The sequence below is a fragment of the Notolepis coatsorum genome (genome assembly GCF_963971535.1).
Source record: "Notolepis coatsorum genome assembly, chromosome: 5".
Lineage (NCBI taxonomy): Eukaryota > Metazoa > Chordata > Actinopteri > Aulopiformes > Paralepididae > Notolepis > Notolepis coatsorum.
The window spans coordinates 203717570-203847428 of record NC_140169.1 but is presented as its reverse complement, the minus strand read 5'-3'; the positions used below and the strand labels follow the sequence as shown (position 1 = coordinate 203847428).

Genomic DNA, 129859 nt, shown 5'->3' with positions numbered 1-129859 from the left:
AAATCACTGATTACCTTTCAAAATGAGATGTATTGAAGCATGAAAACACCATCCTGTGTTTGGATGTGAATAATGCACTATAGCTTACATATAGCTGTGCATGTAGCTGTGCAATGGTTTGATATATGAGCAGAAAGATATTTGGCTGGGGCATTTAATCCTTTCACTACCACATACAGAAGATTAACATTTCACTACCACTACAGAAAAACAACAGTGTTGTTTTTTAAACACTGCTGCCAACCATTTCCCCTCCGTCTGTAACTGTTTTGATTGATTTTAATTGTTTAATTGATTGACTTTTCTGTTTTTGTATCATGTATTGTTCTTCTCGACGTCATTGTAAATGACAGCCTGCCATCAATGATTTCTCGAGATTAAATAAATATTGAATGAATATAATACATGCTATTATTTCATTGATTTATAAATGCTATGTCCAATAAAAGTTACTTTGCCCTTCTGTCACGTACGTGGGTTGTTCATTATCATTATTGCCATATTTTTAACACCATGTAACAGGTTAGTATATTTAATATGTGTAACGCAACAGACTATAAATCAATGATATTATTGTATTATCAACATAATATGTAACAATTAAGGAATACAATAATTTTTTTATTACAGCAGTCATGTCTATGATTTTTTGGCAAATAGAATTATTCGTAAAAACTAGGGATGCTCGATATTGGCTTTTTTACCGATACCGATATTGTCCAACTCTTAATTTCCGATACCGATATCAACCGATACCGATATATGCAGGGTTTCCCCCCCCCCAAAAAACGGAATAATTTCAGGTAATTAACATTACATATCTCTTGTTGTGGAATTAACACAACATTATGCATACTTTAGACAATAAATAAAATCAGAATTTGTTCTTACTTGCTTGCCTGGGTAAATAAAGGTTATAGAAATGTAAAAAATAAAATAATAAAAAAAAATTTAAACCGATATTTTCCGATATCACATTTTAATGCCGATATCGGCCGATAATATCGGACATCCCTAGTCAAAACCCATGATGATCATTTTAATTCAGGATAACTGAAATGTAAATAATAAAGTTGAACATGAACAAGAACTATTATTAAATAAATGTATGAATAAATAGGGCGGCTAAGTGGTGCAGTGGGCAAGGCGCTCACCACCTACGCAGGAGATGCTGGGATCGGACGTTGTCGACAGTGACTCCTACAGGTCGGTTGGTGCGCCGGTACAGCAGAATCAGGAAGCAACGGGGGCAGCGTGAGCCTCCCACGCGTTACTCCTCGCCGCTGAGAGATTGCGCTGTACAGGTGAAAAGATGCGACAGCTGCCTCCCTTGAACTCCAGTTTGAACAAGCTGACTCTAGAGCTATGTGGCAGGGGCTCAAAACGATGACAGACTACAAAGGCGCCTCCCTCAAACTGAACAGTGACATCTCCTTAGCAAGTGACCTCAATACCTTCTATGCGAGGTTTGATGCTGGTAATAACAACACCAGCTCACAAGCCACGGCAATGGGGGGGGGGGGGGTCGGCTGCTGATGGAGGCGCAGTGTTCAGGGTAACAGAGCATGAGGTGAGGCGGACCTTTAAAAAAGTGAATATCAGGAAGGCAGCAGGTCCGGACGGCATCCCCGGCCGCGTCCTAAAAGTCTGTGCCGACCAACTGGCCCCAGTATTCACTGACATATTTAACCTGTCCTTAGAACAGGCTGTCATCCCCACCTGCCTGAAGAAGTCCACTATTATCCCTGTACCCAAAAAATCCAAGCCTGCTTGCCTCAACGACTACCGCCCTGTAGCTCTCACCTCCATAGCCATGAAGTGCTTTGAGAAGCTAGTAAAGGGCTACATCTGCTCCTCCCTCCCCATCAACATGGACCCCCTGCAATTTGCATACCGCCCCAACAGGTCCACGGAGGACGCCATAGCCCATGTGCTGCACACAGCAGCATCACACCTGGACAAGAGGCAGGGGAACTATGTGAGAATGCTATTCATCGACTACAGCTCGGCATTCAATACCATAGTCCCCTCCATACTCATAGCCAAGCTCAGGGACCTGGGCTTGGGCTATGACCTCTGCCAGTGGGTCTTGGACTTCCTGACTGGCAGACCCCAGGTGGTGAGAGCAGGCAACTGCACCTCCTCATCCATCACCCTCAACATAGGGGCCCCCCAGGGCTGTGTTCTGAGTCCCCTCCTCTACTCCCTGTACACACACGACTGTGTGGCTCAGCGGAGTAGCAATACAATCATCAAATTTGCTGACGACACAGTGGTGGTGGGCCTGATCTCTGCCAACGACGAGAGGGCCTACCTGGAAGAGGTCAAGGTCCTGGCGGGATGGTGCCAGGAAAACAGCCTCTCCCTGAACGTCAGCAAAACAAAGGAGATGATTGTGGACTTCAGGAGGTCGGGGGTCAAGGACTACAGCCCCCTCAGCATCGACGGGGCACCGGTTGAGAGAGTCAACAGCTTTAAGTACCTCGGAGCCTACATATCCGAGGACTTGACATGGACCACACACATTGACAGTGTTGTGAAGAAGGCACGACAACGCCTCTACTTCCTCAGGCGCCTAAGGAAGTTCCAAGTCAGTCAGAAGATCCTTAAGAACTTCTACTCATGTACAATTGAGAGCATCTTGACCGGCAACATCACCTCCTGGTTTGGGAATAGCACTGCACAAGACCGAAGCAGACTACAAAGAGTGACACGTTCAGCCGAACGCACAATTGGAGGGGGGCTCCCCACCCTCCAGAACATTTACAACAAGCGTTGCACGAGCAAGGCTAAGAGAATCATTAAAGACTCCAGTCACCCGAACAACTGCCTCTTTGAACTGCTGCGGTCAGGCAAGCGATACCGGAGTCTCAAGGCGAGCACAGAAAGACTCAGAAGAAGCTTCTATCCCCAGGCCATCAGGCTGCTAAACGAACAATGAATGAACACTACACAACAACAACCACCAAACGCACATAGCACACACATCCACACGCACACACTCACTTTAAACAAACACACTGTAGCACCCACTCCACACACTTTATAGCACACACCCACTTTAAACAAACACACTGTAGCACCCACTCCCCACACTTTATATTTATTGATGAAGGATTGCACTACAACTCGTACACCTTACTGTAAATTGTACCTAAAATTGTACCTCATCCCATTTCTGCTTTGCACTAGATAGTACTGTACATTAGTACACTGCATAGTATTGTATATTATATGGTAACTCAGAACATTGTACATATGTCTATACCGAACACTGTGACCTCATTTTTCTTCTTCTAAATTACATGCTATATTATGTTATTTGATACTATCTTGTCTAGCACAGTCTCTGGAGCGTAACAGTAAGAAGCATTTTGTATGAAAGTATTCTGTACTTCTGTATGACAACTATTAAAGAACTTGAACTTCCCTGTGTACCGGAGGGGACACGTGATGCAAGGCTTGGTCCACATTGCAGCCGACCAGTGGGAGGCATGGTCTAACAACGTTCGAGACAGGGGAGGGTAGAATTGGATAGTACGAAATTGGGATGGGAGAAAAATAGAAAATGGGGAGAAAAAGTAGATCAAAAAAATTATTATGAATAAATATATGAATCCCAAACCATGTGGGGTATACAAAGATATGTATATTCTTGATTGGTTGATACAGAATGTAGAAGGAAACTTTCTTAACCCATCATAACATCTGAATATAGGTCTGTTTTACTGCAGTGATTGCAAACATGGAGTGGTTAAAGAATATAACATATAATATAACATAATATAATACAATACAATATAACATAAGAAGAAGAAGAAGTCTTTATTTGTCATGCAGATTAAAGACACACACATGCAAGATGGCCGACCCACAACAACACACACACACACACACACACACATGCATTGGGTCGCTGATGAAATGTCTCTCTGCTTGACCCATCCCCTCGTCCTCCCCCATCGATTTGGATAAAAGCATCAGCTAAATGACTAAATGTAAAAGTAATTAATCAAACCCAGGACCTTCTTGCTGTGAGGCGACAGTGTACCACTGTGCCATAACTATAATATAATGTGATATTATAACATAATATAATATAACATCATATAATATTATATAACATAATATAACACAACAGAATATAATATAATATAACATAATATAATATAACATCATATAATGTATAACATAATATAACATAACAGAATATAATATAACAGGGCGGCCGGGTAGCACAGCGGACCAAGCGTCTGTCTACCACCACAGAGACACTGGTATCGAATCCGGCTGTCAGCGGTGCCTCTGGCTTGGCCGGTCGTCATACTGGCACAATTGGCAGTGTTAGAGGGTGGGAAGCTGGTGGGTGGTAATCTGGTCGTTGTAAACAGCGACTCCTACAGGTCGGTCGGGGCGCCTGCACAGCAAGGGAGGGAAATGGTGATGGTAGTGTGACCTCCCACGCGTTACACTCACCCAATGAGGATTATGATCCTTTTTAATAGGTTTTTAATAGAACAGATGGAAATGGCAAAGCATTGAGCCCTGATTGGCTATTGGTCTTAAAGGGATACTCCATCTATTTTAAGAATCCCGTATCTGATGTGGTACAAATCGGGAGTAATTTAAATCCATCCTAAAATCACATACACTACTATTATGGTTTGTGAAATACAGAAAGCAGTACATTTGTTTTTACATGGTGTCTGAAAAATCACATTTAGCCTAAGACTTTCCAAACAGCTGCCTTCAATCGCTCTCTTCATAGTATTATTATTCTGTAGGTAATCATTCTTAATTAAATCATGTTTAACAATAAAAGTCTCCACATGGGACACAATCTTGTCAGACTGAGACTGGGTCTTCACAGCCTAGTTTGTAGGCTCTCCATTTCAGTCGTTAATGAAAATAGTTTGGGAACCCCTGTAGTAGTGAACCAGCCAACATGCATGGGTGGCATGATGTATCCAGTAGGTGGCAGTGTCTGCTTGTTGTGGTTGTATCACAGCTCACTCAGAGAGGCCATTTAATAATATCTCTTTCGAGATGGGTCTGGCAAAGCCCAAATATAAGATGTACAGTGTAATACATCTTATATTGCTACTTTTTTGGGGGTGAACAATTACTTTTTTATTGTCATAGAAAAACAAACAACATCCAACAGTGTTTTATATTAAATCAACAGTGTTTTATATGGAGTGAAATCAACTGTGCTTTAGGAGTGAAATCAACTGTGTTTTATATTAAATCAACTGTGCTTTATATTGAGTGAAATCAACTGTGTTTTATATGGAGTGAAATCAACAGTGTTTATATTAAATCAACAGTGTTTTATGTTGTATATGGAGCATGCGACCCAATGCATGTGTGTGTGTGTGTTCCTGTGTGCCGCCCATCTCATAATGTGTGGTCATCTGCATGACAAATAAAGACTTCTTCTTCTTCTTCTTCTTCTTCTTCTTCTTCTTCTTCTTCTTCTTCTTCTTCTTCTTCTTCTTCTTCTTCTTCTTCTTCTTCTACACCTAAAGACTTGGCTTACCCGCCCCATCAGAGTAGATGAAGACTTCTTCTTCTACACCTAAAGACTTGGATTACCCGCGTGCTTACGAAATCAAGCCACATTTCTTGGAGACGCTCTCTGATTGGCACTGACTGACGCTCTCTGATTGGCCACTGACGCGTTTGCCCAATCCGTGACGAGCTGTGTCATTGCCCATTTCCACGCCAAACAGCCTGCAAACTACCTGGCGTTCTATCGCCATGCTCTAAGACAAACTCTAACCAGTGGCGGCCGGTGGGTACTTCGCCACTAGGGGCGCTATACCAAACATTTTGCAAACATGTACAGTACAGTACCACGCAACAGACTCATGGCAAGACGTGAGCGATTCGACTCACGCTCACGGCAATGAATCGGCTCTTATGAACGAGTCGCTCAGCTGTTACTACAACAACACACAACCAGTCAAATAAAGTATAGTCTAGACTCTAATTCACAACTTGAAACACAATATATAAATAGAAAAGTTAGAAACAAAACTCGCCCCATCTCCAAACACAGGCAGATCTCTCCCTCTCTCCTTCTCTCTCTCACACACAGCGTGACGTGGAATCGATTCGTTACACAATCAGACCTATTATATACCAAGAATAACTTCAGTATGAGTACAGGGCTGTACACATATTTTGCATATTGTTAAACGAGCCAAGGCTAGCTATTAAACTATCGATATGAATCGAAAATCTGGGACCCTGATGTAAACAAGACAAACGTCTTTCTCTGGTCTGCATCCCCTTAACAATTGTGTGTATTGAGCCGTACTGTATTGTACCCATTCTGCAATCTGTTAATAAAGTTCTCATTCATTCATTCATTCAAACATAGACGATATTGAACAAGCCATAATCCACGTATTTTCAATCCGAGAGAGCTGCAGTAGTTAAATCAATGAGCCATCGACATAGTCAGTGTGGTGGTAACGTTATTATTGCATCCAAGATTGATACACGGCTGGCTAGGCAGTTGGTAGTCATAGTCTTGTGTTATAAAATAAATAAACAATCAGCAATGTCTCGCTTCATGAATGGCCAGCAGTAGCCTAACAGTACTGCTCCTAAAAAAAACTATTTACAAACGTTAACGTTAACCACAGAGAGAGAGAGAGAGATAGAGAGAGAGAGAGAGAGAGAGAGAGAGAGAGAGAGAGAGAGAGAGAGAGAGAGAGAGAGAGAGAGAGACTCACTGTTTAGTTGAAACGTCCAGGGCAGGAGAGCTTGATAAACGTGTATAATCCACTGATGATGTATTCCAGACCACTGTCCACTGTAGTCTGTCTCCAGACTGCATCCGCCATATAGCTTGTTAGCCAAGTGTTAGCTCGTTAGCACAACACAAGTACATTCCTTTGTCCATTTCCGCTCGAACAGACTGCAAACTACCTGGCGTTCTATCGCCATGCTCTAAGACAAACTCTAACCTTAACCAACTTTGAAATAGTGCCTAAGCTTAACAGTCTAAAGAACTTGCAGTCACGGCACGCTCGTCTAAGACAAACAGCTGCCTGCATCATTCTCACAACAACACAACTATCTCCACCGACCAACCTAGGAATAACCTAGAATTGGAACATTCGAAATTGGATTCGGCCAATCAGAGATCGTCTCTGTGAAATTCTGCTACGGAAAAAAATACTGGCGTCGGCCAATCAGAGAGCGTCTCCGCGAAATGCGGCTACAGATATTCTTGACGCTACTGGCTAGACCGCTTCAAATCGCGCCCGGATTCCAACATAATAGTCATATTTCAACGCACAACGCGTTATGCACTGATTGGCTGTGACGGATACAGCGATCAAACTGTGACGCGCACTCAGAGCGCTATCGCGTATAGCCCGGGCCGAGAAATACGAAAAAATAAAAAAAATAAAAAAAACGTGATGTCACTTCCTGCTCTGGAAAACGAGTGTTTTTTAATTGCGATAATAACGTTATATTGTGCATTGGAAACACAAACATACTTAAAATGAGTAAATATTATTAATTTTAAACATGTTTATATTATTTATAGGGCTATAAAACTAAAAACTAAAAACTTATTTTTCTTGTTCTCTCATATAACCAGGGTAGGGCCTGAGGGGGGGCGGCGCCCGAGCGCCCCTAGTGGCGAGCCGCCACTGACTCTAACCGTAACCAACTTCGAAAGAGTGCCTAAGCTTAACCGTCGAAAGAACTTGCCGTCACGCTCTAAGACAAACTCTAACCTTAACCAACTTCGAAAGAGTGCCTAAGCTTAACCGTCGAAAGAACTTGCCGTCACGCTCTAAGACAAACTCTAACCTTAACCAACTTCGAAGAGTGCCTAAGCTTAACCAGTGTAGAAACAGGCGTCGGCCAATCAGAGAGCGTCTCCGAGAAATGTGGCTTGGTTTCGTAATCACGCGGATTACCCGCCCCATCAGAGTAGATGAAGACTTCTTCTTCTTCTTCTTCTTCTTCTTCTTCTTCTTCTTCTTCTTCTTCTTCTTCTTCTTCTTCTTCTTCTTCTTCTTCTTCTTCTTCTTCTTCTTCTTCTTCTTCTTCTTCTACACATAAAGACTTGGATTACCTGCCCCATCGCCTGAATACTTTTGACAACAAATGTTTGTTTCCGCGTCTCTGATTGGCCAGGTCATTTCTGGTCATGTGACATGTACGCCCAATCGTGGGACCGCAAGTGTCTACACTGGTTAAGCTTAGGCGCTTGTTCGAAGTTGGTTAAGGTTTGTCTTAGAGCATGGCGATAGAACGCCAGGTAGTTTGCAGGCTGTTAGACCCGGAAATAGGCGCATAACTTGCTGTCCCACGATTGGCGCACATGTCACATGACCTGGCCAATCAGAGCACAAAACTCGCACGCGGAAACAAACATTTGTTGTCGAAAGTATTCACACAGCCGGGCCGCGTCTATTCTTATCCCAACCCATGTTTGCGATCTGATTGGCCACTGACGTTTCTGGTCATGTGACATGTGCGCCCAATCGCGTGACGCAACCATTTCCGCCTTGACCAGCAGCAAACTACCTAACGCCTACGATCCACACTCCAACCGTAACCAACTTCGAAAGAGTGCCTAAGCTTAACCGGCGAAAAAACTTGCCGTCACACGATAGGCCAGAAACGTCAGTGGCCAATCGCGCGAATGCGGAAGCAAACATGGGTTGGGATAAGAATTTAGGCAGCCGGGCCGCGTGTATGCTTTTACCAACGCAGTTGTGTTTCTGGGTTCCCGTTTTGCGCTCTGATTGGCCACTGACCTACACACGTACGCCCCCCCTCGCTATCGCCTTTGGGGCGTGAGATGTGAAGACAGATTTAAGTCTGCGACAGCCGACAACAACCCAATAATAAACACTCGAAACAGCTATTACCAGACAATTACAACAGCAGTGGTGCCTGCTTCAAATGTCATGTATTATAGGCTATAAGCCCGTGTAGATCTATTCGGAATAATAAACATATACACCCTCTAGCAAAACATGACACAATGTGATCCTATCTCCGATAGAGGGGCTGGTCGCAGAGTCGCGAGTTGAACGAACACATCGGGAGGTGAATGAATGAACCTGATGTAAACAAGACAAAAGTCTTTCTCTGGTCTGCATCCCCTTAACAATTGTGTGTATTGAGCCGTACTGTATTGTACCCATTCTGCAATCTGTTAAATAAAGTTTTCATTCATTCATTCATTCTCCTCCCGATGTGTTTGTTCAACTTGCGTCTCTGCGACCAGCCGCTCTATCGGAGATAGGATCACATTGTGTCATGTTTTGCTAGAGGGTGTATTATGTTTATTATTCCGAATAGATCTACACGGGCTTATAGACTATAATACGTGACATTTGAAGCAGGCACCACTGCTGTTGTAATTGTCTGGTAATAGCTGTTTCGAGTGTTTATTATTGGGTTGTTGTCGCAGACTTACCCAACACCCCCCCCCCACCCACCCACCCAACCACCTCCAATGTACAGTCGTCGTCGTCCCCCCCCCCCCGTCCCCCCCACCTACCCAACCCAACACATCGGGAGGTGAATGAATGAACCTGATGTAAACAAGACGAAAGTCTTTCTCTGGTCTGCATCCCCTTAACAATTGTATGTATTGAGCTGTACTGTACTGTACCCATTCTGCAATCTGTTAATAAAGTTTTCAATCAATCAACTTAAACCTGTCTTCATATCTCACGCGCCCCAAAGGCGATAGCGAGGGGGGGCGTACGCGTGTAGGTCAGTGGCCAATCAGAGCGCAAAACGGGAACCCGGAAACACAACTGCGTTGGTAAAAGACTACATGCAGCCGGGCCCGGAAGTGGTTCTGTTGACATTCGACAGCTGTAGAATCCTATGGTTGTAGCCGCCGCCAGACAGTTAGCAGCAGCAGCTCTGCACGACAGGGAGGATTAGTTCTGCCTCTATATAATGAATATAATTGAAACATCGGTGTAGCTTGTGTTGATATCACAGCCGGACGTCGACATGGTCCTCCCTGCCACCTTCTAGCGACTGAGCGATGAATGAAACGAGCGTCGAGCCGAGCAGACTGGTGGTGTTGTTGGAGCTGCTGTGCGTTAGCTCCGTCCAGGAGGAGCCGCTAGGAGGAGGGCTGCTGGGCACAACATGGGGCCCAGGCTGAGGTGGTTCCTCTGTCCTGCCCTCACCGTCTCTCTGCTGGCCCTGCTGGCCCGCTGCCACAGCAGCAGCACCTGCAAGCATCAGGTCCCTCCTCCTGACGAGGTGAATGAATGAATGAAAACTTTATTTAACAGATTGCAGGATGGGTACAATGAATACAGTACGCCTATTGCTTATTAACAGCGAAGGAGTGCGCCGAATGCTTCCGCGTTTTCCCTGATTGGCTGCGACACGCCCCGCGGCAGGCGCGGCAACCGCAGAGCGGAGCGGCAGAGCTTGCGGCATTATTTAGCCGTAAACCGCCATGATTCTCATTCGAAGCTTAGCTCACCTGGCAGCGCGGCGGTCCTGCCGTCCGTTGGTTTCAAGTTCAAATCCCATCATTTTTTTTTTAACGTGTATTCTTTCGCCGGTTAAGGTTAGGCATGGTTAAGGTTAAGGTTAGGCATTGTTTCAGAGTTGGTTAAGGTTAGAAAGGTTAAGTTTAGGCGCTGTTAAGGAGCTGGTTAAGGTTAGCGTTTGTCTTAGAGAATGGCAATAGACAGCCTATTTCCGCACTGCCGCTCTCTCGCGCTGCCGCGGTCACATGGTCACATTGTCACATTCTTGCACTCCTCCGCTGTTAAAAAGCAACACGCATACAGTACGGCTCAATACACACAATTGTTAAGGGGATGCAGACCAGAGAAAGACGTTTGTCTTGTTTACATCAGGGTCCCCCATTTTCAATTCATCGTAACATATATGACATACATGACATACAGATAGACAGTACTGCTACATCTATACATTTATGACATACCAGATTTGCAATTACAGTACTGTTTAGAGTAGAGCAGAGTACTGTTACAGTACTCTGCACAAAAAAGGCAGTAAATTAGACCCAGGCAACTACCGCCCTGTTTCTATCCTTACCTCCATCTCGAAAGTCATGGAAAAAATTGTATACGAACAGGTCGAAAAATACCTTGCGGAAAAAAATCTAATCTACGAATTCCAATCTGGCTTCAGAACATCCCACTCCACTGACACATGCCTTCTCTATTTAAACGACCACATCAAACAAGAGGTGGACGCTGGCAAATACTGCGGCATGGTCATGCTGGACCTACAAAAGGCCTTCGACACTGTCAATCACACCATTCTGATTGACAAGCTAAAAGCAATTGGTTTTGATAGTCTATCAGTGAGCTGGATGCAATTCTACCTGGAGGGGAGAGAGCAGATGGTGGAGGTAAACGGTACCCTATCCCCCCCCCTCACAGTAAGCTGTGGTGTTCCACAAGGAAGCATACTACTAGGTCCGCTACTGTTCCTAATTTATGCAAATGACATGTCGTCAGCTTGTGACTGCAACTTGTTCCTGTTTGCGGACGACTCAGCCCTGCTGGTCTCTGACAAGAACAAGTTACAGGTTGAAAAAACCCTCAGCTCAGAACTAGGCAAAATCTGCATATGGCTCGCTGATAACAAACTATCATTACACATGGGCAAAACAGAGTCCATTCTCTTCGGTTCAAATAACAAACTCAGCAAGACCGACGGCTTCTCAGTTACAGTGGGTGACAATATTGTCACAAGGAAAGAAGATATTACCTACCTGGGTAGAGCCATATGAAATCCGCGTTCACGGAATCGCGGACGGAATCGCGGAATTAACCAATAAAAATGGAATCAACTGCAAAACGTGGAATATTGCAGAATTTGGCCTAATCTGGACTGAAATTTCGTTTTTGGGTGGAACGTTTGGTGCACACGCGACCGGGGAGGCGGGGACTCTACAGCGTGTTACACACAACACAGCCGCGGTGCTCAAGCGTCTGGCTGCTTCAGTGTTAACATCGTCAAGAAGCTAAACAATTCCACAATAAGCCCTCAATTCAGAGCAGAACAGTATCCTAATGACTTTTATGCCTCCAGTGATAAGGTGTTTTGCTAATTCTGTCAACGTTCCGTGGACTGGACCCGCAAAAACACTTGCGACACTATTGTGATTAAATAGCTATAATGTTAGGACGTTTAGCTTCTAGCTAAATCTAGTGCACCCATCCATTTGTTTAATGCAAACGATTGTCATTATACACTGCCCTTTATAAACTAAATACACTTAAATAGCTATGTAACGTTATAGGACTATCTATGGAAATGATAGCTTCTAGAAGTTCTAGCTAAATCTGGTGCACCCATCCATTTGTTTAATGCAAACGATTGTCATTATACACTGCCCTTTATAATCTAAATAAACTTAAATAGCTATGAAACGTTACAGTACATAGGACTATAGATGGAAATGATAGCTTCTTGCTAAATCTAGTGCACCCATCCATTTGTTTAATGCAAACGATTGCCATTATACACTGTCCTTTATAAACGAAATAAACTAAACTAAAGGTGCCTAAATTATGCATTACTATATTTCATCACAATATAATAGATATAGCTAGGTTACTGACATTGTCATTGTGATAATGTCAGTAGTAGCTAGCTGTATCTATTGTTTACACTTGAAATATGTATTTTTATTTTGTCACAATATTAATTGAAAAATATTGTGTAAAATTGAACTGTATTTCTGAGTTGCAGCACTTAAAAACATTAAATGGACTGTTATATCTTATTCAATTGTGGACATTTATTCATTCCCACTTATTAGACACTATTTCTGATGGTAAAATGAGCATAAAAGGCAAAATACAGAATTCTGAAATATTAAAACGGAAAAAATGGAATTTGGGAAAAAATAAAATGGAATTTGGAAAATAATAAAACGGATTTCATATGGCTCTATACCTGGGTTCCATCCTAGAGGCAAATCTTTCCTGTGACAAAATGGCATCCAATGTAATAAAAAAAGTCAACCAACAAACTCGATTCTTGTACCGGATCTCCTCACTGGTAAACAAGAATACCCTGAAGACTCTAGCAGGAGCACTCATTCAAGGGTACTACGACTATGCTTGCACCTCATGGTACCAAAGCACCTCAAAGGCGCTAAAAACAAAATTACAAACATCTCAAAACAAACTGGTCAGACTACTGCTTGACCTTACTCCTAGAACCCACCTCACCCCTGCCCACTTTGACAACCTAGGATGGCTTAGAGTAGACGACAGAGTACAGCAACTTGCAATGGGCCTGGTCTACAAGATACACTACACGACCAAGGTACCCATGTACATGTCAAAATACTTCCCAAAGGTCAGTGAATATCACGATCACAACACCAGAGGGAGCTCCACAAATCATGTTAAACCCAGATTCGGCTCAAACAAGGGACTAAACACGTTTCGCAATTATGCCACATCAATGTGGAACGCCCTACCCAAAGCTGTAAAGGAATGTGAATCACTACCCACTTTCAAAAACACTCTCAAAAAACACCTAAGGGAGACTGCAACTCGAAACTGGCCACCGTAATTGTCCGAACACAACCCCCTCCAATGTACAGTAAATTACCAAGTATGGTCTTGTCAATAATCCAATGTACAGTTTTGTTTGTACAGTTATACAGTGTCCCCCACCCACCCCTCCTACCCAACCTCCCCCCCACTCCTACCCAACCCCCCCCCACCCAACCACCTCCAATGTACAGTCCCCCCCCACCCCCACCTACCCAATCCAATGTACAGTTTCTACGTCAAATGTATATACTCTTTTTTCTGGACTCTTTTGTATCACAAACAGTACTGTAATTGCAAATCTGGTATGTCATAAATGTATAGATGTAGCAGTACTGTCTATCTGTATGTCATGTATGTCATATATGTTACGATTAATTGAAAATGGGGGACCCTGATGTAAACAAGACGAAAGTATTTCTCTGGTCTGCATCCCCATAACAATTGTATGTATTGAGCTGTACTGTACTGTACCCATTCTGCAATCTGTTAATAAAGTTTTTAATCAATCAATTCAATCAATCAATCAGAGTCAGCGGAAGTTACTTGACTCTTTGGTGGTTATTTAAAGTGGGGCCTGGGGACCCCCAGGGGTCCTTGAATGGGTTCCAGGTCTCTCTCTCTCTGTCTATCTGTGTGTCTCTTTCTCTCTGGCCTCTGGGCTCAATAGTTTGTTACAGAGCAAAGCTAATCTGCTAATTAGCTAATAGCCCTGCTTCTTAGGGCTATTCGTGCCGTTGTTTGTCTGTGTGCTCACGAGTAAGGCATTTAATCTGCAATGCTGCCAAACAGTTACCTCTAGGCAAAAGAGACCCACTTGGTACTGCACAACCCCTCCCCCTATACCCACTGAAATCCAACCCACAAATCAGACAAAAACAAAAACTGTAAACAAAGCGTGATGCCATGTTGTCATTTTGTGCCTAGAGGTCACTGTTTGATGACATTACACATTTTAAGCTGTGGTGACGGTGACTATGGATGGGCGTGAGTAATGAGTACTCCAGTACTCACCATATCAATTGAACTCGAGTGGTTTTTGAGGGAACTATATATATATATTTTGGGTTACCACTAATTACGACCACTAAAAGTGATTTTGGTCCAAGTCCAAAAGATTTGTTCTCAGTCCTGACACAGAAAATGTATCATTATCCTCAGAACATTCTCTCAGTATCACCTATACCATCTTTCCCAATTCAATGTCTGTGGAGCAGCTTCAGACATTACCTGATGACATCACATGTTTGAGTTTTAGGACTCTAGTTTTGGGATTAGGGTTGTTTGTGTTCACTAATATTTGGACTGTCCAGAGGAATAACATGAGATAAACATGAGATAATAACATGAGGTCCATTTGCATGTTCTTGGTATCTAGGGGCATCTATGGAACTCAGGGGATGTATTCCCAGTGTCAGAAATATTGTGTCTGTTACTATGCTTGAGTAAATTGTAATGAACCAAAGGAAAATATTAATTATTATTATATATATTTATTTTCATCTTCGATGGTGAATAACACTAACATTGACCAGACGTGAAAATGCCATTGAGCTCATTCACCACCTTCTTGAGATCAAGTGTACAAAGAATATTGAGCAAATTAATAAAGGGCAGATGATTTACAGGTTTTTTTGTAGATAATAATAATAAACGTTATTTCTATAGCACCTTTCATACAGAAACTGCAGCTCAATGTGCTTCACAGCTCAACAGAAAAAAGACGGGCATAAAATGATAAAATCACAGTTTTTCACATTAGGATCTAACATCCCAACAGGCCACCTTGTTTATGGTTTGATTCAGTTTTAAATAGACAATAATACAAATAGTAAGATAGAATAGACAGAGTAAAATATGACTGTTTTTTTTGGGAGGCCGGTGAGGAGTGCATTACTGTAGTCAAGTCGGCTTGAGATAAAGGCATGGATCAGTTTTTCAGCGTCTTTTTGATTTATAAACGACCGTACCTTAGCTTTGTTTCTAAGGTGGAAAAATTATATTTTTGTCACCTTGTTGATGTGTGATTTAAAGCTTAGGTCTGAGTCTATTATAACACCAAGACTTCGGGTTTGATCCAAGGAGTAAGTTGCCCCATATTGCTCTGTAATATTTATCTTTTTGTTATATGACCGACTAGTAGGATTTCAGTTTTGTCCTCATTTAATTTTAGGAAGTTGTTCGCCGGGCGGCTGATTGGCGCAGTGGGCAAGGCGCTCGCCACTTACGCAGGGGACGCTGGGTTCGAGCCCAGCTCTCGGCGTTGCTACCGGCTGGCCGGTCGTTCATACTAACACAATTGGCAAGTGTTAGAGGGTGGGAAAGCCGGTGGGTGGAGATTTGACGTTGTGGACGCGTCTATATTAATCCCAGCCGAAGAGCGCTTCCGCATTCTTCCCCATTCGCTGGTAAGCAATGCGCATTTCCTTTTCCTTCGCCCAGGCGCTCGCCGCGCATGCGCATGAGGTCCTCGCAGGTCCTCGTTTGGTTCAGACCCCCATTCAACACGGTTAATCACAGATGCCAGAACGCGCCATATTAAAGCCTTTGGTTCATATTAGCAACGCTGGTCGCAACGCTGGTCAATCACATTAACGCTGGTCAATCACATTAATCACAGAACACGCCATATTAAAGCGCTAATACGGTATGTAAACCACAGGGTATAGTCTCCACCACCAGAAACAATAAGAAATCAAGGAGACTGGTTGATTGACTTCTTGATACAAGGACTACATTGACTAGACAACATGTAACTGAGTTTTAATTGTAATTGCTGTATTGTGTGACCAGGGTTTGATCTGTTAATAAACTTTTCAATCAATCAATCAGCTGCGTTGTGTTAACGTTACAAAGTACAGTTGCACGTTACAATGTACAGTTGACAGCTGGGCTACAATGTACAGTCGCGCGAAATAACGTTATGAATGCCCGAAATAACATAATGTTACAAAGTACAGTTGACAGCTGCGTTGTGTTAATGTACAGCGAAATAACGTTATGGCGTTATGAAAGTACAGTTGACAGCTGCGTTGTGTTAATGTACAGCGAAATAACGTTATGGCGTTATGTGGTCCTCGTTTGGATAATATGTAACGTTACAATGTACAGCGAAATAACGTTATGGCGTTATGTGGTCCTCGTTTTGGATAATATGTAAAGTACAGTTGACGGCTGCGTCGTGTTAACGTTACAATGTACAGGGAAATAACGTTATGGCGTGTTATGGCGTTATGTGGTCCTCGTTTGGATAATATGTAAAGTACAGTTGACAGCTGCGTTGTGTTAACGTTGCAATGTACAGGGAAATAACGTTATGGCATTGCGAGTGAATCTGGTCCGCGTCGCGATAATATACATGTATTCCATTTCGGCGTCTGAGCGGGGAAAAAGAAAATGCGCATTTGGAGGGCATTACCGGGGCCAATCAGGGCAAAATGCGGAAGCGCTCTTGCACTCTTCGGCTGGGATTAATATAGACTCGTTGTGGACAGCGACTCCTACAGGTCGGTTTGGTGACGCCGGTGCGACGGAAGCAGGGAGTAGCGGGGGCAGCGTGAGCCTCTCACGCCACTGAGAGTTCGAGCTGCTGCGGTGAAAAGATGCGACAGGCTGCATCCACGTGTACCGGAGGGGACACGTGATGCAAGGCTTCTCTCCTCACTACAACCGACCTGTGGGAGGCATAGTCTAGCAACGTTCAAGACAGGGGAGGGGGGGGAGCTCCAGTAGCTCACCACGTATCTCGGCGCTATTTCTGCGTCGGGAGGAGCCGTGCTGCGTCACGGTTCTGGTTGACTCCGAGTTCGATTCCCGGACCCGCCGTCATTTGCCGAATGTCTTCCCCTGTTCTCCCTCCCGTTTCACTCTACAACTGTCGGTCATGCTTGACCAGAAAAGCGATAAACGCTAAAAAATAAAGTTACAAAAAAAAGACAGGGGAGGGAAGAATTGGATATACGAAATTGGGATGGGAGAAAAAATAGAAAATGGGGAGAAAAAGTGGATAAAAAAAAGGGAAGTTGTTCGTCATCCATTTGTTTATTGTTAAGAGACGAGCAGAAATGGAGTTAATAGCTGTGTGATCATTTGGTTCAGGCACAGTCAAAATGAAGAGTCTAGCCCGAAGCTGGCCGGGTATAGATAAACAGATTGAAGACATCACCAAAGCAAACAATGTTCTTGTGTATTGCTATTGAAGATAATGTTATTGCTTGTTGGGATACTGTTTTTATGCATGCAGTAATCTAAAAGGGGAGGAGTGTAGTGTAGGGCTGAACGATTAATCGATTTTAAATCGAAATCGCGATTTGGAATGATGCAAATAGCAAAAAAAAAAAAATCGCAATTTATTTTACATTTCTTTAAAGGAAGTCCCATTGAGATACAAGATCGGTTTGGGAGAGGGAGGTAAGGCGTTTTAGATTGTGTGTTGTGAAGTTTAGACTTCAGAGAGGGAGAGTAAAGTACAGAAAAAAAAGGTACCGTTGGGTACCGGTATCGATTCCCAGGTAAAAAGAAACATTTTCAAGCCGCATTTTACAATAAACCTCTGTGGGGCTGCTTAAAAAAAATATTATAATTGCAAATTTAATCGCAATCGCAATATCTGTGCGAAAAATCGCAATTAGATTATTTCCCAAAATCGTGCAGCCCTAGTGTAGTGTATGGAGGACCTATATTCCTTAGCGCAGTAATACACCCCCTGTGTTACAACAAGCACCCCCTGCTACAATATAACCACCAGGTGTTACGCAGATTTATACCATGGCTCTCTGTAACAGTACGTCCCGAAGTAAACACGTTAATTGATTCTCCGTGTCCATCTCTCATTAAATTATATAGTTGTTACAAACACAACAATTCACTTATTCCTTTTTTCTTTTTTTTTTTTTTTTTTGTTGATATTTTCCCCCCTCCATTTTCCTCCGATTTTCGTATGCCAATTCCCAATCCCCTTCCTGGTCGCTGCGCACTTACCCCCCACAGTCAGATCATCTGGGAGAGTGGAGGCTATCACGTGCTTCCTCCGACACACGTCCAGCCAATCAACCGCTTCTTTTCACCTGGTAGCGCGGATCCTCCCTGAGAGGGCGTAGCGTGTGGAAGGATCACACTATCCCACTCGGGTCCTATCCGCGCTTAGCAGGCGCCCCGACCGAACTGTAGGAGTCGCTGTTTACAACGACCCGGACCCACCCCGCCAGCTTCTCCCACCCTCTAATACAGCCAATTGTATTAGTGTGAACGGCCAGCCAAGCTGGTGACAACCCCGGAGCTGTGAGCTGGATTCGAACAGGCGAATCCAGCTCACAGCTCCGGGGTTGGTGACGAACGCAATCTCCGCTACGCCACCTAACCGCCTTCACAAACACAACAATTCTAATATGTTTGGACTGTCTCAGACCAGAGGAATAACATGAATTCTATGTTTGGACTGTCTTAGACCAGAGGAATAACATGAATTCTATGTTTGGACTGTCTTAGACCAGAGGAATAACATGAATTGTAATATGTTTGGACTGTCTTAGACCAGAGGAATAACATGAATTGTAAGATGTTTGGACTGTCTTAGACCAGAGGAATAACATGAATTGTAATATGTTTAGACTGTCTTAGACCAGAGGAATAACATGAATTGTAAGATGTTTGGACTGTCTTAGACCAGAGGAATAACATGCATTCTAATATGTTTGGACTGTTTCAGACCAGAGGAATAACATGAATTGTATGTTTGGACTGTATTAGACCAGAGGAATAACATGAATTCTACAGTATGTTTGGACTGTCTTAGACCAGTGGAATAACATGAATTCTGTGTTTGGACTGTCTTAGACCAGAGGAATAACATGAATTCTGTGTTTGGACTGTCTTAGACCAGAGGAATAACATGAATTCTGTGTTTGGACTGTCTTAGACCAGAGGAATAACATGAATTGTAATATGTTTGGACTGTCTTAGACCAGAGGAATAACACGAATTCTATGTTTGGACTGTCTTAGACCAGAGGAATAACATGAATTCTATGTTTGGACTGTCTTAGACCAGAGGAATAACATGAATTCTATGTTTGGACTGTCTTAGACCAGAGGAATAACATGAATTGTAAGATGTTTGGACTGTCTTAGACCAGAGGAATAACATGAATTCTATGTTTGGACTGTCTTAGACCAGAGGAATAACATGAATTGTAATATGTTTGGACTGTCTTAGACCAGAGGAATAACATGAATTGTAAGATGTTTGGACTGTCTTAGACCAGAGGAATAACATGAATTGTAATATGTTTAGACTGTCTTAGACCAGAGGAATAACATGAATTCTATAGTATGTTTGGACTGTCTTAGACCAGAGGAATAACATGCATTCTGTGTTTGGACTGTCTTAGACCAGAGGAATAACATGAATTCTGTGTTTGGACTGTCTTAGACCAGAGGAATAACATGAATTGTAATATGTTTGGACTGTCTTAGACCAGAGGAATAACATGAATTCTATGTTTGGACTGTCTTAGACCAGAGGAATAACATGAATTCTATGTTTGGACTGTCTTAGACCAGAGGAATAACATGAATTGTAATATGTTTGGACTGTCTTAGACCAGTGGAATAACATGAATTGTAAGATGTTTGGACTGTCTTAGACCAGAGGAATAACATGAATTGTAAGATGTTTGGACTGTCTTAGACCAGAGGAATAACATGAATTGTAATATGTTTGGACTGTCTTAGACCAGAGGAATAACATGCATTCTATGTTTGGACTGTCTTAGACCAGAGGAATAACATGAATTGTAATATGTTTGGACTGTCTTAGACCAGAGGAATAACATGAATTGTAATATGTTTGGACTGTCTTAGACAAGTGGAATAACATGAATTCTAATATGTTTGGACTGTCTTAGACCAGAGGAATAACATGCATTCTAATATGTTTGGACTGTTTCAGACCAGAGGAATAACATGAATTCTATGTTTGGACTGTATTAGACCAGAGGAATAACATGAATTCTAATATGTTTGGACTGTCTTAGACCAGAGGAATAACATGAATTGTAATATGTTTGGACTGTCTTAGACCAGAGGAATAACATGAATTCTATGTTTGGACTGTCTTAGACCAGAGGAATAACATGCATTCTAATATGTTTAGACTGTCTTAGACCAGAGGAATAACATGAATTGTAATATGTTTGGACTGTCTTAGACCAGAGGAATAACATGAATTGTAAGATGTTTGGACTGTCTTAGACCAGAGGAATAACATGAATTGTAAGATGGTTGGACTGTCTTAGACCAGAGGAATAACATGAATTGTAAGATGTTTGGACTGTCTTAGACCAGAGGAATAACATGAATTGTATGTTTGGACTGTCTTAGACCAGAGGAATAACATGAATTCTACAGTATGTTTGGACTGTCTTAGACCAGTGGAATAACATGAATTCTGTGTTTGGACTGTCTTAGACCAGTGGAATAACATGAATTCTGTGTTTGGACTGTCTTAGACCAGAGGAATAACATGAATTCTGTGTTTGGACTGTCTTAGACCAGAGGAATAACATGAATTCTATGTTTGGACTGTCTTAGACCAGAGGAATAACATGAATTCTATGTTTGGACTGTCTTAGACCAGAGGAATAACATGAATTCTATGTTTGGACTGTCTTAGACCAGAGGAATAACATGAATTCTATGTTTGAAACTGTCTCAGACCAGAGGAATAACATGAATTCTATGTTTGAAACTGTCTCAGACCAGAGGAATAACATGAATTCTATGTTTGAAACTGTCTCAGACCAGAGGAATAACATGAATTCTATGTTTGAAACTGTCTCAGACCAGAGGAATAACGTGAATTCAAACATTGGGGTGTATTACCCCTTTAAAGCCCACTATATGTCACCTACATTCATTGTCTCTCCCCGGCCTGTTGTAGGTTGTCCATCAGGTGCACTTGAAGTCTCACAGGCTGAAGAGAAGCTCTCCTGAAGACCTTCAGCTGAAGATCAAGATCATATATGACTCCAGTGTCGACCAGTAGGTATTATAACCATAGGACTGACCAGTAGAAAACATAGAAGACCAGTAGAAAACATATGGTACAGGGCTGTACGCTAAGCTTTTTCCCTAGGGGCACAGTCGGCCCTAAATAAAAAATGTAGGGGCACAGAATCTTTTTTAGGGGCACTTTTTTTAAATAAAAATGTTACCATTATGCAAAAAAATATGTTCCTGCCTCATTACTGTGGTCCTTTTATTTAACATTTAAGTGCTTTTGTTTTCAGGTTTGTATCTTTTATAATGAACCAACTGAAGTATTACCACAGCTGCAAACATTTCTTCTTTCATTGATAACAGTGTATTAACAGTGTTCATTAAGGATGGGTATCGTTAGGATTTTATCGATACTACTACTCTTACCGACTGCTTAACTGTTTGGTACTTTATCGATACTCTTATTGGTTCTTTTTTATTATTTTGCAAGAAAAAAGGACAATTAAGAACAGAATCGACATTGCTTTATTATTTATAACTTTATAAATAAATATAACAAATAAATATAATAAATAAAGATAATTTCTTCAGCAACAGCAGCAGCAATGTTCTTTTATATAACATTATAAATAAATATTATAGCTAGGGTGAAGGGACTTTGGGCTTGGCTGGGACCGGTGGTGGTAGAGGGAGGAGGGGTGGGCTGGGACATGGTGGCTGCAGCCTCAGCCTGACCATCTATAAAAAGGTGTCATCTTTCATATATATTTGTAGCTAAACAATTAGCTAAGCAATTATATTTTATTTGTTAGCCTATTCGTTATTAGCCTAGCTAACTCCATATCTTGGCTTACCTGCAGTGGACGTGGATGGAGATGGAACACTGCGAGCAAAGCAGTAGAAAACTGCGCATTTCTGCAGATTAATGTTATGTTTTGACAACAGATGTTTTGACAAATTGCTTGTATTGCCACCCTTACTTGCAAATGTTTTATTGCACTTGTGGCAACGTGCGTTGTCGGCATTGACTTTCGTAAAGTGTACCCAGACTTTCAAGCGTTTGGTTTCTCTTCGCCATGATGAGCGCATGCAGAGCTCTGTCTGTGTGCTGCACGCTTCAGCACGGAGCCACGCACCTCAAGTACCCGTATGTGCTTTTGTGTGAGTGTGAGCGCTCGCGAGTGTGTGTAAACTAACAGCCCCGCTTCTCCTGCAGACAGAGCGAGACAGAGAGAGGAGAGATAGTTCGCAACATTTAAATTCCAGTAGAAAACGTATGGTAGAAGAGCAGTAGAAAACATGGTAGAAGAGCAGTAGAAGACCACAGCAGTCACCAGGAGTATTTCGGTAGTACCCAAAAGCCCTAACTAACAATGGGTGAATTTCTTATAATTGTGTTGTGTTATTGAATCCAGAAATGAGAGTGTCATGTTCAAGGACTTAGAATCAATGATCCCATCAACATACAGTGTTTTTAGATGCAGTAAATATGTAGTGGTGCCAGTCAGTACAATACTGGCGTTCTGTTGAATTGTATTATGCTGATGCCACTCTGCTTCTCTCTGCAGGCTTCCTGCTGACAAGAGAAGACTGGTAAAGGTGAGTTTACAGTGTGCCTATCTTAGATACCTTATAAACCAACAAACTGTGGATTTTATGGTATACTATTATGTAGGGTGGGACTATATAACCTGAAATTCATATTATAGAGGGTGGGACCCTCTCGAAAACGAGATACTGTATCTCAAGTGGTTTTTCCCAATAAAATAATTTCAATATATTTACCTCTGTAATGATAAATTCAACAATAATAAAAAAATAATGAACATTAGCGCACAAATACCACATTCTACATTGTGTTGGCCCTCTGTCAATATGTTCAATGCATTTTTCTTTCTTATTAGCATGAACTATGAAAAGACCGAAACCTACAATGCATTTCTTCTACTTTCAATAGAATAAATTCTTAGCCAGGACACTGAGAACGTCACTCCTGTATGCTGTACAGTATGAAGGAAGTGTCTTTAATACAATCTGTATCTGAATCAATACTCGCCCTACTCTCTCCTCCCCTTGGGAGCCCTCAACTAGGAAGCCATACATTCCCATTGTATGCTAACATCATTAAATACAACTTGCAAACACATTATTTCCAGCATTAATATCATAATGTACTGTCGGGAAAAACAGGAGCATATACAGTTATTAAAAAATAAATGTTCAAGTTCAAGTTCTTTAATAGTTGTCATACAGAAGTACAGAATACTTTCATACAAAATGCTTCTTACTGTTACGCTCCAGAGACTGTGCTAGACAAGATAGTATCAAATAACATAATAACATAATATAGCATGAATTTAGAAGAAGAAAATGAGGTCACAGTGTTCGGTATAGACATATGTACAATGTTCTGAGTTACCATATAATATACAATACACAATACTATGCAGTGTACTAATGTACAGTACTATCTAGTGCAAAGCAGAAATGGGATGAGGTACAATTTTAGGTACAATTTACAGTAAGGTGTACGAGTTGTAGTGCAATCCTTCATCCATAAATATAAAGTGTGGGGAGTGGGTGCTACAGTGTGTTTGTTTAAAGTGGGTGTGTGCTATAAAGTGTGTGTAGTGGGTGCTACAGTGTGTTTGTTTAAAGTGAGTGTGTGCGTGTGGATGTGTGTGCTATGTGTGTTTGGTGGTTGTTGTTGTGTAGTGTTCATTCATTGTTCGTTTAGCAGCCTGATGGCCTGGGGATAGAAGCTACTTCTGAGTCTTTCTGTGCTCGCCTTGAGACTCCTGTATCGCTTGCCTGACGGCAGCAGTTCAAAGCTCTATTGATCTATATGTACGGTAGTAAACAAAATGGCGTAGTCCCAGATTGTGCGCACTGCACATTACACTGGAGTCCATGGCATCACAACTTACTGTGACTTGTTTTAACATGATGAATTATACTGACCAGAACAAACAGCTCTGTGACTTGTTTTAACATTTACATTTACATTTACATTTAGTCATTTAGCTGACGCTTTTATCCAAAGCGACTTACAAGTTCTACAACATGATGAATTATACTGACCAGAACAAACAGCTCTGTGACTTGTTTTAACATGATGAATTATACTGACCAGAACAAATAGCACTGTGACTTGTTTTAACATGATGAATTATACTGACCAGAACAAACAGCTCTGTGACTTGTTTTAACATGATGAATTATACTGACCAGAACAAACAGCTCTGTGACTTGTTTTAACATGATGAATTATACTGACCAGAACAAACAGTACTGTGACTTGTTTTAACTAGTGCTGTCAATCGATTAAAATATTTAATCGCGATTAATCGCATGATTGTCCATAGTTAACTCGCGATTAATCACAAATTAATCTCATTTAAAAAAAAATAATCTAGATCTTTTTCAAGTTCCAAGTTTTAATACTCTTATCAACATGAGTCAACAAATGCTTGCTTTATGCAGCCATTTAACACAAAAGGATGACCCTCATGCATGGCAAATTTGCATCAAATTCAAAACAGTGATGCACAAAATAACTTAAAAGAAAATAATAATTTAAAACAATGAATAAAGTGTGCATGAAATAATAGGGGAAAGAAAACGGTAGGAACTTGTTACATTCACCCACACAAGGGCTGAGTAATCACACACCCCCCCTCTCTCTCTCACACACACACACACACTCTCCCAGCTCTCTTTCTATCTTGCCCCTTCCTCATCTCTCTCACCCCCCTCTCTCTCTATATATCACACACACACATACACACACACACACACACACACACACACACACACACACACACACACACACACACACACACACACACACACACACACACACACACACACACACTTCAGAAACAAACATAGTATCAATGAGAGCATCAATAATACACCTGAGTGAAGTCTAGTTAAAAAAAATTATAATAAAAAAAAAAATCTTTTCTTAAAAGTTAATCGGGAGTTAAAAAAAATAGTGGCGTTAATAGAATCGGGCGATAACGCGTTAACTTTGACAGCCTTAGTTTTAACATGATGAATTATACTGACCAGAACAAACAGCTCTGTGACTTGTTTTAACATGATGAATTATACTGACCAGAACAAACAGTATTGACTTGTTTTAACATGATGAATTATACTGACCAGAACAAACAGTACTGTGACTTGTTTTAACATGATGGATTATACTGACCAGAACAAACAGTACTGTGACTTGTTTTAACATGATGAATTATACTGACCAGAACAAACAGCTCTGTGACTTGTTTTAACATGATGAATTATACTGACCAGAACAAACAGTACTGTGACTTGTTTTAACATGATGAATTATACTGACCAGAACAAACAGCTTGTGACTTGTTTTAACATGATGAATTATACTGACCAGAACAAACAGCTTGTGACTTGTTTTAACATGATGAATTATACTGACCAGAACAAACAGTATTGACTTGTTTTAACATGATGAATTATACTGACCAGAACAAACAGTATTGACTTGTTTTAACATGATGAATTATACTGACCAGAACAAACAGCTCTGTGACTTGTTTTAACATGATGAATTATACTGACCAGAACAAACAGTACTGTGACTTGTTTTAATATGATGAATTATACTGACCAGAACAAACAGTACTGTGACTTGTTTTAACATGATGAATTATACTGACCAGAACAAACAGCTCTGTGACTTGTTTTAACATGATGAATTATACTGACCAGAACAAACAGCTCTGTGACTTGTTTTAACATGATGAATTATACTGACCAGAACAAACAGTACTGTGACTTGTTTTAACATGATGAATTATACTGACCAGAACAAACAGCTCTGTGACTTGTTTTAACATGATGAATTATACTGACCAGAACAAACAGTACTGTGACTTGTTTTAACATGATGAATTATACTGACCAGAACAAACAGCTCTGTGACTTGTTTTAACATGATGAATTATACTGACCAGAACAAACAGCTATGTGACTTGTTTTAACATGATGAATTATACTGACCAGAACAAACAGCTTGTGACTTGTTTTAACATGATGAATTATACTGACCAGAACAAACAGCGCTGTGACTTGTTTTAACATTATGAATTATACTGACCAGAACAAACAGTACTGTGACTTCAAGTTTCAAGTTCAAGTTTCTTTATTAGTTGACATGCAAAGATACAGAATACCTTCACATGGAATGCTTTTTTCTGTTATGCTCCTATGAGGATCATAGGACGCTTGGATCATACACATACAGCTCATTACAGTAATATTCCACAATTATTACATTTTAGATAGTAATAATGGTACAGAGCCTTGAGACAACATATGCATATTCACCACCGCAAACAGACTGGCAGCCGTCATAGGCAGCGCCATTTACGGAAGGAGGGGGGAGTGGGTTGGGGTTGTTACAGGGCTGTAGGGGGGGGGGGGGGGGGAGTGGGAGGGGGGGGGAAGGTGGGGGGGAGTGCACAAGCCAAGTCCTGGGTGGGGGAGGTCTCCCTCACACGAGGCAGCCGACAGTGCAGCGCCAATGCAGAGGAAGGGGGGGGGGGGGGGGACGACGACTAGGGATTGGGGTTGTGGGACGCCGCTCGCCACTCTTATCTCCCAGAGAGCCTTCGACTCCAGAGCTCTCGGTTCGACCTTGGTCCAAGAATTTGTTTTGGCTGACTGACTGGCACAATTTATCCCAGCCACGTCCCTTTAAATTTGATTTGAATAGAGTGGAATATAACTCTATTGATTTGAGTGGAGTGAGTTTTAACAACTCCGTCCAAATGACTGAATGCATTATTAGTCCAAGTGTCCAAGTGTCTTATCAGTTCATTTTGGTAGATCCTGTGCGCGGTAAACAGATCCAAAATCTTCTTATTGCAGTCCAAAAGCTTCGATAATCCAAATAATACCACGTCTTCAAGTTTGTAGTCCAATTATGATGTCCCAATAGGCAGAGAGGGTTAGCCTTATTCTGCTTCTTGAAGAAAATATGCAATCCACTGATTAGATCCATTTAGAGTTGATTTGGGTATAGTCCGGCCACCGGCACGAAGCAGGGCATAGCAGCGTCAGGCTCCATGGTGCAGTAGAGGCGGCGGTGGGAACGGCCTTGAAGGCCTTGGGAGAGAGGAAAGAAATGCGACTTGTCTCTGCAAGAGGTGGGAGGTGACTTGTTTTAACATGATGAATTATACTGACCAGAACAAACAGTATTGACTTGTTTTAACATGATGAATTATACTGACCAGAACAAACAGCTGTGACTTGTTTTAACATGATGAATTATACTGACCAGAACAAACAGCTGTGACTTGTTTTAACATGATGAATTATACTGACCAGAACAAACAGCTCTGTGACTTGTTTTAACATGATGAATTATACTGACCAGAACAAACATTGATTGATTGATTGAAAACTTTATTAACAGATTGCAGAATGGGTACAATACAGTACAGCTCAATACACACAATTGTTAAGGGGATGCAGACCAGAGAAAGACTTTCGTCTTGTTTCCACCAGGGTCCCCCATTTTCAATTCATCAGGTATACAGCTGTGACTTGTTTTAACATGATGAATTATACTGACCAGAACAAACAGTATTGACTTGTTTTAACATGATGAATTATACTGACCAGAACAAACAGCTGTGACTTGTTTTTTAACATGATGAATTATACTGACCAGAACAAACAGCTGTGACTTGTTTTAACATGATGAATTATACTGACCAGAACAAACAGCTGTGACTTGTTTTAACATGATGAATTATACTGACCAGAACAAACAGCTGTGACTTGTTTTAACATGATGAATTATACTGACCAGAACAAACAGTACTGCTCTGTGACTTGTTTTAACATGATGAATTATACTGACCAGAACAAACAGCTGTGACTTGTTTTAACATGATGAATTATACTGACCAGAACAAACAGCTGTGACTTGTTTTAACATGATGAATTATACTGACCAGAACAAACAGTACTGTGACTTGTTTTAACATGATGAATTATACTGACCAGAACAAACAGCTTGTGACTTGTTTTAACATGATGATTTATACTGACCAGAACAAACAGTACTGTGACTTGTTTTAACATGATGAATTATACTGACCAGAACAAACAGCTCTGTGACTTGTTTTAACATGATGAATTATACTGACCAGAACAAACAGCTCTGTGACTTGTTTTAACATGATGAATTATACTGACCAGAACACACAGCTCTGTGACTTGTTTTAACATGATGAATTATACTGACCAGAACAAACAGTACTGTGACTTGTTTTAACATGATGAATTATACTGACCAGAACAAACAGTACTGTGACTTGTTTTAACATGATGAATTATACTGACCAGAACAAACAGTACTGTGACTTGTTTTAACATGATGAATTATACTGACCAGAACAAACAGCTCTGTGACTTGTTCTAACATGATGAATTATACTGACCAGAACAAACAGTATTGACTTGTTTTAACATGATGAATTATACTGACCAGAACAAACAGCTCTGTGACTTGTTCTAACATGATGAATTATACTGACCAGAACAAACAGTATTGACTTGTTTTAACATGATGAATTATACTGACCAGAACAAACAGCTCTGTGACTTGTTTTAACATGATGAATTATACTGACCAGAACAAACAGCTCTGTGACTTGTTTTAACCGGTTAACCTGCGCCCCCAAAATTGGCCATTTTAGTTTGTTTTTGAGGACTGCATACTTTTTTTGCAAACCAAAATAACATACCGGTACTTTATACTTATAGCACATGCATGAGCCTAGTCTCTTTTGAAAGATGACATTCTGAAGTTTCTGATTCCAGACTTGTTTTAAAATGATGAATTATGCTGAACAGAACAAACAGTACAGCTCTGTGACTTGTTTTAACATGATTAATTATACTGACCAAAGCAACAGTACTGCTGTTTTTACTTCATCAATTACACTGACCAGAACAGAATTTAGAATTGGGAATGATTGTTTTAACATTAATTGAGATTGTTTTTTGTACATGGTCCCTGACAAAGTAAACATAATGATAATGTCAATGGTCAGATTATTGCAGTGCATAAAGGTAACAGTTCTGCTTGTGGATATCTTCTCCCTCCAGGACAAGCTGTTCCCCCAGGCTATTGACTACCTCCAGAGGGCCTTCAGTGTGAGACACAGGGTGGGGCCTGTGCTGCTCAGCAGGTAGGACTTTCCTCAGCCTCTCGTATCACTTGATATACAAGTTTAGCACTTTGGTTGAAGATTACGAGCCTCCAGACATGTCAACTGCCTTGCAAACAAGGGGCCTCTACAATATAATACAGACTGTTGATTGAACTACATCTAGGCTCTTATAGTTCCCAATACTTTCTGATGAAAATATCCAATAGTGCCCACTGCCAGAGCTGTGGTGGTGGTGCTCTTAACAGGCACCCAGAAAAGTGGCCATTTCTTTTTACTTGAACTCTCAGCCTTCCTACTGTCTCAATAAAGAACATTATTTCCTGTGTCTCCCCTCCTCTGTCTCCTTCTCTAGACAATGTGTTACCAAACAGTACCTGCGGAGAAGAGATGATCCTCATCGTTACTGCCAGGGGGCCTGTGCTGAGGTCACTCTCTGCGGACCAGTCATCGTACCACAGCACCACCTGCAGGTAGGAGGTCTTCAGACCCCCTCAAAACACCCTAAGTGATCCAATCTGGGACCCAACTGGGCTCTCTGGCCCCCCAAAAAAACTCTTTCGTTCTGGGTGGGGTCGCTTTGCTTTGCCATCGTATTATTATTGTATACTTGTTTATCATTGTGTGCTTGTTTATTATTGTATTCATATTGTGTACTTGTGGTTTATTATTATCGTGTGTGTATTTGTGATTCTGCAGCAATGTAAGGTGTGCAGTGAGTCGGGGAAGTCCTGTGGCCCCTCGGGGCCCCCAGATGGTCCCGGGGTGGAGGGCTGTGACCTCATTCTGTACATCAGCGGCATCACCACAGAGCGCTGTGCTCAGGAGAACATCGTAGCCTATGCTGCCTACTGCCAGCTGGAGGCTGAGCTGGACAGGTAGGCCTACATACAGCCTGAGAGGCTACATACACGAGTAGGGTATATCTACAGAGCCGCAAGCCCAACGTCTGGGCGGGGCTTCAGGGCTTGTACTCTGTTTGAGGCGGGGCTTCGGGGCTTGTACTCTGTTTGACTGCGTGGGTGGGGCATCGGGGCTTGTACCTTGTCTTGTTTCCTGTAAAACCCGGAAGTAGTCAGTTTGTGCTGTTTATTTTTAACCCTAACCTTAACCCTAACCCTAACCCTAACCCTAACATACACACTGAGAGAGGCTACATACACACTGAGAGACTACATACACACTGAGAGAGGCTACATACCCACTGAGAGGCTACATACACACTGAGAGGCTACATACACACTGAGAGACTACATACACACTGAGAGGCTACATACACACTGAGAGGCTACATACACACTGAGAGGCTACATACACACTGAGAGACTACATACACACTGAGAGGCTACATACACACTGAGAGGCTACATACACACTGAGAGACTACATACACACTGAGAGACTACATACACACTGAGAGGCTACATAATGAATGAATGAATGAAAACGTTTATTTTTGAACATGTATTCTTTTTTCCCCTTAAATTAAAAAACATAAAAAAAACATTAAAATAAAGGAATTATAAACAAAAAGTCAAGAGCAATGTATTTGGTTAGCAGACATGTCCAAAAAAGGAGTAGAGGGAAGCTAAGCTTATTGATCACTACCCCCTTACATTTACATTTGTTCTTCCATTAATTTGACTAGATATAACATAATTTAGTATATTACAATATAGAATATACTTTTACTTATAGTACGAAAAGAAAAGAGAAATTGATTCACTTGACAGCAGTGAATACAGTACAGCACTACATAACACAATATAACATAACTTTGTTTATCCTTATTACTCATTTCTGTATTTCTCTAATGTGTGTTTTTTTTGCTGCTTTTTAAATTGTGCCATATGTTTACTCAGTTTGATGTATTCAGGTAAATTATTCCACAACTTCACTCCACACACAAATATGCACATGCTTCTCAGCGTAGTGTGTACCATTGGTTGTTTAAGATTCCCTCTCCCTCTTAAGTTATATTCTTCTTCCCTGTCTGAACAATTTTTGAATGTTGCCTAGGATTAGTTTGTATCTGGCATACACACTGAGAGGCTACACACTGAGATGGATCCACATTATTCAGGCACACACACACACACGCACACACACTCGCACACTAATTTCTCTGTCTCCTCCCGCAGGCCTATAGCTGGCTATGCCAACCTGTGTCCCGCTATGATCTCCCCCCAGCCTCAGGAGTTTGAAGGAATGCTGTCCACAGTCAAACACGAGATCATCCACGCTCTGGTCAGTCTTCTCTCCTTATTCTCTTCATCTCCCTTTCCCCACATCATGTCACACTTGGGGGGAAAAGGGGTGTGTCATCAAAAAGTGTTTATTTACATATTGACGTTGTCCAGGATGAATGTAACTAGGTGGTTGCGCTGGGTATGAGCAACGATATGAGCCTGCAACTACCGAGACCCGTCGCTTGGACCAGCGTCATTCACTGGTTACGTGCTTGCGTCAACAAAGCATGTGAGCCAGGGCTCCAGACTAACTTTTTTCACCACCGTCCCAGAACTGTCCCGAAATACAATTTTAACCGTCCCAAAGTGAATGTAACCGTCCCAAAAATCAAATGTTGTTTCTTTACTTTGGTTTTGTCGTCTATAGTTGTTATTGCCATAAGAAACACAATTCAGAGAAGGGGAGAATAAATTGATTTAGTCAAAAGGCTCCTAGGTGGAAAGATTTCACAAGAATAATTATGATTAAAAATAAATATATATATATATATATATATATATATATATATATATATATATATAAAAGAAAGTGTTTAACAAGGTGCTAGTATAGGGATATCTGGTCACGGTGCTGTTATAGTCAACCAATTGGAGCCATGTTGATTATTCCTTCCATAGGAAAATATATTTAAATGTATTTGTATTTTATTTCGTTTTAGTTTTTTTTGTTATTACAAATGTGTGTGTTTATGGTTGAAAATGTTAGAGATAAATAAAGATCAAATCAAATCTAACTGAATAAGTTATTCCTCTTCTAACAAGAAAGAAAAATGTAGTTTAGCTACCTGTTCCACCCCAGGTGAAAATCTGCATAAAATGTATACCTAGGTAAATGGAATATTGCTCCACTTCTACAAGGGCTATTTGCATATTCTTGGTATCTAGGTACATCTATGGACCTCAGTGAATGTATTCTCAGTGTCAGAAATATTGTGTCTATTACTAGGCTTGCTTAAATTGAATTATGATTTTTCTTTTCATCTTTGACAGTGAATAACACCATGATAATAATGACCAGACTTAAAAAACTGCCACTGACCTCGTTCAGTACCCTCTTGAGATCATGTGTACAAAAGATCTAAGGAAATTAATAAAGGGAAGATGATAAAACCGAAGGTTCTGTATATACAGTACTGAATTCTCCCATCCGGACCAATGCAATTTGAAATATTATTATAGAATATAGAATATATGCTTATACATTACCTTAGTATAGCCAATTCGCACATTTATATATATATACATATAGTATCTTTCAAATGCCCGAGTTCAATTTGGATTTAGTATCACCAGGCGTGCATAATAACAGATACTGATATTTACTGTAATCGACTGTACTTTTTTATTTCCCCCACAGTCTAACCGTTTTGAAACTAATTTCAGATCTAATTGTTCCTACATGCTAACAATAGTGTGGAGAAACTGACTGTGTTTCAATATTTGTCAAAAACGTTACCTTTTGTGGCTTATTATCGCGAATCATAACAATTATTGATATGATTCATTCAAAACTTTGAACCACCATAGTATATGACAGGAAGTGTAGATCGGAGAAATTCCAACGCTGGTCGACAGCTATGAATCTCCTCTACGAAATGGCCGCAAAAACTACAATTCCCATGGTTCAACATGTTCATTTCCGGTTCCGGGTCGGATAGACGATCGCAAATCGAAAACTTAAAACGATATAAGGACACTTTTAACCTATTGCTAACCTATTGCCAACCTAACGTTTTACATTCTACATGCTTTTGTGACATAGTAGTGATGTTAATACTTGAAAACGGTTGATTTTAAAATCACAAATAATTTTCATCACTCATAAAAATATGCCTACAGATGAAGCCTTTAGTTTTCATGGACACTTTGCCACGACGCGCGCACAGTTATATCACGTCGTTTTAATTAATTAGGAACCCAGGCTGCTGTTCTGTTTTATGCCGCCAGGAGGCGCAAAGTCGACCGGCGGCTGTCTATTGAGTATTGACTTCCTCATTCATCACTGTGCCTTTGTGTCGATAACACGAGGCAACATGGAAGAACACAAGATGGCAAGATACAACGTCAGGAGAGCAGTAATAGAGGCAAAACGGCGTTACAGGGATAAAGTTGAACTTCAGTTTGAACAGGCTGACTCTAGAGGCATGTGGCAGGGCCTCAGAACAATGACAGACTACAAAGGCACCCCCCTCAAACTGAACAGTGACATCTCCTTAGCAAATGATCTCAATTCCTTCTATGCGAGGTTTGAGGCTGTGAATAACAACACCAGCCTACAAACCACGGCAATGGGGGGGGGGGGGGGGGTCTGCTGATGGAGACTCAGTGTTCAGGGTAACAGAGCATGAGGTGAGACGGATCTTTAAAAAAGTGAATATCAGGAAGGCAGCAGGACCGGACGGCATCCCCGGCCGCATCCTAAAAGTCTGTGCCGACCAACTGGCCCCGGTATTCACTGACATCTTCAACCTGTCCTTGGAACAGGCTGTCATCCCCACCTGTCTGAAGAAGTCCACCATCATCCCTGTACCCAAAAAATCTACGCCCGCTTGCCTCAACGACTACCGCCCTGTAGCCCTCACCTCCATAGCCATGAAGTGCTTTGAGAAGCTAGTGAAGGGCTACATCTGTTCCTCCCTCCCCATCAACCTGGACCCTCTGCAATTTGCATATCGCCCCAACAGGTCCACGGAGGACGCCATAGCCCATGTGCTGCACACAGCAGCATCACACCTGGACAAGAGGCAGGGGAACTATGTGAGAATGCTGTTCATCGACTACAGCTCAGCATTCAATACCATAGTCCCCTCCAAACTCATAGCCAAGCTCAGGGACCTGGGCTTGAACTATGACCTCTGCTAGTGGGTCTTGGACTTCCTGACGGGCAGACCCCAGGTGGTAAGAGCCGGCAACTGCACCTCCTCATCCATCACGCTCAACATAGGGGCCCCCCAGGGCTGTGTTCTGAGCCCCCTCCTCTACTCCCTGTACACACATGACTGCGTAGCACAGCGGAACAACAACACCATCATCAAATTTGCTGATGACACAGTAGTGGTGGGCCTGATCTCTGCCAACGACGAAAGGGCCTACCTGGAAGAGGTAGAGAACCTGTCACAGTGGTGTCAGGAGAACTGCCTCTCCCTGAACGTCAGCAAAACAAAAGAGATGATTGTGGACTTCAGGAGGTCGGGGGTCAAGGACTACAGCCCCCTCAGCATCGACGGGGCACCGGTTGAGAGAGTGAACAGTTTCAAGTACCTCGGAGCCCACATATCCGAGGACTTGACATGGACCACACACATTGACAGTGTTGTGAAGAAGGCACAACAACGCCTCTACTTCCTCAGGCGCCTAAGGAAGTTCCAAGTCAGTCAGAAGATCCTTAGGAACTTCTACTCATGTACAATAGAGAGCATCCTGACCGGCAACATCACCTCCTGGTTTGGGAATAGCACTGCACAAGACCGTAGCAGACTACAAAGAGTGACACGTTCAGCCGAACGCACAATTGGAGGGGAGCTTCCCACCCTCCAGAACATTTACAACAAGCGGTGCAAGGGGAAGGCTAAGAGAATTATTAAGGACTCGAGCCACCCGAACAACTGCCTCTTTGAACTGCTGCGGTCAGGCAAGCGATACCGGAGTCTTAAGGTGAGCACAGAAAGACTCAGAAGAAGCTTCTATCCCCAGGCCATCAGGCTGCTAAACGAACAATAAACACTATGCAACAACCATCAAATGCACACAGCACACACACCCACACGCACACACTCACTCAAACAAACAACACACTGCAGCACCCACTCTCCACACTTTAGATCACACAAACACACTTTACACTTTATATTTATTGATAAAGGATTTGCACTACAACTCGTACACCTACTGTGAATTGTACCTAAATTGCACCTCGTCCCATTTCTGCCTTGCACTATATAGTATTGTATATTAGTACACTGCACAGTATTGTATATTGTATGGTAACTACGTCTATTCTGCATCGAACATTGTACATATGTCTAAACTGAACACTGTGACCTAATTTTTTTACTTCTAATTTTACTATGTTATTTTATTTCATACTTATCTTGTCTTGCACAGTCTCTGGAGCGTAACAGTAAGAAGCATTTTGTATAAAAGTATTCTGTACTTCTGTATGACAAATATTAAAGAAACTTGAAAGAAACTTGAAACTTGAGCCACTGTCAACGTTGGGACGGCGCGAGACTGAGAGAGACTTTATTGTGAATTTAAAATACGCTGGTAAAGTGGGGAGGGAGATTGTTCATTCAAGTAAGCTATAATACAGTATTATATGGCCACCAGACATATTCTCTCCGTGAAATTGCATTTATCCGTCGCGCAAAAAGCTGTTTTCTTTTACTTTGAAAGATTGTCACTTCCGCCTCAGTACTCAGCTACAGGGAATGAAATACGTTGGTAAGCTAGCGAACATTGCATTCCTTATTAATTTCAGTAACGTTATGTTTTTCATCTGGAATGCAACTGTCTGGAAAGACAGTAAATAAACTAATAAAACGTTCAAACTGTTCCAACTTGTGTATTGTTTTCATAAAAGTTGACTAAGATTGTACTCTTGTATTTTGCACTGTACAGTATGTCACAGGTGAGCTTGCTAGCCATTTGATTGTTAACGTGATACTCTGCAGTGCAGGTGAATAAAGTAGAAGCACTTCTTATAGTGTACAATGGGGGAAATAAGTATTGTTCAGTAAATGTATTTCCAATTAGCGTATTCAAGCGAAATTTGCACCAGACGTTTGTATTAACTCAAGAAATCTAAACATTAAAGTCCATATGTAAATAAAGTTATGTGTAATCAAGTGGAATGAAACAGGAAAAAAGTATTGGACACACTAAGAAAAAGCAGTACACCACAGCAATGAAAGGCAAGGAACTAGCTGAAAACCAAAACGAATTAGGAGGCAACTCTACCTCCTATCTGTGCTAATAATGTCAACTGGGTTAGAATATATTAATGGGCTATAAAATGTTTTTTTGTTTGTTACCAAGGTGCCACACAAGAAACATCAACTGATGGGTAAAAGCAAAGGGCTAGCCTCTCAAGACCTTCACAAACAGATTGTTGCAAATCATGAAAATAGAATTGGCTAAAGACGTATTTCACAACTTCAGAATCTTCCAGTAAGCACCATTGGGGGCATTATCCATAAGTGGAAGCAACATCACTCCATCATCAACCGGCCATGCACTGGTGCTCCTCGCAACATTTCTGATCAGGGAGTCAGAAGGATACTGATGGGCCAAAATCACACCTGAATACTGCGGGGGATCATACAGAAAGCATCCTTGAAGCTGTCATTACAAACAAAGTTTTAGTTTTGAATCACTTCTCTTGTAACACAACTCCTGGTCTACAGTTCTCCTGGTACAGTGTGTAAACCCATCTTAGGTCCCGTCATCTATTAACAGTCTATACTGTAGTTGAGGGGAACCTGTGTCAGAATAGTCATTCTTATGGTGAAGGTAAACTATTCCTGATTTTGCTATAGGGACCCACCGGAACCCTTGCAAGGACCGGCTTTTTATTTAATATTTATTTCAGATATTGATTGAATGAAGTGTGTTTTTAGTCGACGGCGAAAGATTGATCGGGTTTCGACTGTCCTAATTGTGATGAGAAGTACGAATGACCTTGACTGAAACTGACTAAACTCCTGCCTTGATCAAATCCATTAATAGCTAAATAGAACTGTGTTGATTAAAAATTGCACAGTGGTGTTTCTAGGGTGCCAGGTGAAATGGGCATGTTGGAATACCACCCACATATTGGCATGAGGACAGTACTTATCGTTTATTAGCACATCTTTTGATGAGTTGGTCCCTCACACTTTAGAAGAACAAGTTACAGGTTGAAAAAACCCTCAGCTCAGAACTAGGCAAAATCTGCATATGGCTCGCTGATAACAAACTATCATTACACATGGGCAAAACAGAGTCCATTCTCTTCGGTTCAAATAACAAACTCAGCAAGACCGACGGCTTCTCAGTTACAGTGGGTGACAATATGGTCACAAGGAAAGAAGATATTACCTACCTGGGTTCCATCCTAGAGGCAAATCTTTCCTGTGACAAAATGGCATCCAATGTAATAAAAAAAAAGTCAACCAACAAACTAGATTCTTGTACCGGATCTCGTCTCTGGTAAACAAGAATACCCTGAAGACTCTGGCAGGAGCACTCATTCAAGGGTACTACGACTATGCATGCACCTCATGGTACCAAAGCACCTCAAAGGCGCTAAAAACAAAATTACAAACATCTCAAAACAATCTGGTCAGACTACTGCTTGACCTTACTCCTAGAACCCACCTCACCCCTGCCCACTTTGACAACCTAGGATGGCTTAGAGTAGACGCAACTTGCAATGGGCCTGGTCTACAAGATACACTACACGACCAAGGTACCCATGTACATGTCAAAATACTTCCCACTTTCAAAAACACTCTCAAAAAACACCTACGGGAGACTGCAATTCTAAACTGGCCCCTGTAAATGTCCTAACACAACCCCCCCCAATGTACAGTAAATGACCAAGTATAATAATAATAATAATAATAACTTCGTTTTATATAGCGCCTTTCAGAGGACCCAAGGTCGCTTTACATAGGGGGGGGGGAGATGACAAATTAACAAACATAGTGGACAGACACAACATATACATATAAAGTGAGAAAGTTAGGGGTTGAAGGCCAAGTTGAAGAGGTGGGTTTTGAGCAGTTTTTTAAATGAGTCCAGAGTTGGGGCGGTGCGGAGTTCTGCGGGGAGGGAGTCAATATTCCAATGTACAGTTTTGCTTGTTCAGTTGTACAGTGTCCCCCACCCACTCCTCCTACCCAACCTCCCCCCCAACCTCCTCCAATGTACAGTTTCTATGTCAAATGTATATACTCTCTTTTCTGGACTCTTTTCCTATCACAAACGGTACTGTATTTGCAAATCTGGTATGTCATAGATGTAGCAGTACTGTCTATCTGTATGTCATGTATGTCATATATGTTATGATGAATTGAAAATGGGGGACCCTGATGTAAACAAGACGAAAGTCTTTCTCTGGTCTGCATCCCCTTAACAATTGTATGTATTGAGCTGTACTGTACTGTACCCATTCTGCAATCTGTTAATAAAATGTTCAATCAATCAATCAATCTCCCCGTACTGTGGTTTCTTCTCAACCTTGGGGGGAATGGAATTGAGGTACATGAGTGTAGCAGATAAACATGCTCCTTTAAAAAAGTTCACAGTCAAATCAGCCCCATGGATAGATAGTAGCTTAAGGATTTTAATGAATGAGAGAGACATAGCCAAAAAAGCATCAGTGTGTTCCAGTTCTGCAGTGCTGCGCCAACAATTAGCATTTCAATGGTGTGTTTGTGTGTGTGGGGGTTTCGCAGCATTTCAATGTCACACCTACAGTACATACACAGTATAGTCACTCTACTACCCCCCTGTTGGGATGGAGGGAGAGACGAGACAGACTGAATGAAAACTTGTTTTCAAGTTTAATGTACATTAAGTTGTAAAGCACTTAGGATAAAAGCTCTATATAAATGCTGTACTCTGTCGTCTACTCTAAGCCATCCTCGGTTGTCAAAGTGGGCAGGGGTGAGGTGGGTTCTAGGGGTAAGGTCAAGTAGAAGTTTGATCAGTTTGTTTTGTGATGTTTGTAATCTTGTTTTTAGCGCCTTTGAGGTGCTTTGGTACCATGAGGTGCAAGCATAGTCGTAGTACCCTTGAATGAGTGCTCCTGTTAGAGTCTTCAGGGTATTCTTGTTTACCAGAGAGGAGATCCGGTACAAGAATCTAGTTCATTGGTTGACTTTTTTTATTACCTTTGATGCCATTTTGTCACAGGAAAGATGACAAGCACAACACCAGCCTCTGCCACAGCGATGCATGTCAAGCTCTCTCTCGTCTGTTGTGCATTAACGTATTGTGTGTTTATAAGCAAGTATTACACCATATTCAAAACACGGTCCTCTCAAATCACCATGTCCTCCAACACACAACCTAAAGAAGTTTGACATCCAACCACAGTGCAAATGTAACAGTAAAGTGCAATAGTGATATACAATGAACAGGTGATTAAACTCTGTGTAAAATATATAAATTAGTACTACTGAGTAATAGTGCTAATTACTACTCAGATGTATGTATAGAGTTGTAGTATAATACAGTGATAAATGCTTATGTCATAAAGGACAGTTATTAATGTGATACTGCATTTGCACACATTTGTTACACCTGATTTTGTAAGTAAGAGGTCTGGACATGGACATGGTTGCAGCCATTTGTTTTATTATTAATTTCAGTTTGGAACGTCACACAACTCAAGCAAAGTAATAACATGCGAGCATGTTCTAGTGTGAGGAAGTGTGCTCTTCTGTCCAGCACCTAGTATTTATCGTTTGGATGCGCATGCTTCTGTAAACCTTGTGCGAGACATGGTTTTGGATCCATCAACTTTAGTACTACTGAGTGTAGTGCTAATCAGATGGCACAGTCTCTTACATTTCAAATGCATGGGGAGGAAGAGTTTATACCCGACATTTCATTAATAAAACCTTCTACATTAAAGCTCTTATATAACCGTGAGACAATAATTTTTGCTTTGGCTTTTGGGACCTTCGTCATTCTGGAGACTGCTATGATGTTGTGGTCACTGAAACCTACAGGAACAGAGACTGCCTTTGAGCATTGGCCTGGCACGTTTGTATAAATATGATCAATACATGTAGATGAAATGCCAAATGCAAAACCTGTTTCTATCTTTTCTAAAAAATATTAAAACCTTCTATAGTTACAGCAGAATCAGAGAAGGAATCATCAAGGTGCGTTTCAGAGATGGCAAGGATATTAATCCAGTTAGCTTTGACCATACATTCAATTTCATAGCACTTATTTCTCAGACTACACACATTGATATGAGCTATAACCAAAACCCTTATGCAAGCCTAGCTTAATACAGGAAGTGTCAGTAGGCCTACCGACCATAAAGCAATAGTCTCAATGGGTTTCAGAATAACCAGGGAGTGATACTGGAGTCCCTAAACAGTTGGTTGTTGATATATAGTCTATCCACTACAAGGGCGTTTGTTTAGGCTTCGATGATCTTTTACTCAGTTTGGGCTTAATACAGTCTGTAATCTTCTGTGACTTTGTCTGAATGTTAAGCTATTTCAGTACAATAAATGCCCCTCTATACAGTTAAACTGGCCTGATGGTGTATCTTATTTCCCCCATTGTACACTATAAGAAGTGCTTCTACTTTATTCACCTGCACTGCAGAGTATCACGTTATATGTGGACCAAACCCGAAAATGTAAAAATCGAAATATTGCTTTTTTTAGTATACTATTGCACTAAATGGTAACACTTGTTATGCAAATATGCAACTTGTTTGTTGAAATGTTAATAAATGGGAGCTTCCTCAAACAGCCATCTCTTTCCCGACAATCCCCTCTGTGCACGAACCCTTACATATGGTAATTAAACATTAAAACACCTGCGGCTTATAGTCCAGTGCGGCTTATATATGTACACATCATTCAATTTAGCTGCTGCGGCTTATAGTCAGGTGCGGCTTATAGTGCGAAAAGTTCGGTAGTAGTAGATAGTAGTATAGACATAGCAGCATAGTAGGTAGTAGTAAATAAAACGATATGCAAATATACAGTAAGGAACCCGACGCGTCGCTAACTCCGCCATCACAACCATTGAACTATTATAACTCTGTTACACCTATACACGGCTGGCCCATAGTAGGTAGTAATAGATAGTAATACATACTGTACTGTAGTCAGAAATAAAACGTTACCAAAAGAATAATATTCTAATGATATTATCTGTCTAACTCGGCCGTCCCCGTCCACTACGGCTGCTGCAGACTCAGCCGAACGTTTAGGCAAATCACAGACGCCGATACTACAACGTCTCTCTGTGGTGCCACGCAATAGGTTGAATCGTAGTGAGCTAAGTTGAAGACAATGGTCGAGGTGTTTCCTGTTTCATAATACGAATTTCATAATAAAAGCGGCCCGCTTAAAAAATAAATAAGAGCTTGTGCCGTTTCAACGTTGACAGTTATCAATCGCTTGCGCTCAAAGGATATTTTATAAAACGAGGCATACAATATAATACTATGTATTTGAGCCAAAACATGTGGTCAGAACACAGTGTATTTTGGCCATTCGCTCTCATTCTCTCTCAGCCTCTCTCTCGTTGTCACCAGCTGTATGAAAGCGCCCTTCCTAGTCCACTCTCTCTCTGCCTCTCTCTCACGTTGCCGAGGGCGGAGCTCGTCCAGCACATTGTCACCAGCTGTATGAGAGTGCCCCCGCTGGTCATTGTTAACATTAACCAAGCAAAACGGCATCAAAACGGCCCCAAAACAGTTGTTCCATGACTATTTATGGCTGTATCTGTATATGATCATAATGTCAAAAGGGGTCGGTACCGACCCAGAGGGGTGGAACAGGTTACTATATAATGTCATTGCGTCCAGAGATTCCACCTTTGATAACTAAAGTAATGACACATAATGAAACATGTCCCTTAGATCGCGCTAAACTGGCCCCTGTAAATGTCCTAACACAACCCCCCCCAATGTTAGCAGCTGATATTGATAACTGCTGCTAAATTCCAGCGGGCCCTCCTCACTGAATATGGATTCATTGTGTAGCTGAAGTGAAGTTTGCCTATAGCCTGTCGTCTATTTCTCCGTGTTTGTTTCGATAAATGTAACGTTATGCCAATTAACTCGCAATGGTAGTAACATTACGTGTTAGTATAGAATCGAATAGAAATCCTTTAATAATCCTGAGGGAAATTCGGCACTACAGAGCAGACTATGTATCGCTCACATTGAACAACAATAAACATTTAGGTCAATAGGACTAAAATAGGAATAACAATATAATAATATTAAAAATAAGAATAAAATAGTGTGAACTATGGATTAATCAGTGGCAGTCTGATACGTTAGTCAGTAACGTTAGCTAGCAATAAGCAGCTATAACTAGAACGCGCCGATAACTGTATACAGTTCCAATAGACTAACATTACACTTCTGTGATTTAAATGTGTCCTTACCTTAGACTCAGGGGTAGTATTGCTGGATGCAGTTCCCTGTTGGTCATTTTGGGTCTGTGTTTATCCTCTTCAAATAGCGCAGCATGTTTGCGGTGATCTCTTCACTGAGAGGATGCCACAGTATAGCGCGTTTTAATTTTGACATTCTGATCTTTTCGCGGTTCTTGTACAGTGGTCTCGTGCCGTGCGACTGTCAATTACCAGCTGTCATTCACTGTGTCAACCAGGGTTAAATACCAGTGGAGAAAGCCTAGGTAAGAGAGATTTCCCTCACCTGTTAACACGTTTTTCTTTTTCGATGAGAGATTAATTTGGGGTGTGACGCTGCTGCAACGCGACTGGCTGATGAGGTGAGTAGGAGCTTGATGCTGGATTAGCGTATGGCTGCATTGGGAGGCGGAGATAGTCATTGGATTTGGCAAATCACGCTACGTTTAGACTTCAGTGAACTCTGTCAATTTAGTCAGCACGAGACATTCACTATTTGACAGCAATATATGCGCGCACTGACAGTCGGCCAATTGACATTTCCTGTGAAAAAAAAAATCCTCTCCGTCCCGTTTGCGTCCCAGCAAAGATTTCTGTTCGTCCCAAATCAATATTTGATTGTCCCCGGGACGACGGGACATCGTTAGTCTAGAGCCCTGATGTGAGCAGAGGCTCTTGTTTACTTGTGCTGGACCATGGCTAACGGCAGTCGGTGGCTAATAACATCAAACGTTTGGTTGAGCTAAAAAAAATAATATGGAATACTGCAAAATACAATATAGATGCAGCAATTTCATGAGTATTTCATGCAGTGAGGAAGCAGCTCCAATACGACAAAGCATTTGCTTCAACCCTTTGGGTCTCTTGTTAGTAGGCCTGTCCCAGACTAAGGATTTGTATAGTCGACTTTGATTGGCCAAAATTTGCCGATAGTCGACTGGTAGTCGAATGCAAAAGAAAAAAAATATATATATATATATATATTTAAAAAGAAAAATTGGGGTGGGACCATTCCATTTGGGCTGTGGGGGGTGCTTAATGTCTGAAGGAGTCGACTGAAGGCTTCTTGTTCTCTGCGAAAGCACACAATTGGTCCACTGATTGGTACATCTTGATATTTGTTTAGTGTGTTCGTTAGATGGGTGAAATCCTCTTACAGTGCCTCTGTGCCCGTTTTCTTAGGCAGTTAGCCTCGCTGGTATGCGCACCATTAGCGTTAGCCACGCTTCTAGGCTTCTTTGCTTTTGGAAAGAATGATTAAAAAATGTAATAATAATAAAAATATATATTATACTTTTTCTTTTCTTTTTTTTGCATTCGACTAAGAGGTTGGCAGTCGATTACGGCTCCTTTCGATCGATTATTCGACTAGTCGAGGTCAGCCCTACTTGTTAGTGGTAGCAACGTTAGCACTTACAGTGGCTCAGGAGGTAGAGCAGTCGTCTGACAATCCGGAGGTTCCCGGTTCGATTCCCGCTCCTCCTGGGCAGCGTGTCGATGTGTCCTTGAGCAAGACACTTAACCCCTAATTGCTCCCGATGAGCAGGTTGGCACCTTGCATGGTCCCCTCCGCCGTCGGTGTGTGAGTGGGTAATATGTAAGTAACAAATTGTAAAGCGCTTTGGATAAAAGCGCTATATAAAAAAGCAGCCATTTACACTCGGGTTATAATATCTCCTGTGGAGAGAGGTCTGGCTATGCGAGACACTCGGATTATAAATATATTCTCTGGTTTGGTTAGAGCTGGGTATTTACTGAAGAGATTGGCCACGAAGGCCAGGTTGAGTTTGGGGTTCCCACTGACTACACCAGCCCGGAGTGACGCCCTGACGGCAGCCAAGCGTGACCTCTGCCCTCTTGATGTCATCGTTCATCATTGATATTGAACTATTTTATCACACTTTCTTACTCTGTCTATTCTATTTTATTATTTTTAGTATTGCCTATTTTTAAACCGAATCAAACCGCACTTTTTTACTCTGTCTATTCTATTTTATTATTTGTATTACTGAATTAAACCGTAAACAGAGAGGCCTATTGGGATGTTGGATCCTAATGTGAAAAACTGTGATTTACCTTACCTGGCTAGTGGCTACCTCTCTTATCTTTTTTTATGCTCGCTTATGCCTGTATTTCTTACTGCTGTGAAGCACTTTGAACTGCAATTTAATTTTTTTGTATCCACTTTTTCTCCCCCAATTTTTTTCTTGTATTGCATTTGCCCCCTACTTGCCGGTCTAGGGAGCCCTGAAGTCTATCACATGCTTCCTCCGATACATAGGGGACAGCCAGCAGCGTATTTTCACCTGGCAGCGAGGACTCTCATTGGGTGAGTGTAACGCGTGGGAGGGCACACTACCTCACCCAGATCTCTTCCTCGCTGTGCAGGCGCCCTGACCGACCTGTAGGAGTCGCTGTTTACAACGACCAGATTACCACCCACCGGCTTCCCTCCCGCTGACTCTGCCAATTGTGTCAGTATGACGACCGGCCCAAGCCGGAGGCACCGCTGAGCTGGATTCGATACCAGTGTCTCTGCGGTGGTAGACAGACGCTTAGTCCGCTGTGCTACCCGGCTGCTTTTAACTGCAATTTCTGTATGAAAAGTGCTATACAAATAAAGTTTATTATATTATCATTGATGTCATCAAGTTTACCTTCTGCCTATGCTCGACTATGTAGGAGGTTTGCGAACAGACATCCTTGAGGGTCGTCCCATGGGCCCTCTACAGATGAGCATCTCGCTTGTGGAGATCAAAAGCGATCAGATGTGATTTTATGTTGAGTAACATTATAACTTACTGCATTTTGAGCAGGGCTCTAGACTATTCAGGGCCGTAATTCAGGGATCTAGTCTGCGAGTACAATGGTTGGTTGCATATGCATAAGAGTTCTTTGGGGAAGTGCGTGTTCATATTTGACTTGGTGGCACTAGTGCGAGTGGGGGAGACATCGTCTGGTGAGGGTAGTTAAGGGTTGCAAACTAGAAAAGGTTGAGCAGGTTGAGCACTGATTGGTTCACACCACACTGTTTTACAACACTCACAATTTCATCCTTGGTGGTCAATCTATTAATTTAATGTCCATAGTACACTGGACTAATGCACTAATGGACACTCACAACAGACTCCTCTGAAGCCAGAGCTACTAATCATATGCTATGCTGCTAAATCAATAATGTACATAGTGTTGAATGTTTATATGTATATTCAGTCTAGTTTTTATTTCCCCATTGCAGGCTATTGAACTTGATTAATGATTGTAGGTCTTTAGACTTAACTCAATATTTATATCACAAGTCAAAAACATCTACCCCACCCCCAGGTTGAGAATTTGGGATGGGCATGCATTTTTGATAAATTAAATTATAAAAAAAAGAATCTAATAGTTTATGAGAGTTTTTATAATATATAATATTATATTTCCCTTGTTTTTACCAGCACCCTACACTGTGTAGTGTATTGAGAGGGGAACCCTATTAACTGTTACACCGCTGAACGGCATGCTGGGTACAGCTCACTAGCTAGCCAGGTAGCATTTTCGATTATTGGTCGAATAGGTCCCAGTGACTATCGAATAGCAATTTGGTGAGTGTTGCCTAGAAATCCTTAAATCTTGCACTTTTAGTTAGTCCCAACTGCGTGTAGCTTTATGCCAAGCAAGCAGTGCAAAAATTTACCGTAGTGGCATGCAGTAATGCGCCTTTCATTTTCCGCCGCCCAGCGCCCAGGTCGCGCGGAAATAGGCTGTCTATTGCCATTCTCTTTGACAAACTCTAACCTTAACCAGCTCCTTAACAACGCCTAAACTTAACCGTTCTAACCTTAACCAACTCCGAAACAATGCCTAACCTTAACCTTAACCTTAGAAATTATATTGCCATTCTCTTTGACAAACTCTAACCTTAACCAGCTCCTTAACAGCGCCTAAACTTAACCGTTCTAACCTTAACCAACTCCGAAACAATGCCTAACCTTAATCGGCGAAAGAATACACGTTAAAAAAAAATCACGTAAAAAAATATTTTCGATGGGATTCGAACTCGCCAGCAAACAAGCCATAGGATCCACAGCCATGTGTCCTTGCCAATTGAGCTATTGCTAGATGACTGAATAAGGGGCGGTGACTTATATATATTGAGCTCCGCTCGTGTCGCATGCGCGGGCACCTCGCGCGAGCACGCCGGCGCACGCACGCACCTGAGCGAGCACGCCGCCGCCGGTGCACGCACGGTAGCATTTGTCTGAAAAGAAGGGCGCTTTACCGCACTAGCGTGCGGTGACGAATGCGGAAGCATTTTTGCACTGCTTGCTTGGCATTAACGTACAGGCGTCCCAACTAACAAGGAAAGTACACACCAATCTAGAAATCCTACACTTCCACGTAGGACCCGGGATAATCATTACACGCGTGATACCCCGTAATGTACACAAAAACACATCAAATATATGCACACTAAATTTATCATCCAGCCATAATCTCAATTTAACAACACACCGTTCACATTCACCTGGTGCAGAGAGAAGCGGGAAGACAACAATGTCTTACCAAACAGGTCGACCATCTAATTAATACACCCTCTTTCTGCCCAGGTGGACGAATACAGTACGCACAAGCACAACAAGTTTGTGGATGCCAATTGTGAATGAATGTGGCCGATTAAAGCCGTAATAACTTACTCAGTCGGTGGATCCGGTTACAATTTATTAACTCGGAATGAAAATATCAAATACAATTTACTCAGAGATACATGTATATGGCTTGAATGGCTCTCACCAAACAACTAGCTGTTGGAATCTGGAAGAAGAGAGTGATTTCCCTGGAGAAATCCTCTTTATACACAGGAGAGGGGGACACACACACACACAATAAACTGGGGGTTTGGGGAGAGAGAGGAGACAAGTTCTGGAAGTGGACGAGTCCTAGGAGACAAGTCCTGTTATCCTCCACACCCATCCCTATTGAGGAGCTCTGGTATAATGTGGCTGTGTGACACCCAACGCTGGAGGTCTTGGTGACCTGGTGAAGTGGAGGAGCTTGTCTCGGTGCACTTGTCTAGCAGTACCTGTTTTGCACACTGGGCGGCAGGTGTGAGATGGGAATTTGTATTTTGGTAGTAAGTCAGGCACAAGTGATCAGGTGTTGCATGCAGTTTTGACCGTATCACACACCGTACCTGTCATCTAGCGTGGTCACAGGTAGCTGCTGCTATAGTATCACACACCGTACCTGTCATCTAGCGTGGTCACAGGTAGCTGCTGCTATAGTATCACACACCGTACCTGTCGTCATGTTGGTCACAGGTAGCTGCTGCTATAGTATCACACACCGTACCTGTCGTCATGTTGGTCACAGGTAGCTGCTGCTATAGTATCACACACCGTACCTGTCGTCATGTTGGTCACAGGTAGCTGCTGCTATAGTATCACACACCGTACCTGTCGTCATGTTGGTCACAGGTAGCTGCTGCTATAGTATCACACACCGTACCTGTCGTCATGTTGGTCACAGGTAGCTGCTGCTATAGTATCACACACCGTACCTGTCGTCATGTTGGTCACAGGTAGCTGCTGCTATAGTATCACACACCGTACCTGTCGTCATGTTGGTCACAGGTAGCTGCTGCTATAGTATCACACACCGTACCTGTCGTCATGTTGGTCACAGGTAGCTGCTGCTATAGTATCACACACCGTACCTGTCGTCATGTTGGTCACAGGTAGCTGCTGCTATAGTATCACACACCGTACCTGTCGTCATGTTGGTCACAGGTAGCTGCTGCTATAGTATCACACACCGTACCTGTCGTCATGTTGGTCACAGGTAGCTGCTGCTATAGTATCACACACCGTACCTGTCGTCATGTTGGTCACAGGTAGCTGCTGCTATAGTATCACACACCGTACCTGTCGTCATGTTGGTCACAGGTAGCTGCTGCTATAGTATCACACACCGTACCTGTCGTCATGTTGGTCACAGGTAGCTGCTGCTATAGTATCACACACCGTACCTGTCGTCATGTTGGTCACAGGTAGCTGCTGCTATAGTATCACACACCGTACCTGTCGTCATGTTGGTCACAGGTAGCTGCTGCTATAGTATCACACAAAATATGTTGTCATGTTGGTCACAGGTAGCTGCTGCTATAGTATCACACACCGTACCTGTCGTCATGTTGGTCACAGGTAGCTGCTGCTATAGTATCACACACCGTACCTGTCGTCATGTTGGTCACAGGTAGCTGCTGCTATAGTATCACACACCGTACCTGTCGTCATGTTGGTCACAGGTAGCTGCTGCTATAGTATCACACACCGTACCTGTCGTCATGTTGGTCACAGGTAGCTGCTGCTATAGTATCACACACCGTACCTGTCGTCATGTTGGTCACAGGTAGCTGCTGCTATAGTATCACACACCGTACCTGTCGTCATGTTGGTCACAGGTAGCTGCTGCTATAGTATCACACACCGTACCTGTCGTCATGTTGGTCACAGGTAGCTGCTGCTATAGTATCACACAAAATATGTTGCCAGAACATTAAACATTTGTATTTACATTTACATTTAGTCATTTAGCTGACGCTTTTATCCAAAGCGACTTAACTTACATGTTCTGTACGACAAGCCATCAGGAAGGGCACAACTCTATCAGCTGAGCAACAATGTTCATCAAAGTGTTGAGTGCTACAGTGTAGGTTAGTTTATTAGGACAAGTGCATGACAGTACGGTTAGTTAGGGTTAGATTTTTTTTTCTTTTTTTTTTTTTTTTTATTCAGATAATGGTTGAAGAAGTGCGTCTTTAGTCGACGGCGAAAGATTGGATGTGTTTCGGCTGTCCTAACTGGGGTGGGTAGTTCATTCCACCATTGTGGGGCAAGGACTAAGAATAGGCGACTTCTCTTTGATGACCCTCCCGGGGCTTGGATAGGAGTAGGTCTGAGGCGGACAGAAGATGCAGAGCGTAGGGGTCTTGAGGGTGTGTAGTTAGAGACCATTGACCGGAGGTAGGCGGGAGCGGTTCCCTTTGCCGCACGGTATGCTCGGTCGAGGGCCTTGAAGCGGATTCGTGCAGCAATGGGGAGCCAGTGCAGGTCCCCAAGAAGTGGGGTGACATGGGCCGACTTTGGTAGGTTTGAGATCAGGCGGGCCGCTGCGTTCTGAATGAGTTGAAGAGGCTTAGTGGCAGTGGCAGTGGCCGGGAGGCCAGCGAGCATTGCGTTGCAGTAGTCGAGGCGGGAGATGACTGTTGATTGGACGAGGAGTTGGGTGGCTTCTTTTGTCAGGAAGGGGCGGATCCTTCTGACGTTGCTCAGGAGGAATCGGCAGGTTCTGGTTGTCGCTGCGATGTGAGCAGAGAAGTTCAACTGGTCGTCGAGGACAACACCAATGCGCCAATGCGCGACCCCACTGTCACCTACCCACGACCCCACTTTGGGTCGCAGGTAGCTACTATAGTATCACACACCGTACCTGACATCCGAGTCGAGTCCCCATTACTCGAGTCCGAGTCCAAGTCATCAAGGTTGAGTCCACTCCACTCCACAGTACACTCTCTGTACTGGGCTCTGTTAAGGAAGGACAGGACACACTCACTGAGAAACATTGCTTTATACTGAAAACTAGGGTAAGCCATTTTAAGTTTATTAGTGAATCTTAAAAGTGAGGAACCAGCTGACTTGATTAAAGGGGCGTGTTTAAAACGGCCATTTTGTTTAGTTAAGTGCCCCCATTAAGGGACTGTTTCCTGTTTACTAGTAGCATCTGATTTGCTGAGTGAGCCATTAAGAGCCTGCCCTGTTTAAAAGCAGAGGTCCACACTGTGTTGAAATCACTCTGTACTGGGCTCTGTTAAGGAAGGACAGGACACACTCACTGAGAAACATTGCTTTATACTGAAAACTAGGGTAAGCCATTTTAAGTTTATTAGTGAATCTTAAAAGTGAGGAACCAGCTGACTTGATTAAAGGGGCGTGTTTAAAACGGCCATTTTGTTTAGTTAAGTGCCCCCATTAAGGGACTGTTTCCTGTTTACTAGTAGCATCTGATTTGCTGAGTGAGCCATTAAGAGCCTGCCCTGTTTAAAAGCAGAGGTCCACACTGTGTTGAAATCACTCTGTACTGGGCTCTGTTAAGGAAGGACAGGACACACTCACTGAGAAACATTGCTTTATACTGAAAACTAGGGTAAGCCATTTTAAGTTTATTAGTGAATCTTAAAAGTGAGGAACCAGCTGACTTGATTAAAGGGGCGTGTTTAAAACGGCCATTTTGTTTTGTTAAGTGCCCCCATTAAGGGACTGTTTCCTGTTTACTAGTAGCATCTGATTTGCTGAGTGAGCCATTAAGAGCCTGCCCTGTTTAAAAGCAGAGGTCCACACTGTGTTGAAATCACTCTGTACTGGGCTCTGTTAAGGAAGGACAGGACACACTCACTGAGAAACATTGCTTTATACTGAAAACTAGGGTAAGCCATTTTAAGTTTATTAGTGAATCTTAAAAGTGAGGAACCAGCTGACTTGATTAAAGGGGCGTGTTTAAAACGGCCATTTTGTTTTGTTAAGTGCCCCCATTAAGGGCCAGGTGTTAAGACAGCACTAATTAGTGATAGTGATAGTGATAGTGATTTAAAGGCTTGCTGGTGTAGCGTCAGCGAAGCGTCGAGAAACGAAGAGGGACAAAGAGGAGGAGTTTTCCTGGAGTTCTCCGCCGAGGGATCCACCGATCCACCCAGTGCTAAGTACACCATAATCCTATATTTCCCTCCCACACTGCTATCTCTCTACTTCCTCCCTGCCACTCTTGACAAGACAATGTGTCTCATACCTATATCCACAATCTGCTCCTCCAGAACTGACTCTACCCATCCACGCCAGTTTGCTAGCAACCCGGCTAATCTCTCCTACCCTCCTACAGCCACTAATACACCTGTCACAGTACGGGGAGGCTTATGGAATTGTCAATCAGCAGTCAAGAAAGCTGACTTCATTACTGCCTACGCCCATAGTCTAAATCTGCAGCTCCTGGCTCTAACTGAGACCTGGATAACCCCCAATAACTCATCAACACCTGCAGCATTATCTACAAACTATAACTTCACTCACACACCTCAACCTTCCAGACGGGGTGGAGGCACTGCCCTCATGACATCTCCTTCATGGGCTACAAACGTAACACCACTCCCAGAACTGTCACTCTCCTCTCTCGAATATCATGCAGTATCTGTCTCTAATCCTTTCAATCTCACCATTGTTACACTCTACCGCCCTCCAGGTACACTCGATCACTTCACAGATGAGCTGGACATGCTTCTTAGCTCCTTACCGGAAGATGGTACCCCTCTCCTTCTACTGGGCGACTTCAACCTGCCTGACTCATCTCAGTCAGTCATAGTAGTCTCCCTCCTACAATCGTTTGACCTGACTCCCACTGCCATGCCTCCCACCCACAAAGCAGGCAACTCCTTGGATCTCATATTTTCCCGTAACTCCAGCATCATTAACACCACGGTAACTCCCCTACATGTATCTGACCATTCCTTCATATCCTTCTCACTAACTCTCATGCTTAACCGAAAGGTCTTCACCCCAACTCAAACAGTCTCACTCAGACGCAACCTGCCCTCCCTATCCCCCTCCACCCTCTCCTCTGACATACTATCCGCTCTACCTTTGAGTGACACCTTCTCTGCTCTCTCCACAGAGATGGCAACCTCCACCCTCCTTTCAGCCCTTGCAACCTCCTTCGACAAGCTCTGTCCCCTTGTTGAGAAACCTGCCCGCCGTTCCCCACCCAGTCCATGGCTGACAGATCCAGTGAGAGAACAAAGACAGGTCCTGAGAGCAGCTGAAAGGAAGTATAGAAAGTCACGCCTCACTGCTGACATCGACACATATCACAACCTCTTGTTAACATTCTCCAAAACCATCACTAATGCCAAAGCTTCTTTCTTCCACCATAGGATCGAGGCCTCTGCCAAGAATCTTCGCAAACTGCATGCTACCATGTCCTCCCTCCTCACTCCCCCCCCACCCCCCCCTCCCTCATCTTTCTCTGCCGAAGACTTTGCGATCTTCTTTGAGGAAAAAGTGGAGAACATCCGCAGCTCCTTCTCCCAACCCCCACCCATTCCAAATGCTGAATCGAGAACCTCATCCTTCACTCTGTCATCTTTCTCTCCCATTACAGAAGCAGAGACCCTGACACTGGTAACGTCAAACCGTCCGACTACTTGCCAGCTGGACCAGCTACCCTCCCCACTCCTCCAGACCATAGCACCAGACATCCTCCCATTCCTAACTGCAACCATCAACTCCTCACTCAACTCGGGGGTGGTCCCCACCTCCCTAAAACAAGCCAGAGTCACGCCGCTCATAAAAAAACCAACCCTGAACCCTACTGTCATAGGCAACTACCGTCCTGTCTCTCTTCTCTCCTTCCTTTCTAAAACACTTGAACGTGCTGTATCCAACCAACTTACTGCTTATCTCTTACAGAATGACCTCCTAGACCCTAATCAGTCAGGCTTCAGGACTGGTCACTCCACAGAGACAGCCCTCATTGCGGTCACAGAGGCACTTCACTTAGCAAAAGCGAAAGGCCTCTCCTCTGTCCTGATTCTCCTAGATCTATCTGCAGCCTTCGACACAGTCAACCACCAGATCCTCCTTGCGGCCCTCGCAGGAATGGGAGTGGCTGGCTCTGCGCTGACATGGCTGTCATCATACCTCAATGACCGCTCCTACCAAGTGTCATGGAGAGGGACCCTGTCGGCCACCCGCCCCCTGCGGACGGGTGTCCCCCAGGGCTCGGTTTTAGGACCCCTTCTCTTCTCCCTCTACACTAAATCACTGGGTAACATTATCACGTCTCATGGCTTCTCCTACCATTGTTATGCCGACGATACTCAACTCTTCCTCTCCTTCCCTCCCTCAGATATCCACGTCTCTGAGCGGATCTCGGCCTGTCTGTCCGACATCTCAGCCTGGATGACGTCCAACCACCTCAAACTGAACCTAAGCAAAACAGAATTGCTCCACCTGCCGGCCAAATCCTCCCCCCTAACCGACCTTTCAATCACAGTCGAGAATACAGCTGTGACTGCGTCCCCGACCGCCAAGAACCTTGGTGTTGTCCTCGACGACCAGTTGAACTTCTCTGCTCACATCGCAGCGACGACCAGAACCTGCCGATTCCTCCTGAGCAACGTCAGAAGGATACGCCCCTTCCTGACAAAAGAAGCCACCCAACTCCTCGTCCAATCAACAGTCATCTCCCGCCTCGACTACTGCAATGCACTGCTCGCTGGCCTCCCGGCCACTGCCACTAAGCCTCTTCAACTCATTCAGAACGCAGCGGCCCGCCTGATCTCAAACCTACCGAAGTCGGCCCATGTCACCCCACTTCTTAGGGACCTGCACTGGCTCCCCATTGCTGCACGAATCCGCTTCAAGGCCCTCGACCTAGCATACCGTGCGGCAAAGGGAACCGCTCCCGCCTACCTCCGGTCAATGGTCTCTAACTACACACCCTCAAGACCCCTACGCTCTGCATCTTCTGGCCGCCTCAGACCTACTCCTATCCAAGCTCCGGGAGGGTCATCAAAGAGAAGTCGCCTATTCTCAGTCCTTGCCCCACAATGGTGGAATGAACTACCCACCCCAGTTAGGACAGCCGAATCACGTCCAATCTTTCGCCGTCGACTAAAGACGCACTTCTTCAACCATTATCTGAATAAAAAAAAAAAAAAAAAAAAACAATAAAAAAATCTAACCCTAACTAACCGTACTGTCATGCACTTGTCCTAATAAACTAACCTACACTGTAGCACTCAACACTTTGATGAACATTGTTGCTCAGCTGATAGAGTTGTGCCCTTCCTGATGGCTTGTCGTACAGAACTTGTAAGTCGCTTTGGATAAAAGCGTCAGCTAAATGACTAAATGTAAATGTCTTATAGTCAAAGAGCTGACATACAAAAAAAAAGAAAAGTCTATATTAACACTTTGAGTGCCACGGGTCCGGTGCCCCGGAACCCTGTTGCGTGCCACCACCCACTTCAATGATAGAGCTCTCATATTTGCGAACGCATAAACTATATCTTAAATTATGGCTATGTGTATAATATGGCCGTCGCTTATCAATGACTTGTTACATTGTCCAAACAGATTGTTTTTTAATCGGTTCATTTCCGTTTTATACCATTTTGAAAAACGCTTGTTTCTTGAAAGTTCCAGAAAATGTCAGAAGATTCTGTGATAATCGGCCTTTACTGGAATACACTGGAATACACAAAACACGTTGACATTTTTCGGCCTATTTATGAATCGTTTTCAAATAAACGCTAGATTATCGATAGTATATGTGTACTTATGCACGCTATAGAAGCGGGCTGAAAAATCGATTATCTATTTCCTGATCAGCACACACACACACACACACACATACACATATAGGGGACATGTTGAGATATATGTGAAAAAAACTCTGATTACCCCAAGACTGGTCAAATAGATTCCTTACCTCAGATCAGATGTTTTCCAAAAAGATTATTCCAATTCCTGATCGCCATTCCAAATATCGATCGCGTTTATTGATCCAACACTGGGTACTGGAAACTAGGGGTGCACGATATTGATTTTTTGGCCCCTGATATCGATACCGATAACTTTCTGCTCCTCAAGGTCGATACCGATAACCGATAATATATATTTATTGTATTATAATTATTTTTTTATGTACATTCCTGTAGTTTTGACCTAACCAGATTTATCATGACATGAGCGTTACTACTATGAACAAAACAAAGCCAAGAGAGCAGTTTTGACTCTTCAAATAAAGTGACTATTTATTTTTCCAAATAAATATAATTTGAGTCAATCACAAAATTCACAATCCGTCAATGTCATTAACAATGTGTTTCTCTGAACAATGAGTGAACTAAAAACCAACAGGTATTGTGCTTTGTCAGCAGATAAAACATTTGACGCTATAGGAGAGGAGACTGTTGTGGTCTTGGTCCATGAAACAACTATTACTTGGCATTTATAGGACAGCACGCCTCAAAAAGAATTAAATAAACCAGACAAATCATCTCTGTCAAACGTCTTTAATTTTGCAAACGCCTCGTCAATAGCCTAGGACGGTACAAGCCGCGCCAGTTCCTTTGCAGCTGGCTTTGGATTAGCTTAGCCTTTAGCTGCTCGGCTTCGTCGGATTTTAATACACCATCATAGCGGTGGTGATGTTTCAGGTGACTTATTAGGTTGGATGTGTTATAGCTTGTTGCCCCTTTCCCTCCTCGTGGAACTTCTGCATTTGTTACAAATAGCAAGCAAACTGTTTTCCTCTGAAACTTTGAAAAAGTCCGACGACGCCATCTTTGTTTACTATCTGCTTCCTCTGAATGTCACGTGACTACGTCACAGCCAGGCATGAGAAAGGGGGCACTGGATTTGTGAAAAACTCCCTCTTCCTAAACCACACGCTATCAGTCGTACCACAGTACTGGCAAAACGGGAGGAGCCTACAATAAAAACAAGCGCCCTTCATCCCAATCCACCCACACCGGATTTCTTTTAACCAAAAAAATTATTATATATTATCGGAGCTATCAATAATGTTATCGGGTTTATCGGGATAACGTCATAATTGCTGATATCGGCCCGATAATTATCGTGCATCCCTACTGGAAACACACATTCTCCGCTGTTCTGATGGTGGGCGATGACTCCAGGAGGCTCGGATTACATGTCTGACAAGTAAAATGTGGAAGCAGGACTTTTTTTTCTCCATGTGTTTCATTCAATCCAATCCAAAGGGGTGCAGTACCATCCGGAGAGACGATAGGGGGCGGTATTTTCCCAATGGAGCTCAGAGAGAGTTCCAGTGGTAACGTGAGGCTAGATTGATGAAATATGAATGGAAATCGCTAATAAAAAAAAGAAACAAGATCTCTCGTCTCTCTGGCACTCAACGGTTGGCATGAACTAACGAGAAATCTCGTCGTTGGCACTCAAAGTGTTAAACATAAATGACATAGCGGTCACCATTTCAAAGGGAGTTTATTTACTTTGTGACACAATAGCCAAACAAATGCACTAGCCATCAATATCTTATGCCAAGTGATTAGGGCCTATTACCAAAATAATTACAAATAAATAACTATTTATCAATTAACAAGTCAGAGTCCTCGTCTGCACCTTCCGAGTCCGAATGTAGTCTATGCTCGAGTCCAAGTCCGAGTCATCAGTGCTCAAGAGTCATGAGTCCTGAAAATCAATCCAGCTGTAACTTAGCTGTTCGTTTTGCATGTTTCTTTTGATTGATTGATTGATTGATTGAATAGTTTATTGGTTTAGAATGGAAAATCACACATATACATTGGATCACAATGCATTATGCATTGCATTATGACAGGGATACTGTATATCAAAGGATCCTTTTTTAATTCATTAATATTGCTGTGGATGATAATGCATTTAGCTTATCTATTACATCACTATTACTTAAGGAAGTTTAAGAATGTTCACCATAAACCACTGCGCAGTGACATTCATCCACAGACATGTTGGTTGGGTGCTTTTTGAACCCATTTGTTTGCGTACCTCCTAATATAAAAGACAAGTGTCAGTATATTTTTACAGTTGAGTGTCTCGTATAGCCAGACCCCTCTCCAGTACATGCTACTGTGCATCAGTGCTTCTGTGTTGTGGTTCCCACAGGGTGCCGGTGACGTGCCTGGGAAGATTTCAATGTCCCAGACAAATGGGATAAATTCTGGTCAAATATGACCTGTATTTATTGAGTGTATTGCAATAACGTTAGTTGATTAGCTGCTATTCTGTAACTGATTGATGAAAAGAAGTTTCAGAGAGGGCAGGCTATGATGTCATTGCCCGGCCTGCAGTCAGGTCGAAAAGTACCTTGCGGAAAAAAATCTAATCTACGAATTCCAATCTGGCTTCAGAACATCCCACTCCACTGACGCATGCCTTCTCTATTTGAACGACCACATCAAGCAAGAGGTGGACGCGGGCAAATACTGCGGCATGGTCATGCTGGACCTACAAAAGGCCTTCGACACTGTCAATCACACCATTCTGATTGACAAGCTAAAAGCAATTGGTTTTGATAGCTTATCAGTGAGCTGGATGCAATCCTACCTGGAGGGGAGAGAACAGATGGTAGAGGTAAACGGTACTCTATCCCCCCCCCCTCACAGTGAGCTGTGGTGTTCCACAAGGAAGCATACTAGGACCACTACTGTTCCTAATTTATGCAAATGACATGTCGTCAGCTTGTGACTGCAACTTGTTCCTGTTTGCGGACGACTCAGCCCTGCTGGTCTCTGACAAGAACAAGTTACAGGTTGAAACAACCCTCAGCTCGGAACTAGGCAAAATCTGCATATGGCTCGCCGACAACAAACTATCATTACACATGGGCAAAACAGAGTCCATTCTCTTCAGTTCAAATAACAAACTCTGCAAGACCGACGGCTTCTCAGTTACAGTGGGTGACAATATTGTCACAAGGAAAGATGAAATTACCTACCTGGGCTCCATCCTAGAGGCTAATCTTTCCTGTGACAAAATGGCATCCAATGTAATAAAAAAAGTCAACCAACGAACTCGATTCTTGTACCGGATCTCCTCTCTGGTAAACAAGAATACCCTGAAGACTCTGGCAGGGTACTACGACTATGCTTGCACCTCATGGTACCAAAGCACCTCAAAGGCGCTAAAAACAAAATGACAAACATCTCAAAACAAACTAGTCAGACTACTGCTTGACCTGACTCCTAGAACCCACCTCACCCCTGCCCACTTTGCCAACCTAGGATGGCTTAGAGTAGACGACAGAGTACAGCAACTTGCAATGGGCCTGGTCTACAAGATACACTACACGACCAAGGTGCCCATGTACATGTCAAAATACTTCCCAAAGGTCAGTGAATACCACGATCACAACACCAGAGGGAGCTCCACAAATCATGTTAAACCCAGATTCGGCTCAAACAAGGGACTAAACACGTTTCGCAATTATGCCACATCAATGTGGAACGCCCTACCCAAAGCTGTAAAGGAATGTGAATCACTACCCACTTTCAAAAACACTCAAAGAACACCTACGGGAGACTGCAATTCGAAACTGGCCCCTACAAATGTCCTAACCCAGTTGTACAGTAAAGACCAAGTATGGCTTTGTCAGTATTCCAATGTACAGTGTGTGTCGTCGTCGTCGTCGTCCCCCCCCCACCTCCAATGTACAGCCCCACCCACCCAACCCCACCCAACCTCCTCCAATGTACAGTTTCTACGTCAAATGTATATAACTCTTTTTCTGGACACTTTTTGTATCACAAACAGTACTGTATTTGCAAATCTGGTATGTCATAAATGTATAGATGTAGCAGTACTGTCTATCTGTATGTTGTGTGTGTCATATGATTAATTGAAAATGGGGGACCCTGATGTAAACAAGACGAAAGTCTTTCTCTGGTCTGCATCCCCTTAACAATTGTATGTATTGAGCTGTACTGTACTGTACCCATTCTGCAATCTGTTAATAAACTTTTCAAACAAGCCTGCTGAATACGGCTACTGTTTGTTTATTCATAGCATCAACAAAGGTTGTTAATGGTATCAAGCTAACTGGCTACACTAACGTTAGCTGAGACTCAACAACAGTTAACGGAAGTCTTTTGCTTTTACTTCACTCCTGTCTCTCTGCTGTGTGTAGGGTTTCTCTGCTGGTCTGTTTGCCTTCTACCATGATGATGATGGGAAGCCTCTGACTCCACGTTTCGCCAGCGGGCTGCCTGCCTTCAACGAGAGGTGGCTATACACTGCTACATGCTGCTACACACTGCTACACACTGCTACACACTGCTACACGCTGCTACACACTGCTACATGCTGCTACACACTGCTACATGCTGCTACACACTGCTATACACTGCTACACACTGCTACACACTGCTACACGCTGCTACACACTGCTACACACTGCTACACGCTGCTACACACTGCTACATGCTGCTACACACTGCTACATGCTGCTACATACTGCTACACACTGCTACACACTGCTACACACTGCTACACGCTGCTACACGCTGCTACATGCTGCTACACACTGCTACATGCTGCTACACACTGCTACACACTGCTACACACTGCTACACGCTGCTACACACTGCTACACACTGCTACACACTGCTACATGCTGCTACATACGGCTACACACTGCTACACACTGCTACACGCTGCTACATACGGCTACACACTGCTACACACTGCTACACGCTGCTACACACTGCTACACACTGCTACACACTGCTACACTGCTACATGCTGCTACACACTGCTACACACTGCTACACACTGCTACACACTGCTACATAGTATCTGCTACACACTGCTACATGCTGCTACATGCTGCTACATACTGCTACACGCTGCTACACACTGCTACACACTGCTACACACTGCTACACACTGCTACACACTGCTACACGCTGCTACACACTGCTATAGACTGCTATACACTGCTACACTCTGCTACACACTGCTACACACTGCTACACGCTGCTACACACTGCTACACACTGCTACACTGCTACACACTGCTACACTGCTACACGCTGCTACACACTGCTACACACTGCTACACGCTGCTACATGCTGCTACATGCTGCTACACACTGCTACACACTGCTATACACTGCTACACACTGCTACACACTGCTACACTTTGCTATACACTGCTACACACTGCTACACTCTGCTACACACTGCTACACACTGCTATACACTGCTACACACTGCTACACTCTGCTATACACTGCTATACACTGCTACACACTGCTACACACTGCTACACACTGCTACACACTGCTACACTGCTACACGCTGCTACACACTGCTACACTCTGCTACACACTGCTACACACTGCTACACACTGCTATACACTGCTACACACTGCTACACGCTGCTACACTCTGCTACACACTGCTACACACTGCTACACACTGCTACACTCTGCTATACACTGCTATACACTGCTATACACTGCTATATGCTGCTACACTCTGCTACACACTGCTACACACTGCTATTGATTGATTGATTGATTGAAAACTTTATTAACAGATTGCAGAATGGGTACAATACAGTACAGCTCAATACACACAATTGTTAAGGGGATGCAGACCAGAGAAAGACTTTCGTCTTGTTTACATCAGGGTCCCCCATTTTCAATTCATCAGGACATATATGACATACATGACATACAGATAGTCAGTACTGCTACATCTATACATTTATGACATACCAGATTTGCAAATACAGTACTGTTTGTGATACAGAAGGAGTCAAGAAAAGGGAGTATATACATTTGACGTAGAGACTGTACATTGGAGGAGGTTGGGTGGGGGGGGGGGTTGGGTACATTGGGATATTGACAACCATACTGGGTAATTTACATTGGAGGTGGTTGGGGGGGGGGGGGCACACTGTATAAACAAGCAAAACTGTACATTGAGGGGGGGGGGGGAGGAGACACTGTACAAACAAACAAAATTGTACATTGGACTATTGACAAAACCATACTAGGTAAATGACTGTACATTGGGGGGGGGTTGGGTTAGGATATTTACAGGGGCCAGTGTTGAATTGCAGTCTCCCGTAGGTGTCCCTTGAGAGAGGTTTTGAAAGTGGGTAGTGATCCACATTCCTTTACAGCTTTGGGTAGGGCGTTCCACATTGATGTGGCATAATTGCGAAACGTGTTTAGTCCCTTATTTGAGCCGAATCTGGGTTTAACATGATTTGTGGAGCTCCCTCTGGTGTTGTGATCGTGGTATTCACTGACCTTTGGGAAGTATTTTGCCATGTACATGGGTACCTTGGTCGTGTAGTGTATCTTGTAGACCAGGCCCATTGCAAGTTGCTGTACTCTGTCATCTACTCTAAGCCATCCTAGGTTGTCAAAGTGGGCAGGGGTGAGGTGGGTTCTAGGAGTAAGGTCAAGCAGTAGTCTGACCAGTTTGTTTTGAGATGTTTGTAATTTTGTTTTTAGTGCCTTTGAGGTGCTTTGGTACCATGAGGTGCAAGCATAGTCGTAGTACCCCTGAATGAGTGCTCCTGCCAGAGTCTTCAGGGTATTCTTGTTTACCAGAGAGGAGATCCGGTACAAGAATCGAGTTCGTTGGTTGACTTTTTTTATTACATTGGATGCCATTTTGTCACAGGAGAGATTAGCCTCTAGGATGGAACCCAGGTAGGTAATTTCATCTTTCCTTGTGACAATATTGTCACCCACTGTAACTGAGAAGCCGTCGGTCTTGCTGAGTTTGTTATTTGAACCGAAGAGAATGGACTCTGTTTTGCCCATGTGTAATGATAGTTTGTTATCAGCGAGCCATATGCAGATTCTGCCTAGTTCCGAGCTGAGGGTTTTTTCAACCTGTAACTTGTTCTTGTCAGAGACCAGCAGGGCTGAGTCGTCCGCAAACAGGAACAAGTTGCAGTCACAAGCTGACGACATGTCATTTGCATAAATTAGGAACAGTAGCGGTCCTAGTATGCTTCCTTGTGGAACACCACAGCTCACTGTGAGGGGGGGGGATAGGGTACCGTTTACCTCCACCATCTGTTCCCTCCCCTCAAGGTAGGATTGCATCCAGCTCACTGATAGACTATCAAAACCAATTGCTTTTAGCTTGTCAATCAGAATGGAGTGATTGACCGTGTCAAAGGCCTTTTGTAGGTCCAGCATGACCATGCCGCAGTATTTGCCTGCGTCCACCTCTTGTTTGATGTGGTCATTCAAATAGAGAAGGCATGTGTCAGTGGAGTGGGATGTTCTGAAGCCAGATTGGAATTCGTAGATTAGATTTTTTTCCACTAGGTACTTTTCGACCTGTTCGTAGACTATTTTTTCCATGACTTTCGAGATGGAGGTGAGAATAGAAACAGGGCGGTAGTTGCCTGGGTCTAATTTGCTGCCCTTTTTGTGCAGAGGGGTCACCCTCGCAATTTTGAAGTCCTTGGGGACGTGTCCCTGTTTTATGGAGAGGTTTATTATGTGTGTGATGATTGGGGTGATGGCGGCTGCTGAGTCTCTGAGGAATTTGGAGGGGATGTTGTCATGGCCAGTGGCCTTGTTAGGTTTGAGGGCGCTCAGTTTATTGAGTACCTCATCTGTTGTTACCATTTCCAGCTTGAAGTCGTCCTTGCGGACCCCTAGGTTTTTGTAGTAAGCTACTACACGCTGCTACACTCTGCTACACACTGCTATATGCTGCTACACTCTGCTACACACTGCTATACACTGCTATACACTGCTACACTCTGCTACACACTGCTACACACTGCTATACACTGCTACACACTGCTACACTGCTACACACTGCTACACACTGCTACACACTGCTACACACTGCTACACTTTGCTATACACTGCTATACACTGCTATACACTGCTATACACTGCTACACTCTGCTACACACTGCTACACTCTGCTATTATACACTGCTATACACTGCTACACTCTGCTACACACTGCTACACACTGCTACACACTGCTACACACTGCTATACACTGCTACACACTGCTACACACTGCTACACGCTGCTACACACTGCTACACGCTGCTACACGCTGCTATACACTGCTACACACTGCTATACACTGCTACACACTGCTACACTGTTACGACCCCTGTGTGTCTAAGGGTAAAGGGCTGTAACATAACAGTTGGTTGACAGAAAAGATGGACCACGTTTGTAAACAACAATGATATTTATTGAGAGATGCAAAGGAAGCACATGTAGCTCAGGGGTGAGCCCAGGCCAAAACAACAAACAAACACCACTATACTCCAAATAAACCCAATCTAATCTATGGTAAAATAAATTACATTACCTAAACTACTCTTACCTAACCAAAACAGGAGAAAACAATATCCAAAGGAAATGGCAGCTCACCCCATCTGTGCTTCCTGAGAAAGAGAGAAAAACACATTAATGATACATACAACAAAATGGAAACATAACAAAACAATCTATAGGTAACAATGCTCTCTCTGCGGCCATACAACCACACAGGCACTTTCACTATTACAAAGGCCTATAAACAAAAAGGGATATTATCAAAGTACAATGCCACAAAATAACACTAGGCCTAGCCTCATGCCAGAGAGAGAGAAAGACTGAAGGGAGAAGCCATGTTTTAACAGGTGTGTGGTGATCCATGATTGGGTGGTGTTGATTGAGTGTTGGAGTCTGGAAAACCATCTACCAATCGGTGCTGTGCTGGGTAATGGAAGGGCAGGCCTGGCAGGGACCAATGGTGGAGGGAACAATGGCTGGAGGGAGGAAAGAAATGGAGAACACACACACATGGAGACACACACTGGGGAATATATACATTGGGATGTAACACCCCCATACATAAGACAAAAACATGTTTGACACATAACACATACCACCAACAAAACATGTTTTTCTTTAACAACGAGATCCCCATCTCCAAGATAACTTGTACTCCAAAGTAAAGAGCTATGAAAAAAAACAAAATAAGCAGTCGGTACAACAATGAACCAGTCAACAAACAAGTCGACCGCACGAGAGATTTAACTCCGAGATAGAGCATCCGCCAACACATTCTCAGACCCCTTCTTATGCTTTATGCTGAGGTTATAATTTTGCACTATGAGCGCCCAACGCATGAGGCGCTGATTGTGGTTGTACATCCGCGACAGAAAGACCAATGGGTTGTGGTCGGTGTATACTACCACTGGGCCAAGAACAGTACATGCTGACGATAAACTGCAGGGACAACAATCTGATAAACAGTGCTCCAGTCTGGTACCTGATCTGGTAGCCCTATCTCCGATTGTGCATGCTCTGCCAGTCTAGTACCATGGGACCTCCATGTACGCATCAAAACTCCTTCATCCACAAAATAAGAATGCAACTCTCTCCTCTGTTCTGTTTCAAGAGAAGAGAAACATTTTGCAAGAGAAGGGTCAGCTTTCTGGGCAGTAATTAGCATTTCACGAGTAACGGGTAACTTCAATGCGTCGGAACTAGTTACAGTTGTCTGTGGGGGTACCTTACTATGAGTCGGTGGTTTGTCAGCGGTATCAGAAGTTGGAGCCAGCAACTCCTCCCTGACAAAGGCTGAAGCAAAAACAGAGTCAGACAAATTAATTTCATCACCTCTTTTTCAATTGAGCCCGAGTGACAACACTTGCAGAAAAAACTTCAGGGAAGTTCTGTGACAAGTCATCAGGCAGAGAATCTGTGTCTGGCTGATCCAACACTTCCAGCACAGCGTTCACCTGTCCTCCAGCTAAATCATTTCCCATGATAAAGGAAATGCCTTTAACTGCCAAGGAAGGTCTCACCCCTATTTTAAAGAAACCAGTGACCAAATCAGATTGTACATGAATACAGTGTAACGGGGCTGGCACGAAACCCATCTCAATACCTTGAACTAGGACACTAGAACCACAGGAAGATTTCTCAGACAGAGGTAGTACATCAGAGAGGATAAAGGATTGTGAGGCTCCAGTATCTCGTAAGATCTGAACTGTACACTGATCTTTTGGATCCCCTGTCAAGGAAACTAAACCCTTGGAAGTAAATGGCCTGAAACAAGGATCGAGAACATCCTGATCATTGTGCATCTGTTGATCGGAATCAGGTGCCATTTTAATCAGACCAACCCCTTTGGGTTGCCTAAAGTTCTGAGAGGACGGTTGCTGCTTACGTTTCAATGTTAAACAGTCAGAAATAACATGACCAGATTTATGACAGTAGTAACATGTCCGCTCCTCTTTTGAGCGTGGAGGTGACATTTTTGGTCGGGGGTGTGTGAATTCTGGATGGTTGGGGACAGAAGGTCTGAGAGAAATCATGGGGGAGAAACGAGTCACGCCTATCTACAAACACAGTTTTATGGGTTAGCGCAAACTCATCAGCTAATACAGCAGCCTGCTGCAGAGTGGACACTTTCTGCTCACTCAGGTAAATTACAATACGCTCTGGCAAACGATTCTTAAACTCTTCTAATAGAATGAGTTCTCTGAGAGAGTTAAGATCTGAGGCCTTGCTTGCTGCACACCATTTATCAAAGAGAGTTCCCTTCTCTCTAGCAAACTCTACAAAGGTCTGGTTGACAGCCCTCTTGTGACTGCGAAACCTCTGCCTATAAGCTTCGGGCACAAGCTCATATGCACGAAGGATGGCAGCCTTCACAGTATCATACAATAGACTATCTTCTAGGGAAAGTGTTGAACAAACCTCTTGGGCTTTACCAGTCAATTTGCATTGAAGCAACAAAGGCCAGACCTCTCTTGGCCAGCGCAATGAAGCAGCAATACGCTCTAACACATTAAAATAAGTATCAACTTCTGTCTCTCGGAACGGAGGCACCAAAGCAATGTGTTTACTTATATCAAAAGTGTGTGATGAATAAGCTGTGGAGGAGGACATACCCGGGCCTTGTGGAGGAGTCGGTGTAGCAGAGTTGGATTCACTCCTTAGGACTTCCAGCTCCAACCTCCGCAGTCTGAGCTCTTTTTCCACTTCATGCTCAAGCTCCAACCTACGAATGTTAACAGCCCTTTCATTTTCTGCCTCAAGCTCCATTCTACGAAGCCGATACTCCGCCTCACGTGCTTGTGCCTTCTCCTGAGCCTCCATCTGGAGACGTGCTATTCTAACCTCGACCTGGGCCCCTTCTCGAGACCCAGTTGACACAGGAGAGGTCAAGTGAAAATGTGGCAATGTGACTTTCACACCTGCCTTCTCAGCACTTTCACCATGAGCTTGCTCCTCAGATACAGAAGGCTGTGCTTCAGTAGGTTCACCAGGAGGACTTGCATGTTCATCAGAGACCACAGGTAAAACAAGCGTCCCCTGCTCCAACAGCTTATCTACCACAAGACACCTGATATCCTGCTTAAGATGCTTCTGTTGAACCGAGAGTTTAAAATGTGTGGCAATCTCCACTAAGTCTGCCTTGCGGCAGCTATCTAGCGCTTCCCAAGTAGGATTGCTCAAGAATTTCCCCATATCAAAAGTACTAACTGCCATTTTTTTTTTTTTTACACAAATGCCATTTTTACACACATCAATTAATTACTATACAAGTGTAAACAAACACAGTTCACCAAATCCATCAACCAACAATTGAACACGGGTTACAAGATCCCGGACGAGCCCCCATTTATGTTACGACCCCTGTGTGTCTAAGGGTAAAGGGCTGTAACATAACAGTTGGTTGACAGAAAAGATGGACCACGTTTGTAAACAACAATGATATTTATTGAGAGATGCAAAGGAAGCACATGTAGCTCAGGGGTGAGCCCAGGCCAAAACAACAAACAAACACCACTATACCCCAAATAAACCCAATCTAATCTATGGTAAAATAAATTACATTACCTAAACTACTCTTACCTAACCAAAACAGGAGAAAACAATATCCAAAGGAAATGGCAGCTCACCCCATCTGTGCTTCCTGAGAAAGAGAGAAAAACACATTAATGATATACAACAAAATGGAAACATAACAAAACAATCTATAGGTAACAATGCTCTCTCTCTGCGGCCATACAACCACACAGGCACTTTCACTATTACAAAGGCCTATAAACAAAAAGGGATATTATCAAAGTACAATGCCACAAAATAACACTAGGCCTAGCCTCATGCCAGAGAGAGAGAGAAAGACTGAAGGGAGAAGCCATGTTTTAACAGGTGTGTGGTGATCCATGATTGGGTGGTGTTGATTGAGTGTTGGAGTCTGGAAAACCATCTACCAATCGGTGCTGTGCTGGGTAATGGAAGGGCAGGCCTGGCAGGGACCAATGGTGGAGGGAACAATGGCTGGAGGGAGGAAAGAAAAATGGAGAACACACACACATGGAGACACACACTGGGGAATATATACATTGGGATGTAACATACACGCTGCTACACACTGCTACACACTGCTACACACTGCTACACGCTGCTACACGCTGCTACATGCTGCTACACACTGCTACACACTGCTACACACTGCTACACACTGCTATACACTGCTACACACTGCTACACGCTGCTACACACTGCTACACACTGCTACACACTGCTATACACTGCTACACACTGCTACACACTGCTACACGCTGCTACACACTGCTACACGCTGCTACACACTGCTACACACTGCTACACACTGCTACACACTGCTACACGCTGCTACATGCTGCTACACACTGCTACACGCTGCTACACACTGCTACACACTGCTACACGCTGCTACACACTGCTACACACTGCTACACACTGCTACATGCTGCTACACACTGCTACACACTGCTACACGCTGCTACACACTGCTACACACTGCTACATGCTGCTACACACTGCTACACGCTGCTACACACTGCTACACACTGCTACACGCTGCTACATGCTGCTACACACTGCTACACTCTGCTACACACTGCTACACACTGCTACATGCTGCTACACACTGCTACATGCTGCTACACACTGCTACATACTGCTACACTCTGCTATACACTGCTACACACTGCTACACACTGCTACACACTGCTACACACTGCTATACACTGCTACACGCTGCTACATGCTGCTACACACTGCTACACACTGCTACACTGCTATACACTGCTACACGCTGCTACATGCTGCTACACACTGCTACACACTGCTACACACTGCTATACACTGCTACACACTGCTATACACTGCTACACACTGCTACACACTGCTACACACTGCTATACACTGCTACACACTGCTATACACTGCTACACACTGCTACACACTGCTACACACTGCTCTACACTGCTACACACTGCTACATGCTGCTACACACTGCTACACTGCTACATACTGCTACACTCTGCTATACACTGCTACTACTACAGTAGTGTAGCAGTAGTACAGTAGTGTCTGTGTATGTGTGTGTGTCTCATGAGTACCATCTTTAAGGTAGTCAGAAGATGCTGATAATGATATTTTGGAGACTAGATTGGACTCTGTGTTATATATTATATACACTATATTACTGTATATAATCTATATCCCTGTGTGTCTGTCTCTCTGTGTGTGTCTCTCTCTCTCTCTCTCTCGTCGCTCTGTGTGTCTGTCTCTCTCTCTCGTCTCTGTGTGTGTCTCTCTCTCTCGTCTCTGTCTCTCCTCTCTCGTCTCTCTGTGTGTCTCTCTCTCTCTCTCTCTCTCTCTCCTCTCTCTCTCTCTCTCTCTCTCTCTCTCTCTCTCTCTCTCTCTCTCTCTCTCTCTCTCTCTCTCTCTCTCTCTCTCTCTCTCTCTCTCTCTCTCTCTCTCTCTCTCTCTCTCTCTCTCCCCCCCCCCCCCCCCAGCCTGGGTCTGTACCAGTGGAGTGACTTGGTGATTCGCAGGGTGACCAGATTGTGGGACATCAGAGGAGGAGCAATGATCCGCCATGAGGTTCACATCTTGGTGACGCCACGAGTTGTTGTGAGTTCACATAATGTGTGTGTGTGTGTGTGTGTACTGTAGGTGTAGCTGAGGGGTACAATTCCCTGACTGTATTGTTAGATATGATATTTAATACCACTACCTCATGTACTTTAACTTCTGGCCACCCAGTACAAGATATAAGTATGATGAACACTTTCCCACCTGATGAAACGAACCAACACAAATGGACCAAATCGAATATTTAATACAGCAAAGGGTGTACACAATATTCACTTAATTACATTTATGATTTGAAATGTTAAGTATGCACTTTTATGGCAAATGAGTATTCGTAGGTAAATCAACATTGAATGTCCAATCTCTGGTTGCGCAGGGAGTAAGTATACAACCTGGAATATTTAGGAAACGATAGCGATAGTACTTAAATAATTATAGCTGGATACACTAAGGGGGGGGGGTCCCGCTGGTTGTAAGACAGTAGGAGGGGGGGGTTAGAGAAGTCGCTGGCGGTATCCCATCTGGCCGACGGTGTCTTGGGAGAATCCAAAGTCTTAGACCCAGTGCCCACAGAACCTGGGGCCGTAGACGAACACAGCTGGACCCTCTGTGGAACGGTATCTGCCGGTCCACAACGGAGAGACGTGGTGCGACCTCACGTGTAGAGCGCCGCCTCACCTGTAGTCCTCTCCGGGGGGTAATTCCAACACTCGACAGTGTTGGCCTTTATCCATGGAATAATCAAAGCACATAAAGCATAATCCAAGAGCCGTGGAAGGCTCGCCGTCGTCGGGTAGAGTAATCCAATATACAGGTCCAGTCGCTCTTGACCCGGAGCTCCTCGGATGCAATCACCACTAGGGGTCTGACCAGCCTGGATAAGCGTCCAGATAACGTCAGGAACGATGGGGGTACTGATAACTGTAGGACTCGAACCGAACGATGCACCATACATAAATAGACTATTATTAGCTTAATAGAATACGTCCAACTCGACGGTATGGTGCCAAACTATGACCATTCAACTATTAATCTACACGATGTCTCAATGCCTATTCTGGGCCAAGTAGGCCCTACTACACCGCACGTGTGCGGTGCCTCTTCCTCTTTTTATATACAACGGGCCAAAACAGTCCATGCCTGTGGAGTGGAATGGCTTGTCGCCGATTCGGAGGCGACAGGGGGGTAGGTCAGCCATCCGTGGTATGCTGGGCTGCGCGCGCCACTTACGGCAGTCTAGACAGGTTCGCTGGAAGCGCCGTACTGCTTCTCTGCCTTGCAATATCCAATAACGACGTCTGATCTCCGCGAAGACTCTCTCTGCTCCTGCGTGGTGTACATCCTCGTCGTATTTCTTTATGATCAGCTCTGTGACCTTGTGTCGGCTGTTCAAGACGATCGGGTGCTTAATGTCATCTGGTAGATCGGGGGCTCTCCGCAGGCGACCACCCACTCTGATGAGATTATGTGCGTCACTCTCTGGTGCCAGGTGAATCAGTCTGCTGTCTGATGGGACGGGGTTTCCTCCCTGTAGACAGTCTAGCTCATCGGGGAACGAGTCTCTCTGGGCTCGTTGTAGTAGAAGAAGTTCTGCTTCTTCGTAGTCAGCTGCTGACATGTCAGTGGTGGACTGAATCTCTGGGTGGTGCTGCAGGAATGTCCTTTGTTGCGCACTCTCTAGGGTAATGCAGTCATCTATGTTCGGGTCTGTGGAGGCGACAGTGCTCAGTCCACAGAACATAGGCTTCTTGTTCTCAGCCTCCTCTCTACTTGCTTCCCTCGGGGTGGGCGTAGGCCAATCTCCTTCCGGGAGCTGGAGGAATGCTGGTCCGTCACTGTAGATGTTGTGACGGGTTAGGTCATCCAGGGACATTCCCCGGGTGATGACGTCAGCTGGGTTGTGTTTGGTATCCACATATCTCCAGCTTGCTTCTCCTGTTAGTTCCTGAATCTCGGTGACTCTGACTCCCACGAAGACTTTGTATCTGCATGAATCAGACTTAATCCATGTGAGTACTGTCGTGGAATCTGACCACAAGATTGTTCTATGCACCGGAATGGTGAGTTCACGTTGGATTAACGTGGCTAGATGCGCTCCTGCGAGGGCTGCGCAGAGCTCTAGACGTGGGATAAATTGTTGCTTACGTGGGGCTATCCTTGAGCGGGCCAGTATGAAAGCAGTGTGTATCTCTCCTCCCATCTCTTGGGCACGCAAATAAGCAACCGATCCGTAGGCTACTTCGGAGGCATCGCTGAAGACGTGTAGCTCAATCTCGCATGTCTCTGGCCTCACCGTGGATGGGAAGTAGCTGCGGCGTATATTAACACCTGGGAGTGAGCGGAGTTCCGTCTCCCACTCTCTCCATGTTGAGGCAAGGTGTGCGGGTATTGGGTCGTCCCAGCCCTGGTCCTTGTCCCATAGTGCTCGTATGATCATCTTTGCCCTGGTGGTGTAAGGTAGAATACATCCCAGCGGGTCATATTGTCTGGCGAGTGTTCTGTACACACTCCGTCTGGTGGTCGGTATCGCCGCCGACCTTCCTTGCTCTGGAGCCAAGGGTTTGTGTCTATAGTGGAGCGAGTCTGTTTTGAAGCGCCAGACTAATCCTAGTGTCATTTCTTGGGCTTCTCCTGGGATTGTCGCCATCCAGGTCTCGCTGCTGGCAGCCTTGTCTGCGGAGGAGAGGCTGCGCAATACGTGCGGGTCACTGCTGGCCCACTGCCTGAGATCAAAGCCTCCTTTGATTAGGGAGGCGCGTAACTTGATTAGGAGAGCCTCGGCTTCTTCTTGAGTCGAGACGCTTTGTAGACAGTTGTCTACGTAGAAACTGTTCTTCACACTGTGTTGGACCTCTTCACCTGCTGCTGGGTCCTCTGTGACGTGTTTCTGTAGTGCAAATGTAGCACAGCACGGGCTGCATGTGGTTCCGAAGGGGAGTACTTCCCACTGGTAGATGGATGGGTTCTCATCTCCGATCTTCTCTCTCCATAGGAACCGTAGCAGAGGCTTGTCCTCCTCTACTAGTCTCACTTGCAAGAACATCCCTTTGATATCCCCGCTTATGGCCACCTTGTCCTGGCGGAATCGCAGTAGCACGCCTAGTAGGGAGGGGCCGAGTGTGGGGCCGGGCAAAAGCTCTTTATTCAGATTTTGGGATCCGATCTGGTAGCTGCAGTTAAACACAATGCGATCCTTGCCATTGTGATGGACCTTGTGATGCGGCACGTACCATGATTCGGTCGTCTGATCGGCCTCTTTAATGTCAATCTTTGTTACGTGTCCCGCTGTGATTAGCTTCTCAATCTCAGCTCGGTACACACTCTGTTGAGCGGGGTCTTTGGCCAGGCGCCGCTCTGTGTTCAGTAGATAGCGCTCCGTGGCGTCTTTCTTTGCGTGAAAGGGGGGCATTCCCTCTCTCCTCAGGAGTGGAGTTGCGTATCTCATCACTCCGCCGACTGTGACTCTCTTTGTCCCCTGCTCGAGTAGGTGGATGGCGTAAATGTCTTCTTTAGAGCGAATGTCTTTCTTTTCGTTCTTAAAGGGCATTGTCTCTAGGGTCCATAGCCTCTCGACATGCTGCAGGAGAGTGGTGTCTTCTTCTGTCGTTCGGGAGTGGAAGCAGCTAGTGGCTGCGGTTCGGTTGAGAGATTTAGCGAGGGGGCCTTGTTTTCTTGGCTGGTGAAAGCATTTGTGATCTTGTACTGTCGCTCTGGCTGCCCGTTGGCTGCGATAGTGAAGGAGACATTCTCGCCCTTTATCGTCTTCAAATCTCTTCTTATTGTCCGAATCGTCATTTCGTTCTTGCTCCCCCGCAGTCCCAGTTGAGTCGCAGCGGAGGCGAGCAGAAGGGTCTTCTCTGACCCGTCATCAAGGACGGCGTAAGTGTCCATGACTTTATCCTGGTAGCTCAATGTCACACAGACTACCTTTAAGAGCACTTGAGCTCCGTTGCTGCTGGCGGGGTCAATGTACATGACACTTGCCTTGGTGCCGCTCCGTGGTGCAGGTGTAGGCCGTCTTACGTTACTATCGTGTAGTATATCTAGATGGGCTCCATCGCACCGGCTGCACCTTTTCTTTAGGCGGCATTCGGCTGCCATGTGGGGCCGCACACATCGATAACAGCGCCGGTTGGACTTTATCCATTGGCTCACTTCTTCTGCATTCATCTTTGTGAATGTGTCACATTGTGACAGCCAGTGTTCTTTCTCACAGTAGGGACACGCTATCTTCCACTTCTCCTTCCTCGAGGGGGTGCTGTGACTCTTACTGCTCGGTACTGACTCTGATTGGTGCATGACAGTCACCGATCTTCTTCCATCATTTATTCTCCTGGGTCCCTCTCTGGAGCTTGGCGTGCTCCGCCCGAAGGTGTCCAGTCGTAAGCTGCTGACCTCTCTCGCCAGGAAGTCGGCCAGATCAAGGAGGGATGGCTCGGGGCCGTCGGGATCTCGGTAGTCCCTCTGCCGCCGAAAGCGCTCCTGTCTTGCGGGTGGCAGCTTCTCCAAAATCCTCTCAACGTTAGAGTTGGCGTACAGCTCATGCCTGCCCTTCTCCCGTTGAGCTCCCAGCATCCCCACCAGGGACTGCACTTTGATTGACAGGTCATCTAGTGAGCGATTGTCTGTGGCTGGGGGTAGGCGGTCAATATGCCTTATCTCCTGGATTACGTAATCCCATATACGTCCATATCTTTGATCCAGCGCTGCAAGGGCCGCTGTGTATGGGGTCGAGGAGGTAGCATAGGCTAGCGCTATATTGTGTGCTCGCTGTACTTTCAGGTGCTTCAATAATATTGCATACTTGTGGCGTTCATCAATGACATCCGCCAGCATTGTCTCTAAGCACATCCGGAGCTCCGTGTACTGTGCTCGACTCTCATAGACGAAGTCTGGGATTGATGGCGTGGCGTTGTATGACGCCGTGGATGGCGAATACATCGGCGAGCGTTGGGGGAGAGACCTCCTGGGCGAGTCCCCTCTTGCGCCTCGCTGTGGGCCGGTACTGGCAGGGTACCATGGCCCGCTGGTCCAGGTACTGTTCCTCGGGGCTGGTCGTGCGTCGTGCTCACCCGTAAATAGAGTCGGGGGTCTGTAGCGCAGCGCCGCGGGGGTATAGCCTGGACTGTATGGGACCTCCTGGTCCGGTGGAGTACTGTGCTGTCGTCGGGCTTGGTTCTCCTCTTCTCCCTCTTCTTCTTCTATCAAATCTTCCAGATCTTGTAATAGTTTATTTAGCTTCTCCGCAGTGTAGGCCGCTCCTTCCTTGTAGCTGGGTCTCGCTTGGACCGGAATGGGAAGGGGGTCTGCGGGGGGTCTAGACTCGGTCTGTTGGTCAAGTTCAGGGTCGCTTGCTCGTTGCGGTGACGCTGCTCTTGACTGCTGTCTCGACGAGTTCCTTGAGCCCCTGGCGGAGGGAGAGGGAGTTGTCCTTTTGATCAGCTGCTCTATTAGTTGCGCTTGTAGTCTGTCGCGCTCTGCGTCTCTTTGGGCACCGGCAGCGGTGCGCTGGGCGTCGGCGCGGTCTCTTGCCATATTCTCTTCCATCTGGAAGCGTCTCATCTCCAGACTTGTGCGCTGTTCTTCGCTCCGTTGCTGTGCTTGGAGGTGTTCGCGCTCGCTGGTCGCCTGGGCTTGGAGACGTTCGCGCTCGCTAAGCGTCTGTGCTTGGAGCCGATCGCGTTCGGTAGAGGCTGTCAGGCCGACGAGGAACGCCTGTTGTAGTATCCTCTCCGCTTCGCTGGGGGAAGGCGGTAGTGGAGGTGAGCCGCTCCTGCGTGAACCGCTCCTGGGGGTACTCGTTGGGGAGTCCTGGAGCTCTAGTTCCTCGGCGCTCTCCTCTTCTTCTTCCGTGCAGAGTTCTCTCTCTGTAGGGTTGTCTTCCTCCCGGGGCGTGTCGGGGACTACTTCTTTAGTAGTGGCGGGGGGTAAAGGCATGTCAATTCCCTCCTGGTCTCCACCGTGGGCTTGGTCAGTTACATTAGGACCTACTAGGGCCTCTGTGGTCGGGGAAACCTGGTCGTTAAGGTCAGACATAATTTTACTTTCTACTTTTACTACGTTTACCGTTTGTCGAAGGCTAGGTAGTTGACTGACAGTGTAAGCCTCTAAGTACTGAGGTGTCTGTCGTCTGCGCCGCGGGCGTTCTAGGTTAGGAGGATCGTTTCGTGGAGTGTTCATCATAGGCCATTTCGATATTAATAACACTATATTAATATTACACTAGTTACCATCCGGCTCGAAGGACCAATTGTAGCTGAGGGGTACAATTCCCTGACTGTATTGTTAGATATGATATTTAATACCACTACCTCATGTACTTTAACTTCTGGCCACCCAGTACAAGATATAAGTATGATGAACACTTTCCCACCTGATGAAACGAACCAACACAAATGGACCAAATCGAATATTTAATACAGCAAAGGGTGTACACAATATTCACTTAATTACATTTATGATTTGAAATGTTAAGTATGCACTTTTATGGCAAATGAGTATTCGTAGGTAAATCAACATTGAATGTCCAATCTCTGGTTGCGCAGGGAGTAAGTATACAACCTGGAATATTTAGGAAACGATAGCGATAGTACTTAAATAATTATAGCTGGATACACTAAGGGGGGGGGGGGTCCCGCTGGTTGTAAGACAGTAGGAGGGGGGGGTTAGAGAAGTCGCTGGCGGTATCCCATCTGGCCGACGGTGTCTTGGGAGAATCCAAAGTCTTAGACCCAGTGCCCACAGAACCTGGGGCCGTAGACGAACACAGCTGGACCCTCTGTGGAACGGTATCTGCCGGTCCACAACGGAGAGACGTGGTGCGACCTCACGTGTAGAGCGCCGCCTCACCTGTAGTCCTCTCCGGGGGGTAATTCCAACACTCGACAGTGTTGGCCTTTATCCATGGAATAATCAAAGCACATAAAGCATAATCCAAGAGCCGTGGAAGGCTCGCCGTCGTCGGGTAGAGTAATCCAATATACAGGTCCAGTCGCTCTTGACCCGGAGCTCCTCGGATGCAATCACCACTAGGGGTCTGACCAGCCTGGATAAGCGTCCAGATAACGTCAGGAACGATGGGGGTACTGATAACTGTAGGACTCGAACCGAACGATGCACCATACATAAATAGACTATTATTAGCTTAATAGAATACGTCCAACTCGACGGTATGGTGCCAAACTATGACCATTCAACTATTAATCTACACGATGTCTCAATGCCTATTCTGGGCCAAGTAGGCCCTACTACACCGCACGTGCTTCGTGGGGAGGCTTTTGCGTCTGTCACTCTGTTGGAGGGTAAAGAACTTGACTAAAAGAAAGTTCTACTTTATGAGCGTCATATATATATGCGCTATGAACAAATAGTACCACACGTATTTCGCCCGGCATATTACTGCGCGGAACCGGGGGCTGCCTCGACATGTTAGGCGGCACGATTGAACTTGAACCTAGGGGTATGGCAACCTGGCGCCAGGTTCTAGTCCAATGGTAGAATGAAACTATTATGGGCTGTTTAGTAGAAACGGGGATATTCAATGCATATTGTACAAGGAATATACAGGGGATATCAAACGATATACAAATACAATTAAATATATATATATAAATAAATATACATATTCGGTTTAATCTGATCCTTCACAACAGTAGGGCTGACCCCAAGCTTCAATCTCTGCCATGGTAATCTTTGCCAATATCAAAATCCAAATGCTTTGTTTTTTTTACCACTCCACCAATGTATCAAAATAATGAATAGCTTTTAGAAACAATAATCCAACAACATTCAGCTTTGGCCCAATCCCGATTCCCTTCTTATGGCCCTAACCCTGGTTTTGGAGTGCCCTTTGTAGTGGCCCTTCTCAGGAGGGGGTGCTAATGCTTAACTGTTCTCAGGAGGATGTGCTAATGTTTAACTGTGTTCACAGGAGGAGGTGCTAATGGTTAACTGTTCTCAGGAGGAGGTGCTAATGGTTAACTGTTCTCAGGAGGAGGTGCTAATGTTTAACTGTGTTCTCAGGAGAGGTGCTAATGTTTAACTGTTCACAGGAGGAGGTGCTAACGTTTAACTGTTCTCAGGAGGAGGTGCTAACGTTTAACTGTTCTCAGGAGGAGGTGCTAACGTTTAACTGTTCTCAGGAGGAGGTGCTAATGTTTAACTGTTCTCAGGAGGTGGTGCTAACGTTTAACTGTTCTCAGGAGGAGGTGCTAACGTTTAACTGTTCTCAGGAGGAGGTGCTAACGTTTAACTGTTCTCAGGAGGAGGTGCTAATGTTTAACTGTTCTCAGGAGGTGGTGCTAACGTTTAACTGTTCTCAGGAGGAGGTGCTAACGTTTAACTGTTCTCAGGAGGAGGTGCTAACGTTTAACTGTTCTCAGGAGGAGGTGCTAATGTTTAACTGTTCTCAGGAGGAGGTGCTAACGTTTAACTGTTCTCAGGAGGAGGTGCTAATGTTTAACTGTTCTCAGGAGGAGGTGCTAATGGTTAACTGTTCTCAGGAGGTGGTGCTAATGTTTAACTGTTCACAGGAGGAGGTGCTAATGTTTAACTGTTCTCAGGAGGGGGTGCTAATGTTTAACTGTTCTCAGGAGGAGGTGCTAATGGTTAACTGTTCTCAGGAAGTGGTGCTAATGTTTAACTGTTCACAGGAGGAGGTGCTAACGTTTAACTGTTCTCAGGAGGTGGTGCTAATGTTTAACTGTTCTCAGGAGGAGGTGCTAATGGGTAACTGTTCTCAGGAGGGGGTGCTAATGGGTAACTGTTCTCAGGAGGGGGTGCTAATGTTTAACTGTTCTCAGGAGGGGGTGCTAACGTTTAACTGTTCTCAGGAGGAGTACTAATGGTTAACTGTTCTCAGGAGGAGGTGCTAACGTTTAACTGTTCTCAGGAGGAGGTGCTAACGTTTAACTGTTCTCAGGAGGAGGTGCTAACGTTTAACTGTTCTCATGAGGAGGTGCTAACGTTTAACTGTTCTCAGGAGGAGGTGCTAATGTTTAACTTCTCAGGAGGAGGTGCTAATGTTTAACTGTTCTCAGGAGGAGGTGCTAATGTTTAACTGTTCTCAGGAGGAGGTGCTAATGGTTAACTGTTCTCAGGAGGAGGTGCTAACGTTTAACTGTTCTCAGGAGGAGGTGCTAATGTTTAACTGTTCTCAGGAGGGGGTGCTAATGTTTAACTGTTCTCAGGAGGAGGTGCTAACGTTTAACTGTTCTCATGAGGAGGTGCTAACGTTTAACTGTTCTCAGGAGGAGGTGCTAATGGTTAACTGTTCTCAGGAGGATTTGCTAATGGTTAACTGTTCACAGGAGGGGGTGCTAATGGGTAACTGTTCTCAGGAGGAGGTGCTAACGTTTAACTGTTCTCAGGAGGAGGTGCTAACGTTTAACTGTTCTCATGAGGAGGTGCTAACGTTTAACTGTTCTCAGGAGGAGGTGCTAATGTTTAACTGTTCTCAGGAGGAGGTGCTAATGGTTAACTGTGTTCTCAGGAGGAGGTGCTAATGGTTAACTGTTCTCAGGAGGGGGTGCTAACGTTTAACTGTTCTCAGGAGGAGGTGCTAATGTTTAACTGTTCACAGGAGGAGGTGCTAATGTTTAACTGTTCTCAGGAGGAGGTGCTAATGGGTAACTGTTCTCAGGAGGAGGTGCTAATGGTTAACTGTTCTCAGGAGGGGGTGCTAACGTTTAACTGTTCTCAGGAGGTGGTGCTAACGTTTAACTGTTCTCAGGAGGAGGTGCTAATGTTTAACTGTTCACAGGAGGAGGTGCTAATGTTTAACTGTTCTCAGGAGGAGGTGCTAATGGGTAACTGTTCTCAGGAGGAGGTGCTAATGTTTAACTGTTCTCAGGAGGGGGTGCTAATGTTTAACTGTTCTCGGGAGGAGGTGCTAACGTTTAACTGTTCTCAGGAGGAGGTGCTAACGTTTAACTGTTCTCATGAGGAGGTGCTAACGTTTAACTGTTCCCAGGAGGAGGTGCTAATGTTTAACTGTTCTCAGGAGGAGGTGCTAACGTTTAACTGTTCTCAGGAGGAGGTGCTAATGTTTAACTGTTCTCAGGAGGGGGTGCTAATGTTTAACTGTTCTCAGGAGGAGGTGCTAACGTTTAACTGTTCTCATGAGGAGGTGCTAATGTTTAACTGTTCTCAGGAGGAGGTGCTAATGTTTAACTGTTCTCAGGAGGGGGTGCTAATGTTTAACTGTTCTCAGGAGGAGGTGCTAATGTTTAACTGTTCTCAGGAGGAGGTGCTAATGTTTAACTGTTCTCAGGAGGAGGTGCTAACGTTTAACTGTTCTCATGAGGAGGTGCTAATGTTTAACTGTTCTCAGGAGGAGGTGCTAACGTTTAACTGTTCTCAGGAGGAGGTGCTAATGGTTAACTGTTCTCAGGAGGAGGTGCTAACGTTTAACTGTTCTCAGGAGGAGGTGCTAATGGGTAACTGTTCTCAGGAGGAGGTGCTAACGTTTAACTGTTCTCATGAGGAGGTGCTAACGTTTAACTGTTCTCAGGAGGAGGTGCTAATTTTTAACTGTTCTCAGGAGGAGGTGCTAATGGTTAACTGTTCTCAGGAGGGGGTGCTAACGTTTAACTGTTCTCAGGAGGAGGTGCTAACGTTTAACTGTTCTCAGGAGGAGGTGCTAATGTTTAACTGTTCTCAGGAGGAGGTGCTAATGTTTAACTGTTCACAGGAGGAGGTGCTAACGTTTAACTGTTCTCAGGAGGAGGTGCTAACGTTTAACTGTTCACAGGAGGAGGTGCTAATGTTTAACTGTTCTCAGGAGGAGGTGCTAATGTTTAACTGTTCACAGGAGGAGGTGCTAATGTTTAACTGTTCTCAGGAGGAGGTGCTAATGTTTAACTGTTCTCAGGAGGTGGTGCTAACGTTTAACTGTTCTCAGGAGGAGGTGCTAACGTTTAACTGTTCACAGGAGGAGGTGCTAATGTTTAACTGTTCTCAGGAGGTGGTGCTAACGTTTAACTGTTCTCAGGAGGAGGTGCTAACGTTTAACTGTTCTCAGGAGGAGGTGCTAACGTTTAACTGTTCTCATGAGGAGGTGCTAATGTTTAACTGTTCTCAGGAGGAGGTGCTAATGTTTAACTGTTCTCAGGAGGAGGTGCTAATGGTTAACTGTTCTCAGGAGGTGGTGCTAATGTTTAACTGTTCTCAGGAGGAGGTGCTAACGTTTAACCCTTTCAGTGCCACGGACGACATATCTCGTTTTATTAGCCCCCCCACTGAGTGCCGACGACGACAAATAATGTTTCATTGTTTTATTAGCGATCTGAAATCATATTTCATCAACCGAGTCTCCCGTTGGTACACCAGCTCCTACAGGCCCTCAGAATGGAAAAAAGCGCCCCCTATCGTCTATCCCTGTGTAACTGCAGGTCAGTAGCTTAGACTGACCTGGGATCTGTAGATATGTAGAGGCGGAGCCAGCTGGTTCCTTGTGCTGGCAAGAAGTCTGATCAACATGGAAGTCATCGCGGGACGGGAATCAGCCTGTAATATATATTCACAGCAGCCAATACTCAATCAATAAGCATGATCGATATTTGGAATGGCGATCAGGAATTGGAATGATCTTTTTCGATCATTCCATCAAGGAATCTATTTGACCAGTCTTGGGATAATCAGAGTTGTATTCGCTGAGATCTCAGCATTTACCCTATGTGTGATGTGTCTGTGTGTGCGCGATCGCTGATGAGGAAATAAGAGAATCGATTTTTCAGCTCGCGTCCATAGCGTGCATACGTACACATATACTATCGATGATCTAGCGTTTATTTGAAAACGATTCATAAATAGGCAGAAAAATTGCAGTTTTTGTGTATTCTAGAATATTCCAGTAAATGTCTTATCATGGAATCTTTATATTTTCCTTGAAAACGAGGGCTTTTCAAAATGCTATAAAACGAAAATGAACCGATAAAAAAACAATGTTGACTGCAAACGAGTCGTTGATAAAGCGACGGGCAGATTAGACACATTTAATTTAAAACATAGATTAGGTGTTTTTAAGATAACATTGAAGTGGATGGTGGCATTCAACGGGTAAATCAAGGTTAAGCAACTGCTCTGAAAGTGTTAACTGTTCTCAGGAGGAGGTGCTAACGTTTAACTGTTCTCAGGAGGAGGCGCTAACGTTTAACTGTTCTCAGGAGGAGGCGCTAACGTTTAACTGTTCTCAGGAGGAGGCGCTAACGTTTAACTGTTCTCAGGAGGAGGCGCTAACGTTTAAAGCCCAACCTCCAGGTTAAACCCTACTGATCAATTATGGGTAGTTTACATCATTGATATATAATTTCATTATTTTTTTTTTCATTTGACACCGGAAATGCCACTTTGAAAGAGTTAAAAAGGTCCACGCACGAATAACATGCACGCGCGAATCAAAAAAGCGTATCAAACGCCGACGTCACAACAGGACAACAGGTGCATATTAATGAGCCGAATCTAAAAGCTTATCAGACGCTAGCACCTAGCACGGCCGTGACGTCACTTCAGGAAACGTATGCCTTATGTCCGTCCGGGTCATAGTACTAGATCAATGGTGGCTCACTCGGTGCATCACAGTTAGCCTATATCTCCGCCGTCCCTGCTACACGCAGTCGTGACCACTACACTCACTGACGTTAGCCTATAGCCCGCCGTCCCTGCGGGTTGTTCTCTCCTCTTTGTGTGCCCCCGTCCCCGCGGAGGAGCTTGTGGACTCGACAACAGCGGCGGCCGCAGGGCGCCGGAGCCCGCAGCGCTAGTTAGCTCATAGCTATCGTGTAACACTAGCCTTTACGGGCTCGAGCACCCTACGGCTGCCGCCGCCGTCGCGTCCATGGGCCCCCCGGCAGGGCACCCGTGGGGACGGGGTGTACAGAGAGGAGAGAACCATTTTGGGTCGGCCGTTCATGCCGGCCAGCGAGCCGGATGTCGGGATATGTTGTTAGCACAATAGCTACCAAGCTAAGCTATGTTCTCTACTAACGTTATAAACACAATATGTGTACAACGACACAATGATTTACATTATTACAAATATGGTAACGTGGTTGTGGCTTTTACAAATAGTGGTTAGCTTTAGAGATGGATGGATGGCTATAATCACGGAGCAATAGTGAGGTGAAACAGATACATTTCATTCGGCTAGTAGTAGCAAGCATATATCTATGGTAGCAAGGCTCTCTGCCTGCCACTAGCTGTGTGACTCTCAGCGCCCCCTGGTGAGCCCCCTGTTGTCCTGCACCTGTTGTGACGATCATTTCGATTACACACGCACGTTATGAACCATTGATTAAAATATGCACGTGCGTGGTGATTGTGTTGGGCAGACAAAATGTTTGATTAAAAACGCTAAAACTGGGTCAATTTCAATACTTTTTTTCCCCTTCTTCATGAAAGCCACTGTTGGCCTAGTCCACATTGTTTATTGAACAAAAATACAACGTGGAGGTTGACCTTTAACTGTGTTCTCAGGAGGAGGCGCGGAGACATTTTAACTGTCCCGTCCTTGAGGGAATGGAGCTTGAGAACCAGGGAGGCCTGGGCACGGAACTCAACCACTGGGAGAAGAGACTGCTGGAGGTGTGTGTGTGTTATTATCTTAAAGTGGACTTTTCCTGTGTGTTGCATTGTTTTTGCAGAGGGGTTGTCCCAACACTGAGAACATTTTAAATATGTACATTGTGCCTTTTCTGCAGTTCAGCTGTGACTAAAACCCTCCCTCTTGAAACAAGCCATTAACTCATTCAGCGCCGGAGCTTAATCCGCGAGATGGCGCTAGTACGCCACCGCTGTAAGTCAATGGGGGCACTGCGAGATTTGCGAGTGCTTAATATATATATTTAAGCATTACATCACGAGACAGAGTGAGTTATAGAAATTAGATCACGCCTATGGGTGGTTGTTAGGCCCGAGGCGCAGCCGAGGGTCGTTGGACCCCCATAGGCGTGATCTAATTTCTATAACACACTTTGTCGTGTGATGTAATGGTTTTATACAAACGATTTCATCCAACCTTATTGCTATACAATAAACACACATTAATTGAAGATTTATTGACAACCATCCGCAGAAAAAGTAGTGCCAAAAAAAATAAAGAGAAGTTGCCTCCGTGTGGTAGCAGCTCGGAAGTGCAACTGTCTCATTAACACATCCAACTGTCTCTCACTAACACATCCAACTGTTCTCACTAACACATCCAACTGTTCTCACTAACACATCCAACTTCTCTTTTTTGTTGTTGTTGTACCTACTTTCTATAGAAGCATCTAAGAATGAAGTGGCAGTGTGTTATTGGTTTGATTGATTGAATGATTGAACATTTAATTTATGTCCGCCTTGTTTTGAACTGGTTAAGAACTGTTAAGAACTTCATTCTTAGATGCTTCTATAGAAAGTAGGTTAAAAAATAAAATAAAAATGCCCTATAGGAGGCAATTTTTTTTTTGAACCTACTTTCTATATAAGCAGCTGGGAGGTGCGCTGTTTTAAGTGAGCGTGGGTTATTGAATTGATTGATTGAAATTTTTTATTAATGTCCGCCTTGTTTCAAACTGGTTAGGCTTAGGCCCTCTTTCGAAGTCGCCCTCTTTCGGTTATGCTTAGAGTTTATCTTTAGACTCATGCATTAAAGCGTTCCGTCTCCAGACTGATTTCAGTATTTTTTTTTTCTTTTTTTTTGTCAATTTGATTTGGAGTCTGACGGAATTGGCTACCTGGTATAATATGATTTGTAGATGCGTAGGGCATTTTGACCATACTAACAAATCAAACATGAGCTTGACGCACACACGCTGCTCACAGTGCCCTCCCCCTCACAGACCCGTATCATTTGCACCGAAGATAGCAAGCGTGCAGGTCCTCTTTTAACACCACTGAAGCATTAAACAATGGCCCAGTAAACTATTCACTTTAGTTTACTACACAAGGCGTTGTCTAACGTTATCTAGCTGGCTAGCTCATAACATAATTGAAATTAGTTTTTGAAGCTGTGGCTAACGTTAGCTAGCTACCGACCTTCGGGTGGCTAATGTTAGCTACCTAGCAACTGTAGCTTGCTAATACGGGCTGTCCTGGCTGCGTGAATATTAAAGGCAACCAACTTGTGTTCGGCTTTTCTCTGATTGGCCGCGACCCCCCGTCCCCACGCGCAAGCAAGCGGCAGCCCCTCCCACGTCCCAAATGAAACCCAAGGAGCTAGCGGCAGCGCGGGCAACCAACTTGTGTACCACTACCAACCAACTTAAGCTGCTGTACCAACCAACTTGTGTTCAGCTGCGGTAGCAGTGGAGCGCTGCTGACTGATTATTATGTTTCGCGTTTTTAACAACCAACTACCAGATTCACTCGTCACTGTACATCACCTCTGTCTCTGAAGTAAAAACAAAGCCCATACAGTTATGAAATGCACTGAACTAGAAAGCGTAACGTTATTATGTTTCGCGTTTTTAACAACCAACTACCAGATTCACTCGTCACTGTACATCACTTCAGCTCCAGCAGCAGCAGCGGCCGCGCTCCGTTGAAGCCCTTCAATGACAGAGCTCTCATATTTTGCGAATGCATAAACTATATCTTAAATTATGGCTATGTGTCTAATATGGCTGTCGCTTATCAATGACTTCGCGACAGCCATATTAGACACATCGCCATAATTTAAGATATAGTTTATGCATTCGCAAATATGAGAGCTCTGTCATTGAAGTGGGTGGTGGCAGCATTACTAACAGTAGCGATTTTTATTGTTTTGTCATGACCAAACATAATCCCAACATAGATAGGAGGTGTACTGTATGTCAAATGTCGGTCATCATCGCCATAATTTAAGATATAGTTTATGCATTCACAAATATGAGAGCTCTGTCATTGAAGTGGGTGGTGGCAGCATTACTAACAGTAGCGATTTTTATTGTTTTGTCATGACCAAACATAATCCCAACATAGATAGGAGGTGTACTGTATGTCAAATGTCGGTCATGTGGTGGAAGAGTTTAGTACAGTCACACAACAGAACACCAGTGTTTCTAGTAGATATGTTTATTAATATAAATAAACACCTCTGTCTGAACTGGTTCGAGCAGCGCGTTGGTTCGACCAGTGCTTCTGCCGCGTCTCTCAGCGGAAAAGGGCGTGTGCTAGGGCGGTCATGTGGTCGTGTGGCCAATCAGAGAAACGCTGAACGAAAAACTTAACACAAGTTGGTTGCCTTTAATATTCACGCGTCCTGGCTGGCTAACTTTTATTTCGCAATGGAGTGGGCGGAGCTAACTAACTGTACAAATCGATGTGATTGGCTGAGACTGTATTTTGTACGGTTGGCTGCCTGGCTGTTGTGGATTTGGGTAGCCAGCTAGCAGCTAACATCAACTCAATGTCAACACTATGTTGACACTCGCGAGTTTGCCGACAACAATGTAACAAACAATATGGTCCGTGCGGAACCATTATCCCCAACACATAGTTATTAGCTAACGTCAGCATAATAACGTTAATGGAAGGAGTAAGCCGGCCACTAAAAAGAAAACACACGCAGTGTTCTCAGACGAAAAGGATGAGCGGCACCACCCAACAAAAGAAAGTTTCGAGAGGAATGGAAGTTTGAAGATAGCAGTGTTTCAAGAGACTGGCTAGGCTACAGTATGATGCAGGGGCTGTAGACGGTGGTGAGTTGTTAACTTGTTCCGTGTTCCGCAACTATGTCAAAAAGAAAAACAGAAACAACACATTTGTCATTGTCGTGTTACTTCACAGTACAAATATGTGAGTCCTCTGCTGTGGTTGTGAGTATCCTTTATTAGCTTAACTCTGTAGCAACATCACACAGGTGTATCTGTAGACGGTCTCCTCCCCCACTGTATGTATCTTTTTTCTCCCACCCACCCACCCTAATGTACAGTCTCCTCCCCATCATAATGTATATAATCTCTGTTAGGATCTATGGGTAACAGTACAGTATATTTGCATATCGTATATGTCACAAATGTAACATTACTATATACCTGTCGTATGTCATGTATGTCCCTATGCCATAAATGTTGTGTACTGTATGTCATAAATGTCACTATGAATTGAAAATGGGGGACCCTGATGTAAACAAGACAAACGTCTTTCTCTGGTCTGCATCCCCTTAACACTTTCTCTGCCAAGGACGCCTAAACTCGTCATTCCCCGCCATGCTCATTCTGCCAATGACGCAGTAACACGTCATTGAGATCAATATTTCAAAAATCTGTGATCGCAATCATATTTTTCCCCCGGAGACTTGAGATCTACTGTTGATCCCCTCTCAACTCTCCAACGGATCGCCCAAACCGGAAACCGGAAACGGAAGCTGGTGCTCATTCCAATTCGGTCCGATCACTCGCTAATAGTCCCGGGACTCGAGCTAGACACAATGGATAGCAATCCGTTACCAATAACTCGATAAACAACATGATTTGGACGTATATACTATTATACAACCTGGAGATGGATCGCATATTTCAACATCCCATAATAGGAATATTTTTGCTCCACGCTCATCGCCCAACGCTACGAGGAAGCTACGGTGAGTTTCAGCGTTTTTTTTTAACGTGTTCGATACAAACTGCTCTAATGATCATATCACCCACACTAGATGAATCATCTAACGTTGGCCACGGAATTATAAACGACCCCCCCCCCCCCCCCCATCCGGTCAACATCAGATGATAAGTAGTAACTTCTAGAAGCACGTCCATTTGAAAAAAAGAAATTTCTCGCGCCGATCGCTATCAAACTGTATACAATCATCAATATAATGCATTTAGGGCTATAAATCACGTTCTGCAGAAAGCTGCAGAAAACGATAAAAACATACTTATACTTTAGACCGTATTTTAGTATGAATATGTGAATGAAAAAGTATAACGTTGCTACACCCTGAACAATAGATACTTGATGTTGAATGGGCCATAGTAATGTCAATTTAGCAATACAATTAAAAAAGTTATAGCCCTGCAAAGAAGGGGAACTTCTCCATAGACAAATAGAGCTGGCAGAGGATGGTATAATGATGTACATAAGCCTGGCGAAGAAAGTGTTAACAATTGTGTGTATTGAGCCGTACTGTATTGTACCCATTCTGCAATCTGTTAAATATTGATTGATTGTTATAACAGATTGCAGAATGAGTACAATACAGTACAGCTCAATACACACAATTGTTAAGGGGTTGCAGACCAGAGAAAGACTTTCCTCTTGTTTACATCAGGGTCCCCCATTTTCAATTCATCATAACATATATGACATACATGACATACAGATAGATAATACTGCTACATCTATACATTTATGACATACCAGATTTACAAATACAGTATTGTTTGTGATACAATAAGAGTCTAAAAAAGATAGTATATACATTTGACGAAGAAACTGTACATTGGAGGTGGTTGGGGGGGAAGGGTTGGGTAGGCGGGGTGGGGGGGTAACTGTTAGGGATGGGTACCTTTCACATTTGAACCGATACCGGTACCTGTGAATCGATACCGGTACCCAACGGTACCTTTTTTCGGTACTTTAGTCTCAAGAAATTTAATTTACCTACCTCAGTCGTAAAAAAAAAATCCAAACTTCAAATAACTACAATTTCGACAGTTTTCGGCTTGTCATTGCTCCGACTGCTTTGTTGTTGAATCAAGTCAAATCCCAGGTAAGCATATATTGTGCGTGTGAACGTTGACATGAAAAAAAAAAGTTAAAAAAAAGTTAAAAAAATAATAATAATAATTTTTTTTTTTTTTTTTTTTTTTTGGTTTCTCACTTGATTCGATACTCGGTAGTACCGACGTGTTTAGGTTCGGTACCTCAAAAGTACCGAATTCAGTACCCATCCCTAGTAACTGTACATTGGAGGTGGTTGGGGGGGGAGGGTTGGGTAGGCGGGGTGGGGGGGTAACTGTACATTGGATTATCGACGAAACCGAAACAAGTAGGCTCCCTTAAAATGCCAACGCTAAAGAAATACAGTGGAGGTTAAAATAAGAATATGACTTGGCCTGAAAAAAAGTTCAGTCAGGAATTTTTTTTTGCTTTAATCCCTGAGTCTTTAGAGCAGGGCGATAGACCACCAGCCCTGATTCCAAACTCTAAGCATAACCAACTTCGAAAGAGGGTGACTTCGAAAGAGGGCCTAAGCCTAACCAGTTTGAAACAAGGCGGACATTAATAAAATGTTCAATCAATCAATCAATTCAATAACCCACGCTCACTTACAACCAGGCGCGGAACTTTGTTCCTAGCGGTGGGGGGGACATATTAGGGGGCGTGGTCAGTGACGTCGCAGGGGTAGGGGGGGGGCGCCCCCCCTTCCCATTTTTTTTTTCTAATACCAGGTGTGCAATACGCATTTTCCCAGGCGGTGGCGCCTCTTGTAAGAAGTGGTCATCGTGGAGCCAGGGCTTGTCCAGCTGCACGTCCGCTAATTTAATATAATGATACTAGTGAAATTTTTTTAACTCTGTCAAAATAAACAAGCTGCATAGGCATAATAAACTGTAAGCGACATATACATGTTTGCACTGTCTTTTTTCTATTATAAAGTGCCTCTCGAGACTCGGGTCCATAATAACACATAACAGATCAGTCATTTGATTGTAATGCAGGTGCTCGCATTATAAATCGAATGTATGCGAGACAAACAATGTAATCGTTTTGATGCATACATCTCTGCCCAGCCTACCCCACCTGTTGCTGTTGCGCCCCCGCACAGAGAGACCCATATCCCCGCACCAGAACGCTACGACGGGGACGTCTCTAAATGTCATGCCTTTATTTTTCAATATTCACTAGTATTCGGACAACAGCCGCACACTTAAAGTGATACATCTAAAATCGCTTACCTTACCTGTCGGGGGTCCAGGACTCCTGCGTTAGAATGGGTGACAGGCAGCTCTCCACTTCCCTCTGCAATTCGTTCCCTGCATACATCGCAAAAGGTATTTGACCACCCTCCCGGGGGCTCGGATAGTTCTTGTAACTGCCTCCGTGTTCAAGTTTAAGTTAAGTATGATGTCATAGACTATGTCAAATGTCATGACTCATAGTAGAATCGGCTGGCTTGTTCGCCATCCGCCAGGTAAACCGCAGATATATTCCTTTACTGCGAATTGAGAGCGTCCCAAAAATGATTCCAGGCCGCTATTTCTTTACCAACGGATTTCCAGTTCCGCGTTGACGCTTCCAGGCCGCGTCTATTCGAATCCCAACTGGTTCATGCGTCGGCTACACGCTGCTTTAATAACACTGCATTATCGAGACAGCGCCCCTATGACTTTGAGTGGCAATGAATTCCAAGAGTAGGGTAAATCTGCAGTGCCGGCACTGTGTAGTAGCGAGTCACAGTGCTGGCCGCCAGGCCGCACTGTTGCAGCGGTTTGAAACATGGGGGGGACAAATACTGCATTCTGAAATCATGCTGGGGACATTTTCCGGGGACCCCCCCGCAAGTTACGCCCCTGCTTACAACAGCGCACCTCCGTGTGAGCTTGTGTTATTGGTTTGATTGATTGATTGCTTGACATTTTTATTAACACTTTGGTTGCCTTGGGTTAAATTAATGATATACCATAGATTGCCAGCGCTATTTGTCTATGGAGAAAGTCCCCTTCTTTGCAGGGCTATAACTTTTTAAATTCTATTGCTACATTGCCATTATTAGGGCCCATTCAAAGTCCTATATGTATTGTTCATTGTGTAGCAACGTTAAACTTTTTCATTCACATATTCATAGTAAAGTATGGTCTAATGTATAAGTATGTTTTCATCTCTTTCTGCAACTTTCTCCAGAACGTGATATATAGCCCCAAATGCATTATATTGATGATGAAATACAGTTTGATGGCAATCAGCGCGATATAAAAAATTCCAACTAGACGTACTTCTAGAAGTTACTACACGTCATCTGATGTTGACCGGATGGGCGAGGGGGCGTTTATAATTCCGTGGGCAGCGTTATACCAATCATCTAATGTGGGTCAAATGTTGATAAAAGCAGTTAGTATCGAAGATGGTAACGTTACACGCTGAAACTCACCCCAGTCTCCGCGCGCCGTTGGGCGATCATCGTCGTTTAGAAATTTTATCATTATGGGATATATTATTACCCGGTCCATCTCCAGCTTGTATAATGGTATATACGTCCAAATCATGTTGTTTATCGAGTTATTGGCAATCGATCGCTATGTAGAGTGACGAGCTAGAATGCCGGAACATATACCGAGTGCCCGGAAGTAATAGGGCCGACCAGCAAAACCTCTACTGCGCTTCCTGTTAAGCGGTTGCGCCGATCGGCCACCAGATGGCGCTCCTGAACCGCCAGAGAGCTCAGTGGGTCCTGCTGGTGGACCTCAGGCCAGCGGAGGGGGAATATGAATCCGATTCCAGATTTTTGAAATATTGATATAAGGACGCTGTACAGCGTCCCCCGGCAACTTTAGCATGGCCAGCAATGACGCTGTAAAGCGTTTTTAGGCAGTCAAAGTGTTAACACTGAAATGCATGTCCGAATGGCATCTAACAGACTTTGCACGATATTTATTTTGTTCCACAATGACTCATGACCCAACAATTACATAATCCAACATTGTGTAAGAAACTAACACATTTGCCGTGACAGAATCGTTTTAGATTTAGTCGTTATGACGCTTTCAACATATCCATTCATAAAGATTATTGTCAGCCATCTTGCTGTCATTTCTAAAACCACGAACGGCGGAGTGATTGTAATTCGGTTGTGGGCGGGTTCTGGGATCACAGGCGGGGGTTATAAGAAATAACCACGTTTGTGGGCGGCTAGGTGGCGCAGTGGCCAACGCAGGATATGCTGGGTTCGAGCCCAGCTCTCGGCGTTGCTACTAGCTTGGCTGGTCGTTCATACTAATACAATTGGCAGTATTAGGGGGTGGGAAGCTGGTGGGTGGGGATCGGACGTTGTGGACAGCGACTCCTACAGGTCGGTTGGTGCGCCTGCGCAGTAGAATCAGGAAGCGACAAGGGCGGCGTGTCCCTCCCACGCAGACCCTCGCCGCTGAGAGATCGCGCTGTGCAGGTGAAAAGATGCAACGGCTGCCTCCTCGAGTACCGGAGGGGACACGTGATGCAAGGCTTCGTCCACATTGCAGCCGGCTTGTGGGAGGCATGGCCTAACAACGTTTGAGACAGGGGAGGGTAGAATTGGACAATACGAAATTGGGGACGGGAGAAAAATAGAAAAATGGGGAGAAAAAGTAGATAAAAAAAATAAAAAATAACCACGTTTAACTTGACTGTTTCAGCCAATCAGAATCGAGAAATTTGCATGCCATTGTATAACTTAAATTATAGCTATGAGGGGTGGCGCAGCGGACATTGCGCTCGTCACCAACACAAGAGACACCGGGTTCGACTCCGGCTGTCGGCGCTGCCTCCGGCTTGGGCCAGTCGTCATACTAATTCAATTGGCAGAATTAGCGGGTGGTAGTCGATGGGTGGTAATCTGGACGTTGTGGACAGCGACTCCTACAGGTCGGTTGGGGATGCCTGCACAGCAGAGACAGGAAATGGCGGGGGTAGTGTGAGCCTCCCACACGTTACACCTCGCCAATGAGAGTCCGCGCTGGCAGGTGAAAAGATGTGACAGGCTGCCTCCTCGTGTACCGGAGGGGACACGTGATGCAAGGCTTCTATCCTCCCTACAACTGGCCAGTGGGGGGCATATGCGAGCAACGTTCAAGACAGGGGAGGGGAGAATTTGCACAATGGAATTGGGATGGGAGAAAAATTGAAAAAGAGGAGAAAAAAGTGGATAAAAAAATTATAGCTATGGGTCTAATACACCCGTCGATTATCAGTGAGTTGCTTCCAGTCAACATTATATTTCCGTTTTATAGCGTTTTGAATATGAGTATAACTTTGGGTGCTTCTGAGTAATTCTAGAGAAAGACGCGATAATAGCGTTTTAGTGGAATACACTAAACATGTTGTCATTTTTCGCCTGATTATCAAATCTTCCTGAAATCAACGCTAGATCATCATTATTATCCTTCCTCATGCAAAAATGAAAAGAGCCCTGGACCGCGGGGCTCCGCCGCCGCCTCCTCCCACTCAACGGCACACAGCCACACACACACACACACACACACACACACACAGAGACAGTGTCGATCGGGGTAGAAATAAATATCAGATCAACGATCAAATTTATATATAGTGTTCTTACCTTGTATCTGATGTAATACAAAAGAAATAATCCAATTATCTGATCGCCATTTGAAGTACCGTGCCACATTCAACAGCATTGCATATTGAGGGGGGGGGGGGTGGGGGACAGCCTCGCAGATGTATAGTTGAAACAGGTTACCTTGCCTGAGTATTTAAACCCCGCCCGCACGGCTTGGATTGTCCCAGAAAAGAAACTACACCATTCCCAGTGGAGTGCAATACCAGCTGGAAGGCGTAGGCGGCGGTATTTGCCCTTTTGCGAGCTCAGACCCATTCCCAACGATAACATCAGGCTGGATGGATGAAAATGAATGGATATCGCTAATAAAAGAAATAACGATTAAAACCCGACTATACTCGTGATTGGCGCTCAAGCGATGGCGAGTTAACCCGACTATCATAGTGACTGGCGCTGAATGAGTTAAGAATTGCAGCCACAATCTGCGTAGTTACTAACGTGTGTGTATGTATAAGATGTCTTGATAGAATGTGTGTGTACAAGATGGCGGCTCATGCGTAAATCTTATTTTTTCTACCTACGGTTGAACCTAAAATATGTTTCTGACAACATGTTTCACAACAAGATTGCTGCATTGGATGCTGGATCTTGAGTCATATCTGATCTGCAACGTCTAGTCTAAAATTTTGATCTGAATTCCGTTCCACGGAACAGGCTCACGCACCACTGCTGGATGTATTTGTACAATAAAAGCAGCCTGCTCCTTACAGCCCGATGAGAACAGGACTGAAACGAAGAGGTATAGAGGCTGCTAGAATGCATAATCAGAGTTTCTTTCTTAACTCATTCAGAGCCACGCCCCTTTGACCATATTAGGGCTAGCGTGCCAATAAGGAAGTCAGTGGGAGGACGGGGACATTTGTGAATGCTTAAACTATATCTTAAATGATGGCTATGGGTCTAAAACACCCCTCGCTTATCAATGACTTGCTTGCAGTCAACATGTACGAAACGGATTGTTTTTTCATTGGTACATTTCCGTTTTATACCATTTTGAATACGAGTATAGTTTTGGAGATGTCTAGTAATTCCAGAAAAATTTCGCGATAATAGCCCTTTACTGGAATACACAACACGTTGTCATTTTTCGGCTGATTTATGAATAGTTTTCAAATAAACGCTAGATTATCGATAGTATATGTGTACTTATGCACGCTAGAGAAGTGGGCTGAAAAATCGATTATCCATGCCGTGGTCAGCGCTAACGTTACGCGCACATGCACACACACACACACACACACACACACACACACACTGCTGCGATGGCGGAGAAAAAAACATCTGATTAACCCAAGACTGGTAACATAGACTCCTTACCTCACATCAGATGTTCTGCAAAAAGATTTATCCAATTCCTCATCGCCATTCCAAATATTGATTGCGTTTATTGTTCGATTGCTATAGTCCAAAACACATAATCGAAAGCTGCTCCTAGCCTCCCCAGTGAATGTGGTAACAGATACTGCATGCCCGAGAAGGGAAACCCCGGGAGCGGAGTTTTTTTCTGATGCACAGTCCCACCCAATCCAATCCAATGATGTGCAATACCATCCAGGAGACGATAGGCGGCGGTATTTGCCCTTTTCGAGCTCAGACCCATTCCCAATGATAACGTCAGGCTGGATGGATGAAAAATTTATGGATATTGCTAATAAAAGAAATAACGATTAAAACCCGAGTTTTCTCGGGTCTTGGCACTCAACGCATGGCGAGTTAACCCGACTGATCTCGTGGTTGGCACTGAATGGGTTAAAAGACATGTTTAGGGACCTCAAAGACTTATATTTACTTCAATATCAAAAATACTAACTTGTTGAAAATGACAAAAATATATCCTCTTTAATAATAATGACAACTACAGTAATTTGTATAATAATAATAATAATAGTGATGATGATGATAATGATGAATGAATCTCTGTCCTCCAGAACGAGGCGATGACCGGCTCCCACACCCAGAACCGAGTGTTCTCCAGGCTGACTCTGGCCATCATGGAGGACACAGGCTGGTACCGGGCCAACTACAGCATGGCCCAGAGACTGGACTGGGGCCGCAGCCTGGGCTGTGACTTTGTCATGAAGAGCTGCAAGTTCTGGATGGACAGACAGAGACAGAGGTCAGAGAGACAGACAGAGACAGAGGTCAGAGAGACAGACAGAGACAGAGGTCAGAGAGACAGACAGACAGACAGACAGACAGACAGACAGACAGACAGAGGTCAGAGAGACAGACAGACAGAGACAGAGGTCAGAGAGACAGACAGAGGTCAGAGAGACAGACAGACAGAGACAGAGGTCAGACAGACAGACAGACAGACAGACAGAGAGACAGACAGACAGACAGACAGACAGACAGACAGACAGACAGACAGACAGACAGACAGACAGACAGACAGACAGACAGACAGACAGACAGACAGACAGACAGACAGACAGACAGACAGAGGGACAGACAGACAGAGGTCAGAGGGACAGACAGAGGTCAGAGAGACAGACAGACAGAGACAGAGGTCAGACAGACAGACAGACAGAGAGACAGACAGACAGACAGACAGACAGACAGACAGACAGACAGACAGACAGACAGACAGACAGACAGACAGACAGACAGAGGGACAGACAGACAGAGGTCAGAGGGACAGACAGAGGTCAGAGAGACAGACAGACGGACGGAGACAGAGGTCAGAGAGACAGACACACTGATAGATACACAGACAGACACAGAGGTCAGACAGACAAACATCATCATCAACCTTTTTTTATTCTCGAAATTACAATTGAGGTCACCCTCAATTTCAATGTCGTCGAGACTTTACAGACATTTCAATGCACACATTTCTACAATATAACAATAATAAATATGAATAACTATCTATATCAGGGGTGGCCAACCAGTCAGAGACTAAGAGCCACAAAATTTACTGTGGTACCACAAAGAGCCACACCATATACCAGCGTTTCTCAACCTTTTTTTTCAGTCACGGCACCCTTCATGTGTTTATAGGTCTCACCCTCTGGCCTTAATGTCTTTTTTATTTGGGCATCACAGGGTTAAAAGTACCCTGTGAGACCCACGGTTGCAAAATTACAAAATCACTTTTAGCTAGGGATGCTCGATATTTGCTTTTTTACCGATACCGATATAGTCCAACTCTTAATTTCCAATACCGATATCAACCGATACTGATATATGCAGGGTTCTCCCCCCCCCAAAAAAACTGAATAAAAAAAAACTGAAAAAACTGGAAAAAAAACGGAATAATATCTCTTGTCGTGGAATTAACACAACATTATGCATACTTTTGACAATAAATAAAATCAGAATCTGTTCTTACTTGCTTGCCTGCGTAAATAAAGGTTAAATAAAATGTAAAAAAAAAATATATATATATATATATATATATTTTTTTTTTTAAACCGATACCGATATTTTCCGATATCACATTTTAATGCCAATATCGGCCGATAATATTGGTAGGCCGATAATCGGACATCCCTACTTTTAGCCATTTAAAAAAAGAATGTTTATTTAAAAAATGTTAAGCACATATAGTCAATTGGTCCTGTTGTTCAGCCTCACAATGCTATTTGATAGTAAATGTGTTTATACGTTCCACCCTCTGGCCTCTGAAGTTGCTATGTCTTTTTAATTTGGGCCTCACAGGGTTAACCTCTTAAGCCCGAGATATACAGTAAAAGTGTATATTTTCAGCATTACGTTTGTTTACCAATTATTTTAACTGTTATTAGTGAAATACACGATTATAGAAATCTCAGGGCATTGAGTCGGGAACCGGCGCATATTGACAGGAGGAAGTGGCACAGCCAAAAGTGAGTGTAGTCTTTTGAAGGAAGAGACTCAGGGCTTTCGAATTTCGAAAAACTACCCTACCCAGCTCACACCAGCCCCTGCCAATCATCTGACTTCTGGATTAACTTTTTTATTTCTCTTTATTTTTTGGTATTATCTCCCAAAAACCTGAACATTATTGCCATAAAACAGAACGCAGTTAGTTTCTCTACCTTTCTGTGAACGTCTTGCAAAAAACGGTGTTGCAATACGATGAAAAATGGTGGAGAAATTATAAAAAAGATGGCAGAATTCAGTACTGTATCTACAAAACCTTCTGTTTAATCATCTTCCCTTTATTCATTTGCTTAGATTTTTCAGGTCTGGTCAATTTTAGCATGGTGTTATTCACAGTCAAAGATAATTTTTTTTTTTTTTTTTAAATAGAATTGATATTCTCCTTTGGTTCATTACAATTTACTCAAGCCTAGTAACAGACACACTATTTCTGAAACTGATCCATATATGTCCCTAGATTCAGATACCAAGAACATGCAAATGGACCATTTAATTTTTTTTAAATGTTTATTCTACGTCCTTATGGAATGAGTGGCATAAAAAAAAAAAAAATGTATGGATGGAAGAGCCGCACATTGACGGGCAAAGAGCCGCATGCGGCTCGCAAGCCGCGGGTTGGCCACCCCTGATCTATATAGTACTGTCTTCACACATGGACTGCAGTCCAGAGTGCACCACAGCAAGTATAAAATGAACATAGGCATAAAGTCAGCACACAAATTGACAAAATAATAAATTATATATATATATATACATAAGAATAGGTATAAAAGACAATAAAAGTAGTACAATGTAAACGTGCAGACTTAAGAATAGGCATACAATAAGTACAATAGTACAATGTTGCTCGAAGGCATGTGAACCCCCCCGGAACAGTCAGTCCCCCAAACACCCCACACATCAATCCCTACCACATCCCCATCCAAGACACCCTCCCCCCCATTAAAGCACGCCATGACCGAAGGAAAACGCAAACAGCCCGCACGCCACTCAGACCGCCATGCACAGCGTTGGGAAATGCCACCCCTGCGGGCCGCCCCATCTCCCCCGGCCCCGGTGCTCCCGCCACCACGAGGAAAAACAGCAAATCCCACGCCCCCACCCCCAAACTCCACAGAGGAATGACAGGGCACGCGCCCCAGGACCCGCAGCCACGCCAAGGGAGACACGACCCCACACACTCAAGCAGACGGACACAGCGGCCAAATGAGAAGACATGCAGGATCGGGACGGCCCGAGACAACACCCCCGGGACACAGACGGAGACAGAGGACAGACAGACAGAGACAGATCGAGACAGATGGAGACAGAGGACAGACAGACAGAGACAGATGGAGACATAGGACAGACCGATGGAGACAGAGGTCAGACAGACAGACAAACATACAGATGGAAACAGAGGACAGACAGACAGACAGACAGACAGACAGACAGATGGAAACAGAGGACAGACAGACAAACAGACAGATGGAAACAGAGGACAGACAGAGACAAAAAAACAGATGGAAACAGTTGTCGTTGTTGTTCCTGCAGGCGTCATGCAGTGACCCCCTACTGTGTTGTTCCTGCAGGCGTCATGCAGTGACCCCCTACTGTGTTGTTCCTGCAGGCGTCATGCAGTGACCCCCTACTGTGTTGTTCCTGCAGGCGTCATGCAGTGACCCCCTACTGTGTTGTTCCTGCAGGCGTCATGCAGTGACCCCCTACTGTGTTGTTCCTGCAGGCGTCATGCAGTGACCCCCTACTGTGTTGTTCCTGCAGGCGTCATGCAGTGACCCCCTACTGTGTTGTTCCTGCAGGCGTCATGCAGTGACCCCCTACTGTGTTGTTCCTGCAGGCGTCATGCAGTGACCCCCTACTGTGTTGTTCCTGCAGGCGTCATGCAGTGACCCCCTACTGTGTTGTTCCTGCAGGCGTCATGCAGTGACCCCCTACTGTGTTGTTCCTGCAGGCGTCATGCAGTGACCCCCTACTGTGTTGTTCCTGCAGGCGTCATGCAGTGACCCCCTACTGTGTTGTTCCTGCAGGCGTCATGCAGTGACCCCCTACTGTGTTGTTCCTGCAGGCGTCATGCAGTGACCCCCTACTGTGTTGTTCCTGCAGGCGTCATGCAGTGACCCCCTACTGTGTTGTTCCTGCAGGCGTCATGCAGTGACCCCCTACTGTGTTGTTCCTGCAGGCGTCATGCAGTGACCCCCTACTGTGTTGTTCCTGCAGGCGTCATGCAGTGACCCCCTACTGTGTTGTTCCTGCAGGCGTCATGCAGTGACCCCCTACTGCGACACGGTGCGAGCCACTCCTCTGCAGCTGACCTGCAGGCAGGACCAGCTGGCCGTGGCCGTCTGCAACCTGCAGAACTACACACAACGCCTACCTGTGGAGTACCAGGTACACACACACACATTATACACACATACACACACACACACACACACACGTACGTACGTACGTACATACATACATACATACATACATACATACATACATACATACATACATACATACATACATACATACATACATACATACATACATACATACATACATACATACATACATACATACATACATACATACATACATACTACATACCCTTGAGCAAGGCACTTAACCCCCAACTGCTCCAGTGGAGTTGCCCAGTGGCCAACGGTGTCAGACTGTGGTTGTACTGGGCAGCTCCCAGGTATGAATGGAACTGTGTGAATGTGAAGCAGGGCGTAGCTGAAAAAGAGCATCTGTGCTCAGCGAACCTACCCTGGGTAAATAAAGGTTAAACAATACATACATACATACATACATACATACATACATACATACATACATACATACATACATACATACATACATACATACATACATACATACATACATACATACATACATACACCATCTACCTCTGGAGTACCAGGTACACACATACACACACATACATACACACACACACACACACACACACACACACACATGCGCACAAACTTGCATACACAAACACACACACAAGCAGACTGGCAGGCATCTTGGAACTAATTGTTGTGTACCTAATGAATCATTATTCTGTCTCTTGCTACGTGTGTGTGTGTGTGTGTGTGTCTCAGTATTTTGATGAGATCCCTGAGGTGCCTGCAGAGCATGTGTCGTCCTATGGGGGCGCTGTGGAGATCGCAGATTTTTGTCCCTTCAGCCAGGAGTTCAGTTGGCATCTCAGTGGAGAATATCAGAGAAACTCCTACTGCAGAATACAGGAGAATCAGCCTGGTAAGTCATGTTACTAGTACTTTTATTACTGTTTATTAATGATACTACTAACACCTTTATTACTGTTTATTAATGATACTACTAACACCTTTATTACTGTTTAGCACCGATACTACTAACACCTTTATTACTGTTTAGCACCGATGCTACTAATACCTTTATTAATGATACTATTAACATCTTTATTACTGTTTATTACTGATACTACTAGTACCTTTATTATGGTTAGGACAGCCGAATCCCGTCCAATCTTTCGCCGTCGACTAAAGACGCACTTCTTCAACCATTATCTGAAATGATAATAAAAAAATAAAAATAAAATATCTAACCCTGACTAACCTTACTGTCATGCACTTGTCCTAATAAACTAACCTACAATGTAGCACTCAACACTTTGATGAACATTGTTACTCAGCTGATATAGTTGTACCCTTCTTGCTGTCTTGTCGTACAGAACTTGTAAGTCGCTTTGGATAAAAGCGTCAGCTAAATGACTAAATGTAAATGTAAATGATACTATTAATATCTCTATTACAGATACTGTCTTGACTACTAACACCTTTATTACTTTTGATCACTGATACTACTAATACCTTTATTACCTGTATTAATTACGGAAATAACAGACTGAACTTTCCTCTATATGTGTCTATCTGTCCACGTGTTCTGTGTATGTCTATGTGTGTGTATGTCTGTCTGTGTGTATGTCTCTGTCTGTGTGTATGTCTCTGTGTATGTATGTGTCTCTGTATGTATGTCTCTGTGTCTCTCTATGTATGTATGTCTCTGTGTATGTATGTCTATGTGTGTGTATGTCTGTGTCTGTGTGTATGTCTCTGTGTATGTATGTGTCTCTGTATGTATGTCTCTGTGTCTCTCTATGTATGTATGTCTCTGTGTATGTATGTCTATGTGTGTGTATGTCTGTGTCTGTGTGTATGTCTGTGTGTATGTCTCTGTATGTCTGTCTCTGTATGTGTGTCTCTCTGTGTATGTATGTCTCTGTGTCTCTCTATGTATGTATGTATCTGTATGTGTGTCTCTGTGTATGTATGTCTCTGTATGTCTGTGTATGTCTCTGTGTCTCTCTATGTATGTATGTCTCTGTGTGTATGTCTCTGTGTATGTCTCTGTATGTGTGTCTCTGTGTCTCTCTATGTATGTATGTCTCTGTGTGTATGTCTCTGTATGTCTGTGTCTGTATGTGTGTCTCTCTGTGTATGTATGTCTCTGTATGTGTGTCTCTCTGTGTATGTATGTCTCTGTATGTGTCTGTATGTATGTCTCTGTGTATGTATGTCTCTGTATGTGTGTCTCTCTGTGTATGTATGTCTCTGTATGTATGTGTATGTATGTATGTCTCTGTGTATGTATGTCTCTGTGTATGTATCTACCTGTCTTTCTGTCTTTCCTTCTGTCTGTGTATCTAGACTGGTGGAGGAACTACGGCGCAGAGCAGTATGGGCCGGACTCTGTGTGTTTGTACCAGAGGTCAGCGTTCGTCATGGAGCAGTGTACCAGGAGAATGAGCTACCCTGACTGGGGCTCCGGGTGCTATAAGGTCAGAGACGGTCTGACTGGGTGATATAAGAACAGACAGTCTGACTGGGTGATATAAGGTCAGAGACGGTCTGACTGGGTGATATAAGGTCAGAGACGGTCTGACTGGGTGATATAAGAACAGAGACGGTCTGACACTTGCTTTTGAGAGTAGTACGGCATTTATAGTCCTCAGCATTACACACACACACTGCAAACTAAATAAATAAATAAGAACTGTATGCTTGTATGCCGTGACAAATAAAACTCTTGACTTGACTTGACTTGATTGCCGTGGATATAGCTACATATAGTGGAATATACTGTATTTGGGCTGAGCCCGAACGTTCGAACGTTCGTTCGTTACGTTGGCATTCCAAAATTCTAAATCAAAATTCATTCATATAATTTCCTCTCATCCACTTCTGTCAGCAGTGCACTGCACACAGCAGATACTATCTTTGCTTCGCTACTACAGAAGGCGAGAGCCGCGTCACAGTTATCAACAAACAGTGGAAGTCGAGACATGAATTGAATTGAGCAACTGGCTAACGCTAGTAGCCGCTGGCTAACGCTAGTAGCCGCTGGCTAACGCTAGTAGCCGCTGGCTAACGATAGTAGCCGCTGGCTAGCTCAGCTAACGCTAAACTATCTAACAACTAACTAACGTGACACCAGTTCCATTAGTGAGGAAATGGGGGGGGGGGGGTATATTGACAACAGGTTCAAAGATAACTTCACATTTATTGGCAATTTGTTTCTTTATATCACTTCCTTCCTCCAGGTTCAAACTGTGTTGTTGACAAAATGCCATCATGGTGTGGTTAGCTACGGAGCATCAGAACGCTCTCTCTCTCTCTCTCCGTTCAATGATTTGAAGTGGCCAAACGTTACAATATAAATACTAACTGGATAGTTGATGATAAACATTTAATTTCATTATCTGGATTTAATTATAAAATCATTAAGTCTGCTATAAGCCATTATCCCTTTGTGTGTGATTATTATTGTCTCACAGTAGTGTGTATATATACATTGTGTGTGTGTTTTTAGCTAAAGTGGATAGAAAACACAGTACTGTGCAAAAGTCTTAAGGCACCCAAGAGTTTTTATATAAATTGTCTTACAGTAGATTCTTTTATTTATTTTTATTTTTTTTATTGGTCTTTTTCCCCCTCCATTTTCCTCCGATTTTCTCCCATCCCAATGTTAGTCGTATGCCAATTCCCAGTCCCTTCCTGGTCGCTGCGCACTTACCCCCCACAGTCAGATCATCTGGGAGAGTGGAGGCTACCACGTGCTTCCTCCGACACACGTCCAGCCAATCACCGCTTCTTTTCACCTGGCAGCGCGGATTCTCATTGAGAGGGCGTAGCGTGTGGGAGGACCACACTATCCCCCTCACGTCCAATCCGCGCTTAGCAGGCGCCCCGACCGAACTGTAGGAGTCGCTGTTTACAACGACCCGGACCCACCCCGCCAGCTTCTCCCACCCTCTGATACAGCCAATTGTATCAGTGCAGACGGCCAGCCAAGCTGGTGACAACCCCGGAGCTGTGAGCTGGATTCGAACAGGCAAATCCAGCTCAGCTCCGGGGCTGGTGACGAACGCAATCTCCGCTCGGCAGATTCTTTTATTTTTAATAATAATATAAGCTGCATATAAGGAATACAACCAAATCCTCTGTCATACCATAAAATGTTATCATTATTTTGCATCGTGTTGAATTGCATCGTATCGCCCTGAATCACTTTATGTTGAATCAAATCGTATCGAATCGTATCATATCTCAACAGGGGTGAATCGTATCGCATCGCATCGCCCGGTGCTTCAAATGTATCGTTAATGTATCGTATTGTTGGCACCGTATCGAGATGCGCATCGCATCGGCCTCAGTGATGGAGATGCACATCACTAATATATACGTGCGAAATGAATCGTTCCAGCAGTAGGCTTCTATTATTCTAATGACTTGTTTTATTAGGTATTATAGTAGTAAGTCCTACTGTAGAACATGACATAATAGCCTGACATCTCATTGTAATGTCAATACTGAACAGCTCTTGACAAGCACACTGTCGTTCAGTATTGACATTACAATGAGATGTCATGCTTATATGTCATGCCAATATCACTTCGATATGACAGACATCCGTGGAATTAAATAATGATAATAAATACAACACTATTTGTATCATTAACAATTATGTTTTACATTTATAGAATAGAATAGAAGAATAGAAATACTTTTATTATCCAGAGGGAAATTTGACACTGCAAATCGCTCAACATTTAAACATTTAAACATTTAGACAGGACAGGTCACGAATAAGAATAACAAAACAAATCAAATCAAATTGCCTAAGATAAGAGTAGAATAAAATAGAATAAAGATGGAATAAAATATACAGTAAATAAATACAGTAAAAATATACTGAGGTCTACAGTAGGTGTAATATTGCACAGTGCTGTTTCAAAACTAAGAGTCCAGGAAGATGGTAACTGTCACTCTGTGCTCAGTGATGCAGTGAGGCACAGTGATCCATTGTATTGTACTGAACATGCTCCTCCTGTCAGCCAAGTCTGTGTATAGTGGGTGGGAGGGGTTTTCCCTGATGGCCTGGAGCTTAGATGGCCTTCCTGACCAGCTTATCCATCCTGTTTGTGTCCCCTGCTCTCAGTCCGCTGCCCCAGCAGGTCACAGCGTACAAGAAGGCGCCCGCCACCACCGACTCATAGAACATCCTCAACATCCTTGTACAGACATTGAAGGATCTCAGCCTTCTGAGGAAGTAGAGTCGGCTCTGGCCCTTTTTGTACAGTGCCTCTGCGTGTTTTGGCGTGTTTGATTTATAGTCATGACTCAACAATCATGTCCGAAAATAAATAAATAATAAAACTAAACTAAGAACTAAACTAAACTAAATCGTGCGGATATAGCTATACAGGAATAGGTTAATATTCCATATACCGTCTTTTTATTATTATATTATTTATTGTTGGTTTTATTTATTTATTACATTGCTTGCGCACATCTAAGAGCCAGTGTAGAAACGGCTTGATATATGTTACTATTATACTTACATTTTGCACTCTGGTTGGATACCAAACTTATTTCCGTTGTATTGTACTTGTGCTGTATGATGACAATACATTTGAATCTAATCTAATCTCATTTTGGGAGATTATATAAAAGATAAAAGATTATATATATTTTTTATAATCTTGTGTGTGTGTGTGTGTGTGTGTGTGTGTGTGTGTGTGTGTGTGTGTGTGTGTGTGTGTGTGTGTGTGTGTGTGTGTGTGTGTGTGTGTGTGTGTGTGTGTGTGTGTGTGTGTGTGTGTGTGTGTGTGTGTGTGTGTGCGTGCTCTAGGTGTGGTGCTCAGCTCAGGGCCTGGTGGTGTACGTCCAGCAGCGCTCCTTCCTCTGCACTCGCAAAGGTCAGCTGCTCAGCGTCAGCGTCCGCGTCAACGACTGGGTTTATAACGGAGTCCTCGTCTGTCCCGCCTGCTCGGACTTCTGCGACGACTGTCCACTCCCGCACCAGCTCCCGCCCCGCAATGCCTCCTGGAGCGGTTCTATTGGTCAGTAGTACTGTTGTTGGTCATTCACGTTCACAGAGTGGATAGGTCGGTGTCTAGAGATCAGCTTCCACCCCTCGACACCTACTACTAATCCTATTGGTCAGTAATGGTAACACATTGAATAAAACAAACTAGGGATATATTCCCATGTTTACATGAGATAAAAAGGCACAAAAAAGTTATAAATAATACAATAAATGTTATTTAAACTAAATTAAATTTGATTACTGTAGCCTGATCTAGCCTGACTGTACCCGGTCTATTTCTAACATAATTTATATCTCAAAGTGAAAGATGGAACCATAGGTTATATTTCAGTCAAACTGCCTGATTGATCACCATGATCTTACAATGTGAATTCTGACTCCTCCTCAGTCCTGACCTTGGTTAACTTTGCTTCAACCCTCGGAAACCTACTGGTTAGCCAGCGGATCATTTAATGTTAACGGTACAGGGTTCAGTCTTTAAGTTAGCGTGAAACCAGTGATGTCATGAATTGTGTGATTGCAGTATATTGACTGATACCAGGCATGTCCTACTAGCTTAACTGGGAAAGGGGCTAAATAATGTTAGTTTATCACAACCTCCAGAGCACGTTATGTAATTTGTGACTGAAAAAAAGTAGTCTTATATTCAGGACAATATGGTAGTTCTACATCACATACCGCTAGCCGGTAGAACAATAGAACACTGTAACTGGAAATCTTTAAAAAATCTTCAAACAGGGACTGACTTCGCATAGACTAGGCATTTACAGCTGTTCCAATGTAAATGTGCCTTCCTCTGTGCGCTTCCGCCCGCTCTGAAGTCGGACTCGGTGTGGTCGGCCACGCAAGCTGTTCTCGCACGAAACCCCGCGAGTGCCTGCTCGCCCCTGGTGCGTTCCCGGCGTTAGGGTACAGACCCTCACCTGCACCTTGTGTATACTGCTTATTTTTCTTATATTTTTATAGCCAGATTTAATTGTATTGCCTATATTTCTTTCTTCTATTACCCTCCCCATACCTGTACCTCCCCTCCCCTATGCTGCTATGATGCCCACATTTCCCCAAGGGGATCAATTAAGGACTATTTTATCTTATCTTATTTAAACTGACCAATGGATACTAATGAATTGAGTTTTAAACTGCTTTGCAAAATGTTCCATATTCTGGGGCACAGAAGCTAAAAGCAGATTTTCTTAATTCAGTGCAAACTCTGAGAACCTTAACTCGTTCAGCGCCAGCGTGTACCCCCATCTGTGCTGTCTATGGGCCAGCTTTTCGTGACCATTTTCGCGATATTTCATGATCTTTGTGGAGCTATTGTATATTCTATATTATAGCTATGGAGACAATAGTACAGTATGGCTCATTTGACAAACTATTTGTAGTACAACATGTAAAAAATGGTTTGTTTCTACATACCTTCGTTTGTTCACAATTCCAATATTAACATTGCCTTGTTTCACTCAAATCCAAGCTGATTTCCTGGAACGCGAGTTACAGAACGTTTTCTGCGGGTATGCGTAAATCATGTTTTTTGCTCGCCTGAGACACATTATTACCAGGCGGGGGGGGGGGGGGGGGTCGTTTATCCGAAGCAGCGATCATATAAACGCATGTTTTATGATGGAGTTTCTGTAAAGTACACGTAAAAAAAGACGTTAGCTTTGTTTTAGATGTACTCCATTTCTCACGTCGAGTCCAAACGTCTTGAATCAGAACAGGATCAATACATATGCCTTCATCCGTCTACTTCATCTGCTCGGGCCAGACTATACCACGGAGCTAAATAGGTTTCTTCATCGGTCGATTTGATTATAGTTGTTTTACGTTTTACCAGTAGTGCTTGGTCCAACATAGTCCAACATCATAGTCTGGTGGAAACGCACCTTATCATCCATAATCATCATCCATAATCCGTTTTGTCTTCTTTATATATCCAATAGTTCGCTCGCCATTGCATTGCAGCCAGGTTACTATTGTGTGCTCGGGTCAGACTATACCATGGAGCCGAATAGGTTTCCTCATCGGTCGATTTGATTATAGTTGTTTTATGTTTTACCAGTAGTGCTTAGTCCAACAAACGCACCTTATCGTCCATAATCATCATCCATATAATCCATTTAGTCTTTTTCATAATATCCAATAGTTCGCTCTAGGTGATCGCGATTTTCGAACGCGTTCTGCTTACTGCTGCTCGCAAAGAGTACCTAGTTGTTTTTGGGGCTGTGGGGTCTGTAATAGCTGGCCCATGTTCATAAGGTAGGCGATACTGCCACCTGGCGGCTTTCGATCGTCATTGCAATTCCAACGTTATGCCAGGAGGCTCCGAGGGACTGTGTAGAACGGGGACCAAAGGAAAATGATCAAAGGATCAAAACCCGACTATACTCTGGTATGGCGCTCAACCGCTGGCGAGATAACCCGACTATACTCGGGCATGGCACTGAATGAGTTAAAGGAACACGCCAACTTTTTGGGAAATTCTGGGCGCAGTGATTTCATCACCTCAAAAGCCCTGTTGCTTTTTGAAAAACTGTGCTTTTGAGGTGATGACATCACTGCGCCCAGGCAGCAGGGGTTTATTTCTCCACGTGGTTAATACACAGGTCACAACATGTTTACAGGAACGTTTTGGAGTGTATTTCGTGACTGTTGGGAACTAGGCTACACTGGCACACCTACTTCCAGTGAATGACGCTAAGCTAGGCTAACTAGGTTAGGCTGTTCCCTAAGCCTAATGCATGCACAGAGAAGAAAAGGGTATGTATCTGCTTGTCTAACTCCAGGGTAGATGGCAAATAAGCTAATATCCCAAAAAGTTGGTGTGTAAGCCAATCACCAGAGCGAGTATGATATGTCCCTGGATCTCTCTGTCTCTCTCTGTCTCTGTGTGAGTCTTCTCTCTGAGTGTGTCTTTGTGTTGTGTTCTGTTTCAGACCCCTGCTCCTGCTCTCCTGGGCTGACCGGCACTCTCTGGCTGCTACTGCTCAACCTGCTGCCCCTACTGGCCGGCATTCTGCTGTTTGACTGGAGCTGATCACACACACATACATACATACATACACACACACAAGGAGCCAGGAGTCACATAGCAGAAGATGAAGACAATATACAAGTGCACACAACATTTAATGAAACATCAGCCTCAAAAGACACCAGTCATCAATTGAATTTTCAGTAAAGCTTACATTCTCTTCTGATCACTTTGATATGTAGTGATATCTTCCCAGCCTGCGGTTCACTTGGAAAACAAACAAGGTACAACTGTGGCAACCATTTCCATGGCTACACTGACTGCAGTGCATAACATAAAAAACAATAACAACAACTGAGATGTCTGTGTAGCTTAGCCGGCGATAGCTAGCCAGACTGTGAAATATATCAAAGCCATCAGAACGGTCCGAACAGCCCACAGCCAAGCAGCTTAATAATGTCTGCAGCCGCGACAGCTAAAGCTCATCACATGAGTCCGTGGTACCGGTGTTACTGTGTTCAGGCATCCACCGAGTACATTACTTGCCCATCGGGGTATGCTTTGTTTTTTGTCTTTTTATAGAAATAAAAACAATTTAGTTCACTTTCGCATATTTACCCATGTTCATCAAATAAAAAAAATATTTGAATTTGTAAAATACTAAGCGTGTTATCAATACTTAGTCTGACAACATTATAAACTGAAAGTGTCTGCATGGACAGCAGAGCTATTTTATAGGTTTGTGCAGTACAGAGTAGCTCAAGTTTCACTTTCACTTCTGGAATAGATTTAACTACTCCCGATTTAACACATGAAGGAGAGAAAGAAGAACCTAGAAGCGACATGACAATGGTGGAGGATTTGGCCATCTTTCAGATTTAAACCCTGCAGCAGCGAAAATTTGACTGAAGAAGAGCTCAGAGGACCAGTCCAGACCAGCAACAGTATGTTTGCACGATACACTAAATAAGGCTGCAGCTACATTGATCCGTCAATGAACAGATGGAAAATGTACGATATTACTGTCCTTTGGTTTATTTTTTAATCGGAACCCACCGTCAACTCTCTCTGCATAGGGAAATTAGTTCAATATTTCATTCATATCTCATTTCCTCTTTGTTCCCTCTCTGTTCAAGCATGTAAAACCTCCAATCTTTCCTTCCTTCATTCATTCCTTCATTCCTAGCACAGTCTCTGCAGATCAGGGGTGTTTAGGATGATGATGATGATGATGATGTCATGGTAGTGCTATGGAACCACACATCCTTTATAAGGGAGAAAAGAAAAGAATTATGTTATTTCCGGATCCATATACTGTACACTTGTTCTATGATAGGAACCATTATCTTACCAGACCGGCTGAATCAATCGTAGTTTTTTTTTTCTTTTAATTATTATTGGTAGACGGGTGGGTTTGCTACAGAGGCCAATACAGCGAGAGTCACGAAGTTGAGACTATTTGAGAGTAATTTTTGTCTTATTTTGTGTGAGTGAGACATCTTTACTGAAACTTTCTGGATGATTCTATGTGGTACCCCCCCCCCCCCCCCCCTCATCCAGCACAGGGTGAGACACCTGGGGATGATTATATGTGGTAACCCCCCCCCCGCCCCCGTACAGGATGAGACGCCTGGGGATGATTCTATGTGGTAGTCCAGTCAGCCCAGGTCATATCTACCTGCTGGATGAGACCCAGGTCCTGCTGGATGAAACCCAGGTCCTGCTGGATGAGACTCAGGTCACAGCAGCACACAACCTTGGCTCCAGAGGACCTCCATGTTGCTGAACAGATACTTCCAGCAGGTTCCCCAAATGGCCCCAGAAGTATGAGGTGATGTCAGAAGTATGAGGTGATGTCAGACGTATGAGGTGATGTCAGACGTATGAGGTGATGTCAGAAGTATGAGGTGATGTCAGACGTATGAGGTGATGTCAGACGTATGAGGTGATGTCAGAAGTATGAGGTGATGTCAGATGTATGAGGTGATGTCAGAAGTATGAGGTGGTGTCAGACGTATGAGGTGATGTCAGAAGTATGAGGTGATGTCAGACGTATGAGGTGATGTCAGACGTATGAGGTGATGTCAGAAGTATGAGGTGATGTCAGAAGTATGAGGTGATGTCAGACGTATGAGGTGATGTCAGAAGTATGAGGTGATGTCAGACGTACAGGGTGATGTCAGACGTATGAGGTGATGTCAGAAGTATGAGGTGATGTCAGACGTACAGGGTGATGTCAGAAGTATGAGGTGATGTCAGAAGTATGAGGTGATGTCAGACGTACAGGGTGATGCCACACCTTGCTGCTGTGGGCCTGTTGGTGGTGATTTAGTTACTGATTAGCCCTAAATATTTTCAACCCTTTTTGTTAATTAAAAAGAACAGCACAAATGTTTGTATTCTGCAAATCAGGAGTAGAAGGAGAGGAGAGAGGAGGGGTAGACCAGAGAGGAGAGGAGGGGTATTTCAGAGGAGTGGGGAGAGGGGGAGGGGAGGAGAAGACTAATAAAAAAATGCTCAAACAATAATGTTAGTGATAGAAGGGAACTCATCTTGTGCAAAAATGGAAAGCCTGCCAATGTTCATTAGGCAGAATTATTACAATAGCCGATAATATATTTTCCCAATGATAAATCCCTATATGGGTGGACCACGCGGTAAACTAAAGTGACGTCAGACTACACCTCCCTATACCAGGCTAAATTAATGGTGATGAATGTATCATATATCAGCCAAATGTAATAATTTGACGTGCTATTACTGGATCTTGTAAATGAGTCACAGTGGAACAGTAATATCGTGCTTTTTCAGTGTTTTACCTGCATCACCACAGCACATAAAGTAGATATTTTCTTTTGAAAGTGGTTGGAAGAAAGATAACCACACAAACGTGGGCAAAACGTTCTCTTCTCATATCGCTACTCTGTATCAACAAGTACTCTGTGTTGGAATGGTTGCTATGGAAACAAACCATATTCATTCACCATATTTCAACAACAAATTAAAATGCAGACAGTTTCGCTGGCATTATGTTGCTAGGGCAACAGTTTGGACCCAAATGTACTTCCTGTCAGCTATTTGATTAGCAAACGGTGACAGGAAATTAACTTTGCGTTGTTTACGTTGTCGATTTGAAGCCGTCTATAGCAACAGAAAATTCACTCAAATCATGGTATCTTTGACCATATCTTATTACCACGTCAGTGGAGCAGTTACAGAATCATGTGAGCTCTCAGGACTGTGGTCAACCTGCCTCTGACAGGCCTCTGTTAAGCGCTTGTACTTCTTTGTCATTAATCATCAGTAAATCTGTCGTGGGATTGATTTTGAAGCATGTGCAGACTTGACCCTTTCAGGTGTTTACATTTCTTTCTCAAATGTTATTTCAGAATGCCACCGTGGAACTCCAGAACTCCATAGCCTTCAGTGGCCAGTAGCCATTGTGATGCACGTTGCACAGCTGAAAGGGTTAATGCTATCTTCAAACTTCAAGAACCAAGATGAGAGTTTGATTTGTGTTGATTTTGAAAACGACACTCCTTCAGAATCTGAAGATAGGTGTGTCTGAGCATGAAAAAAACTGCCTCCCTCTAAGCAGAACAACCTTTTTTACATGTATCACAATATCTGCTTTGGTATGAACAACAACCTCATTATAATCTACATTCATCATATTGCCGGGTGCTATAGTATCAAACTGAAACTGGAATGTTCAGTTGACATTCTCACATTTCTTGTTAATCTGTCTTTACTATTTGCTTTAGGCCAGGGTTATTACACGACAGGAAAACAGCGATGTTCAAGTCAAGTTTTATTTGTCACGGCATACAAGTATACAATGAAATTTATAATGTATGAAATGTTGCATTTTCACTCGTGAAATACACAGTCAGGTTAGACGATCATTGTCTCCTGAGCTCTCCTCGTTGCCAGAAGCCTAGGCAAGGTCAGACGGCAACGATGTCGCAAAAGCGCGGGCAGGCATTCATCACTGAATTCAACACTGAGCATGCACGGGAAGGTACTCGTCGCGAGCACAGAGCTATAAACACAGCTAGTCACTGTACAGGACAACAAGAGTAAGTAGCTATGGCAAAAAGTACGAAAGAACAATTTTACTTGGATCGATGACGAGGTGATACTGCTGCTCGAAGTTACATTGGAGTACAAAACGAACAATATAGCCTCGAATGTCGGACGTGAATGTGGAGTTTTCGTTGTCAAAACTCCCTTGGAACGGTGCCATCCAACCTCGCGCGTGCCCTAGACACCAACGTCCATGGCACGCGCAAGGTTGGATGGCACCGTTCCAAGGGAGTTGTGACAACGAAAACACCTTTTTAGCATTCCCACGTGGGCTAGCAAAAATGCCAGCTAAAACGCTGTTGCCATTCGACTTGGGACGTGCAAAACGAAATCATTTGAAAATGCAACGTCACTGTTTTCCTGCCGTGTAACCCTGGGGCCCATTTAGACAACAACACTGCATTATAACTGATGATGATTTAAAAAAAAAAGATAACAGATTAACAATAAATGTTGATATATTGCTCTTCCCTAAACTCAGCTAGTCTACGTTTATTGTCCACTTGATGGCACAGTAGAGCAAATGAACCACCATGAAGCATCAACACATGTATGGCACTATTGGATGGAAAGCCTCGATGCTTCATGAAGCTTCATCTCGCCATCACTATTTAATACCAGATTCTGTTGTGGTGGTGGTGATGATGATGATAATGATGATAATGATGATAATGATGATGGTGGTAGTGGTGGTCACTACTAGTATGATAATGATGGTGGTGATTTAGAATAATGAAAAGGGGGTGGTGCTACTCTGTTTCTCTATGTTCCTCCTCCTCTCTGCTAGACTCCATCTTGTGATGCAGTCTCGTCAGTTCTTCTGCAGTAGGGGGTTTAATCTGCGGTTCTGGGTTCAGTTCTGTTTACCAACAATATGTCAGGACTGAGACCATCCTAGTCTGCTGGGTTGAACTGAACACACAGGATCTGCTGCCATAGTGCCCTGTTAGTATGCATGAATATATTAGTATGGATGCAACCCTTGTGTTAGTACGCATGAATATATTAGTATGGATGAAACACCTCCGTTAGTATGCATGAATATATTAGTATGGATGAAACCCCAGTCTGTTAGTATGGATGAATATATTAGTATGGTGCAAACCCCAGTCTGATATACCTTTATTGATCCCCTTAGGTAAATTCAGGCATCATAGCAGCATGGGGGAGGGGGGGTACAGGTAGTAGAAGACGTACAGGTCACAGAATTATAGTACAGTGGAGAAGTAAAAATAGAATAAAAAGGCAGTGTAAACAATATACAATATAATTAACTCTGGGCCCTATTCCCCGTACTTGGTTCAACTAAGTTGATCAAGAGTCCCATTATCCAGATTCAGTTAACCCGATGTTTGAAGCCGGGATTTTCCTGTTCCTCGAAGGTGGATTCAGTCTCGTTAACTCGAACCAGACTTGAGACCCAGGATAAGTGCGCGCGGCCGCTTCAGTTGAAAATCCAGCACTTATCGATAGCAGAGATCCTGATTTTCTAACGGCATTGATTGATTAATTGATTTAAAACTTTATTAACAGATTGCAGGGCTCAATCGCCTCGCCGACAAGTTAAATGCGTTATCTATAGGCTAATTTTAAGTCCCTCATTACCTCAATCAATCAGATTATATTTCTTTAAACTTGCCTGCTGGCAGTAGGTTTATGGATTGAATAATCAAATGAGATCTTGCTAGCGAAAATAATGAGTTAAACTGTTATACAGAATAAGGATACGGCTCTCTTACCCATTGATTGATGGTTGGATCTTTTACTTATCTCCACTGTGGTGTAACGGTTTCTGCTTTTGACTTTCACACAGGCGGCCCGGGTTCGAATCCCACTTCTCCTAGTCTTTTCCTTCTTTTTGCAATGTAGGAATAATTCAATTTGGTGCACGTTGAGAGCTATATAAAGAATGACATCCTCAATGCATGTAGATTTATAATATTTTAACTTAAAACTAGGCTACTTTTGCGTATAATCATTAATATTATATTCCAAAAGAACTATATTGGAAACGCGGGGTTTCGAACACCGGTCGCCCGGTTGCGAGGATTCAGCACTAGCCGCTGCGCCACTGTGCCAGACGGGATATACTCATTGTTTATGCATTAATGGACGAGAGACCCGTGTTTAGAATATTTTTCTTACCAAAAAATGAAGTTTTATCTCTTTATTCTCAAATGCATTAATGTGACGTCAACGGCTCATTCAATTTCTCAAATCCGTCAAACAGCGCATCTCATCAGACATTTTAATCCCAGTTACAATATCACACAAAAACCACAATCCACGCAGAGACACTTCAATTTTATGCTTGAATGAAACACAATCCGGGCGCTCTGTTAAGCAAATCTACAGCGGAGAATATACGAAACTAATCAGAGCCAAACGGCCGATAGGTTTCATTCATTAAAAATATCCCCGCGGGATTCACATTTGCAATGCGCCGTTATTAAAATAACCACATGCAGCGTGTATCGCGACTCCGAGCGCCGTATATGACGTGCATTATTTTATTTAGGACAAAGTAAATCTATAGGCTCAATATGATTTATTATCAGCATTTAGTTCTATTATTATACATTTCAAAAGCCCCCTCTAGGAAAACGAAGCACAGAAACGTAATTCAGAATGGTATAATGCAGATCCTAGACTGAGAATCATTTCAGGAAGCGAGCTGTCATTTCTTTGCGGGGGCTTGGCCATGGTTCATCCGGCTAACTGAAGTTAACCCTGCTCCCGACCAGGCTCAAACTTTTTGATCTGTTGTCATGGTGATTTAGACAATCGAGCTTCGGGGAATGGGAAGGTCCGGCTTAAGTCAGGCTTGACCGAAAATTATCCGGCTAACTCAGTTATCCAGGTACGGGGAACGGGGCCCTGGACATGTGCATATGGGCAACAAGGTGCGAGATGAGGGTATGTATGCCCTCTCAGTTATATTAATATTATATATTAGTATGGATGAATATATTAGTATGGAGGAAACCCTCTATTAGTATGGATGAATATATTAGTAAGGATGAAAGTCCAGTATGGATGGATGATGTGTAATATGGTTGAAATTGTCCTCGGCTTTGGCTTCTTGATAATGGTGCTTGATGACAGTCTTTCAAAATCTAGGTGACGCTTAATTAATTATTTAAACGATTTTTTTTTAAATAGTGTTTTATTAGATATAGTATTTCAAATGAATGTTTTATTGATCGTTTTTATGATGTGTGTGGATATTCTAGGTGGCAAGTTTTTAAACCCTCATTAGTTCCTTTCCCCAGCGTTTGCACTAAACTAACATAATTGGCCTTCGAGGACTAGTTCACATTTTGTTTTATACTACTTAGTTTGGATATGTTGTACATTACTTGCTAGTAGTGTAATCGATGCATAACCATTAGTTTGGATATGTTGTACATTACTTGCTAGTAGTGTAATCGATGCATAACCATTAGTTTGGATATGTTGTACATTACTTGCTAGTAGTGTAATTGATGCATTACCATTAGTTTGGATATGTTGTACATTACTTGCTTGCTAGTAGTGTAATCAATGCATAACAATTAGTTTGGATATGTTGTACATTTCTTGCCAGTAGTGTAATCGGTTTATTTTTTTTAGCTCTTTATTTAGAAACATTAGTTTGACTGAGGGTTTTTTTTCTCCAGGAAATACATGTTTCCAGTTTAAAAGTTAATCAAATCTATTATTTGTCAAAACCATTTCAATTTTAACAGAAGCATTAAAGGATAATTCCTGCTCTTTGAAGAGTAGTCTTAAGTACCAGGATGCTTGAACTGGAATGCTTGAAATATTGAAAATGTTTATTTGTGATAGTCATGTTTATTTAAACATTTTTATGATAATAATTTATTTTATGAGGACATTCCAGGAGTGTAATCGAACAAAATTTAAATTGTATTATTTTTAACATTTTATTCTGAAGTTTGAAGTTTGTTTAAATAGATCTTTTATACAATGATAGTTATGTTATCAGATTATATGACTGCTTTACCTTTCTATGATAAATATTGTAAGGTACACCGTACACCTGGAAACCATCACCGGTGTGACCTTCACTTTTGACTGTTTCTCTAACTGTTGACATGTGATGTGAAACCTGGTACAGATCTGATCTGCCATGTGCGTTTAAACAGGGGTCTGTTAAACTGTAGTCAAGACCACCTCAGTCCAGTTCAAGTCAAGTCCAAAACCAGGTCCAGGGGTGTGTGTGGGGGGTTATATCCAGGATGTTCCTAAAGTAGAAAAGGTTAGTTAACGTCCAGGACAAAGACGAGTCCTAGAGGAAAGGAAAGTGGATGGACTCTACTTCAGACTTGAAACTGGATCCAAATACCAAAGTCTGTTTACACAGCCACACCAAGACCAGATCTGTGCCAAAACACCTTTTTTAAAGTTTGATTTTATCTTCTGATGAAAATCTGACCATAGATTTGAAACTTTTGATAAAGTTGATCATTCTGAAAATGTTTGTATTGCCATGTATTTTCTCAACACATGAGTGAGATTGATCCAGGTTAGTGATCTTATTAAAGGGATATTTCACTTTAGTAAAACTTGTCAGGTTTTCAGTCTTAACCTCTATCCAAGTCATCTACTAGTAATCTAGCGACCACTGCTGTCCCTGTCGTCTGCGGTCAACACCACCATTCCTCCCAGGTGTCAGGCTCCTCATTCACTTCCATTCATTTTGAGGACCAAGTCATACTTCTCAAGTATAAACAAACTACTGCTGTGCAGATTTCAATAAAACAGACCATTCTGAGTCGAAGGTACATTCCCTGCATTGAATGTCGGGAGTGGTTACTATGGTTACCTGCTGCCTTGATGGAGGAAAGATTCTAAACATTCTGTGAAAAGTTGACAGTTGGTCAAACTACACCTCAAGTGAGAAACGGTTCCTTTTTCTGATCATTTAAAAATGGCAACATTAGCTAAGACAAGTACTTTTGACAGATTAAACTAGCTCCTCCAAATGAATGGAAGTGAATGAGGAGCCTGACACCTGGGATGAATGGTGGTGGTGACAGCAGACGACAGATGACTACTGGTAGTTAGACAGAATGGCTTTATATATAAAAACACAATGAGCTACAAACACAACCAAGTCATTCAAACAAACAAACACTGCCTTGTGGCTGTTTGGTTCTCATTGTGTTTATTTTGTAGGAGCTTTTTAAAGAATCGTGAGGAATTAAAGACATTGTGTACATACAAATAAAAGCTGATTGTAACTTGATGTAGAGAAGGACAATCGTTATTCCAGACTGGTAGAGTGACCAATAAGGGACATGGGTCATATTTGGTCCATAATCTGGAAAAGTGCAACTATAATTGTTAGACTAGAATAATAATAATAATAATAATTGTTAGACTAGAAGTCTTTATTTGTCATGCAGTTTTAACACACACACGCGAGATGGGCGACCCACAGGAACACACACACACATGCACTGAGTCGCCGATGAAATGTCTCTGCACTTTTCCCATCCCGTTGTCCTTCCCCCCATGGGCAGCCGGGAGCAGATAGGGCGTCAACGTGAGCCGCGCCGCGGGGACCAATCCAAGTGCTCCTGTCCGTCTTCGTCAAGGCGTTAGCGATCTGTTGTGCATGTTTTTCCATTGGGTTTATCTTATCGGGGGGGAAACCCTTGCGAGCACGGGGAGAACATGCAAACTCCACACAGAAAGGCCTGGGAGATACCCCACCTGAGTACCTGGCATCATGGAAACCTGGTCGCCAAGCGGGAATCGAACCCTGGACCTTCTTGCTGTGAGGCAACAGTGTTAACCACTACACCACCGTGCCGCAACTAAGGGTTGGTATTTGAGTTTGTACAGAAGAGGCCTTCACCCAAAATGTGCCTATTTGATGTGGCATACTTATATAAATATACTTTAATTTATATTTTAAAAAGGAATACTATATATATACTGTAACTGACCGCCAAGGGTAAATATGCCTATCATCTTTACTGTCAGTAAGCTTTGCTTTGCGTTGGTCTAGATGATCAATTTCTCTGTATTGGCTCAGAATACTGAGCCCTCTATTTATCTATTTAAGAAAATAATATTTCTGAGCCACTTGTGCACTTTCATTTAGTGTCCACATGGGGGCAGAGCTCGTCTTCCTTTAGTATAAAGTCACAGCTTCCTGTGTGACCAAGGCGGAAGTAATTCAGAGATAACGACGGAGCAGCGAATATGTATGATAGAAGGACCTTACTCCAGTTAAATTAACTACCCTTGGTAAAGCGGAATAAGGTATGTCGAACACTCAAATGTATTATTATTATTACTGTTGTTGAAGATATGTTGTTGTATATTTATGTGTGTAACCGCCAAACATTTATAAACATATAAAGTGGTGCACTAACGAAGTAGATTCTAATCAAAGGCACCTGCTGCCGGACAAGTAACGTTATTATATATCATTGTTTTTCCCTGAGTGCCTTTGTTATGGAAGACGAGTTCACCTTTTAAATATCTTTGAATGCAATTGTTTGTTTGAACACTTTGGTATAATAATGAACAACATGTGAACAATATTGAAATGTGAAATATATAACTAATTGTATGTTTGTGTTTGACTGTCCTATGCAGTTTTCACGGTGCAAACGGGGTGCAAACGGAGCAAAATGATGCAACCGTCACTACCTGTACAAACACGGTGCAACGACACAACTACCAAAGAAAAGCTACAGTACTGCTAAGCTGAAATGCAAGAGAAAAAAGAAAATAAATAAAAGCATCTGTACGAAACATAACCGCATCTTTATTTCAACACCAAGCCGGGGGGCAGTTACAGTGAAAACTTACCGACCAGTGGTGAGTGAAAACTTACCGACCAGTGGTGAGCGAAGACTTACCCATACTCTGAAGATGATAAACAGTGAGTAAAACCCGTACTCTGAAGATGATCAACAGTGAGTAAAACCCATACTCTGAAGATGATAAACAGTGAGTAAAACCCATACTCTGAAGATGATAAACAGTGAGTAAAACCCATACTCTGAAGATGATAAACAGTGAGTAAAAACCCATACTCTGAAAAGGATAAATGTATTATGAAACCTCATTCTGAAGTGGATAAATGTGAAATAGACCTTACTCTGAAGAAGATGGATGTATTATGAAGACTTTATTCTGAAGTGGATAAATGTACAATGAAGACCATACTCCAAAGAAAATGCATGTATGTTGAAGACCTCACTCTGAAGAAAATGCATGTACAATGAAGACCATACTCTGAAGAAAATGCATGTACAATGAAGACCATACTCTGAAGAAAATGCATGTACAATGAAGACCTCACTCTGAAGAAAATACATGTACAATGAAGACCATACTCTGAAGAAAATACATGTATGTTGAAGATCTTACTCCGAAGAGAACACATGTATGTTGAGGACCCTACACTAAAGAAAATACATGTATGAAGAGAAGGAAGAATGAACCTACTGAGTTAACCCTATGCTGTCTGGTATCCATCCCAGCAAACCCACGGACGTGTGGAAACTCCTGTATATCTAATTAACCCTATGCTGTCTGGTATCCATCCCAGCAAACCCACGGACGTGTGGCAACTCCTGTATATCTAATTAACCCTATGCTGTCTGGTATCCATACCAGCAATACCACGGATGTGTGGCAACTTCTGTATATCTAATTACCCTCATGCTGTCTGGTATCCATCCCAGCAATACCACGGACGTGTGGCAACTCCTGTATGTTTAATGAATATTATGCTGTCTGATATCCATCCCAGCAAGTGGAACTCTTAAATACCATCTAGTTATTTGATATTTTGAGTGTATGTGATCAAGCACAATGTCGGCCCAAGAAGACGAAGCTGGCAACCTCTTGGAGTTGGAACAGAACAGAACGGGTGCTCGCCAAAGAACTCTAACCGAGAAAGGAAAAGAAAACCGTGAAGTGGAGGATAAGAGGAATGAGAAAGCTTTTAACAAAGCTTATCAGAAGTGGAAGAAGATAGCCAAGGAAGCAAGAGGGAAGCTAAGAACCTTCTGTCCAGCAGAAGAACTTGAAAGACTAAAACAAGACATTCAAGCAAGTTGTGACTTAGTAAGAAGTTTATATGATGATGTTGTTGTATTTTTTAAAACCGTCTCCCATTGTGGAGCAGTCAAGGAGACCTTCAAATCCCTCTCCCACTGCTGTTTAATGGAGGCCAGGCCATCTGATGAGCTAAGTGAGAGTAACCTATAGATCTTAGATACTGACCTCCTTTCTGAAGCGATCCTTCTTAGTCTGTCATCCAAATCCTTATGTATCCCCATATCTCTATTTTTCATGGATACTGATCTTACTACAGATCTCAACTGAAAGTACAACATGAATTCACTATCTCTTAAATTATACAGATCTTTCAATTCATTAAAAGGTATCGTCTCTCCATCCTTCACAATCTGTCCTAGTTGATGTATTCCTTTACCCTGCCATGAAGTATTTACTAGTGTGCTGCCCCCAAAAAATTAAAAAATACAACAACATCATCAAAATGTGTAAGATATAAAATGATACAATTAAAGGTAGTTCATCGAGCTTATATTACACCATGTAAAATTTAAAAAATGGATCAAGCCATCTCAGATTTGTGCTGGCATGGATGTGGGGAGGTAGGAACACTCATCCACATGTTGTGGCATTGCCCCACAGTGAAGAGTTTTTGGCACAAGGTCATTTTAAGACTATCCTCTATTCTCAGTGTTAATGTAACAAGTGCCTTGTTGCCTTGTATAGATAATTACACCCCATCACAAAATACACTTTAATACATTCCACTAATACTCCTAAACGTTTTATTTTATTGATTTAAGTTGATTTCATTCCTTTCGTTTTGTTTTATTGCACTTTTGGGAGTTAAGGCTTTTATTTTGACATCGACACACTTGCTTTTCCGGTCCTCCGGGACACACATCCTGCCTGCTGTCTCGCGGTTAGTCAGTCCCACCTGGAACTCCGTGAGCTCACGTGCTGCAGTGCAGATGACTATTCCTAATGCTGGTGCATTGTGTTGCATTGTAACCTAACAGGAGGGAAATAAAGTCCGTCAACAGTCATCCATGTCTGTCGTCCTTAACACAACGCCGTCAGAGAGTACACCTAACTACACCGGTCACACGTGGTGCCGTTTGACCTCGGACAACGGACAACGCTCGCCTGTCCACCGGGGACGCTGTCTGCACGCCGCTTCTTCATTCAACTGGCTGTGCTGAGTACAACGTCGAACGTTAACGTGTGCGCATAGGATAAGCGCATATGTGATATTGGTTGTTTTTGTTTAATAATAATATGCTATTGATTGTAATTGTAAATATTATTGTAATGATACAGTAATTGGAGACGACACTAGTTGTACAAGACCATTGTATTCTTTTTCTTTCATCTGTTATGTATTGTGAATAGATAGCCTATGGTCTAATGTTCAAAGTTTGAGCAGTAACAAGTGTTGCTATCTAACACATGCCCACTGTAAATATAATTGGGAACTAATTTGTTTATATGGTTGGCTGGTAATGAGATATATATATATATATATTATTTCCCCCCCCCCCCCCCCCCATCTGTTCTGGTAAATTGTGAATGGATAGCCATACAGTAGCCTACATGTATTCGTGTGTAGTCTAGTGTTTAAAGTCTGAGCAGTAACAAGCGGCCATTTAACACATTCACACATACTTTTCTTTTGTTTATAGCCCTCTAAAGCATTTTTATTTTTTATTCTTGAACATGTCTGAAGCAGGACCACCAGATCTGGAGATGGTGGGTATGATGCCTGTATATGGCAGGGGTCAGTCAGCTCTTATGTGTGGGAGGGGAAGACCTGTGGAACTGAGTCAGTCTACAGTTCGCCAGTCAGTGTTTGAAGCAGTGGGGCCAGTGGCCACATCTACTCCAATCACGCATGGCAATGATGCAGCCCCGCAACTCGCTAGGTCAGAGGATTTAGGCAGCCTCGTCACAGACCTTGCCATACAGATAGGAGAACAAATTGCATCTACTCTGCATGCCATGCACCAGACCAGTTATCAGCCCCAGGTCCCCGTCCCTGAGCCCCAGGTCCCCGCCCCTGAGCCCAAGGTCCCCGCACCCCAACCACAATGTTTTTCTGGGTGTGCAGACATGTCAAGGATGAAAGTAATAGTGCAGGCGGAGACTAAACCACCTCCGTTCTTCAGAGGTGATCGCACTGAGCCAGTCTCCATACATGAGTGGGAAGACATGATGCTAGTGTATCTGTCTAGAGCGAGTTGTAAAACCGACAGAGAATTGTGTGATCTAGTGATGGGCAGGTTGACTGGTAAAGCTAGAGACATAGTGAAGGTGTCACTGCGTAGCCGGCCTGAGTTGTCTGCCAATATGACCCCTGCTGCTGTGTTTGACATTTTAAAGCGTAACTTCAGCGAGCTGACATACTCCAGTATGCCCATGGCCGACTTCTATGCCATGGTTCCCAGGCCTAGTGAGGGAGTGATGGATTACTGGGTCCGGCTGAATAAAGCAATCGATGTTGCAGATGAGTGTCTACGTCGCCGGGGTCGGTGTGTTGATGATGCGAGCGCCGAGGTCGTGATGATGTTGATCACGCACTGCCCAGATCCCAGTCTAGCTATGTCCTTCCAGCTGAAGCCTGTGGAGCAGTGGACTGCAGCTGAGGTCCAGGAGCGTCTAGATGGTTACCAGAGAGACCAAAGGAGATCCAGTTCACGGGCACAGCAGGTTAACATCTCGGCATGCAGTCAGAGCCCCATGGCTGGTGGCCCATCCCCTCCTGTCCTGTATGGTGGGGCCCAGCAGTCTTCTGTTGTTGTGCAGTCACAGCAGCCTCCCTCCTTTGGCTCTTCTCATGAACAGCTTGGTGAGCCCCACAGGGTCTTAGTCGCAGCGCAGGCCCTCAGCCCTCCTACACCCATCTTAATGACTCCTGCCCCGGCATGTCCCCCCTCTGTAGACCCTGGCCTTCATCAGGTGGTTGACTTGTTAGACCGTGTGCTCTCACTGTGTTCGGCCTCGCTGGCCCCAGCAGTACAGGCTCAGCCTGGTCAGCCGTCTCGCTCCCACATCCAGCCAAGTAATGGGCAGACGTACCACTCACGCAACCAGGCCAGACCGAGTCAGCAGAGTTACTCGCGCAACCAGGCCAGACCAAGTCAGCAGGGTTATTCGCGCAACCAGGCCAGACCGAATCAGCAGAGTTACCCGCACAACCAGCACGACCCATGCGAAGTGTGTCAAGACAGCAGTCATAACACTCGTCAACACTGTATGTACCATCGGCTGTGCCACCGCTGTTTCCGCCCTGGTCACTATGAGGACTCATGCCCTGGCATCTCCCAGCCATCAGCTGGATCAGCATCTCCCTCCAACAGACCCGCTCAGACCCATCCTGTCAATGCTGCCCCTTTAAACTAGCCAGCCCATGCAATGAGAGGGATAGTATGGGCAAAGTGAATGAAACCCTCGAGAGAGAACCAGACTTAGAAGCCATCTATGTAAACAGCTGCAGATTACTTCCAGAAAACGAAACAGCCATCTTTGTTGGGTCACAGAGAGTGAACGGAGCTAGTGAACTGTTTTATGCTCCAGTGTTAGTCAGTGACAAGTACACATTGAGGGGGATGTTGGATTCTGGTAGTATGTCATGCACGCTCAGTGAGGAAGGGGAACAAAAGTTACAAACCGCTGGTGTTCTCCCTCGTGTCCAGCCGGCACCTGTGAATGTGGTGCTGGTTGGTTGTGGTGGCTTGACTACTCGACCAAAGTGTGTCTATGATTTGGAGATTGAAGTTTGTGGGTCAAAGTTTGTGGTTCCTACGTTGGTTGTGCCAGGTCAGAGAGACGAGTTTATAATTGGCACTAATGTAATCAAGTCCGTTCTCCAAAGGCTGAAGTCGACTGAAAAGTACTGGGAGCTTGTGTCCTGCAGAAACAGGGACCCTGAGTGTGAGAAGTTCCTTGAGCTCTTGAGCTGCACCTCCCGCTGGTCGGGCCCAGACCCGCCCGGGGTGATAGGCACAGTGAAGCTATGCCAGGCGGTTACCCTCCTCCCTCAGCAGGAGTATCTAGTGTGGGGGAAGCTACCAGCCAGTGCACATGTGTCTCCTGGGAGTACAGTCATTGTGGAGCCCACCTCAGCGAGGTCGGCCCCTCGCAACATCATAGTGGGGAGAGTGGTGACTCCCATGTGGGGCGACCGCTGGGTCCCCATGAAGGTCTTGAACCCGACACAGAGCCCCATCACGCTCCGTCGTAATGCCAAACTGGCTGATGTCTCACCTTGTCTTGCTGTTGAAGATCTGTCCATCACTCAGGGCCTGTGTCAGCAGCAGTCTGGTGTCTCCAGCTCCTCCGCCTCTCCTGGCTCCTCGTTAGATGCTGAGCAGATGTTGGCCGACTGTGGACTGGAGGACGTGAACATCAAGTCATGTGATGTGTCTCCTGATGGGAAGAGGAGGCTAGCTGACCTACTGGTGACGTATCAAGATGTCTTCTCCAAGGACAAGCTGGACTGTGGAAAGGTCAAAGACTTTGTGCACCGTATCCACCTCTCGGACGACCGTCCGTTCCGCCTGCCCTTTAGGCGTGTCCCCCCAGCTGACTATCACAAACTGAGAGAGGTGTTGACTGAGATGGAGGTGAAGGGGATAATCTCCAAGTCGATGAGCGAGTATGCCTCACCTCTGGTCATGGTGTGGAAGAAGAATGGAGACCTCAGGATCTGTACGGATTTCCGCTGGCTCAACGCAAAGACCGTCAAAGATGCTCATCCGTTGCCCCATCAGTCCGACTGCCTTGCTGCCCTTGGTGGGAACGCTTTCTTTAGCACCATGGATCTGACCTCAGGGTTCTACAACGTCCCTCTCCATGTGTCTGACCGGCGGTACACTGCCTTCACAACACCACTGGGCTTGTACGAGTACAACAGACTCCCGCAAGGCCTGTGCAACAGTCCGGCATCTTTCATGCGTATGATGCTCGGCATCTTTGGCGACCTCAACTACTCCAGCCTCTTGTGCTACTTGGACGACCTGCTGGTGTTTGCGCCGTCTGAGGAGGAGGCGTTGAAGCGATTGGAGGTGGTCTTCTGCAGACTCAGAGTGAACAACCTCAAGCTCTCACAGAAGAAATGTAACTTCTTACAGAGGTCGGTCAGGTTCCTGGGTCATGTGGTCGATGCCAGTGGAGTCTCTGTCGACCAAGAGAAGGTCTCCGTCATCTCTGGCTTCCAGAGAGAGGATCTGATGGAGTCGGATGGCCGCACTCCCGCTCCGAAGAGAGTGAGATCCTTCCTCGGCATGGTGTTGTATTACCAAAATTTCATACATGGCTGCTCCAGTATAGCCAAGCCCCTCTTTGCCTTGACAGCTGGCCAGAAGAGAAAAGGGAAGACCAGTGCTGGTCGTACGAGAGCTGGTACGTTCCGGAAGCTGACTCCTGAGGACTGGACTCCCGCCTGTGAGACTGCGTTTGAGGAGCTCAAGAGGGCGCTCGTCGAATGTGTAGTGCTGGCTCACCCAGACTTTGAGAGGCCGTTCATCCTCTCCACTGACGCGTCGTTGGACGGTATTGGAGCAGTGCTCTCTCAAGTCCCTGTCGGGGAGGAGAAGGCCAGACCAATCGCCTTTGCGAGCAAGTCGCTCAGCCGCAGTCAAGCGAACTATCCTGCCCACAGACTGGAGTTCCTGGCCCTCAAATGGTCAGTGTGTGACAAATTCAGTCACTGGCTCAAGGGTCACAAGTTCACTGTGTGGACTGATAATAATCCACTCACGTACATCATGACCAAGCCTAAACTTGACGCATGCGAGCAGCGCTGGGTGTCCAAGCTGGCCCCTTACTGCTTCGACATCAAGCATGTGCCTGGGAGGCTGAATACAGTGGCCGATGCGCTGAGCAGAGATCCCTTCGTGAGGCCGCTCAGCCGGCGTCTCTTGACCGAGCCTTACTCCGCTCTTCTGGAGCAGGTGTGTGATGTGGAGAACAGGGGGGTGCAGGATATCTTCCGTCTGACATGCCAGCCCCAAGCTCTAGTGACCCCTTCTGGATGTGCGGTTGCTGATGTGTCCATGTCGGCGGATGAGACCTCCACGGTGCTTTCCTCCCAGGAAGACTGGGACTCTGCACCAAGACACAGGGCAGTATCTATGGCGGGTCACCTGTCCACTGTTGTCACTGCCGACCACGACGCAGTCTCCTCCTTGTCGTTGGCCGATCTGCAGGCCCGCCAGCGAAAAGACGCCACCGTCTCCAGAGTCATCTTTTACGTTGAAAGGGGCCGCAGACCCTCCAGACGCGAGCGCTGCTATGAAGATCAGCCTGCCTTGAGGATGCTGAAGCAGTGGGAGAGGCTCGCTATGCAGAACGGCATATTGTACAGGGTTACGAAGGACCACATGACCAGGCACAAGAGGTTCCAGTATGTTCTGCCTGAGTCCTTGAAGTCGGAGGCGCTGTCTGGAGTGCATGACTTGGCTGGTCACCAAGGTCAACCTAGAACGCTGTCTCTCGTACGTCAGCGTTTCTACTGGTATGACATGGAGAAGGATGTGCGGGGCCATGTGAGGAACTGTCCCAGATGCGTACTCAGCAAGACTCCAGAGCCGGCGGCCAGAGCCCCTCTGGAGAGCATAATAACCTCTGCACCACTGGAGCTGGTGTGCATCGACTTCTGGTCAGCTGAAGATAATAACAACAAGTCTGTGGATGTTCTGGTCATAACTGACCACTTTACAAAGCTGGCCCACGCCTTCCCCTGCAAAGACCAAACCGCGAAGAAGGTTGCTAAAAAGCTGTGGGACAACTATTTCTGTGTGTATGGCTTCCCACAGCGCCTGCATTCGGACCAAGGAGCGAACTTCCAGAGTGAGTTGATGGCGGAGCTGCTGGAGTTAGCAGGGGTCACGCAGTCCCGGACCACTCCGTATCACCCTATGGGGAATGGTGGCACTGAGAGATTCAATCGGACCCTGGGTGGAATGCTGCGCTCCCTGCCATCGGAGTCTAAGCACAGATGGCCCCAGATGGTCCAGAGCCTGACCTTCGCCTACAATTGTACACAGCATGAGACGACTGGCTTTGCCCCCTTTTACCTGATGTTCGGGAGGGTCCCGCGTCTGCCAGTTGATCTGCTGTTTAAGAATGTGCTCCAGGACGAGGTGGTCTGTGACTATGATGCCTATGTGAAGTCCCTGGCGGCCGATCTCCAGTCTGCTATGCTGTTGGCCCAGAGGCACACCTCAGTGGAACAGGGGCATCAGGCTGACCAGTACAACAAAAAGATGAAGGGCTTGCCCCTCTCGGTGGGTGATCGGGTCCTGGTGGCGAACAAGGGCGCCAGAGGGAAGCGGAAGCTGGCGGACAAATGGGAGCCGGACGTCTACACCGTCATCGCTTCCAGACCACAGTGCCACATATATCGGATCAGAGACCGGACTGGGCGGGAGAAGACGGTCCACAGGAACCTCCTGCTTCAGGTCAACTTCCTCCCCTTGGACGGGTCATTTGATGATGAGGGTCTAGCCGCGGACAGCGACACCTGTGCGCCTGGTGAAGCCTCCCTCTCAGTCATGCCTGAAGCTGGCGCCTCAGACGTGGACAGTGTGGCAGCAGAGCCTTCCATGGGAGATGGGGATCGCACCGCATCATGGGTGCAAGAGCAGTCTTCGGTGGAGAGTGAGGATGGCGGGCTACGTCCGTATTCCCCCCAGGGGATGTCCCCTGCTCTGAGTGAGCTTCCAGTGGCAAGTGCCGCCAGTCCCCCACTGTTGCTTGCTCCACCGAGTTCCCCCCCTGCTGTAGTCCAGCATGATGACAGTGTTGTGTCCACACAACCAGGGCGTACTCCTGAGCTAATGAGTGTCAGTGTGCCTGGTCAGAGCCAGGGTCCACAGACCACTGAACACTACACGTCCAGGTTCGGTAGGGTCATCAAGCCAGTCTTTCGGCTGATAGAGACAATGGTCCAACTTGAGAGTATGATGGGCTTCGAGCCACAAGCCTCTATCAGACATGTGTGAGGTCAGCTACAGTGTTGTGTATAGCACTTACGGCCTGATACAGTGTCCCTTGTGGTGATAAGGAGTAACAGTTTTATTTATGTGTATGTGCCCTCGTCATGGTATGGTCAAGTGTAGCTGGATGGTGTATAAGGCACCGTCGTTATCCCTGGAGGTATGGTGGGAGTTGGCCACTCCTGGTGCCCTCCTGGCCTTTTATTAGGTGACAGGTATCGTTGGATTGTTCCGCAGTGTGTGGTTCTCATAGTAAGCTTGTGACTAGTGTGACACGAGGTAGGCACAGTTTTATTTTATTCGATGTAGGTGTAATTCTGTGGGGTGAATGTAACAAGTGCCTTGTTGCCTTGTATAGATAATTACACCCCATCACAAAATACACTTTAATACATTCCACTAATACTCCTAAACGTTTTATTTTATTGATTTAAGTTGATTTCATTCCTTTCGTTTTGTTTTATTGCACTTTTGGGAGTTAAGGCTTTTATTTTGACATCGACACACTTGCTTTTCCGGTCCTCCGGGACACACATCCTGCCTGCTGTCTCGCAGTTAGTCAGTCCCACCTGGAACTCCGTGAGCTCACGTGCTGCAGTGCAGATGACTATTCCTAATGCTGGTGCATTGTGTTGCATTGTAACCTAACAGGAGGGAAATAAAGTCCGTCAACAGTCATCCATGTCTGTCGTCCTTAACACAACGCCGTCAGAGAGTACACCTAACTACACCGGTCACATTAAGATACCCTTATGTCCAAAAGTCTGCCTCTTGGGCATAGGGGTAGTTGGTATACAATCAGCACTTACGCAACGCATCATTACACTAGCACATATGTCAGTTAAGCGTACTATCATGATGAACTGGAAGATCCAAAAGCCAAATTGTTTCTGCATGGACACCTGGATGAGGGATTTCATGGACCTATTGACAATGGAACGAGCAGCCTCAACGCTCGCTGAACATGACCATGGAGAGGACGGTCCCTGGATCTATATAAGGACATATTTGGAGAATACTTATGACTGAAAGCAGGAGTGTTTGATCTGCACCCCCCCCACCCCCCCCCATTTTGTTAGTATGTTTTGTCTGTATTGTACCGTTTGTGAGTTTTGTTTTGTCTGTATTGTACTGTATTGTATTGTTTATTGTTTGTGAGTTTAGTTTTGTCTGTATGGTACTGTATTTATGTTGAGCTGTTTTGTGTTTCAAACTATTAATAAAAAAAAAAAAAGTTTATATGAGTCCATTTTACGTAACCATGCCACGACTCCTGAGATCGCAAATAAAATGGACGCCTGTATTCAGCTGACGACAGACACCCAAGAGCTTGTGTGTAAGCGGCTGGAAACAAAAGAGGAAGATTTTAATGAAATACTTGAGAAGGAGAGGGTGAGAATAGCTCTGAACAAAGAAGAGTACAGATCTGTATATGGTCACACAAATACTGAAACAATTCACTCTCAACGTTCCAAGGCATCAAACAGGCGGAGGGAAGCTGAACTCGCGGCTAAAGTGGAAGAGGTAAAGGCCATTCAAGTGATCCAGGCTCAGCAAACCAGTCTCCTCCAACTAGAGGGGGAAGAGGCAGCCATGCTGATGGAAATGGAGAAGGTGAAGGTACAG

At 44.0% G+C, this 129859-nt stretch overlaps 1 protein-coding gene across 1 annotated transcript; it reads left to right on the top strand.

The window, feature by feature from the left end:
- The first annotated feature begins 9880 nt into the window (after positions 1-9880).
- Positions 9881-108718, top strand: lmln (leishmanolysin-like (metallopeptidase M8 family)). The gene is made up of 16 exons (XM_084313880.1): positions 9881-10269; positions 21504-21604; positions 23131-23161; positions 29729-29811; positions 30146-30263; positions 30490-30668; positions 31932-32037; positions 59907-60001; positions 69579-69696; positions 83131-83238; positions 94822-95009; positions 99016-99148; positions 99856-100015; positions 101446-101576; positions 104930-105140; positions 108064-108718. The coding sequence occupies exons 1-16, from the start codon at positions 10153-10155 to the stop codon at positions 108162-108164; spliced, it is 1980 nt and encodes a 659-aa protein (XP_084170006.1). The 5' UTR covers positions 9881-10152; the 3' UTR covers positions 108165-108718.
- Positions 108719-129859: the final 21141 nt, after the last annotated feature.

Bases quoted from the DNA above. Each gene is read 5' to 3' on its own strand.
- lmln (XM_084313880.1), top strand. From the start codon at position 10,153: ATGGGGCCCAGGCTGAGGTGGTTCCTCTGTCCTGCCCTCACCGTCTCT. The intron at 99,149-99,855 runs GTACACACACAC...TGTGTGTCTCAG, and splicing joins GCCTACCTGTGGAGTACCAG to TATTTTGATGAGATCCCTGA. The intron at 100,016-101,445 runs GTAAGTCATGTT...CTGTGTATCTAG, and splicing joins AATACAGGAGAATCAGCCTG to ACTGGTGGAGGAACTACGGC.